Here is a 144,179-nt window from a genome sequence, read left to right on the forward strand (position 1 = left end):
GCAGTTGCTACGAGATACAGATTGCTGCATTCAGCTTAAAGTCCCTTATTCTGCATTGCTGTCTGTCTAATTCTATTTTTGTCCAATGAGTCTGCCAAGTTTGCTATTGCATTTGCTTAAGGGTGTCCTGTGCCTTACCCCTCTCTCCCACATTTCCTGTTAAGAAAAATAAAACTGCTCATTTTTAAAAGTGACTGGCACCCAATCTTTCCACCTTGCACTACACCTACCATGCCTAGTAACCAGCACTTTAAGGAGGAATTTCAGCCCTTCTGGACTCTGGGGGTCACCACTAGACCCTTGGAGGTTGGGGAGGTCGCTACACAACCAATTTGTATGCAAGTATCCATACACATGTAGCACTTTTTACCTTAGGTGGGGGCTCCATTTTTTGTTTTTTTGTAGAGCAGGTAAATTTAAGCAGGCCTAGCTGGAAGCTTGATCTGTGGGGCTGGGAGTGGCCTAGAGTAGACAGGTGACTCACCGGCAGCATTCACTTCTTGGTTACCTCCCTCTGGCCTCTTGAAGATTCTAGAAGCACAGGAGGGGAAGAGAGGTGGAGTTGTCTGAGGTGTTTCAGGGAGCCCTGATCAATCCCCAATTAGGATTGGCAAGGGGCAGGCTTCCTTGAAATACCCAGGGTCAGCCCAGCTGGGGGAGTTGTTCGGGTAGAAGAACTGGAGATGGAGCGCTAGGTTGTCGGGGCATTGGAGGGAGCCCCCCAGGCTGGGGGGTGGGGGTGACCTTGGGCCAGTGGCTCGGAGCTGTGAAGGAACCCCACACAACCCAAGGGGTGTCCTAAAGAGGAGCAGAAGAGGACGGTGGGGAACACTGCTGGGCAAGTCTCCAGGAGGGATCCATCAGGTATCAGTGAGTGACGGGCACATTCGGGAGAGCTGGGAGAGGCATGCCGGAGAGGACTGGGAGGCATTCTGAGATGGATGTAGAGCCAGCGGGAGAGACTGTGATGTTACTGGCATTGAAGTCAGGCTGCTGTAGTCAGGAGGGCTGTCAGGGTGTGCAAAGGGTTGACTGGGATTAGTAGTCCACCAAAGAGGGCAGCTAGCACTAGAACTTTCTTTTGCTACACCATAGGGGCCCGTGGTCCCTGTCTGTAATAAGACATCCTGTTAAGGCCTGATTAAACCAGAGTAATGTCCTGCACACAAGGTCAGAAATTCGTTGAAATTCGTTTGAAAATCGTTTGTAGAGAATTTCGATCGGACAAAGTGCCACGCATGCTCAGATCAAATTATGAGACCAAAGCTATTGGCTACTAGCCTCAACGTAGTCCCGTCATAACGAACGAACATCATCACGTTCCGAACGATCGGATTTTCCGACAACTTTGTCCGACCGTGTGTATGCAACACCAGTTTAGGACAAAATCTGACGGATTTTGTGGTCGGAATGTCCGACCGTGTGTACAAGGCATTAGGCAGGGGCGTAACTATAGGGGGTGCAGCAGTCGCGAGCGCAACCGGGCCCTGTGATGCAGGGGGCCCATGCAGCCCCCTCTACATATGGCCGGCAGCAGCATAGGCAGCTAGGGGTACCAGTGCACCATGCACACGGGTGGCTGGAGGGTGACTAGCAGAGCTCCATGCTCAACTATCGCACTGGCTGCTCTTTAGTTGTGCATTCCCCGCATGACCTGTGTCCTCGGCCGCCTCCTCAGAGTACCCCTCTCCTGCTCCATGCATTGCCGCTCAGTCCGATGTCTGTTCTCCCCAGCCAGAGTCCCGCCCCCCCGAGTCCGGCCCACACTGCACTGCATACTTCTCCCGGGTAAACAAACTTTAAGCACACAGATGATGAAAGGTCTTTCTGGGAGATATGCTGATCGCCCGTCCAGCACACTGGATGTAGCCCAAGCCAACATGGATGAGTGCGCGGCCTGCAGCTTGGTCATGGTGAGTGAGAGGACCCCATCCCCCACATACCATTACATACTCCCTCCATCTCCCCCTGGGGACAGGGGCCCCTTCTCTCGTGGGGACAGGGGCCCCTTCTCACCTGGGGGCAGTAACTTCATCTGCCCTGGAGAAAAGGACCTCATCTCTTCTGGGGACGGGGACCCCATCCTGCCTAGGGACAGTCCCCCAATGGGGCACCTAAAAATAAAAAAATAAATAAAAAAAAACTACTGATACCAGTGGTGGAACTACAGGGCTCACAAAGGTCATACCTGTGACCACGCCCTGGAGTTCCACCACTGGACTCGGGGGGAAGGGCCTGGCTGGGGTTCAGGGGGGCCCTTCATGGTTTCTTGCATCGGGGCCCTGAAGGTTCTAGTTACGCCATTGGCATTAGGCCTAACCATGTGCTAGTTGTACCTGAAGAACTGAGCTAGAGGGAGAAGGAGAGATTGTCTGCAGCAAGTTTTGTGCAGGAGGAGAGTATCTGAATTGTCCCAAGTTATGCAAGAATCTTTTCAGGGCATCCCATAAATTCCCCAACCTCATCCAAGTTCTAATCCCTCAAAAAAATACAAAAACAAAGCTGATGAACTTGTTCATTGTCTTGGAGTGACTGGAGGTGAATGCCCGGCTGGGCAAAGTGACAGGTGGGCCTTCGGGGGTACCGCTACACACATGTGTTTAGAATGTTGTATAACGTATTTGTGACCCTTAAGCCTTAAGCTGGATGCACACTATATAACTTTTGTTGTTCGATTTCCTTTGTATATACCTTCAGCTATGTGTAGTGCTAGGGCCTGCCTGATTGCATACAAATTGAAAGTGTTTAGGTTTAACCTTATAGTATATGGTAAATCTAAAGGAAAAAATCTACAGAAAATTGTATAGGGAGTCTGGGAGAAATGTTCAAGCAAAAGGTTAGTTGTAACCTTGGTGTATCAAAAGAGTATTAACATGGGAGTTAGTCATTCAACCATCCTGGTTAAACGGCCTTGTGTTGTAACACAGCATTTGTACCAGGTAGATGCTTGTGTATACGTACAACTGGTGAACCACACATTTAACCTTCTGGGTTGGGACACTCTTTCAAGAAATAGCAACCAGTAGGAGGAGAAAGCACATAACTGTGGTGGGTAGCAGTGATCCTGATTGATGGGGGGGCAGGAGCACTTCATATCCCTCATCTGATGGTTCAGTCTCCATATTGGAGCCTAAGGTGGCCCAGGCCTGGCCTAGGGACCTGGCCTGGACAGTCACGAGTGCAAGGGCTTGCGTATAGAAGTGTGGTAACTTTCTGTGGTGTGTGCCTATAAGGCGATGAAAGTCCAATAAACAGAGTATTATTAAAGATCAAGAAACAGGTGTTGATAGGGGGACAGCTGGTAGTTGGTGAAGAATATAGATCATGCTGGGTATCCCCATCCTGAAACACTAAAGGTTACCAAGACAGAGAGAAGATTATAGTGTCTGTTGGTGCCTGGCATAAAGAGATGAATGCCTTAGCCCTTGTACACACGGTCAGAGATTCCGACAACCAAATCTGTCGGATTTTGTCCGTCGGATTTTGTCCGAAACTGTTGTATACACACAATCGGGCAAAGTTGTCGGAAAATCCGACGTGATGACGTTATTTCGTTACGACAGGACTACGTTCAGGCTAGTATAGCTTTGGTGTAGGAATTTGATCTGAGCATGTGTGGCACTTTGCCCGATTGGAATTCTCTACACATGATCGGAGTATGTCCGATGGTAGCATTTTGTCGGAAAATTTTACCAAGAAATTGGAAAACTTGGTCCGTCGGATACTCCGACGGAAACAGTCCGATGTAGACCACACACAGTCGGAATATCCGACAAAACGGTCCGATCGGACACATTCCGTCGGAATCTCCGACCGTGTGTACAAGGGCTGAGGAACCAAAATGTGGAGAACTACTTTAATGGAGTGTGGTTTCTAATCTACCCAATAGGGAGTGAACTTCCCACCTCCCCAACCTACCTACTGAGACATTGCAAAGAGAGAGATGTTTTACGAGAAGTATTTTCCCACTTTTCCCCAACATTTTGGGTTCTCCCTGATGCTTGTTCTGATGTGATTTGGAGAGGTGGGAAGTTCACTCCCTATAGGGTAGATTAGAAACCACACTCCATTAAAGTAGTTCTCCACATTTTGGTTCCTTAGCCCTTGTACACAGTTAGATTACTAGTACTAGTTAGATTAAAACTTGAATAAAAGAGAAGGTCTAGGACAGGGAGAGTGTTCTAGCCTAGGGTACAGAAACCTTATCTTTTGGGAACTGGAACTGGAAGAATCTCACCACCTGTGGGTACAAACCTACTAAAATGGATTAACATGCGTGTGTACCTCTGTTTTCACACTAACTATATTTCACAAACATGATTAATACACCTCAAGGCATGTTATTTAAAGGAATTAAGTGTTTTTATTTTTTCATTGCAAGCATTTTAAAAAAATCAGTGGCATTTATAAAAAAAAATTTTTTGCATTGATATACGTTCCCCACAGCAGTGCCCAACCCATGCTTTTTTTTTACACCCCCATGTCTATTAGCCCCAGGGCTGGACTGGGACAAAAATTTGGCCCTGGACTTCATCCAGACCGGCCCACATTCATTTTGCAAATACGCAAAAAACAGTATATAAACTGTACGCAATTGCGCAAAAAAGCCCCTAGAGAGCCCCCTTTACATCAGGGTCCCCAGAGAGCCCCTCCTTACATCTGGGTCCCCAGAGAGCCCCCCACTTACATCAGGGTCCCCAGAGAGCCTCCCCTTACATCAGGGTCCCCAGAGAGCCTTCCCCTTACATCAGGGTCCCCAGAGAGCCCCTCTTACATCAGAGTCCCCAGAGATCATCCGCCTTACATCAGGGTCCCTAGAGAGCCAACCCCTTACATCCGGGCCCCCACAGAGCCCCCCCTTACATCCGGGTCCACAGGGAGCCTCCCCTTACATCAGGGTCCCCAGAGAGCCTTCCCCTTACATCAGGGTCCCCAGAGAGCCCCTCTTACATCAGAGTCCCCAGAGATCATCCGCCTTACATCAGGGTCCCTAGAGAGCCAACCCCTTACATCCGGGTCCACAGAGAGCCTCTCTCTTACATCAGGTTCCCCAGAGAGCTTCCGGCTTACATCAGGGTCCCCAGAGAGCCCCTCCTTACATCAGGGTCACCAGAAAGAGGGCAGGTAGTGGGCCGGGACCCTCTGGTTGGGGACTCCTGGACTGACTCTGGGCTATGGGCCCCAGATTCGGGGCTATAGCCCCAAAAGTCCCCCTCCCCCAGCAATGCCACTGGCTGTCACTGAAACCGGCCCACTGAGCCATCGGCCCACCGGGAAACTCCCTATAGTCCCTATGGCCAGTACATGCCTGATTAGCCCATAAAATGGGTATATGTAATTTAACAGACTCTGCTCCAATTGATTTCAGTGGGGTTCAGATTAGGCATGAGAACTTCTTTGAAGTTTGCTAAACAACGCTCAAATCAAACCCAGATTAGTTCTTGACCCTTCCTACTTCTGTCCCATTCCTGAACTTTGTCTAAAGCACTTTTGACCCTTATGCTCTGTGCAATAAAAATAAAACCACTTGTGGATAAGTACATATGTTGAACCACACGTTTAACCTTGTGGGTTGGGACACTCTTTCAAGAAATAGCGGCCAGTTGGAGGAGAACGTGGGTGACTGTGGTGGGTAGCGGTGGTCCTGGTTGGTGGGGAGACAAGTGCACTTCATATCCCTCAGTTCATAGTTCAGTCTCCATATTGGAGCCTGAGGTGGCCCAGGGATGGCCTAGGGACCTGGTATGTATAGTCACTAGAGCAAGACGTTAATAGAAGTATGGTATCTTTCTGTGGTGTGTACCTATAAGGCGATGAATGTCCAATAAACAGAGTATCATTAATGATCAAGAAACAGGCGTCAATGGAGGACATATGTAGCTGGTGAGGAATATAGTCATGTTTGGCATCCCCATCCTGAAACGCTAAAGGTTACCAAGACTAAGAGAGGAGATTATAGTTTCTGTTGGTCCCTAGCATGAAGCAGTTAATACCTTAGAAACCTTAGCGTGGAGAACTACTTTAGTGGCCTATGATTTCTAAACTGGACTTCCCACCTCCCCCAACCTACCCACTGAGACATTACAAAGCAAAAGATGGTTGAGGAGAAGTATTTCCCCACTGTTCCTAGATTTTGGGTTCTCCCTGATTCTTGTTCTGATGTGATTTATTTTATTTTTTTTATATTTTGCTTCCCGATACCTCTAATTAGAATACAACTGGGATAAAAAGGGAAGGTCTAGAGTAGGGAGGGTGTTCTCGCCTAGGGCACAGAAATCGTATCTTTGGGAACTGCAAAACATTTACTCATAGATAAGGGTTGGTGGAATATTGAAATATTGTGTTCTGAACTGTTTAAGCCGGTCTAACAACATTTCACAGGCAATAGTAATACACCTCAAGGCATGATATGTAACGGAATTGGGCGTTTTCGGAATTTCATTGCAAGCATTTAAATAAAATCAAACAAAACAAAATAACTGGAATTTTTACTTCTTTTTTTTTTTCCATTGGCACAAGTTTCCTAGAGCAGTGCCCAACCCATACTATTTTTTTACACCCTCGTGTCTATAAGTACATAAAATGGGTATTTGTATGTAGCGCACTACCCCCTTAGGAGCTGCTGAATTTTTTTATTTTACCTTATGCCAGCTTGTTCCGTTTCCGATCCTCCCATGCGATTCCATAAAAATAGCACTTCACAATCTGATCTTTTTAAATGGCTTTATTTGGGGCACATTTGTAGGGCAATAGAATGAAGCATATGAGATGCCCCACTGAATCCCATATTTGAAATGGAAAATGGAAATATCAAATTGTAGCTTTGTGTTCTGTGTTTTCTTCTGTGTTTCTGAATAGCTCCACTGGGTTTGCACTGCCTTTGCACTCTTCCAACAACAGTCCATGTTCTACTCACAGAAAGTTGTTCCCAGTATTCTTCTTCCGCTTAGTTGCTACTTCCTCCTGCGTTGCATAATGACTCTTCCCCAGGGAACCCGACCTTGGCCTCCTGGAATCACCTTCGGCCATCCGGCTCTGGGATCTCTGAACTCCTGGGCCTTCCACCCTCCTCCCTGGAGGTGCCGGGGTCTCTGAACCCCCGGGCCTCCGGTCCCGAACCTCTGGAACTTGAGTCACCAAAAGTAGTACAGGAACTACTTTTTGGGAATCGGTGCGGTGCCGCAAAGTTGGCATTGCACCGATTTGGATGGTGCCGTTTCTGGAAATAGGCTCTGATTTGACATGTCAACAAAAACCCATGCTTCTCTTTTAACAGATTCGGCTCCCGTTCATTTCAATGGGATTTAGGTTTGGCATCCAAACTTCATTGAAGTCCACTAAGCAATGCTCAAACCATGCTCAAAGATCTCATCATAGTAAATTACCGATATCTTATTTACTATTCTATGCCAAGAAAGAAATTCTTTGTAAGTGGTCGCCCCCTGATCCTCCAGCTCTGTCACCCTGGGAGGCCATGATTGATGCTTCGCTGCCCCTCTACAAATTGATGTACATCACTCGTGGTTGTCCCTGGAAATTTGACAAGCGGATAGGAGCGGATGAAAACAGACACGCAGTCCATTTTCATCTGATCTCCCCATAGAAAACAGTGGGGCTCTGACAGGTGCGTCCCCGCTCAGTGAGCAGAGCCAGCTCAGAGGGGGATCGCTTTGTTGATCTCCGCTGAGCAGGCGGAGTCCACCGAGCGGATCCGCCCCAAGTGAAAGGGTCCTAAAGTGTGGAGCTAATGGATTTTCTTTTTCATCTTTACTTGGAGGTTTTTTAATGTCTTTCAGGATTCTTATGCCACGTACACACGATCAGACTATCCGGCGGATTTAGTCTGGTGAACAAACCGCCGGACTGTCCGCCGGATTGTCCGAACGAGCAGACCTGCCCACACACGGGACAGCGGGCCGTGTGCCCCCTTCCCCAAAGCACCCCCTTATGTTGAGGGCACGCGGCCTGGTACGGCTCAGGAGGGGGGCGCTCGCTTGTCCCCACCCCCTTTCCTTACCGGCCGGGCTGCGTGCTCGGATAAGGGTCTGATATGGACCTAGGGGGGACCCCCACGCCCTTTTTTCGGTGTAGAGCTTCCCCTTTAACTCCATAGCAGGTGACGGGGCCAGCGACGCTTCCTTCGCTGGTCCCGGCTACCTGGAGCCACCTGGAGCGGACTTTTCTCCGGGCGGCAAAAGTCCGTTCATTTCAAAAGTACGGCAGACTAGCACACACACATGGCCATATTGTCCGCCGAAATGCGAGTCCGGCAGACATATTTGAGTGCAAAACTACTTTCCTTTCTTAGTCCACCGGTCTTTTGGGTAAAAAAAAGTCTGTCAGAGCCCACACACGGGCGGATTAGTCCGCCGGACTTTTCCACCGGATTGTTTGATCGTGTGTACGTGGCTTTAGTTGGATTTTGGTTTTCCCTATATATATATATATATTTTTTTTTACAGGGACATTCCACATTATGTATATTACTTTGCTCGTTGAGCAGTTAATAAATCTTTTACTAAAAAACAAACACAAGAGGGGACCTCCATCTAGGTGTAGTGATTTATTAAAAAAAGCATAAAAGACAATAACAATGCACTCACTAGATAAAAGCGGATCTAGGCTTGCCATAGACCCATATAGAGCTCCATAGGATCACGGTGAGGCTGCAGAGCTCAGCAGGCACGTGGCTAGTTGAAGCAGAGTTCTTGGTTGAAATAAAGCTGTCAGACTTCAGGCTGGAACATAAGCATCAGCTTCATAAGAATCCAACAAAAACACCAGGAAGGCCCATAGTGTCGGCGGTCAGTGAGCCATTGGAAAGAATCGGCAGATATCTGGACTATGACGTAAAATCTGTCGCTGGAATTAAGCTGTAATAAACACTGAAAAAAGATAACATTATGTAAAGGAGCAAGTATGCACACAGCTAAGTAAACAATGAAAACTGTATCAGCAAACAGAAAAGTAATGCCCCGTACACACGAGCGGACTTTTCGACATCCAAACTCCGACGGACCGAGTCCGTCAGACTATCCGATCGTGTGTGGGCTGCAACGGACTTTAGCTTCGCTAAAGTCTGACGGACTTTAGAAATGAAGCATGCTTTAAATTTTCCCGACGGAACTCCGCCGGACCCGGTCCCCTTCGAAAAGTTCGCTCGTGTGTGTGCTACTCCGACGGACTAAAACCGACGCTAGGGCAGCTATTGGCTACTGTCTATGAACTTCCTACGTCGAATCCCGTCGTACGTCATCACGTTCGACTCCGTCGGAGTTTGGTGTGATGGTGTGTGGCCAAGTCCGTTCGGTCGAAAAATCCGCCAGAACTCCGTCGGAACTCCAGCGGAACTCCGTCGGAGGTTTGTCAGACTTTATCCCTCTCGTGTGTACGGGGCATTAGAGCCTCGTGTCCGCTGGGAAAACTAGTCATGGTAGAATCAATGCAGCTGCCAAGAACCGGATGGGGAAATAGTTATAATGACACTTTATTCTTTCTAAACACAATGATCATCAGATCCTCCCCTCTGCCGAGTGAATAAAAAGCACCGCCGGTGGTGACAGTTTCCATTATGTGGTGTGCCGCTGCTCAGCTCTGACAGTTACCACATCCGCCACATTCTCCCAGTCTGAGATCTGAACTTTCTCCGTACAACATGTCCACCTTCTTCACCTTCCTAGCCTGTATCATCTGGATGGTCCCTGCAGTCTCTTCCTCACCTACAGGACACATGACAGGTAAGTGTCTGAACTCTGAATGATCATCCATACAGGGCTCGTGCATTAAGTTGATGAAGTCAGGGATCTCATTGCTGACCACTGAAAATGCCAATTGCCTGGCTGCCTTACTGATCTAGAGCAATCGTGCATTTATTAGAAAGTGAGAAAGTACTGAAGGCAGGGAGAGCCGGGACCCAGAGCTGAGATCTGGAAAGCTCCATATATTTTTCCATAGGATCATACTCAAAGCTTGTCATACACATTACAATCGGATTGAACAATTTCTCATTTATGGTGGCCACATGAGCTTTCAATTTTATTATCCAATCTAAATAATCTAATCTGCAAACTATCAAATAGCCATTGCTTCCCTTCCGATAGATTAGACTTGAATAAAATAAGAAAGGGTTTTTTTTGGGACTTTGAGTGAGGCACAAGACATTAGATCCTATTTGTTACCTTGTTTCATTTTGTTCATATATGCTATGCATTTGTTCCTGATGAGTGGCACATGGGCACAGGTCACGCTGCATTGGGCACAGGTGGGGCTGCACTGATAAGCACTGATAAAGTTGTTAATATTAATAGATAAATTATTTCTATTAGAAGAGATTGATCGGAAAATAAATCCATCATTTTTCAAACTGCCTATGACAACTATCAAGGCGTTTGTTACCCTCACATTTCATATTCCTGATATGTGGCTGCTGTACCATGTACTTATGTGATAAAGTATCCTGTTCTCTCTGTATTGTTTTCTTTGTGTGAAATCCCTGGTGTTCCTGCCAGACCAGTCCCTCTGCTTTTCTATTAAAAACTCACCACACTAGGCATGAGAACACAGCGTGATCAGTTCTCTAGATATGCTGGGAACTAAGTGTGCTCTCCTCTATGGACTTGTCCTGACGCGCCCCCCACCTTCCCTTCACAGCCTATCACTGGAAAGCTCTTATGCAGCTGAGAACAGAGGGAATATGTTTACTTACAAGAAAGGGGTAAAAAAGGTATTTATAATGTTTTTTTGTATATCTACAAAAATGTTTTGCCTTTCATTTCTATTTGAAACTGAATAGCTTGTTTTATATTTATGGGGGGGTGGGCACAAACAGTGCACCCACCCCCCCCCCCCCCCCCCAAAGTCAGTCAGATGACTCTACCGCACTCCCCCCAGGTCCGGTGGGGTCATCAGAAGCACCGGCACTTACCCCATCTAAGGCGGTCAGCGCTTCACCCGGGCAACGGGCGGCGGCTTTCCCTGCAAGCATTACACCGGTTTCCGTCTCCTCCCTCCTCCTCCTAGGCCAATTGGAATGCTTCTCCTTTTGGCCAAATGGGAAACGGGTCTCAGACCTGCTTCCTGATTGGCCGGGAGGAGAATCAGTGTGACAATATTCATGTGCTATTTTCACACAACCGGGTGGGATCAGGGCACAGTGCTCTGCGCCCTGATCCCAACCTTTTTTGAAGCCTATTAGAGCCTCTGGCTCTAATCATGTGCTTCAAAAAAAAAAAACCCTGATTGGAATCCATGCGTCCGGCACCCCATATGTAGATTAGGGGGCCGGACGCATGGATAGGGGGGTTGAGTCCCTGCGCCCCTAATAGATAGGCTGTCACTGATCAGATGGGTCCTTGTACTACATGAGTGATAGCAGATTTATAGGAGATTGTACGCTCAGATTGTATGGTCACCTTCACAGAGGTGCCTCTGTGTTACATCTTATGTCTCCCAGTACAGATTTATTTTTATATAAATAATTGAATCAATTTAACAGTGTTGAAAAAATATGTGTGTATGGTTATCAGTTATACAGTATACGCAGGGAAGTGGTGACGAGAAAACAGGTATATTTGCTCATTACATATCCAAGATTGGTTAAATGATGCCAAAGTGCTGTATATGTGCTGCAATAGAAACACACAGCCCCATAGCCTGGGATGGGAAGGTGCTCCCCTCCTCCAAGTTAACAGACTTGCTCCAGACTGCACTGTCCACTGTTCACTTTTTCGGCAAAGTTCAGGGAAGCAGCACCAGACAGGAGCCAGCAGCATTGGAAGTTGTAAACTGCAAGTTCTGGGGTAGGAATTTTAACAAATAGTTTACAGAGAACTGTTTTATTTTATTGTGCTCAGTTTGTTAAACTGAAAAAACACTGAGGGTTTAATACTTTAAATTCACCGTCGCCTATTTAAGTGACTCTTTCACAACAGAAAACACGGCCGTCACAGTACGCTGCTTATTGTTTTCTTTTGGGCAGGGAAAGATCTATGTATTTGCCTAGGAACAAAGATGAATCACCCTACACTGTATAGTTACCTGAACATGACACCTGTAGGCAGGTGCCTACTTAATGTCACTGTTTTGTTGTCTTTGTGCCTGTGTAAATCATTTTTGTATTGTGTTACTTTAAATATTCTGGCGGATTGCTGCAGGGCTCGTGTGGCGTGTGATATATTTCCCCTGCAGGTCTGTCGCTTCCTCTGCGAAAGGCATAAATGCAGGAGAGCTGACCTCCTGAAAGAGTCTGGTACGGAAAGTAGACCTGGGAGGACTTATACCAATATGTAGTGCTTTGTTTTCTTGCAACCCCTTCAATGGGTCCACCTCTGGGATCCCCGTTTTCATAGGCTATTTTCCATCTCATGCACCTTTGCCAATGTAACTGCTAAGGACAGTGTACAACTTCAACAGAACTGCCATTCTACCTCATCCAAATCCTAAAACTGTAGCACCCTTGTCCTAAACAGGGCTGTTGGTAAATTTAGTTGTGCTAGGTAGTCACAGGCCTGGCCGATATGTAGTTCTCCTAAGCGTGGGTTTATTTGTGATTCCTCCCTTTGTCAATAGGTGGCACTGTTACCTTTGGTATTAGTATAATGAATTACAGTGAATTAAGGTTATCAGTGAGTATACTTTTCTTAGCCAATAAGCAGGAGTTTCTTTGGCCACTGAGACTGCTGGGTAAAGGTATTTATTCGGCAAAAGTCAGGTTCTTTCCACCCGGCTGCAGCCTGGGTGGGTGTGTGTGGAGCAGCAGCCAAGGTGTAGACCGGAAGCCTGAGACCTAACCATGTGTAATGGGGCTCGAGCTGAGGGGAGCCTGATTGTTGCCAGGAGGCAATAGAGAAGTTGCCAGATGGTCAACCACTCTTGTTGCTGGAGGCAGGTGTAAGAGGGATGGAGTTCTGAAAGAGTACCAGAGGAGACTCTTCATCAGACGGGGACAGGGAAGTAGCTGGAAAATCTTCAGGATAGAACTCATCCAAGAAGTACAGTGGGTAGCTATGAGTAAAGCTTGAAGAAGTACAGCAGGTAGCTGTGAGATAAGCTTGAGGGATCCAGCAGGTAGCTGTGAGTCCAAGGAATCCAGTGGGTAGCTGTGAGCCGAACTTGAGGATCTACAGTGGGATACTATGAGTGAAGTGTTGCTATAGGAGACAGCAGTTGCTACAAGATACAGATTGCTGCATTCAGCTTAAAGTCCCTTATTCTGCATTGCTGTCTGTCTAATTCTATTTTTGTCCAATGAGTCTGCCAAGTTTTCTATTGCATTTGCTTAAGGGTGTCCTGTGCCTTACCCCTCTCTCCTACATTTCCTGTTAAGAGAAATAAAACTCTCTTTGTTCATATTTAAAAGTGACTGGCACCCAATCTTTCCACCTTGCACTGCACCCACCATGCCTAGTAACCAGCACTTTAAGGAGGAATGTGAGCCTTTCTGGCCTCTGGGGGTCACCACTAGACCCTTGGAGGTTGGGGAGGTTGCTACACAACTAATTTGTATGCAAATATCCATACACATGTAGCACTTTCTACCTTAGGTGGGGGCTGTAGAGCAGGTAAATTTAAGCAGGCCTAGCTGGAAGCTTGATCTGTGGGGCTGGGAGTGGCCTAGAGTAGACAGGTGACTCACCGGCAGCATTCACTTCTTGGTTACCTCCCTCTGGCCTCTCGAAGATTCTAGAAGCACAGGAGGGGAAGAGAGGTGGAGTTGTCTGAGGTGTTTCAGGGAGCCCTGATCAATCCCCAGTTAGGATTGGCAGGGGGCAGGCTTCCTTGAAATACCCAGGGTCAGCCCAGCTGGGGGAGTTGTTCAGGTAGAAAAATTGGAGATGGAGTGTTAGGCTGTTGGGGCATTGGAGGGAGCCCCCCCGGCTGGGGGTGACCTTGGGCCAGTGGCTCAGAGCTGTGAAGGAACCCCACACAACCCAAGGGGTGTCCTAAACAGGAGCAGAAGAGGACAGCGGGGAACACTGCTGGGAAAGTCTCCAGGAGGGATCCATTAGTTGTCAGTGAGTGACAGGCACAGTAGGGAGAGCTGGGAGAGGCATGCAGGAGAGGACTGGGAGGCTGTCTGAGATGGATGTAGAGCCAACGGGAGAGACTGTGAGGTTACTGGCATTGAAGTCGGGCTGCTGCAGTCAGGAGGGCTGTCAGGGTGTGCAAAGGGCTGACTGGGATCAGTAGTCCACCAAAGAGGGCAGCTAGCACTAGAGCTTTCTTTTGCTACACCATAGGGGCCCGTGGTCCCTGTCTATAATAAGACATCCTGTTAAGGCCTGGCTAAACCAGAATAATGCCCTGTACACACGGTCTGGAATTCGTTGAAATTCATTTGAAAATCGTTTGTAGAGAATTTCGATCGGGCTCAGATCAAATTACTAGACCTAAGCTATTGGCTACTAGCCTTAACGTAGTCCCGTCATAACGAACGAACATCATCACGTTCCGAACGATCGGATTTTCCGACAACTTTGTCCGACCGTGTGTATGCAACACCAGTTTAGGACAAAATCCGTCAGAAAAAATCTGACGGATTTTGTGGTCGGAATGTCTGACCGTGTGTACAAGGCATTAGGCCTAACCATGTGCTAGTTGTACCTGAAGAACTGAGCTAGAGGGAGAAGGAGAGATAGTCTGCAGCAAGTTTTGTGCAGGAGGAGAGTATCTGAATTGTCCCAAGTAGGGATGAGCTTCGTGTTCGAGTCGAACGCATGTTCGACTCGAACATCGGCCGTTCGTGCGTTCGCCGAATTCCGAACGTTTGGGCCGTTCGCGGCAAAATTCGTGTGGCCCACAATGCACTGCGATGGCGCAATGCATTGCTGTCTCACGATTGGCCAAGCATGCACTGTGACCCCGCATGCTTGGCCAATCGCAGCGCCAGTAGCGGGAAGAGCAATGGTTGGTCACAGGCATCCTGCCTGTGGCCAATCATAGCTCAGACAGTGTAGTGCACGCCCCACACTATATAAAGCTGCCTTTCAGGCGGCCTCGTGTAGTGTTTGTTAGCATCTGAAGCAGTGGGTGTTCTGTGTACCTTCAACACAGTTACACACCAATCGTTTTTGGCTGATTTACTATTTTGCTCTTGTGTAGTGGTTACTGTCTGTGCCCTGACCGCAGTATACACCACTATATTCACCTCACCTATATAGCTAGTGATCTAGCTTTAATAATAGAGCTTGCAGTCAGTAGTGTTAGTGCGTGCTGTCTGCGTGCTCTGTACCCAGTACATACCACTATATACACCTACATAGCTGTTCTCTATTTGAGCCCGATTGTCATTTGCTGGAGTTATTGGAAGTTGTGTGTGCCTCCAGCACAGCACAGTATACAGCTGTATATACCCCTTTAACTCTGCTGTTTTCTTGTTATTGTCTGCGTGCCCTGACCGCAGTATACACCGTGATATTCACCTCACCTATATAGCTAGTGGTCCATCTTTAACAATAGAGCTTGCAGTCAGCAGTGTCACTCAGGAGATAGTGCGTGCTGTGTGCCTGCTCTGTACCCAGTACATACCGCTATTATCCACCTACATAGCTGTTCTCTATTTGGGCCCGATTGACATCTGCTGGAGTTATTGGAAGTTGTGTGTGCCTCCAGCACAGCACAGTATACAGCTGTATATACCCCTTTAACTCTGCTGTTTTCTTGTTATTGTCTGCGTGCCCTGACCGCAGTATACACCGTGATATTCACCTCACCTATATAGCTAGTGGTCCATCTTTAACAATAGAGCTTGCAGTCAGCAGTGTCACTCAGGAGATAGTGCGTGCTGTGTGCCTGCTCTGTACCCAGTACATACCGCTATTATCCACCTACATAGCTGTTCTGTATTTGGGCCCGATTGGCATCTGCTGGAGTTATTGGAAGTTGTGTGTGCTTCCAGCACAGCACAGTATACATCTGTATATACCCCTTTAACTTCTATAAAAAAGGCATCTGCAGGAGTTAGTGGGTGTTGTGTGCCTCCAGCACAATATAAACTACCCAACTACTGTTTTACCCAACTCCCTTCAGGCCATTACCATGTCTGGAAGGCCAGCAAGGAGAGGCAGACAGGCGCGAGCCGATAAAAGAGGGCAAGCAGGCTCTGTGTCTAGAGACAACAGTGCTGGTCGGGGACGCGGTGCATTGTCATCAGCACGTGGCCATGGGACATGCTTGTCCTTCTTTTCTGCAGCTGGACATGTTGAACCGCAACATGCCAACGACTTGGTAGAGTGGATGACCAAGCCCTCTTCATCCTCCTCATCCTCTCTCACCCAGTCTCAAGGTAGTAGAAAAGCAGCTGCCAACACATCGTCGTCCCTCCTCTCAATGTCATCATCAGTGACTCCTTCCCTAGACCCACCACGTCCTCCTGAGGAGTCTCCTGAACTCTTTGAGCACAGTGTTGGGTACATGCTCCAGGAGGATGCCCAGTGTTTGGTGGGCTCTGATGATGACACTCAGCTAGAGGAAGGCAGTAGCGTGAGCACAGAGAGAGGGGATGCTCAAGAAGGACAGCAATCTGGCAGTAATGTTCCACAAGCTGCAGCATACTGCCAGGTTTGCTACAGCGATGAAGAGGGAGGGGATGATGAGGGCACTGACTCCACGTGGGTGCCTGGAAGGAGGGAGGAGGAGGAGGAGGAGGAGGAGGAGGAGGAGGCACATGTCCAACGAGGCAGGATGCCCTCCGGGGGCCAGCTTAGGGGCAGCACACCGACTGAATCACACCGCAGAGCTCCGCCTGCGCAGAGCGCTTCCTCTGCGCAGAGCGCTTCCTCTGCGCGTTATTCTAAAAGTTCTTTGGTGTGGGCCTTTTTTGAGACGAGTGCATCAGATCGCACCGCTGCTATTTGCAACATATGTCTCAAGCGTATCTCACGTGGCCAAAACATCAGCCGCTTGGGCACCACATGCTTGACCAGACATATGTTGACCTGCCATGCAGCTCGTTGGCAAGCATACCTCAAAGACCCACACCAAAGAACAAAGCGGACCTCTCCTTGCTCCTCATCAGCTGGCATCTCCAACCCCACTAGACCTTCAGTCCTCTCTGAAACCTGCTCTGAGAGGAATGAAGGTGTAGAATTAGGTGTGTCACAGCCAAGTGCTTCCGGGAACTCTGCTAGTGGTACATCCACGTCCGATTATAGCAGACAAATGTCCCTGCCCAGGCTGCTGGACCGGCGGAAGAAATTTACTCCCAGCCATCCACATGCCCAGCGGTTGAATGCTAGCTTGGCTAAATTGCTAGCACTTCAACTGCTGCCTTTTCAGTTGGTAGATTCGGCCCCCTTCCGTGAGTTTGTACAATGTGCGGTTCCTCAGTGGCAGGTCCCCAAACGCCACTTTTTCTCACGGAAGGCAATTCCGGCTCTCTACCGGCATGTGGAAGGCAATGTCCTTGCCTCGCTGGACAGGGCGGTCAGCGGTAAGGTGCATATTACCGCTGACTCATGGTCCAGCAGGCATGGACAGGGACGTTACCTGTCTTTCACGGCCCATTGGGTCACTCTTCTGGCTGCTGGGAAGGATGCAGGACAAGGTGCAGTAGTATTGGAGGTTGTTCTGCCACCACGCCTCCAAAATGCTACTATTGGTTGTGACACACCTCTCTCCTCCACCCCCTCCTCTTCTTCTTCCTCCACGGCCTCTTCCAGTGCTCTGTCCTCAGAACCAGCGGTGCTCCGTAGGCGTTGCAGGGGCTACGCAAGTACGCAGGCAAAACGATGCCATGCCGTGCTTGCGCTGGTTTGTTTGGGGGACAGGAGCCACACTGGGGCGGATGTTTTGTCAGCTCTGCAGGGGCAGGCCGAGAGGTGGTTGACGCCACGCCAGCTTAAGCCAGGAATGGTGGTTTGCGACAATGGCACCAACCTCCTCTCCGCCCTCCGACAGGGACAACTGACCCATGTGCCCTGTGTTGCTCACGTCCTTAACCTGGTGGTGCAGCGGTTCTTGGGCAGGTACCCCGGCTTACAGGATGTCCTGAAACAGGCCAGGAGAGTCTGTGTGCATTTCCGCCGATCATTTAATGCCTGTGCTCGGCTGGCTGAGCTCCAAAAGGAGTTGAACCTGCCCAAGAACCGCCTTATATGTGACATGCCCACCAGATGGAACTCAACATTGGCCATGCTGCAGCGGCTGCACACGCAGCAGAGGGCCATCAATGAGTACCTGTGCGACTACGGCACCAGGACAGGGTCAGGAGAGCTTGGTTTTTTCTCACCACGCCAGTGGGGCATGATCAGGGATGCATGCACTGTCCTGTCACCGTTTGAGGAGGCCACAAGGATGGTGAGCAGTGACAGTGCATGCATCAGTGACACTATACCTCTTGTCCACCTCTTGGAGCATACGCTGCGTGGAATAATGGACAGGGCACTTGAGGCAGAACAGAGGCAGGAAGAGGAGGACTTCCTTGCCTCTCAAGGCCCCCTTTATCCAGACAGTGTTCCTGCTGTGCCACCCATCACACAGGAAGAGGGTGAGGAGGAGGAAGAGGAGGAGGAGGATGATTGTGTCAGCATGGAGGTGGAGGCTGGCACTCAGCATCAGCAGCAGCAGTCTTATAGGGATGATTTACAGTCCCAAGAAACACGTGGACTTGTACGTGGCTGGGAGGAGGTAGCTGCGGATCATGTTGTCCTTAGTGACCCAGAGGACTCCGGACCGAATGCCTCAGCTAACCTACGCTGCATGGCCTCCCTGATCCTGCAAAGCCTGCGGAAGGATCCTCGTATTCTTCGGATCAAGGAGAGGGACCATTACTGGCTGGCCACTCTCCTTGATCCACGGTACAAGGGTAAGGTTGCCGACCTTATCTTGCCATCGCAGAGGGAGCAGAGGATGAGACATCTCCGGGAGGCCTTGCAGAAAGCTCTGTGCAACGCGTTCCCAGAGACTGGGAGGTCACAAACTCCTGGTCCTGGACAACGTGTTGCTGAGGCATCAGTCAGAAGGAGCGGTGGAGAAGGTGGCCGTCTGACTGATGCGTTCAGACAATTTTTTAGTCCGCAGCCCCAAGGTATGATTGGTTCCAGCACCCATCGCCAGCGTCTAATTTACATGGTGCAGGAATACCTAGGGGCAAGGTCAGACTTGGACACCTTTCCCACTGAAAATCCTCTGGCTTACTGGGTCTTGAGGATGGATCACTGGCCAGAGCTTGCACAGTATGCAATTGAGCTCCTGGCCTGTCCTGCATCCAGCGTTCTTTCGGAACGCACCTTCAGTGCTGCTGGTGGCTTCGTTACCGATCACAGGGTGCGCCTGTCCACCGAATCAGTTGATCGACTGACCTTCATCAAGATGAATCAGTCTTGGCTCACCCACAGCTACCAAGCACCTGAAGCTGATGTAACCGAATAATTTTTTTTGAAATACCACATCCCTTCAAGACTGCCTATGCTGATGCTGAGTGACTGTCCTGTTATGTTGATTGTCTATCCTCTTCCTCCTCCGCTGATATGTTGGAAGAACATTTTTGGTTCTGGGTGATGCCAGCAGCCCAATTTTTCTGCCCCTGTTTAACAGGGGTGTTTAAGTACAATTTTTGATGCAATGCTTTGCAGCAGGGCTAATTCCTGCAAAAAAACTAGAGTGTATGGCAGAGGTTGCAGTGTGATGGCACCAGTGCCTAAGGCCCAATTTTTCTGCCCCTGTTTAACAGGGGCGTTTAAGTACAATTTTTGATGCAATGCTTTGCAGCAGGGCTAATTCCTGCAATAAAACTAGAGTGTATGGCAGAGGTTGCAGTGTGATGGCACCAGTGCCTAAGGCCCAATTTTTCTGCCCCTGTTTAACAGGGGCGTTTAAGTACAATTTTTGATGCAATGCTTTGCAGCAGGGCTAATTCCTGCAATAAAACTAGAGTGTATGGCAGAGGTTGCAGTGTGATGGCACCAGTGCCTAAGGCCCAATTTTTCTGCCCCTGTTTAACAGGGGCGTTTAAGTACAATTTTTGATGCAATGCTTTGCAGCAGGGCTAATTCCTGCAATAAAACTAGAGTGTATGGCAGAGGTTGCAGTGTGATGGCACCAGTGCCTAAGGCCCAATTTTTCTGCCCCTGTTTAACAGGGACATGTAATTACAATTCTTGATATAATATTTCACAGGAGGGCCCCTTCCTGTGCCCACCCAGAGTAACTGTGAGGACTTATAGTGTTGTGGCACCAGCACCACAACCACCAAAGGTAAATTTTTCTACCACTGTTCAACAATGGCATGTAATTACAATTCTTGATATAATCGTTCACAGCAGGGCGCTCCAGCGGCCACCAAGAGTCACTTTGAGGGCTTACAATGTTGTTGCAAAACCAACACCTTGTTCCGCCATTTCTGCAGAGCATATAGGGCAGGCCCCTACTTTCAAACATCCAATTTACAAACATCTCCTACTTGCAAACGGAAGGAGACAACAGCAAGTGAGATGAAAAAAGATGGACGACAAAACAAATTATACAGGGGTGATAACCCTTCCCTATGTTTTCCAAAAAGCTTAAAGATATTTTTTTTGACTGGAGCTACACTTTAAAAATGTACCGCTTGAAAATGACAAACAGATTCAACTTAACACAACAAACCTACACAGTCCCTGTCTTGTTTGCACCGCCTGTATACTGCTGTTCTGAGTATATAGGGCCTGGGGGCCACACGCATTTCCTTTTTTTAATATGGGTACGGGGTTCCCCTTAATATGCGTACAAGACCCAAATAGGCTGGTAATGGGCAGGGAGGGCTACCCATGCCATTTTTCTCAATGATTTTCAACCATATTACAGGAACCAGATATAACATTAAAACCGCAAGCAGTTTTAAATGGTGTTATTTCCGTTTAATGTCATTTTGTGCAGGGACTGTTCTAAACACGGGAAACACGTGGCACTTCACAGGCATACTATAGACACCCCGCAGGCACCATATTTAAAGGAATATTTCACTTTTTTTTTTTCACTTTAATCGTCATTAAAATCAGTGCTCCCGCCAAAACGGTAGTTTTTAAAACTTTTTTTTGCAGTGACCCATGTCCCCTGAGGCAGGAGGCAGATCGCCAAACCCTTTTTAGCACACTATCTTGCATATTAGCCGTTAAAATTAGCACTTTCCAATTCGAACGTTCGAGTCCCATAGACTTCAATGGGGTTCTAACGTTCGTGCCGAACGCGGGGGTCGTTCGCAAGTTCTGGTGCGAACCGAACCGGGGGGTGTTCGGCTCATCCCTAGTCCCAAGTTATGCAAGAATCTTTTCAGGGCATCCCATAAATTCTTCAACCTCATCCAAGTTCTAATCCCTCAAAAAAAATACAAAAACAAAGCTGATGAACTTGTTCATTGTCTTGGAGTGACTGGAGGTGAATGCCCGGCTGGGCAAAGTGACAGGTGGGCCTTCGGGGGCACCGCTACACACATCTGTTTAGAATGTTGTATAACGTATTTGTGACCCTTAAGCCTTAAGCTGGATGCACACTATATAACTTTTGTTGTTCGATTTCCTTTGTATATACCTTCAACTATGTGTAGTGCTAGGGCCTGCCTGATTGCATACAAATTGAAAGTGTTTAGGTTTGACCTTATAGTATATGGTAAATCTAAAGGAAAAAATCTACAGAAAATTGTATAGTGAGTCTGGGAGAAATGTTCAAGCAAAAGGTTAGGTGTAACCTTGGTGTATCAAAATAGTATTAATGTAGGAGTTAGTCATTCAATCATCCTGGTTAAACGGCCTTGTGTTGTAGCATAACATTTGTACCAGGTAGACGCCTGTGTATATGTACAACTGGTGAACCACACGTTTAACCTTCTGGGTTGGGACACTCTTTCAAGAAATAGCAACCAGTAGTAGGAGAAAGCACATAACTGTGGTGGGTAGCAGTGATCCTGATTGATGGGGGGGACAGGAGCACTTCATATCCCTCATCTGATGGTTCAGTCTCCATATTGGAGCCTGAGGTGGCCCAGGGCTGGCCTAGGGACCTGGCCTGGACAGTCACGAGTGCAAGGCCTTGCGTATAGAAGTGTGGTAACTTTCTGTGGTGTGTGCCTATAAGGCGATGAAAGTCCAATAAACAGAGTATTATTAATGATCAAGAAACAGGTGTTGATGATGGGGACAGCTGGTAGTTGGTGAAGAATATAGATAATGTTTGGTATCCCCATCCTGAAACACTAAAGGTTACCAAGACAGAGAGAAGACAGAGAGAAGGTTATAGTGTCTGTTGGTGCCTGGCATAAAGAGATGAATGCCTTAGCCCTTGTACACACGGTCGGAGATTCCGACAACCAAATCCGTCGGATTTTGTCCGACGGATTTTGTCCGAAACTGTTGTATACACACGGTCGGACAAAGTTGTCGGAAAATCTGACGTGATGAAGTTATTTCGTTATGACGGGACTACGTTCAGGCTAGTAGCCAATAGCTTTGGTGTAGGAATTTGATCTGAGCGCTTTGTCCGATCGGAATTCTCTACACATGATTGGAGTATGTCAGATCGGAGCATTTTGTTGGAAAATTTTACCAACAAGTTGGAAAACTTGGTCCGTCGGATACTCCGACAGTCCGATGGAGACCACACACAGTCGGAATATCCAACAAAACGGTCCGATCGGACACATTCCGTCGGAATCTCCGACCGTGTGTACAAGGGCTAAGGAACCAAAATGTGGAGAACTACTTTAATGGAGTGTGGTTTCTAATCTACCCAATAGGGAGTGAACTTCCCACCTCCCCAACCTACCTACTGAGACATTGCAAAGAGAGAGATGGTTTACGAGAAGTATTTTCCCACTTTTCCCCAACATTTTGGGTTCTCCCTGATGCTTGTTCTGATGTGATTTGGGTTTTTGCTTCCAGACACCTCTAGTTAGATTAAAACTCGAATAAAAGAGAAGGTCTAGGACAGGGAGAGTGTTCTAGCCTGGGGTACAGAAACCTTATCTTTTGGTAACTGCAAATTATTTATTCATACATAAGGGTTTCTGAAATATTGTGTTAAGAATGTCTGGAAGAATCTCACCACCTGTTAAGCTGGGTACAAACCTACTAAAATGGATTAACATGCGTGTGTACCTCTGTTTTCACAGAAGCCGGTCTAACTATATTTCACAAACATGAATAATACACCTCAAGGCATGTTATTTAAAGGAATTGAGTGTTTTTATTTTTTCATTGCAAGCATTTTAAAAAAATCAGTGGCATTTATACATTTTTTTTTTTTGCATTGATATACGTTCCCCACAGCGGTGCCCAACCCATGCTATTTTTTTACACCCCCATGTCTATTAGCCCATAAAATGGTTATATGTAATTTAACAGATTTGGCTCCAATTGATTTCAGTGGGGTTCAAATTAGGCATGAGAACTTCTTTGAAGTTTCCCTAAACAACGCTCAAATCAAACCCAGGTTAGTTCTTGACCCTTCCTACTTCTGCCCCATTCCTGACCTCTGTCTAAAGCACTTTTGACCCTTATACTCTGTGCAATAAAAATAAAACCACTTGTGGATAAGTACATATGTTGAACCACACATTTAACCTTGTGGGTTGGGACACTCTTTCAAGAAATAGCTGCCAGTTGATAGAATCGACTCAAACTCATTACATTTATGAATCAATTCTAGCTCTTCGGGCTCACAAAAAAGAACATACTCATAAAATATGGCAGCCATGGTAAAATGGGCTAGTCCCCAAAACATTGCACGAGTTCTTTGTTCCTAGAAAACTTGAATTAAAACATTACTTACCCCGCTCTAATATTTTAATCTTTGTTTTGTATCTATTAAATGACAGGTTACTATTACTGTCCCGAACACAGTTTAGCACCCATAGGGGTGTTCGGGAATATATTTAGGTTCATCTTTGAATTACTTGAATTGGCAGTATATAAATATATGAAGATAATATTTATATTACTTTTGTGTTTTGTCTCCACAATGGATGTATTAATAACCTCCCGATCGTTGTCTTTATTATCCCTATTATAATTGAAATAATTAATATGGTTTTCTTTATATTATATTTTTTATTATTTTTGGATACTATTATCTATGTATCTAAATACTGTAACTGATCTGTTATTTAGTCATAATTTCTGTCATTTGTCTTGATAAAAATTTAAACTTTAATAAAAACTATTGATTAAAAAAAAAAAAAAGAAATAGCGGCCAGTTGGAGGAGAACGTGTGTGACTGTGGTGGGTAGCGGTGGTCCTGGTTGGTGGGGACACAAGTGCTCTTCACATCCCTCAGTTCATGGTTCAGTCTCCATATTGGAGCCTGAGGTGGCCCAGGGATGGCCTAGGGACCTGGTCTGGATAGTCACTAGAGCAAGACCTTGCGTTAATAGAAGTGTGGTATCTTTCTGTGGTGTACCTATAAGGCGATGAATGTCCAATAAACAGAGTATCATTAATGATCAAGAAACAGGCGTCAATGGAGGACATATGTAGCTGGTGAGGAATATAGTCATGTTTGGCATCCCCATCCTGAAACGCTAAAGGTTACCAAGACTTAGCCCCTGTACACACGGTCGGAGATTTTGACAACCAAATCCATTGGATTTTGCCTGTCGGATCTTGTCCGAAACTGTTGCATACACACGGTCGGACAAAGTTGTTGGAAAATCCGATCATTCAGAACGTGATGACGTAATTTTGTTACGATGGGACTACGTTCAGGCTAGTAGCCAATAGCTTTGATGTAGGAATTTGATCTGAGCATGCGTGGCACTTGGTCCGATCAAAATTCTCTACACATGATCGGACTATGTCCTATCGGAGCAGTTGGTCGGAAAATATTTCCAGCATGTTGGAAAATTTGGTCCGTCGGATATTCTGATGGAAACAGTCCGATGCATACCACACACAGTCGGATTATCCAACAACACGGTCCGATAGGACACATTCTGACGGATTCTCTGACCGTGTGTACAAGGGCTAAGAGAGGAGATTATAGTTTCTGTTGGTCCCTAGCATGAAGCAGTTAATACCTTAGAAACCTTAGTGCGGAGAACTACTTTAGTGGCGTGTGATTTCTAAACTGGACTTCCCACCTCCCCCAACCTACCCACTGAGACATTACGAAGCAAAAGATGGTTGAGGAGAAGTATTTGCCCACTGTTCCTAGATTTTGGGTTCTCCCTGATTCTTGTTCTGATGTGATTTATTTAATTTTTTTAATATTTTGCTTCCCGATACCTCTAATTAGAATACAACTGGGATAAAAAGGGAAAGTCTAGAGTAGGGAGGGTGTTCTCACCTAGGGCACAGAAATCGTATCTTTGGGAACTGCAAAACATTTACTCATAGATAAGGGTTGGTGGAATATTGGAATATTGTGTTCTGAACGTCTGCATGTGTACCTCTGTCTGTTTAAGCTGCTCTAACAACATTTCACAGGCAATATTAATACACCTCAAGGCATGTTATTTAAAGGAATTGGGTATTTTTGATGTTTCAATGTACTTTTTCTTTTTTTTTTGCGTTAATGCACGTTTCTCAGAGCATTGCCCAATCAATGCTATTTTTTTACACCCCCCATGTCTATTGGCCCAGAAAATGGGGAATTTTTAATTTAACAGATTCAACTCTCATTGATTTCACTGGGGTTCAGGTTTGACATCTGAACTTATTTGAAGTTCGCTGAACAACGCTCAAATCAAACCAAGGGTAGTTCTACTCGCCCCTACTCCTGTCCCATTCCTGACCTCTGTGCTATATGTGTCTAAAGCAGTTTTGACCCCTGTGCTCTGTGCTATATGCTATCAAGGTTTAATAACCCCCCCTTTTTTTTTTCACGCACCATTTGCATAATTTTTTTCTTCCGATTCCCTAAGGCTTGGTTCACACGTGAGCTGCATGTAATTCACAATGGTGTGAACCTGGCCTAAAGCTGAATCTCCCTCGGGAAAAAAATAAGTCAATGGCCTTGAGAAGGTGGCCAGCCCCTGGCAAAGTTAAGTGACAATGCATGCAAATTACAGAATACAAATGTTGACAGGAGCAAATGACTCGGAAGCCTATTTGTCCAATTTTAAAAGGATTTCAGCCTGAGAAGGATGACAGAAAGTGCAATGGGTGGGACTTATTTAGTATCTAAAAGCAGAGATCCTTGCATGGTTGGGGAGTCACCATCACTGGGTTGCAGTAAATGCACCACTTGGTGTATAAGGTTAAGAAGCCCATGGACTTCTACATGATTTCATTCTCCTTACTAGGAAATGGTTACAACACGATACATCAGTTCCGAAGCTAGTGGAATGTATTGTCTTGTACAGTGATCCATGAGTACCATCTGCCACTAAGCTTGTCAAGTTGGTAGAGAGGTACACTGCCACTGAGGACCTACTAAGTATCCCCACCCTGAATGCCCCACTTCCCAAAGAGAGGAAGGGCCTGAATACTTTCCAACTTCAAAACTTGAGATAGAGGGACATATCAGGGAGATAGTGACCTGCAGCTTGCATAACGTGTGGCAGTAAAAAGTGGGTGTGATTGAATTATGGTGGCCAGACAATTATCCTCAGTGCCAGAAGCTTGGACTGTAAGAAAAACTGAGGCAACTTTGAACACCCCACGCAGGTAGTATTTAATTTATTTTTTGCACTATAAACAAAAAAAGACTGACAATTTTGAAAAAAAAAATAAATACATATAAATATATATATATATATATATATATATATATATATATATATATATATATATATATAAATTTCTGCTATAAAACATATCCTATATACAAATGTAAAAAAAAAATCAAATGTCTTTATAAATTTAAGTCAGCCATACAATGACAGCGATTCGCCCAGGAGAGCCAACCTACCGCAGTACAACTGCGGCAGCTGGCCTTCAAGTGGTTAACAGATTGACCACCAACTCTACTCAAGTTGAGCTCTATAGGTCTAGGCAAGGGGAATGGAAGTGGAATGACCAGGCTTGTGTCAAACCACAAAAAAAAAAAATCTGACAGATTTTGTGGTCGGAATGTCCGACCGTGTGTATGGGGGCTTAGAAGGGAAGAAGGCCTTGTGTCTTCAGCTAGCTCTTGGTTGATGCACTTAGGTGTCCTGTTTAGCATGGTGATGCAGAGTGTATGGTGGAACTCCTGAAGCAAAATTAACACTCTTACTGCCTGGCAGGGGATGCGTGCAAAACAGTGTTCTACTGGTGTAGGCAAAGATGGGCAATGTTGTCTGCATGCAGTGTCTATGTGTCTCTGTAAGATGGGCAGGTGCCCACTCACCAATCCTACTGCCAAGACCCAAGGGAGATGATGTCCCGAGACAGGCTCTGTCTGACTGGCTACACAACAACCTTAATGCTTCACACCATCTGTGCCGATGCCCCTAGATATGCACCAGAGATCCCACTCTGGTGGGATGTCTGTTACTGACTGTGGAGCGTTGGTGGGAAACAATGACACCAACCCTGGATGACCTTTCTCTTCCGTCCGGTCTTCTCCTTGCCTCATGGTCTCTCCCCATCTCCCAGCGCCCTGCTCGTGTCCTTTTTGCCCCTTCTGTGTGGATGTGAGCATGCCTGGGTGTATAGTCTGCCCCTATGAAATTACAATGGGACCGCTGGTGTTGGGAACTACATGTCCCAAGATACCGTGTTCCTGGATGTCAATTAGAAAGCAGGGGAGGGAGCAGGGCAGACGGCTGCCTGTACGAGCACTACTCACATACTGAGAGTAAGGAGGAGAGAGAGGGGGAGAATTTCTCTGCAGCTGCTGACAGACTCTGTGTCCCTCAGAGGCTGTCAGTGTATGAGTCCCGGCAGCCGCTGGCGGTAAGTGCAGGGCTGTGGGCAGGCTAAGCATCACCTGCTACATCTGTAAAGCAGCTAGTCAAAGATAATGAAAATGCTGGTAGGGAGTGATACAGTAGAGAAAGCCCTTAGTGACTGAGCAAGTCTGAAGCCAGATAGTCAAGTGTAGGATTTTATAATGATTTTGGAAAGTTGAATAGCATGTCCAAATTCAATGCCTACCTGATGCCATGGGTTGACATATACATACTGTAGATAGGTTGGGAACCATTTGATACATAACAATCTTCGCTCTGAGAATCAGCTACTGGCAAATAACCTTTACAGAAAGTACCAAAATTTTTTTTTTAAAAAGACGCCATTACTCACAGTTAACTTTAAACTGATGACCTGTAAGGACTGTAAAAGCTCTGCCTATGGAAAATTAGGGTACCGAAGTTTGTCACCATTTCACCATGCAATTTTAAGGTCTGAAATGTTGAGCATCTACTTTCTCGGCACAACCTCATCATTTGTATTATACCAAACAATTGGACAATATATTGTCTTAAAATTAACTTTGGTGTATTTTTTTACTGAAATTTTGCACTAGGTAAACTGTTAATGTTAAGTCGCTAATATCATGTGGCACAAAAATCTGGAACTGCAACTGTTTCATTTTCCAGCATCTCTGCTTTCAGAAAACATATAATGTTTTGAGGGTGTTAAGTAACTCATAGACTAAAATGCCTAAAATGTCTTGGTCCAGGATTTTTTACACCAACATCGTTTGGATGATTGGATTTTAATCTTTCAAGCCGGTGTTCTGGCATATTCAGTCCGGCCATCATATAGCGTCCGCTCCGTACTGCACATGCGCAGTACGGGGCAGAAGAAGCTTCGTAAAATTTCCGAAGCTGAACAGTGCCTGCGCCGTGAGTGGAGGTGGTAGCCCCACCATCCAAGTGGACATAGGGTTGTGAAAATTAGACGGCCCCTCGCGGGCGAGCTTCGCTCGCCACACTTCGGGCTTGGCCTCTCTGCGCTTGGCTCTTTTTTATTCCTACTCTATGTCCACTTGAATGGTGGGGCTAGAACCTGGACTCACGGCGCAGGCGCCATTCATCCTCGGCTATTTTCGGAATCTGTGTTGCTGTGTACTGCGCATGCGCAGTACACAGCGGACACTATCTGATGGGGGACCTTATATGATGGGACACCGGCTCCTTTGACTATCATATACCTATGGCTTGCAGAGGCTTTGAGTGGCGCACTGATAAGGTATCTAACCTAATTTCAAATAGGAATACAGGGTAGTAGCTGTCAGTGTTTCCTAATACTCTTTAGGCCTTAAAATATTTTTGTTAACGTGTGCAAAAAAAAAAATGCAAAAAATGGCTCTGGATCACACAAATCTTATATGAGCTAGTGATAAAATGAAAGGGAATATAAAGTGGGTTAAAATTAGTTTTAGCCTAAACTGGGAAGGGTTGTGGGGAAGAAGGTATAAAGAAGGATTAGGACAGGGGTAGACAACCTTGGCCTTCCAGCTGTGGTGAAACTACAAATCCCATCATGCCTCTGTCTCTAGGAGTCATGCCTGTGATTGTCAGGGCCTTGCAATGTCTCATGGGTAGTTTCACCACAGCTGGAGGGCCAAGGTCGCCTACCCCTGGTTTAGGACAAGGTCAATAGGGTATCCAACCTTGGGGATAACCTTGAAAGGTGAGGTTCAACCAGCCCTCATGTTTTTTGGGGATTAAAACCAAGTGAGTCCATGGTTACCAAACCTTGGAGTGTTTCTCTGGGGTGTTGTCCATTCTAGAAGAAAGAAGCTGTATTAATTTCATCCTATCACAATTTTTATTCTGTCTTTTCATTTAAAGATGATGCTGTCACAAAGAACATCTCTGTCCTAGCCAGTTCCCCTGCTTATTTATCAAAAACTGAACTCTGCCAGGACATGAAGAACAAAAGATATGACATTTATTATAAAAGTGATGGGATTGCTTCCTGTGATGGTGGTCGTTGTGAAGGCCAGAAACAATTCAAGAATCGAGTTGCATTCATCCAAGAAAACTGCACATTCGTAGTACAGGATATGACCATAGCAGATGCTGGTGTGTACACACTTCTCACATGGACTGATGAAGATCATAAGCTCAAAAGCCATCAAACTTTTTTTCACATCACTATCAAAGGTGAGTCAGATTAACTTTCATCTTTACTCAATGCAATAAAAAAAAACTTTTCAGGTTGTTGTTGCTCCTTCATTATTCAATCAGTAAGCCCTGGATAGGGAGGTTACACTAATTTATCAATACCTTAATTTCTTAAAGTGTACCTAAGGCCGAAACAGTTATTTTCATTTTTGATTGGTTGGTGAGGGGTTAGAACGCCTGGTTTCTATTGCTGTCCGTGTGCTAGTTAGGCTAATGCCACGTACACACTATCCGGCGGACCTAGTCTTTGCAGCGGAGGTCCGCCGGACTTTACGAACGAGCGGACCTGCCCACATACGACCGGACTTTTCCGGCGGACTACTTATGGCAGGAGTCCGCCAGACTTTTGAAATGAACGGACTTGCCCACACACGAAGAAAAGTCAGTTCATTTTGAACGCGGCTCCAGGTAGACGGGACTAGGAAGTGAATGTCGCCGCCTCCATCGCGAGATTGACACCTCGCTAGCCCCGTTACCTGGTATGGACTCAAAGGGGAAGCCCTACGCCGGAAAAACGGCGTGGGGGTCCCCCAAAGTCCATTGCAGACCCTTAGTGGCCAAAGAAGGATTGTGGAATGGCAGTATAAAGGCTTTTTTGATTTCGAGTGTTCGGTGAGTGCATCCCCAAAGGGGATCGTTCGGGTCCCACAAGTGGTGAACTACATGGTGGAAGTTGCACCTTAATCACAATAAGAACGGATAGAACAAGCACCTTCTTTTCTGGACACTGATCAGAACTTTGATTAACTCACTTTCTAAAAAAAGTGTGCATGCGCTTATATATATGAAAAGTGGACTTGTTTTAAGTTGCAATTTTTTATGTATTTTTATAATTCTGTGTTTTTAAAAAAAAAGCAGAAGCTTTAAAGTGGGTATTTTACGCAAGTGAAGTACCGCATAAATACCGCATTCATATTTGAATATTGGTTTCCAAGAGCGTGGAGCGGTGTACTATTTGGGCAGGCATTTATAATTTTTAGTACATTCTTCTACATTATTAAAATTTCGTTAACAATATAATTTTGCATATTTTATTTATGATAATTTTTCTGACATTCTGTTACAGAGAATGTATCTGTGCCACCAGCAACCCATGTACCATTACTGAACGAGCTCACTGGGAATAGAACAGGTATGCCTGCAAGCAGGAGCATAGCTACTACAACTCTCTGGTTCTCCCAAGCCTCTCCCATCCTATGGAATTCCCTGTCCCAATCTGTCCGTATTTTTTTTTTACCCTGATCAAAAGCTAACATATCCCAGTTCTTAATACCGTGTATTGCCCCCTTTAACATCAATGACAGCTTGAAGTCTTTTGTAGTATTTGTGGATGAGGCTCTTTATCTTCTCAGATGGTAAAGCTGCCCATTCCTCTTGGCAAAAAGCCTCCAGTTCCTGGAAATTCTTGGGTTGTCTTGCATGAACTGCATATGTGAGATCTCCCCATAGTGGCTCAATGATATTGAGGTCAGGAGACTGAGATGGCCACTCCAGAACCTTCACTTTATTCTGCTGTAGCCAATGACAGATCGACTTGGCCTTTTTGTTTTGGATCATTGACATGTTGGAATGTCTGTCACGGTCGTTCCACCACCCCGGTCACCCAAGTAAGACTTACCCGCAGGTTCCCTGTACGAGGGGATCGTCGGACGCGGGTTGGCGCTAACGAACGCACGCGAGTGCACATAGTCCCCAACAGGCGCACGCGGGTGCGCGTTGACACGAGCGGGCGCACGCGGGTGCGCGACGAGCCGAACGGGCGTACGCGGGTACGCGGGGTCACGAACGGGAGCACGGTCACCCGCGGGGGTACGTAGACGTACCGTGCGACCGTTCTTGGCGCCCAGTTGCCTACTTAAGGGACCTGCTCCTGCTCCTCTGTGCTGTCCCGTCTGCAGCGTTCCTGTGACTCCTGCTATCTGTTCCTGTGTGTGTGTTCCTGATTCTGTACCCGGCCCGTTCCTGGACTTTGCCTGTTTGCCGCCTGCCTCCGACCCTCTGCCTGATTGACCACGCTTCTGCCTTCTGCCTTGTACCTCTGCTGCCCGATTGTTGCCGACCCAGCTCGTCCCTGACTACTCCTGCCAGCCTGCCTACGGACCTGCACTGACTACTACTTCCGCAGCTCCTGCCTGTTCGCCTGTGCCAGCCGTCCAGCAGTTCCTGTCCAGCATCCTGCGCTGGTTGCACCTTCCGCTCCGGCCCACCATCTGCTCCGGTCTCTTCTACCAGCTGACCAGTCTGGCACTTGTGCCCTCCGGACTCCTGAATCCCTGTTCCCATCTCCAGGGGCTCTCGAGCCGGGGCTTACGAGGCGCCACTCCCTGCACGCTTGGGCTCTCCAACCAGGTACGTGACAATGTCCAAGTACGTCCCATGCACAGCTTCCTGGCTGATGAGTGAAATGTTCCTCCAGTATTTTTAAATAACAAACTGCATTCATTTTGCCATCAATGTTTACAAAATTTCCTGTGCCTTTGTAGCGCACACATCCTCAAAACATCAGTGATCCACCTCCATGTTTCACAGTAGGAATGGTGTACCTTTTATCATAGGCCTTGTTGACTCCTCTTAGTCAACAAGCTAAATTTTGGTCTCATCACTTCAAATGACTTTGTGCCAGAAGGTTTGAGGTTTGGCGTATTGTAAGTGGGATAGTTTGTGGCATTTGCATAGTAATGGCTTTCTTCTGGTGACTCGACCATGCAGCCCATCTTTCTTCAAGTGCCTCCTTATTGTGCATCTTGGAACAGCCACATCACATGTTTTCATAGAGTCCTGTATTTCGCCTGAAGTTATTTGTGGGGTTTTCTTTGCATCCCGAACAATTTTCCTGGCAGTTGTGGCTGAAATTTCAGTTGGTCTACCTGACCGTAGTTTGGTTTCAACAGAACCCCTCATTTTCCACTTCTTGATTAGAGTTTGAACACTGCTGATTGGCATTCTCAATTCCTTGGATATCTTTTTATATCCCTTTCCTGTTTTATACAATTCAACTACCTTTTCCTGCATATTCTTTGACAATTCTTTTGCTTTCCTCATGAATCAGAATCCAGAAACGTCAGTGCAGCACTGGATGAAAGATGCAAGGGTCTGTCAGGAGTCAAGAAACTCATTGACCTTTTATACACACACACTAATTACAAGCAAACAGTTCACAGGTGAGGATGGTTACCTTTAATAGCCATTCAAACCTCTTCGTGTCAACTTGTGTGCATGTTATCAGGCCAAAATCACCAGGATACGTAAACTTTTGATCAGGGTCATTTGGGTAGTCGTTGCCATTATGATTTAAAAAGAGTAAACACAGTTAATTGATAATAAATGATTTCAGCCACACACTAAACATGAGTGAAAGAAAACTTTTTGTGTTATCATTCATATTCTCTGAAAAATGGCCAAGAAATCATAAATTCTGCCAGGGTATGCAAACTTATGAGCACAACTGTACATTATACATTCTTTACTTTATTTGTTCAGAATATATAAGGGTTCGTCAAAAAGTTTTTTTTTAAACTCACTAATAATAATAAAATAAAGTAATACAGTATATTGCAAACTCACCAATGCTAGTTCTGTTTTTATGTTTTTTAGCTACATACAATCCAAGCAATAATATAGGAGGGGGTCTTCAAAAAGTTTCCACACTTTTTCATACTTAATAAAGTGTGGAAACTTTTTGAAGACCCCCTCGTATATTATCGCTTGCATTGTATATAGATAAAAACAAAACAAAAAAAAAAACAGAACATTGGTGAGTTTGTAATATACTGTATTGCTTTATTATTACTGTATACAGGATTTATATAGCACCAACAGTTTGTGCAAAGCTTAGCAACGTTAGGGAAAGCACTATAGTTACAATATTATTCAATGCAGGAGGAATCAGAGGGCTTACTCGATTTCTTTTATAACTGATATTGTCCTAAACATTAGATGATGTTCTTCGCACTTTACACTCTTCTAAAACCAGGCTTTTCATTGGTGCACACATGCTAAAAGTCTGTCTGTGCTTCTTCTACAGCCAACGTCCCTGAAGGTATCTCCGTCTGCTTTTCAATGGCTCCACTAGGAAATGCTCTCTGTTGCGTGTTACATAGATTCCTGTGCTGGCTAGGTAAAGTAACATAAAACCCTTTATTGTATGTGCTGTTTCATGTAATAATAATGTCCCCTTTACATAAAATACACATGGAAATGTTTACATGAAATCTCTAGAACTGGGATAGGCAACCTTAGCACTCCAGCTGTCGTGAAACTTCAAATCGCAGAACACCTCTGCCTCTGGGACTCATACCTGTGGTTATCGGTGTCTTCTAGTTCCACAAAAGCTGGAGTGTTGAGGCTTCCTACCCCTGCTCAGGGTCGTCTTTAAGGCAGGGCAAAAGGGGCAGCTGCCCTGGGCCCTGTCATTGTTGAGGGGCCCAAAGCAGCTGCCTCATACTTGCCAACTATCCGAGTTTAAATTCCCTTGTCCCTTGAAGCTTTAGTCCTGTGCTGTGTCCCGATATCTCAGTGTGAAGTTCTGTTACTAATGCTGCCCAGCTCTGCCCTATTATTGTGTACAGATTACTCACCTGCAGACCTTGTGTTTACATGTAAATAGCCGGAATTCATATGTAAATAACTGTGGCTGGCAGCATTGATATGTAAATAAAGTCAGCAGGTGAGGTGACAGATGCACACCGTAGGGATCAGAGGTGCACCGCAAGGTTGTGGACCCTACGGCTGACTGCTGCAGATGGGGGACAGATCCCACTGGGGTTAGAGCGTAAGATTCCCTGGGGCGCGGAGTCTAAGAGCCAGCAGGTGTTCACCAGTGCCTCTAGTGGTGAGGATGGACTTGGCTGCAACTGGTTGCAGGTCGCGACCCCCCGGGTCCCCCAGCTCACACCCACAGTAGGCAACAGGAGGATAGGGATGGTGAGGGACAAAGCCAAGGTCAGGGCCACAAGCAGACGGGAATAGTCGGAGACACACCAAAGGGTCAGGATCACAGGCAAACAGGGATAGTCTAGGATACGCCAAAGTCGGTAACGGGAAACAGCAGAATCGCACATGGCAGGTAACGGGAAGCTAAACACACAAAGGAATACACAATGGTTGATCAGCACTGATGGTCTGCAGTGCACAGGTTAATATAGGGCTCCCTGATAGGGCCTGGGGTGGAGCCATGCTTAGAGGAGAGGTTATAAAAACCACCAGGTGGAAGGGGCTGGCCTCTTAGTCTGAACACATGAGGGGAGGTAAGCAAACACAGGAAGATCACTGCATAACCATGACAGTGAGGAGATGATCTGCTGTAACCTCTAGCAACTAATCATTGACCCGTAATGTGTGCTGTAACCTCTAGCAACCAGTCAGTAATTAGTAATGATATGCTTTAACTACTGGCAACCAATCACAATTCATGCCTGATCTGATACCGTAAACTGATTTTAAGTCTAGCTGCTATTCATTGTATGTCTCAGAGCAGGTGGAGAGTGAAATTGCTTAGGGGGGGGGGGGGGGGGGCAAGAATTTTTTTGCCCAGGGTCCAATCAGTATTAAAGACAACCCTACCCCTGCTCTAGAAGATGTCTCGTTTCCATGCACTGCACTGATGTTGGGAAAGAAACAAGTTTGAAACAGATGTATACATGTTGGAGTAAATGGATCTATAACATTAGTCTGTATTGGTCCTGGAGACCAGTTGCTCTGCATGTACAGTTGGCCAAGAAGCATACAAAATGGTTGGGATTAAAACATAATTGAAAATCTGTTTTTTTTCTGTTGTTATTCTAAGCTTTTTTGAAGGACATTAAAGAAGGCTTCATGGTCTTTTGACTAAGACAAATATACATAGTTCCCAACTGTGCCTTATTTCAATGGCCGATTTCCTCCTCATTTTGATCTGATCCATATAGTTGTATATAAAATGCACAATTTATCTTTCAGTGTTTCCCAGTGCTAAACCTTTCATCCAATTTCTAAAATGCTACATTTGTAAATATCAAAAGCCAGTATAAAGGAATAGTAGTGGTTAAAAAAAAAGCATTTGTAGGGTTTAACTAATCTATATTTTTGTACAACTCTCCTTTAAGGAGGCGTGGCAGGGGGTGTGTCCTATGCCTACATACTTTTGCTAATAGGTGTCCTTCATTGCCATCTCAAAAAGTTGGGCGGTATACAAGTATGGCATAAGTTCTTGTCCATGTCCTGGAGATGCCATTACTGGCTGAGGAGTATTCTGCCCCCCCAAAAAAGGGGTTCAAAAAGATTCCCAAGACTTGTGGATTCCGGTCTTTCTAAACGGAGCCCGGTCGGAGCCCTTTTCAGTATATGGAAGCATCTCCCATCTTGGCATAAACCATACGTGCGGATGATCCATCCTCTGGTGTTTACACCACAAGCCTTGTCGACTCATTGGGCATATGCCCATTTGGGTCCATTTGTTCCGGTAATCCTTTCTGCAGTCGGTGGTGGCTAGGGATGAGCCGAACACCCCCCGGTTCGGTTCGCACCAGAACTTGCGAACGACCCCCGCGTTCGTTACGAACGTTAGAACCCCATTGAAGTCTATGGGACTCGAACGTTCGAAATGGAAAGTGCTAATTTTAACGGCTAATATGCAAGATAGTGTCCTAAAAAGGGTTTGGGGACCTGCCTCCTGCCTCAGGGGACATGGGTCACTGCAAAAGAAAGTTTTAAAAACTGCCGTTTTGGCGGGAGCACTGATTTTAATGACGATTAAAGTGAAAAAAAAAAAGTGAAATATTCCTTTAAATATGGTGCCTGGGGGGTGTCTGTAGTATGCCTGTGAAGTGCCACGTGTTTCCCGTGTTTAGAACAGTCCCTGCACAAAGTGACATTAAACGGAAATAACACCATTTAAAACTGCTTGCGGTTTTAATGTTATATCTGGTTCCTGCAATATGGTTGAAAATCATTGAGAAACATGGCATGGGTAGCCCTCCCTGCCCATTACCAGCCTATTTGGGTCTTGTACGCATATTAAGGGGAACCCCGTACCCATATTAAAAAAAGGAAATACGTGTGGCCCCCAGGCCCTATATACTCAGAACAGCAGTATACAGGCGGTGCAAACAAGACAGGGACTGTGTAGGTTTGTTGTGTTAAGTTGAATCGGTTTGTAATTTTCAACTGGTACATTTTTAAAGTGTAGCTCCAGTCAAAAAAACGATTTTTAAGCTTTTTGGAAAACATAGGGAAGGGTTATCACCCCTGTATAATTTGTTTTGTCGTCCATCTTTTTTCATCTCACTTGCTGCTGTCTCCTTGCGTTTGCAAGTAGGAGATGTTTGTAAGTTGGATGTTTGAAAGTAGAGGCCTGCCCTATATTATAGCGGTATGTACTGGGTACAGAGCACGCAGACAGCACGCACTATCTCCTAACACTACTGACTGTAAGCTCTATTATTAACCACTTGACCACTGGGCACTTAAACACCCTTAATAACCAGACCAATTTTCAGCTTTCGGTGCCCTCACATTTTGAATGACAATTACTCAGTCATGCAACACTGGACCTATAGGAAATGTTTGTCCTTTTTTTCACACAAATAGAGCTTTCTTTTGGTGGTATTTAATCACCTCTCAGTTTTTTATTTTTTGTGCTATAAAAGAAAAAGAAAAAATTCTGCGAAAAAATGAATTTTTCTTCGTTTCTGTTATAAAATTTAGCAGATTAGTAATTTTTTCTTCATAAATTTTGGCCAAAATTTATACTACTACATATCTTTGGTAAAAATAAGTACAAATTGGTGGATATTATTTGGTCTTTGTGAAAGTTATAGAGTCCACAAGCTATGGTGCCAATATCTGAAAATTGATCACACCTGAAGTACTGACGGCCTATTTCCTTTTTTTTTTTTTTTCCACAAAATTGTCATATTATCAGGTAATTCACAAACGCAGCATATGCATACCACAAATTACACCCCAAAACACATTCTGCTATTACTCCCGAGTATGGCGATACCACATGTGTGAGACTTTTACACAGCGTGGCCACATACAGAGGCCCAACATGCAGGGAGCGCCATCAGGCGTTCTGGAGCACCCAGGCCAATTCTGACATTTCTCTCCTACATGTAAAAATCATCATTTATTTGCTAGAAAATTACAGAGAACCCCAAAACATTATATATATATATTTTTTTTTTTTTTTAGCAAAGACCCTGGAGAATACAATGGTGGTCGTTGCAAATTTTTATCTCACACGGTATTTGCACAGCAATTTTTCAAACGCATTTTTTTGGGGGAAAAAACAGTTTTGTGCTTAAAAAACAAACAAAAAAAACAGTAAAGTTAGCCCAATGTTTGCATAAAGTGAAAGATGAAGTTATGCTGAGTAAATAGATATCAAACATGTCACTCTTCAAAATTGCACATGCCCGTGGAATGGCACCAAACGTCGCTACTTAAAAAATCCCCATAGGCGACGCTTTAAATTTTTTTTTACTGGTTACATGTTTTGAGTTGCAGAGGAGGTCTAGGACTAGAATTATTGCTCTCGCTCTAACGTTCTCGGCGATACCTCACATGTGTGGTTTGAACACCGTTTTCATATGTGGGCGGGGCTTACGCATGCGTTCGCTTCTGCATGCGAGCACATGGGGACATGGGCGCTTTAATTTTTATTTTTATTTTTTATTGTTCATTTTACTTTATTTATTTTAGTTTGACATTTTTTTCCCCAAAAATATATTTTTGATCGCTTTTATTCCTATTACAAGAAATGTAAACATCCCTTGTAATAGGAATATGGGGTGACAGGTCCTCTTTACAGTGAAATCTGGGGGGTCAATATGACCCCACATCTCACCTCTAGGCTGGGAAGCCTGAAATAAAAAATAAAAAAAAGATTCTGGCTTTGATCGTACTGGCGAGTTGGTAGAAGCACCGGAGGGCAGTGAGGGGTGGGGGGCGTCTATGGCTGGGTATTTCAGGGTATCACCGAGTATGGCTGGGTATCTCCGAGTATGGCTGGGTATGGCAATTTATGGCAGGGTATTACAGAGTATTGGCGGGGTACTACAGAGTAATAGCAGGGTACTGCAGAGTATTGGGGGTACTACAGAGTAATGGCAGGGTACTGCAGAGTATTGGGGGTACTCCAGAGTAATGGCAGGGTACTGCAGAGTAATGGCAGGGTACTGCACTGCAGAGTAATGGCGGGGTACTGCAGAGTATTGGGGGGTACTGCAGAGTAATGGCAGGGTACTACAGAGTAATGGGGGTTACTGCAGAGTAATGGGGGGTACTGCAGAGCAATGGCAGGGTACTGCAGAGTAATGGGGGGTACTGCAGAGTAATGGCAGGGTACTGCAGAGTAATGGCAGGGTACTGCACTGCAGAGTAATGGCGGGGTACTGCAGAGTAATGGCGGGGTACTGCAGAGTAATGGCGGGGTACTGCAGAGTAATGGCGGGGTACTGCAGAGTAATGGCGGGGTACTGCAGAGTAATGGCAGGGTACTGCAGAGTATGCACTGGTATTGCAGAGTATTGGCAGGGAATTGAGGGGTTAAATTCGGTGAGCAGCGATGTGGGCACTGCAGATGCAGCCCACATCGCTGCTGACACCGATCTCTTTCCCCTCCGCTGTACCGATCGGTACAGAGAGGGGAGCGATCACGTGGTAAACGGCCGCTATGAGCGGCCGTTTACCGTGATCCGTGATGCCACAGGACCCGGCGGTCACGGATGCTCTCGAGTGCGCGCCCCAGGGGGCGCGTGAGAGCAGAATTCTTGGAGGCCATTAATTAACGGCCTCTCAGAGTTAAACAACCGCCCTGAAGCCGTTAATCGGCAATGAGCAGTTGTTAAGTGGTTAAAGCTAGATCACTAGCTATATAGGTGAGGTGAATATAGTGGTGTATACTGCAGTCAGGGCACAGACAACAACCACTACACAGCAGCAAGATAGGAAATCAGCCAAAAACGATCGGTGTGTAACTGTGTTGAAGGTACACAGAACACCCACTGCTTCAGATGCCAACACACTACACGAGGCCGCCTCAAAGGCGGCCTTATATAGTGTGGGGCGTGCACTACACAGCCTGAGCTATGATTGGCCACAGGCAGGATGCCTGTGGCCAATCATGGCTCTCCTCGCTGCTGGCGCTGCGATTGGCCAAGCATGCGGGGTCACAGTGCATGCTTGGCCAATCATGAGACAGCAATGCACTGCGCCATCGCAGTGCATTGTGGGCCACACGAATTTTGCTGTGAACGGCCCAAACGTTCGGAATTCGGCGAACGGCCAATGTTCGAGTCGAACGTACGTTCGACTCGAACACAAAGCTCATCCCTAGTGGTGGCTGTCTTTCCCATCTATTTATGTCTTAAAGGACTATCATTTTCCTATTAGATTTAGTCTTATCATATATGATCACAAATTTTCAATTTTTGCACTATAAGGACTCTCTTCACGGACATTAGTACGGATCGGTCAGGGGCGGACTGACCATCGGGCTACTCGGGCACTGCCCGAGGGCCCCATGCCACTAGGGGGTCCCATCAGGGTTGCCAGCCTCAGTAAAACCAGGGAAAGTATGTAAAAATCTGTGTTTTTTTTTTTACATCTGTCTCTGAAATGTCCCTTACCAACATCCTTTTGGTTTACAAATCCTTACATTATAGCTACCCCACCTCTCCAGTACCTTCTCAGCTAATAGAAACATGTCTGTATATACTGTGTGATTGTATACTGTGTGTGTTTGTGTATACTATGTGGCCCCATAATGTCTGATTGCCTGGGGGCCCCATAATCTCCTATTGCCCGGGGGGCCCAATGAGTTGTCAGTCCGCCCCTGGGATCGGTACACCTGTATGAATGAGGCCTAGTAGTAAATTATTACTTTCTGCTAGAATTCTAATTTACAAATGTCAAAGCCGAGTAAAATCTGTATGTGGTCTTCAACACCAAATATGGAGTTTCTTTTTCTGTTTCAGCCAACAAGAATAAGAATGGCAAAAAGGTTCCAAGTTTGTCCCGAGCTTCTAATTTCATCCAAGGTAAAAATCTTGTACTGTCACAATTCATCCTTTGTACACAATAAAAAATGTAAAAAATTTAATTTCTTCATCAGTTTAGGTCAATATGTATTCATCTACAGATTTTTGGTAAAAAAAAAAAAAAAAAAAATCCTAATAAGCAAATATGTATTGATTTGCGCAAAAGTTATAGCATATACAAACTGTGGAATATATTTATGGATTTTTTTTTTATTTTGATTTTTTCTAGTAATGGCGGCAAACAGCAATTTATAGCGGGACTGAGACATTGTGATGGACAAATCGGACACTAACTGACACTTTTGACACTTTTTGGGGGACCAGTGACACCAATACAGTGATCGGTGATAAAAAATGCACTGTAACTGTATGTATGACACTGGCAGGGAAGGGGTTAACATGAGGGGAAATCAAAGGGTTAAATGTGTCCCTAGGGAGTTCCTTCTAACTGTGGGGGAGGTGCTTGTACTGTGAGAAGACAGAGATCCGTGTTCCTGCTTAGGAGAAACACAAGATCTCTGTCTTCTTCTGTCACAGAATGGCGATCTGCCTTGTTTACATAGGCAGACCATCGTCCTCTCTGCCTCGGGAACAATAGGCGGGTCCCGATGTGTCCAATCACAGCGGGAGCTGGTCGCTGGTGGCATGCACGCGCACCCCAGACCTGGAAATCAAAATCACATACAGGTACGTTATTTTGCACTGAAGGGTCGCCCTTCTGCAGTACATATACTGTACATGGGGTGGTTAAATGTATTCAACCCCTTCCTGTCCGCGCTATAGCCAAATGACGGCTACAGTGTGGACCTACACTGCCGGGAGGCCGTCAATAGATGTCCTCCCCTTTGCACGCTCCCCGCGTGCGGCACGCTCTGTGATCACCGAGTCAATGAGACACCGGCCCCTTACCATCTGATCAGCTGTCAGCCAATGACAGCTGATCACGTGATGTAAACAGAAGCTCGTTTTTTTTATTTTTTTCTCACGCAGACAGCACGAGGAGAAAAAGCCAATCACCGGCTTCTGTGAAAGGTACATCGGTCCCGAAGAGGAAGAGGCGCGGCCACCTCAAATGTGCCCAGCAGTGCCACCTGTCAGTGCTCACGAGTGCATATCAGTGTCACCTATCAATATCGCCTACCAATTTCACCTATCAGTGCCCATCACTGCCACCCATCAGTGCCACATCATCAGTGCCCACTGAGTGGGGGCAAGATGGCCCCCACTCGACTCTATGTCCTTGGAGGACCGAAGCAACGTCTGATGTCACTTCTGCCTAATGGCCTTAAAGTGACAATTTTTTTTTCTGTTAAATGTAAAATGTTTTTTTTTCTTGCTTTTAAAGGTAAATGTGAGGTATTTTTGACCCCAGATCTCTCTATAAAGGGGACCTGTCATGCTTATTTATATTACAAGGGATGTTTACATTACTTGTAATAGGAATAAAGGTGATCAAAAATAATAATGAAAGGGACAGTGTAAAAAAAAAAGTAAAGCGATCCGTTGCAGAAGTGAACGCATACATAAGTTGTGCCCGCATATGTAAACGGTGTTCAAACCACATATGTGAGGTATTGGCGCGATCATTAGTGTGAGAGAAACAATTCTAGCACTAGACCTTCTCTGTAACTCAAAACTGGTAACCTGTAAAAAAAATTGAATTGTCGTCTATGGAGATTCTTAGGTACTGTCGTTTGTTGACATTCCACGAGTGTGCGCAATTTTAAAGCGTGACATCTTTGGTATCTATATACTCATCATATAACATAATTTTTCACATTATACAAAATAATTGGGCTAAATTTACTGTTTTGTTGTTTTTTTTTCAATTTTTTTGTCAATTTTTTTTTTTTCCCCAAAAAAAATATGTTTGAAAGACCGCTGCGCAAATATGGTGTGAAATAAAATATTGCAATCCTCTAGGATCTCTGCAAAAAAAAAAAATTATATATATATATATATATATATATATATATATATATGTACACATACGTACATATATGTACACATACATACACACGTACACATATATATATATATATATATATATATATATATATATATATATATAGAAAACTTTTTTTTTTTTTGCAGAGATCCTAGAGGATTGCAATATTTTATTTGTGTAAGAAAAAAGGTCTGGCCTTATAGTGGTTAAAGTCAACCACAAACTTCATGCGGCCATTCTGCTTAGCTCTGTACTGGGGGGGAAGTGAAAATACAAGGCTCTCATATTGTAGTAATTTAAAAACCATCATCCATTTATTATATATCATATACACTCACATTAAAGATAATAAAACCACACTATTGTATAAACAAAACCGAAACTCACAAGCGTCTTACAGCATCACTCCCGGTCTCCTCTTGCCCCACACATTAAAGGAGCCACACATACATCCTACATACTGGGGAGGAGTGATCGGGAGGGCGCCCCCTGTGGACGGGAGGAGAGAGTGGCACCCATCTGAAGGAGAAGCACAAGGTGTATTGGGTAATACATGCACAAGTGATACATATCTGAGCTGAGAGTTCTGGCAGCCTATGGTGTTTTTTGCACTTTATGGTTTGAATCCGACATTTTGCACCTTATGGTTTGAATCCGTTGGTGGAAGATGAAGGGTTCAACACAGAAATGTAAACATGTGGAACAACCTTGGAGACTTTGTGGACATAAATATAATATGAACCGGAACCACTATCAATCACTGCGTATTGGATTTTGATGAATTTATTATGAATATATAGTCGAGCGCTTTTACAGTTATCATTACTATTCTCCCTATTATTATTGTTTTAGAATTTGTTTATGGAGTGTTCAGTTATGAATGATATATAACTAGCACTATAAGATATTGCCCATTGTAGTAGTACTGAAAGCAGCGCAGCACTTTACACATGTTATATTATCCAACTACTCACTTAGCCACAGGATCGTTGTTTGCCTACTTCAGATATCCAACAGGATCTTGCTAGTGAGATTCACACCACCATAGGACAGCTGGACTCTTTCCCAACAACTTTCCCCTGCCTTTCTCCGGTGGGCTTCTCTAGACCCAACTTGCCCCAGATACCAACCTGTGAATAGGTCTCCTCAGCTATGCCTAGCTGGGACCTTGATGTCTTCTTTCAAGCTCTCTCAAGGATCATGCACCACGGGGCATATCCCCTACACATAGGTATCCTCCTGCAGGATTGGACCCAGGAACACTGCCCCTGCTGCCAAGGCCTCAGACTATTTATCCCCCCCACACCCACCTTCTGGGCAAACCTCCTCCGGGATTGGCTGGAGTTCTATAAATATTCAGGTTAAACAAACGCATATAAAGGTGCAAAAACCTAAAATCATAAGTATCCCAATAGCAATACAGTCTGTCATGGGATATACAGAATATATTAGTCCATATAGATGGTCAATGACATATGGAGAATAGGGAGTCCGGAACACTCAGGGCTGCCAACATATGGGAATAGAAACCAAGTTCCAAAGGTACTGCAAAAACAATGAGAAAGGCGCCTCTGAGTGTAGACGTATATAACTTTTAATGGTACATAAGGTAAATAACTCACATTTGAGTGGAAAGTATAGGCATGTGGGTCCCAACAAAGGTAAGTCCTGGTGTGAAGAACCGGGAAAGCAGGACCGTCCACACCAGGACTTACCCTTGTTGGGACCCACATGCCTATACTTTCCACTCAAATGGGAGTTATTTAACTTACAGTATGTACCATTAAAAGTCATAAATGTCTACACTCAGAGACGCCTCTCTCCTTGTTTTTATAAATATTCAGGTTGCCTGTTCTGCTCTCCCTCCCACAATACTTCTAGAAACCTTTAGAAAACAGGGGAAGTAACAGAACAGGATCCTGTGAAACACTGAGCAGCCCTAAGCAATCAGCCCCAGCTCCACTGATTGAAGTGGAGCTAAACTTACCTAACAGCATACTCTATGCTAAAAGGGTGCTATATACTTAAAACAGAGCACCACCCAAAAGGTTTCACTTATAGGGCCCCCTCCTCCACTCCAAATGGCACTTTTTTTGAGGTAGGGGAGTGGGTACCTGGTTTCGATCTAGGCAATCCGACCAGAAGTTCTCCTCTCTCCCCTCCCTCCCTGCTGTCATCTGGGACACATCACAGGTCCCAGAAGACCGCTGTACCCTTTTACAATGAGCTACATGCTTATTGGGCACCCGGCTGTGAAGCCGAAAGCTGTAACAGCCGGGTGCCTACAGTTGGGATGCCGGCACTGGGGAGAGAAGACTGAGAGAAGGGACGGCTTGGGTGAGGACATTGCCGGATCCTGGGTCAGGTGAGTGTCTATTTATTAAAAAAACAAAATGACATTGGACAAAGCTGAAGTCGTAATTATCTACCCCCACCTTGCCTTTACTGTGGTGATTCACCGGGATTTGGAAGTCTGTCCCTTCTGGGATATACTGTACCTTTACATTGTGTCACCAGATCACCAGTCACCTGCGAAATTTTACTTTGCATGGGACTTTACACTCATTTTGAGTTTATTTGTGATATTTTTAATTTCTACTTTCAGCACGGACTTTTGTTCATATTGCACAATATTTGTGATATATGAAACATATTAACCACTTGCTTACTGGGCACTTAAACCCCCTTTCTGCCCAGACCAATTTTCAGCTTTCAGAGCTCTCACTGTTTAAATGCTACACTGTACCCAAACTAAATTTTTATATATATTTTTTCACAGAGGAAAGAGCTTTCTTTTGGTGGTATTTAATTGCTGCTGGGTTTATTTTTAATTTTGTGCTAAATAAAACAAAAAAGAGCCGACATTTTTTTTTCACTGATGTGCGCTGATGAGGCTGCACTGATGGGCACTGATAGGGTGAGCTGATGGGAACTGATAGGTGGCACTGATGGGCGCTGATAGGCACTGATAAGGCGGCACTAATGGGCACAGATAGGCACTGATAGGTGGCACTGATGGGCACTGATAGGCACTGATAAGGCAGCACTAATGGGCACAGATAGGCACTGATAGGTGGCACTGATGGGCACTGATAGGCACTGATAAGGCGGCACAGATAGGCACTGATAGGTGGCACTGATAAGCACTGATGGGTGGCACTGAAGGCCAATGCTAGGTGGCACTGATCACTGATAGGTGGCAGTGATGGACACTGGTAGGTGACACTGATAGGCAGCACTGATCTGTTGCACTGATGGGCATTGATTGGCAGCACTGGTGAGCACTGATGGGTGGCAATGTGGGAACTGGTAGGTGGCACTGTGGGTACTGATTGGGGGCACAGTGGGCAATGGCAGCTGACACTGGTGGGCACAGAAAATGCAGCCGCAGCTTTCTGTGTGAGGGACCGATGTCCCTCTGACACTAGCGCTTGTTTGGAAGGATGTCCATGGACGCCCTCCCGGCAATTAAGGCCCACGCCATAGCCGTCTTGTGGCTATAGCGCGAGCGGCAAGTAGCTAAGTGTTGGACTTTTGTGTTTATCCGTGTACAGTATATTATGGGTAAAGAGTGTAGCGCTCAAAACACAAAAAGTTTAAGATTAAAAGTTCATCTCTAAAAATAGAAAAAAACTGGAAACAAATCAGAACAGAATCCACCAGAAAGAACAAGCTCAGACCGCACCTTGGGACTATTATAGAAAAAGTTCCTGCGGTGCGTCTGAGCTTGTATCTATGTATCATTTTGTGTTTTGAGCGCTGCACCCTTTGCCCATATTATGCTTATTGTATCCAGCAATTTAGTGTTAGCAGATTTTTTTTTCAGTTTATTATTAAGAGCAATAAATCTTTTTTTTTTTTTTTGTATACAGTATATGCCTATGTATTATGGTATTGTGAGAGCTGATATTCACTTTGTATATGATCATTTAGGCGTCCAGCGTATTATTATTTTTGGATACAGTATGTGTTTGACCGCTTGCTTACTGGGCACCTAAACCCCCCTCATGCCCAGACCAATTTTCAGCTGTCAGCGCTGATGCACTTTGAATCACAATTGCGCGGTCATACTACACTGTACCCAAATGAAATTTTTATCATTTTTTTCCCACAAATAGAGCTTTTTTTGGTGGTATTTAATTACAGCTCAGAGTTTTATTTTTTGCTAAACAATGCTAAACATGTTTAATAGTTTGTTATAAAATTTTGCAAGCAGGTCATTTTTCTCCTTCATTTAAATGCGCTGATGAGGCGGCACTGGTGGGCACTAATAGGCTGCACTGGTGGGCACTGATAGGCATGGTTAAGGTGGCACCGATAGGCACAGATAAGGCAGCACTGATGGGCACAGATAAAGCGGCACTGATGGGCAAAGAAGGGCACAGATAAGATGGCACGGATGGGTGGCACGGATAGGTACCACTGATAGATGGGACTGATAGGTGGCTCTGATAGGTGGCACTGCTGGGCACTGCTGGGCACTGATGGGCACTGGTAGGTGACACTGATGGGCACGGATATGTGGCATATGAGGTGCAGCACTGTTGTTGAGGCAGATTGTGGGCACAGATAGGTGGCACTGTGGGCACTGATGGGTGGCACTATGGGCACTGATGGGTGGCACTATGGGCACTAATGGGTGGCACTATGGGCACTAAGGGTGGTACTGATGGGTGGCACTTTTACTTTAATTAGGTTGCACTGGCAGGGGGCAGGTGGGCACTGATGACTTGGCCGTGAGTGGGACTGAAGTCCCTCTCACGGCCGCCGGTGTTCGGCTTTTTTTCTCCTCGTGCTGTTAGGCTTTCTTTCAGCTCCCCACTCCTCCACAGCTCAGCGCTCCAGTGAGTGCAGAGTGGGAGAGCAGAGAACCGCTGACTGACAGGCAGCAGCTCTCTGCTCGCAGAGGTGAGAGAACCGAGAGATGTTCAATCGCTCAGTTCTCAGTGAAGAGTCACCGGGGGACAGACGCAGCATCCACCTTAGTTAAGTATGAATACGGGCAAAAACCGGATTCCCATATGTCTCCTTTTAAGGGGGGGTATGATCAACATGTACAAATATATAAGGGGTCCATATAGTGAACTTGGTGTTGAGTTATTCACTTTAAGGTCATCACAGAGGACACGGGGGCACTCTTTACATCTAGAGGAAAAAAGATTTATTCTCCAAATTCGGAAAGGTTTCTTCACAGTAAGAGCTGTGAAAATGTGGAATAGACTCCCTGCAGAGGTGGTTCTGGCCAGCCCAGTAAATTGCTTTAAAAACACAATATAAGTGGGTACTAACATTTATAGGTAAAGTTGATCCAGGGAAAATCTGATTGCCTCTCAAAGGATCAGGAAGGAATTTTTTCCTCTGCTGGAACAAATTGGATCATGCTTTGCTGGGGTTTTTGTCTTCCTCTGGATCAGCTGTAGGTATGGCATCTGTTCTGGTGGTAACCCATCAGAGAATTTCCCCCCTAAATTTTAAGAGATTTCTTCCTCCATCTTGTTCTATCTGCAGACAGAAAGTGAAGGGGAATCTCCCCATTGAAAAGCAGATGCTCTAAACCTACTTTTCTCCAAAACTGAAATTCAATAGTTTGAATAGAGATAGCGCTTAACACTTCTTCTTTTATCAGCAGTCACTGGACTTAGAATAATTAGGAATTATTTTTGGAAAATAAGGAACATTATTTAATTTAATTAAAATTTGTAGGGCTGCCCCAGTGTCACGTCTACCCCAAAGCATGTGGTTAGACACTATAGCTAGCTACTGTGTGCTTCACCTATAGCAGCCCCCTTGGCCTTAAGGCAAACAGACCTACCGGTACTTGGTTGCCCCCAGGACTTATACACAATGCTATAGTGTCTGGTCACCTCTCCAGGGCAGATGCGAACAGAGCAAGCAGACAGACAACTTGCAGTTAACAGACAGATAGCGTAGTCCTATGACAGTCCAGGTAAAAGGCAGGCTGAGTTCAGGGAAAAGTCCAATATCCGATCTGGGTCCTACACAGGGAAATCCAATCTAGCAGAGCAGGGCAGATAAACGGGGGGCTCGAACAGGAACAATGCAGGCATCAATTTCTCTATCACAAGCAAAGGACTGAGCGATTGGCTTGCTTATAACAGGTGACTGACCACATCAATCACCTAGCAGGTGTACACAGACAAGGAGAATGCAATACCCAAAACCGGGATGCTGGAATGAGGAGCAGGAGCACTTAAGTGACCCTGGACACCCAGACAAAGCTATTTCCAGGGGATGTGAGAAGGTTCCTCCTTCAGTTTTTTGCACTAGACCCTTGCCAAACCTGTCAGATTATACTTTGCTGTTGGTCCCCACCCAAGCCCTACTGCCAATAAATGTATTGTTTCTAAACACTGCACTGATGATGGCCAACAAAACAGAAACAGCTGTCTATGGTCTGGAATCAATATCTGTGTAATATTGGGCTGTATGTGTGCTATACAGCAGTGATTTGGGATGTATCATTGGCCAAAGGACACTATCCTAAAATTAGCAACTACACCTACATTTTGGGATATTTAATGGAATGAGACATACAAATGCCCTATGTTATGGGTGTATATTTGGCTCTTTTTGCTCACCTCATCACAAATTTGGTCTAGGCCATACAACTTTTAATTTTGTGTGGTGCTATAAATGCCCTGCCACCAGTCAAGTACAGGTAATATACTTTTGACACTGAGTGGTGATAGTACCTCAGTCAGAAAGGGATCTTCAGTCTTGGGTGATGGTTATTGAAGAGATACCTGTTCAAACCTTCAGTCTTCCAGCATAAACTTCTTTTATGGCTCTGAGATGCAAACTGTAGGCAGGTGCAGTCTACTTTCTCCTCTGCAGGTTATGCTTTTACACAGTGGCACTGTTGTGGTATAGGAAGTCAAGAGGAACGGGGTTCCTCTATGGTTTCCTGGGTCACTGGGGAAGTTATTCTATTGGATGTTCCCACCCTCTGTGGCTCTTGCAGCCATCTTGGGTCATACAGAGCCTGTTTAAGGCCCTGGCTCCCAGGTTTGGTGTGCATTTTGGGAGTTGATAGGGAGCAGGGACAAGTACACCATCTGTTAGGGACAGTGCTAGCATTAGGGAAAGGTTCCTGGCAAGGAGGGAAATGTAGGGTCGCAAAACTTCTGGGCATCTTCCCAATTAGGCACTTGATGGCCAGGCTGCATTCTGTCCCTCTCAGCAGACAGTCAGTAAGGCACTGCCCGAGGGCCCCATACCACTAGGGGGCCTCATCAGGGTTGCCAGCCTCAGTAAAACCAGGGACAGTATGTAAAAATGTGTGTTTTTTTTACATCCGTCTCTGAAATGTCCCTTACGACATCCTTTTGGTCTAACAATCCCAAGATTATAGCTGCCCCACCTTAATAGTACCTTCTCAGCCAATAGAAACATGTCTGTGTATACTGTGCGATTGTATACTGTGTGTGTGTGTTTGTGTATACTGTGTGATTGTATCCTGTGTGTGTGTGTGTGTGTGTGTGTGTGTGTTTGTGTATAATCTCTGATTGCCTGGGGGCCCCATTATCTCAGATTGCCCGGGGGCCCCATGAGTTGTTAGTCCGCCCCTGCCACCTTGGCATCCTGCTAATCGGTTTATTGTTATGCCCCATACACACGATCTGATTTTCCGATGGGAAATGTTGGATGTGAGCTTGTTAGCTGAAAATCCAACCCTGTGTATGCTCCATCAGACATTTGTTGTCGGACTTTCCACCAACAAATGTTGGCTAGCATGCTCTCAAATTTTCTGCCAACAAATATGTGTTGTCGGAAAGTCCGATCGTGTGTACACAAGTCCATCAGACAAAAGTCCAAAGTACAAACACGCATGCTCGGAATCAAGGACGAGCCGGAAGCGATCAGTCTTGCAAAACTAGCGTCGTAATGGAGACATCACGTACGTCTTGTAGGTCACTACGTTTGTAACTGTTGGCCAACATTTGTGTGACCGTGTGTATGCAAGACAAGTTGGAGCCAACAACCTTCGAACAAAAATCCACGGTTTTGTTGTCAGAAAGTCTGATCATGTTTACGGGGCATAACTGTTGCTAAATTGTTGCAATAAGTTCTGCCCTGCACCTGACTGTGTGAATTATTGCCCCCGCGCGCGCTGCACCTCACCCCCAAACAGAATACCGAGACCTGCAAACAAAGTCAGTCCTCGAAGAATCCAAAACTGTAAAATACCTTGTGCTTATTTGTTAAAGGAATATGAATGATATTGGTTAATTAGATATTTTATATAGGTGATTCCCATATCATTTTTAGAGCAGCAGTCATCTTGTTCATCTCATAAAGTACTATACTTGCCATAGGCATGGTTGTATTTGAGTCCCAGGCCAAAGGGTCCCATTCTCCCTGATGTTTCCCCTCTATTATATTTGATATTGCAGCATGTGAATGACCAGACCTATTTTGTGTTTCCAGGTGACCGTTTCCAGATTGGTGTAAAGAAAGGTCTCTGTTTAGGTGGCATCATCTCCGTGATCTGCCAGTTTGTCAGCATTGTGTGGTCCTTCCTTCCAGGTAGGATGTCATCCAGTTGTGTGACAGGTTCATTAAACAAGGGCTAAATTATATATTACATTTTTTTAAATTGCAACTACAATTTGAAAAATATAAAGACTACTACTATTGCAAGTACTACTATTACTACTACTACTACTACTACCAATAACAATAATATAATAAAACCAATACAAAGGGGAATATCATTTACTATTGTTTTCTAGCATGAGATTTTTCTTTGTAGTTGTCTTATTTTTATATGTTTAGTTGAATATCCAACCAAAGTTTAATGTGAAACTCTGGCTGAATACATAGCTAAAAATGATAAATTAGTACAGCAAAATAAGTTATACAGTAGGTCCGATAAGTCCGTTTTGTGCTCCAGCTATCCTGGATTCCTTTCAGCAAATTTCAGAATTGTCAGTTTGCCAATCTAGGTCCATTTTTAATGGATCAGGTTTAGTAAATAAGCGCCATGTTAAACAGATGAGATGCAATATCTGTGTGATGCGCGCACACCTAATGCATTAACAATGACATCTAATAAATAATAAAGTTCATAAAAAGCGGGTACTTACCTCCTGTACCGTCTTCAGGGGTGTACTGCACTTAACCACAAGGGGAGCCCTCTCAGCACTTCGGCCTCCGACCAGGTACGTGACAACCCCATTGAAAATTTGTGGAATGACTTGAAGACTGCAGTCCACAAACGGTCACCATAAAATTCAACTGAACTTGAGCAGTTCTGCAACCCCTTGCGGTACAGCCATATATCTAAATCTCTTTATTGTACATCAATACGATAAAGAAATTTAGGGGTTGCAGAACTGCTCAAGTTCAGTTGAATTTTATGGTGACCGTTTGTGGACTACAGTCTTCAAGTCATTCCACAAATTTTCAATGGGGTTGGCAGGTACTTGGTCGGAGGCCGAAGTGCTGAGAGGGCTCCCCTTGGGGCTAAGTGCAGTACACCCCTGAAGATGGTACAGGAGGCGAGTACCCATTTTTTATGAACTTTATTATTTATTAAATGTCATTGGTAGCGCACTAGGTGTGCGTGCCTTCCATTTTTTTGGCTTTTTTTGTAGTATCGATCAGATCACGTCTTCGGAGGAAGGCAGCATCCACCCAGTCCTAAGATACTGTTGCCCTTCACTTTAGAAAACCCCTTAGCGCTGGAAGCGACTCTCTTTCTTTAATATCTCTGTGATGCCTATCATTGTCGTCTCCTTCTTCTTCTTAATAATAATAATAATAATATCATCATCATGTTTCATTGTAGATGACTTTACATAATTTGTCCGTATTTCTACAGAATATAAGTACAATCCAGTCGTCCTCATCATTGCCATTGTCTGTTTGGTTATCCCGACTGTTGACTTGGCATTTAAATGTAAGTTGCTGTTCTTTATATGAATTTTAGTAGCAACAGAGTGTTGTACGGTGTTAGCCATGAATTAAAGAGGAATCTTTTGTATCTAAGTGATTACTTTTTTTGGCCCACTCAAACGTTTTTAAAGGGAAACTCCACTTTCATGGGAAAAAAAATAGCAAATAAAAGAAATAAAAATAATATAGCATATACAATTGTGACACAAGTCATATTGTAAATGAATGCTATTAAAAATTCCTTTTTAATCTGTAGCCGCTGTAACACTTGTTTAATAATAATAAAAAAAGGTAAACATAGTTAAAACGTAGCCAGAGTTCAGGAACTGGAATGGATAGTCAGACAAGCCAAAACGTCAGGCAGCCGGAGATGAGCGTAGTAGAACAGCAAACAGGATCTGGAGCCGGAAGGAATGTCAGCCAAGCAAGTCTTTAACAGGAACACAGGAGAGCGTCACTAGAGATGTGACCAAGGCAAAGGCAGAGATCATCTGGGCTGGATGGCTTAAGTAGGCAGGACTGATGAGCAGGATATCATCAACAGGTGAGTCACTGTGGAGAGATGGGAGTTGTCAGTTAGCTGACAGCTGAGTGGCCAGCTCAGAGAAGGGAGGACTGAGCCCAGCCCTGACAGCAATACTTCTACCTGGAGGTGTTCTGTACACCCCTCAGAAACATAATTTCCTGCTTGTGTGATTGGCTCACCGATTTTTCCAAAAGTCTACACTAAAATACAAGTCAGATTTTTGGCATCCCCTGCAGCAAAAATGTCATTTTTGGTAAGATATTCCCAATAGGAAGTCACATCTAAAGAGATGCAGACCTTTCCTCATTAGTACTCCGCAACTGCACAGCTGATAGATTATTATGAAACCACTCCCATTAGACTCACTCAGCACAGAGGAGCACACAGTGGTTTCTTCAGAATAACAAAAGGTAGGAATCTGCAACAAAGTTTGAGAAAAACCTTGCAATGTACATAGATCACCCAGAGGGGAGTGTTTTTTTTTCACAACAAAAGTGGTGTTATGCTTTAAGTTAACTTTTCCTGGGGAAATATGGAGGGTTTCTTTGCTTGCTGACCTCCTTCTGATATTCATGTTCCTGGCTATAATGCTGTAACAAAGTCAAATTTGTTAGCAAAGTCACTATGTGCCTCTTAAAATCCAACTATAAGCAGAAGAAAAAATAATACCCAAGTGGGACCCCCCCGCACTAGAGTGGTTAACTGCTCATTAAAACTGAAGTATGCCATCGATAAAACAGTTTCATTTACGACCCGTGCCGGAAATGTAACACTCCCATTGGTTGTGCTCTCAACCAAACTGTCAAACCATCCAATGGCTGGTGTCATAACTGATCACATGTGCAGCATCATGGTAGTTGTAGATTAACCAAAGGCAAAGATGGCAGCTTCCTTGGCTGAAAACGATAGGGTGGTTTACTTACACTTTAAGTTGAGGGGTACAGGGATAAAGGGATAAAGAGTATTACTTGCCTTACTTTTCACTCCTGTAGACTCCCTCCATCCATGCGACTTCTCTTCATTTTTTTTTTTTTTGCTGTTCTACTACACTCATCTCTGACTCCCTGATGTTTTTGCTTGTCTGACTATCCGTTCTGGTTCCTGAACTCTGGCTACGTTTTAACTATGTTTACCTTTTTTAATTATTATTAACTCTGTCTCCGTCGGAGACTCTTTACCGACATCATAGTTGCGAGGTGTCAGACTGATACCCCGCAACAACGATCACCGCGATGAGCGCCCCTGGGGGCGCGCAGCACCTCAAAATCCTGACGACATCCTATGACGTCCGGTCAGGATTTTGAAACCACTTTGCAGCCATCATTTGCCTATTGGCGGGCGGCAAGTTGTGACTATCAAGACTTTTGTATATTTAAATGAAAAGAATGTTTGCATAATGAACGTAAGCTAAATAATGGGAAAATATCACCTACCTGCAAAGTTCTTATTGTCAAATAATTTAACTATTAAAATTACCTTATCTGCTTTATATTGCAGGTTCTGAGTGCAAGTACTTGCGAATTGTATGGAAGTATTGGTTTTATATATCGGTTATAACACAGGCGGCCTTTACAGCTTGTATAGTGATCCATTTCCACATTACATGTAAGTCAATTTAAATACATCTAGCACTTCCGCCCTGTTAGAAAATTTAAGTAAACCCGTATTTTTGTTCAATTAAGGGCAAAACATGTTCTCTTTTTTACTCCCTCTCTGCAGCAGCCTATTCTCACCGTTCCTTCACTCAACCGCCAATTGCATCCCTGACCTACAGTTTCCAAGACTAAAAAGTCTGGAGCAAGGGTTTGCATTTATACTGGTTGTAAACATCTGAAATCAAAAATGAACAAAGCATATCCTTATATAGTGTGTACTAGCCTCAATTCAAAACCATATGATTTCTGTCATCTCTCTTATTCCTCTGCTATCTGCATTAGTCCCTTCTCACAGTCTATATTGCTCATCTCCAAACTGCTGTCTGGCTCTTTGCTTGCCTTTATCCAGCCCTTGAGGAACTATTACTCCCACTGATTTGAGGCTTTATTCCCAATACTGACACCCAACAGTGGGGCATAATTGTCCAAACTGACACCAATTACAGTGCATTATTTCTCCCACTGATAGCAGTGAGAGGGCACTATTTTCCCCACTGATAACAATGATGGGGCATTATTCCTTCCACTGACACCAACTATGGGGCACTATTCCTCCCACTGACACCAACCATAGGGCACCATTTCTCAAACTGACACCAACCATGAAGCACTATTCTTCCCAGTAATACCAATGACGGTGCACTATTCTGCCTCCTACTGACCCCAGGCACTATTCAACTGAACACCACACCTGACGCATTGTTTACTCTCACTGATGCTGGGCCTGCAACATTTTCTACCCCCATTGGCCACCATCCGGCCCCCCTAAAATCTGAAGGACAGTAAACTGGCCCTTTGTTTGGATAGTTTGGAGACCCCTTGTCTAAATGGACACCAATCAATCCCTGAGGATGGCCCCACCACCTGTTCAGCTCTCAGCAGGTGATTAACAGCCTCAGCTGTGCACGTTTCCCTATGAGACTGTCTAGAAGGGGGTGTGTCCATTCCTTACACTCAGGTCTCAGATTACATTCAGCTCTGTGTTCTATGCTATGTAATGTGTGGCATGAGATCCCCGCCCCCTGCCTGCTGGAGCTGAGAAATAACCTTTGATCTGTGTGTTTTTAGAAGACTGTAGAAGATAGGACTGCAGATAAACAGGTACAACCTATGTAGGAGGATTTGTTTCATTCCTGTGTATCATGCCTCAGGTCACTTCACTGGACATATATAGTGATTTACAACCACTTTAAGTATGTTCAACACCAAGCACCTTTCATCTATAGGCCTACTAAAGTAAATCTAAACTCATTACACATTATTATTGATGATGGTTTGATAATCTTAAAGCAAACCATACTGGAGTCTAGGGCCTGTGCAGCTGCTGTTTCACCCTTATTACACCCAATAGGAAGCTTGTTTAACATCCCAATCGAAAACCACCATTAATTTGGAGTTAGTCTGCCCTTTGTGTCTATAACAGGCTTCACACTACTGGGAAGGCTTTCCACAAGGCTTTAGAGAACATCTGCCAATTCAGCCAAAGGGACATTTGTGAGGTCAGGTTCTGATGTTGGATAAGAAGACCTGGCTTGCTATTGGCATTCCAATTTATCCCAAAGGTGTTCCGTAGAGTTGGGGGTCAGGGCTCTGTGCAGAACACTTATGTCCCTCCACACCAAACTAGTCCAACCATGTCTATATGAAACAAAGATATTCAGTAGGGTTGAGGTCAGAGCTCTGTACAGGCCAGATGAGATCCTACACACCCAACTGGTGCAACCATGTCCATATGAAGCAAAGGTTTTCAGTAGGGATGAGGTCATGGCTCTCTGCAGGACACTCGAGTTCCTACACACCAAATTTGTAGACCATGTCTTTATGGAGCTGGCTTTGCACACAGGGGCACAATCATGCTGAATCAGGAAAAGAGCCTTCTAAAAAAAAAAAAAAAAACGCGGTGCTCCATTGTCTAAAAAGTCTATTGCATTTACCATTAACAGTACCCTTCACTGGAAATACCTGAGAATTCGGAGGGGGTTTTTCATATAGCATAATCTGTCGCTGAGTTTAGGTATCTCTTCTTGCGCTGTTTATCTCCAGGGGCCCCGGAGAGCATATAGTCAAATGTTGCAAATCATTTTTAGTTAAAATTGTGGCAGAATATAACAGAGCACATCACATGTAATGTTCTTTTCATGTATTGTAGATGGTGCAATAGATCGTCGGATGGCAAGTTATCTCTTTATTGCATTTATGATTTCCCTCGGTGTACATCTTGTGTGCCTTCTAGCCTGCTTCTATTGTAAGTACCTCGTAGCTCTACATTTGAAGGGATTTTCTACTGTAGTTAATTTATGTGTGTTGCCATAGCACATACAGGCTCAAAGTATTGGCACATCTAAAGGGCCAACTAGCTAAAAATTAAGGTAAGGTACTTCAGACCAGAGCGTGTTACCCTTAAACAGCTTTAGGGTCCCATTTTACATTTATTTCTCCTTCTGGCATTTAAGTTTTGCCCATACTTCCCCTGCTAGCTAAATCCATAAAGTTGCTGGTAGACTAAACTTTCTAAATTACCAAAATTTTAGCTTTTGGAGCTACAACTTGTGTGTTCTCTGATTTTAGCACAACTCCTGCCGCCACACATAGTTACATAGTTACATAGTTAGTCAGGTTGAAAAAAGACACAAGTCCATCCAGTTCAACCACAAAAAAAAAAAATATATATATATATATATAATAAATATCATACAATCCCATATACCCAATTCTATACCCACAGTTGATCCAGAGGAAGGCAAAAAACCCCAGCAGAGCATGATCCAATTTGCTAAAGCAGGGGAAAAAATTCCTTCCTGATCCCCCGAGAGGCAATCGGATTTTCCCCGGATCAACTTTACCTATAAATGTCAGTACCCAGTTATATTATGTACACTTAGGAAATAATCCAAGCCTTTCTTAAAGCAATCCACTGAGCTGACCAGAACCACCTCTGCAGGGAGTCTATTCCACATTTTCACAGCTCTTACTGTGAAGAAACCTTTCCATATTTGGAGATGAAATCTCTTTTCCTCTAGACGTAAAGAGTGCCCCCTTGTCCTCATTGTTGACTGTAAAGTGAATAACTCGACACCAAGTTCCCTATATGGACCCCTTATATATTTGTACATGTTGATCATATCCCCCCTTAATCTCCTCTTATCACGAGTGAATTGCACACTGCAGCATGAGAGGGAGGTTGCAGAAAATTTAGTGGCAGAAAACATCAGTTTTGCCTGGAAGCTTCTAAGATTCTGCAGTGGTTTATTTAGGACTCATGCACACTTGCGACATAAAAGGGATTGTTCAAGTCTGCAAAGCAAACATTAAAGTGGTTGTAAACCCTTACAAACCACTTTGACCTACAGGTAAGCCTAGATTAAGGCTTACCTGTAGGTCCAAGAAATATCTCCTAAACCTACACGGTTTAGAAGATATTTACCTGAAGACAGCCACCGCTGTCTACAGTGCATGCGCCGTAGACAGCGGCGCACAGGAGCACTGGGTAAGCCGCAGATCGTGGCGATATGCCCTGAGTGTCGGCATGCGTGGGAGTGACGTCATCGATGCTCCGGCGAATCACAGCGCTGGAGCAGCGAGACCCACCAAGAAGATGGACGCTCGGAACTACAGGGGACAGCGGTGACTTTGCTGGCTCCTGTGTCAGGTAAGTGACACATAATGGACTACTATGCGATGCATAGTAGTCCATTATGCTTTACCTTTGCAGGGAATCAAAGAGGAAGTAAACTCATCAGGGGGTAAACTTCCTCTTTAAATGCACCGTAAAGCGGAGGTCCACCCTAAAATGGACCTTCCGCTCATCGGAACCCTCCCCCCCTCCGGCACCACAATTGGCACCTTTCAGGGGGGAGGGGGGTGCAGATACCTGTACAGTACAGGTATCTGCACCCACTTCTGGGATAGCTCTCTGCGGAAAGGGGCGTACATTACGCCCCTTTCCGCAAGTGCCCGGCTTCGGGTGCCGACATCGCGGGCGCGCTGGACAGGTAAGTGTCACTATTTTAAAAGTCAGCAGCTGCAGTATTTGTAGCTGCTGGCTTTTAAAAAAAAAAAAAACGCAGAGTCCCGGCGGACTCCCGCTTTAACACAGCTCATGGTCTTCTATGGACATTTGTACACTAGACGTTCAAAAGCCAAAAGCATTTACAAGCTCAGTGCTTCCCAAATCAAGAAACATTTGTATTCATGGTCCATTTAGTGTTGGTTTGGCAGAGTTACATAGTTGGTAAGATTGAATAAAGACACCAGGCCATTCAGTTCAACCTGTGTGGGTGTGTGTATTTATGTCTCCACCACTTTCTGTATCTCTGTATATTGTGTTCAGTAAGATGGACATCTAAACGTTTTTTTAAATTGCCAACACTTGCGACACCACCACCGAGTTGAACATATTTAAATGTATGTAAACATGACTTTGAATGTGTCTAAATGTTTCCAAACCTGGAGTTTGGGAGAGAACAAGGGAGTGTTCACATGGGCAGCTAGGGGGCAGTCAAAGCAGGTGACTGAACTGCTGTTTTACCTCCCCTCTGACCACCCACTTAACCACTTACAGACCGGACCATTTTGCTGGTCAAAGACCAGACCACTTTTTGCGTTTCGGCACTGCGTCGCTTTAACTGACAATTGCGCGGTCATGCGACATGGCTCCCAAACAAAATTTCCACAAATAGAGCTTTCTTTTGGTGGTATTTGATCACCTCTGCGGTTTTTATTTTTTGCGCTATAAACAAAAATAGAGTGACAATTTTGAAAAAAACGCATTATTTTTTACTTTTTGTTATAATAAATATCCCCCAAAAATATATATATAAAAAAAAAATGTTCCCTCAGTTTAGACCGATACGTATTCTTCTACATATTTTTGGTAAAAAAAAAAAATCGCAATAACCGATTATTGATTGGTTTGCGCAAAAGTTATAGCGTTTACAAAATAGGGATAGTTTTATGGCATTTTTATTAATAATTTTTTATTATTATTATTTTTTACTAGTAATGGCGGCGATCAGCGATTTTTACTGCGACATTGCGGCGGACACATCGGACATTTTTGACACATTTTTGGGACCATTGTCATTTATACAGTAATCACTGCTATATAAATGCAGTGATTCCTGTGTAAATGACACTGGCAGTGAAGGGGTTAACCAGGGGGTGGCAGTGTAGGGGTTAAGTGTTCCTAGGGGCGTGTTACTAACTGTGGGGGGGCTGGGCTTTAATTTAGTGAACACTGATCTCTGCTCCAATCACATGGAGCAGAGATCAGCGTCACTAGTTGCTAGGCAGAATGGGGTAATGCTGTTTACACGGCATTTCCTCCATTCAGCCGCCCCGTGAGACGATCGCGGGTATGCCTGCGGCGATCGAGTCCATGGGACCCGCGACCGGACTCACGGGGGTCCTGACCGGCACGTGAGCGCGCCGGCGGCGGCGCGCTCGCGATGGCAGCGCGGCATTGAAGATTGGACGTACCTGCAACGCCAATATGCCTGCCTGTGCCATTCTGCTGATGTACATCAGCGTGCGCCGGTCAGGAACCGGTTAAAGAAGTACATATAGCTTCTCAGAACTCTACAAATGCCCTGGACATGGTGCTTTGCTCTGTGACCACTGAAAAAATTTAACTGCCGTCACATTCGGCAAGCAGTACCAACATAGAACGTGACCCCTCCAAGTGAATGGAGTCATTCCATTACCATCCTGCGGTGCAGTGGTTTGACATTTTCAGGGTTAAACCAGGAAATAAAGAGGCAGCTGTCAGTCAACTGCCCTCTGAAAAGCAATTCTGTTTTCACAGGGGCCACAAGGGCTGCCACACATCTGAATGAGGCCTTAAAGCAGGAACATCTAAAAGTTGTTTATACCTCCCAGATAACTTCTCTTTCCTTTACAAAAGCTAAATACAGGATACCAGTGTGCATGAGGCCTTAAAGTTCAGATCTCAGATAATATGGTTATGGAGAGCATTATTATTATATTATTATACAGGATTTATATAACACCAACAGTTTACCCAGCACTTTACAATATTAAAGAGAGACAATACAGTTACAATACAATAAAATACAAGAGGATTAAGAGGGCCCTGCTCAGAAGAGCTTACAATCTAATAGGGTGGGGCAGGTGGTACAAAGGGTTGTACCTGTGGGGAATGAGCTGATGGAAGTGGTAAAAGATTAGTTGGAGACATGATAGGCTTCCCTGAAGAGATGAGTTTTCAGGGATCCCCTGAAGGTAGCAAGAGTAGGGGATAGTCGGACCGGTTGAGGTAGCGAGTTCCAGAGGGTGGGAGAGGCTCTGGAGAAATCCTGGAGACAAGCATGGGAGGAGGAGACGAGAGAGCTTGACAGTAGGAGGTCTTGAGAAAAGCGGAGAGGACGGTTTGGGTGATATTTGGAGACAAGGTTGGTGATGAAGCTCGGGCCAGAGTTGTGAATATGTTGTGGTTAGTATTTTGAATTTAATTCGCTGGGTGATTGGAAGCCAGTGTAGGGATTGGAGGAGAGGGTTGGCAGACACTGAGTAGTTGGTAAGGTGGATGAGTCTGGCAGTAGCATTCATGATAGACTGAAGAGGGGAGGAGCCTATGGAGAGGCAGGCCAATGAGAAGGGAGTTGCAATAGTCAAGGCGAGATATAACAAGGGAGTGAATGAGGAGCTTGGTGGTTTCATTTGTTAAAAAGGGTCGAATTTTAGAGATGTTACGGAGGTGAATTCTACAAACTTTTGACAACGATTGGACATGGAGGGGGGCACGGGCGAGGGGGAATATTAATAGCTCTGTTTTAGAGAGATTTCATTTAAGGAAGTGGTGTGACATTCATGCTAATATGTCAGTTAGTAAGTTAGTAATGCAAGAGGAGACTGAAGGAGTGAGGTGAGAAGTAGACAGATAGATTTGGATGTCATCGGCATATAAGTGGTATTGGAAGATGTAGGCGGTTATCAAGTGACCAAGGGAGGAGGTGTAGATATAGAAAAGATGGTCTAAGAACAGAGCCTTGGGGGACCCCCACAGAAAGGGGCAATGGAGAGGGGGGAGACAGTTGTAGGTAACACTGAAGGAGCGCCGTGATAGATAGGCAGGAAACTGGGATAGGTAGATTGCCTGGAAATATTCTTCATGTCTCCAAAACACCCTACTATTCATCCCCTTATTATTTCTATATGGTTATTAGAGTTAGGGCTCCCCAAAACCGATATAAATAATGAATATCCAAAATTAATATCTCTCTTTTGTGTCTTGGGGACTCCATTGGTGAGATCTCTACACCTCTCTGCAAGTTCTTAGTTCTGCATACCAGTTGTTGCTATTATGAGGAGCTACAATCATTCCTGGATGTTTTTCCAAGAAATATAAAAGGCTGTCTGGTGCTTCTGCCCACCACGTTACTCCTGTGAATAGAAAATATGATAAACATAGATTCTATCTTATTTTACTGTTTTATCAAATTCAGAGGATACAAAAAATTTCATAATTAGGTGAGGAAAATAGGACCATTATCCAACAGAGGGCCATTAATATGAGTACAGCACTTAGAAATAGAGACAAGACATACTTAGGACAATAACCATTACCTCTGGATGAGTACTATAAATAATAGGGAACCCAAGCACCCAGTCTTAATAACACAAATCTCAAGGTCTCATCTAACATAAAAGAAAAGGTAGGGAAAAGTAAACAATACAAGAACCTAAAAACAAGAAGCAAGACGAAAAAAAGGGACAGAATGTGGGGGATATGGGAGAAGGGTAAGAAAAAGATGAGGGAAAGGGAAATAAGAGGAGGTGCTCTCCACCCAACCCCAAAACCCCATATCTAGGATACACACTTCAGGAAGAGAGAATGGCTTAAAACTCTTGCTAGTAACAAAATGTAGTCCAGGCAGCCTAAGTCATGGAAGGTTTGTCAGACCTATCGTGCTCCTCCGCTAGTAAATATTCCAAATCCATGAGTGAATCAATTTCCAGCACCCATTTGGCCAAAGTAGGCACATTCGGAGATCTCCAATGTCCAGGGATGATAACTCTAGCAACTGTCAGAAAATGGCAAAGAATGTCACATTTCACGGATTTGATTGAACCTGGAAGTGTAGACAATAGGGAAGTGCATGGTACTCTCTCACATCACAAACACAGACTAGAGAGGGAAGGATATTGGTGTAGAGCAGCCTTTCTCAACCTTTTCAACACAAAGGAACCCTTGAAATAGTTCTCCGGTCTCGGGGAACCCCTGCTAAAAATGAGAAATCTACAACTCATGATACATTAGTGTGATGGTCAGTGGGAAGAATGGTCCTTACACGTGTGGTCATTGGGAAGAATTACCTCCTTACAGATAGCTAAAAAGATCAATGGTTTCAGTGGGAACTTATCTAAGAGGCAGAAATTGCCCAACGCTGAAGGAACCCCTAGAAATCTTTGGAGGAACCCTGGTTGAAAATCACTGGTGTAGAGTATCTAGGCACCTGTACCATCTTATCAAAGTGATAAAATTGTAGAAACATAAAAAATAAATACAGTATCATTGCTGTTTGTGAAGTGGATTATGTTCTGCCCATGTTTAGGCTATCAACTTGTACAGAAATGTTTATAGAGGCAGAGGACCTCTTGAACTGTAAAATTAGAGTGATCGGGGACAAGCAGGGATACATTTTACTTTATGGTCACACTAGGTTGCAAGCTTACTCCTTCATGTCTATCTTTAAATATGCTTCGGGGAATGAGCTAGATATTTTTGGTTGTTTGTTTCAGATTCACATCATTGGTGTCCCTAATGTCTTATTGTCTTATTGTCTAGGCTCTCCAACAAAAAACAATGAAGAGAAGAAACCAGAGGAGACTCATATGATGGAGACACATCATCCCAATAGTGGAGAGTCATCCTCAACAAATCAAACATTCGGAAGATTATGGAGGCAAATGCTCCACCTTTGCAAACCATAATGAATGATCAGGAGTAATTTAAATGTTGAACTTTACTGTATGACGTGTACAGATTTCCATTTTTTAATATTTTTTTTTTTTTACAAAGTGCCTTCAAGGGCTGGAAGCTGTTACGTTTTCTAGCTGAAACATAACACATATTATTTCATTTGACGTTTTTATGACATCCATTCCCTGGCACCGAGCTGTATATGTTTCCTCTTTCCGATAGCAAATTGTCTACCATTTTGTGCCAACTTCCAATACACTGTTGACAAAAACGTCTGTACTATAAAAATGTGTAAAAAGCTGTATTGAATACAGAGTAGGGAGTTAGGAATGTGGTATGGTAGAATGTACTATTATGGTATTGCACTGGTCTCCATTATTCAAGTTTTTGTTTTTTTTATTCTCTTTGTCAATTGCTTAAAGATCAATACAACAATGAATAGGCATCCTATGTATATATTCAGTCAACCAAACCTCTAACAAATACTTTCTAAAAAAAAAAAAAAAAAAAATAGGACAAATTTCAATTGATATAACAGAAAGCTCTTCAGAACAGACTACAGGCAAGAACAGAGTCCAACCATGGAGCCCAAATTTTGGTAAATTTGACAGAACAATTCCTGCCCTCATGGGTTAACCTATACCTATACCATGGTAAAGCACTATTGAATAATACCATGCCAGTATTAAATATCAGGATATGTATGGCACTTTGTAACCCTAATACCTTTCAGGGGTAGATTTGATGGATTGCCTAATGTACCACAATGCATCAAAATGTGCTTCTACCACTATTGTTGCTAGCTTAATGCATGGTACTGTGCTATGGTGGGTTGTGGTACACTGTAATACAGGTGTGTTGTGGGTGCCATTCACAATGAGTGTCACTGCATCCCACTTGCACATGCAATTGCCTGATGAGAACAGATCCTAAGGACCAGTATTGATAGACTTTGGGCTTGTGCCCATTGGCAAATTAAGCCTTTTTTTCCAGGTGTATTCAGCCTGTCAGTTTGAGATTTTTTAGAGACCATTGAGTTAATTGACAGGTGCATATGACATGTGGTTGACCTGTTTCAAGCTGCTTTTGCATTCCTGGGGGTGAAACAAAGTTTAATGCGTGGTAATGTTTCTCAAGGAACAAGAATTATTTAAGTTCTGATATAAAGCATTTAGAGATAAAGTTTAACAATATTTAAATATTGTTTTAATGAAAGAAAAAGAGAAAAATGGTGCAGAAAATATTAACATAAAAATATATTATAAAAATAGACAGTCAATAGAAACAGCAAAAATATATGGGGGTAAAGATGAAAAGTACTTTACATGGTTTTGGTCTGTGGTCCTGACAGAGTCCAGTACACTGTAGCTTAAATCTGGTTTTGACAGAGTCGCTGGCCCTCAGATTGTTTCTCAGCATGGGTGAGTCATTTTGATAGAAAATAGAGAGATGGCAAGTTGCAGCTTCAGCCATCTTTGTTGATCCCTGAGACATGCATTTACAGAAATGACACAGCCAATCAAAGAATCTAAGGGGTAGGAGGTAGGAGTGCTAAACTGTTTATTTTTAGAAAATATTCCCCCCAAAATGTCAGTTTTATAATTACATTGATATTTTCATATTAGTTCATGTTACTGTTTGATAAACAATATATTAGAACCTATCATGAAATCATGGTTTGATAGAGACTAGCTGTGATGCATCTCTTGTGTGTATTCTCCTTAGGAGATGTATTGTGACTAATCTCTTCTCAGTATATAATATAATAATCATGTTAAGTGATGGTTTTTCTCTTGTTTATTTGTGTAAATCCTCCTCCTGTATTCTGTATTTGTGTAAGGTTTCAGCATTGCATGACCTAGGCCTGTGTCCTGTGACAACATGCTGTGACTAGTGCCAGTTACGGCCCATCCATGCATCCAGTCCCTAATATACATGCAGGGCACCATACGCATGGATTTAAAAAAAAAAAATTCAGAAGCACATGATTAGAGCCCAAGGCTCTAATTGGCTTCAAAAAAGGGTAGGCTTGGGACGCATAGTGAGCCCACCCTGTTGTGTGACATTAGCGAATTAATATTCGCTAATGTCTTCCTGTTTCTCCTCCCGGCCAATCATGAAGCGGCTCCTGAGACCCCCATTGGCTGGGAGTCCAAAGACCCCATTGGCCGGGAGTCCAAAGACCCCATTGACCGGAAGGGGGACACGGAGGAGACGGATGGGGGAAGCTGTCACAGACATTGGACTCAAACACGGGGGGAGCAAGCCCAGCACAGCACCAGGCTCTGGGGATGAGGAGCTAAACGAGAGAAGGAGGAGAGCCCAGAGCCTGTAGGTAAGGCAGTGTCATCTGGAGATAGCAGCCTAGCCTGCTTTGTTCATCCCATCCATAGACAAAGGAGGTGCACAATGTACAGTGAGGAGCTCACTCTGCTCCTTTGTCTATGCACTGCTCCTCACACCTTCCTTGTGTGTATCTGCTGAGCTGTGTCCTGCACAGGGTAAGTGCAGGGCTGATCATGAAGTGGCTCCTGAGACCCCATTGGCTGGGAGTCCAAAGACCCCATTGGCCGGGAGTCCAAAGACCCCATTGACCGGAGGGGGGACACGGAGAAGACGGATAGGGGAAGCTGTCACCGACATTGGACTCAAACACGGGGGGAGCAAGCCCAGCACAGCACCAGGCTCTGGGGATGAGGAGCTAAACGAGAGAAGGAGGAGAGCCCAGAGCCTGTAGGTAAGGCAGTGTCATCTGGAGATAGCAGCCTAGCCTGCTTTGTTCATCCCATCCACAAAGGAGGTGCACAATGTACAGTGAGGAGCTCACTCTGCTCCTTTGTCTATGCACTGCTCCTCACACCTTCCTTGTGTGTATCTGCTAAACCGTGTCCTGCACAGGGTAAGTGCAGGGCTGATCGGGGCCTCCCGAGCCAGCAACCAGAGGGGAATCCATGGTCAGGTCCATCTGCTGCCCCCACCACCTGACCGATGGGGCACCAGCCACCACTGGATTAGACTAACACACCTGCGTCCAGTTCAAGGTCTTCTTGGCAAACTCTACTAAAGTTTGGATGTCAAATTCAAGTAGCAATTTTACACATGCTTAAAGTAAAATATTGAAAATGTTAAATTCTATTAAAAACCATGCCTGGAAGATGCCCTGATCCTTCCTGTGAAGTGCTGCATATGTGCGATGGTCACAACCCCCTATAGAAAAACTGCCATGGGACATACATGTTCTACATTTTAATGCTAAATTTCCCTGAAGAATGTGTACATGGTGCTGGGCATCATAAGATGTTTAATAAAATAAGTCTTACAAATATTTTTGAATATTTAATAAATATAAATTATTCGAATTTTTCTATTTTAGAACCTATTTATATAAATAAAGATGCCTGTAGAAAGTTAGTATGTGTTCTTGTTTTTAATTGAATTTTCAAATCCCCATGGTCCTTTGCTGGCTACTAGTATCAGCCTCTACCTGTCATCTTCCTATGAAGCTATAGCTCCATTTTATATTCTCTATTTATAGAGAGTCTCCAATTCCAAAACTTTTCCTCAGAAAAATGCAGAGTTCTTCACTGCCTACTTGGCATTCTGGCTCTCAAGCTTATCCTATGTTAACACTACTTTGAGTGACTAACCCAGAGCAAGATGATTAGAATTTTCCGGTCTCCATTTTTCTCCCATAGCTGTGATTCAGAAAGTATTAAAAGCCAAAGGGTCAGCATCACAGTCAGATAACTGGCTGGTAACTTGAACTTGGAACCTTGGCACCATTGAGGAGGAACCCTCTTCCATGAGTGTTGATTTCCTTGGTCCTTTACCATCTCCACATCACTAAGGCTTCATTCACACGTGCTGCTAGGGGGCAATAAAACTAGGTGTTAATATTGGTGCAATGATCCTTTCCTCAAATAGAAAATTCAAAAAAGCATGTAGCGCTAATTTAGCGCTACATGCTTTTTTGAATTTTCTATTTGAGGAAATGATCATTGCACCAATATTAACACATTTTTCTGTATAAGTAGCAGCTTAGATTATAGGGTGAGATTTTGTTTAGCGCAGTGGTGATACACGGTGGTAGAGGGAATTAGTTGTGTTGTATCAGTTTTTTTATAATAAAACTAGGTGGTTGAACCACGATTTTACTGCTACCCCAACCACCCAGAGCATACAGCCACTCAAGACATTCAAGACAGCAAAAATAAGACAGCTCGTCCCATTCAATGGGAATTACCACTGCAAACATGACAATTGCAAGTGTAAAAGGCCGCCCAGCAACTCTGTGCAACATTTACAGCGTTCAATCATGTGGTGCGGAGGTGACATAACAGATTTAATGCAGATTGCTTTTCAGAGGGCACTGCATGTGCAAATGAGCACTGACGGAGACAGTAGTGAGTCCAAGTTCAACAAGACGACCAAGGAGATCAACATTCTTAGAAGTGTTAAGGTGGGCACACACAGATCGAAATTCAGACAGTTCAACAGGAACTGGCTGAATTTTGATCTGTGTGTAGCTCTCTCTGTTCAGCAGAAGCCAACTGTTAGACCGGCTTCTCTAAAATGGTCCTGGTGGAAAACAAACATTGAATCAGTGGCTGCAGCCATAAGGTGCTGAGGTCTGATAGCAGAAGTGTGGAGTCAGGTCACAAGCCGAGTTCAGTAACAGCCAGGCAGATAAAGCAGGTACAGAATCTCGATCAGAGACCAGGTCAGATACCGGCAGGGTTCTGCAACAAGCTGGCAGCGAGGTACAAAATAAGCAAAAATCCAGGCCAAGTTCAGTAACACAGATAAGCCCCAGACATGAGGAAGAAAGTGGAATCCAAAGAAAAAGTCTGGTGGAGCCGCGTCAGTAACAGGATCAAGCCGACTTTCAGGAACACACATAACAAGGATAAAGCTAAAGACCATTCAACAATGCTACTTGTAGGCAGGTTGAAACAGGTAATTAGGTGCTGTCTCGGCCGGGAGGGTAGGAGTTAATTTCTTTCCTGGTTCTTTGGTCTTTTTGACAGGTTCTTCTCTGGGTCCAGCCCACTTATCTGGGGACATATAAATGGAGTCAATGGTCCCAGTGGAGAGCCCCCAGGAGTAGGAGGGAGGGGGAAAGGAATCACGAAGAGAGAGCTGGGAGGATTAGGACCCTCTTCAGATCCAAGGCCTGTAAGGTATTGAGACAGAGCACAAGATCTGGAGGAATAAGGATACCAGTCATCTCTGCCTATATGTAAAGTCAGCTGAACTTGGGATTCCCCCCGAAGACAACAACACTGAAGTATTCCTCTGAATGACTAATTGCTGGACTATATCTAAGCAGGTAGGTCAGGGCAGCACTTGGGCCTGCAGGTAGAACTGTAGGCATTCACATGGTAAGCTTTTGACTGAGGTATACAGACTGATAAGTGAGGAATGGTCGGGTATAGCAGGGATCATCGATTATAGAACAGGCTCCTCTAGGGGAATGGGAAAACATCAAGTCCTTTAGGTTTTAAGCATGGCTCATAATTCCCTGGAGCTGATTGGTGTGAGTTAATTGTTTACGGCTGGGCATAGTGGGGTATCTAATCCCAGTTTGTACTCCCAGCTGTCATGGATTCAAACATAATAATTAGGTTAACTTTCATTTATGTCCTCAATAACACGTTTAAAACTACTAAAGTATTAATTTGACCCTAATTTGTGGAAACTTTAATGACGTTTATCAACTTGAGCCCCACAGTGTCTTTGCGGCGGCATTGGGTTACCCTGCCCTCTTTCCTCTAACTGAGTCAAGCTGTCACTTATGCACAAGATTTATCACTGCTGACAACCTTTGGGGGTGTGGGGAGACTAGGCATTGTAGGCAAGGGGTCTCTGTCTGATACCAGCTCCTTTGTCTGGTGAAGGTTGAACGGGCGTTCTCACGGGTGCACTGAGACTTGCATGTGTAAATTGGGAAACAGTTGATAGTAAGGCTAGGACCAAACCTTTATACTCTAAGAACTTTTTAGGGTTCATCTTAGCATTTTCAGCACTATATTTTGGGATAAGCAATAAGTCTGCAGGGCCTACTTTAAGTAGAATACCGGATTTGGGGGTCGGTAGTAAAGGTTAAAATCCTTTTGCCTTGAAGCCTTGAGCAGAGGTTAGACTGCAGTGTCCGGCTTACAAGACCGGTGCTTTGACTTAAGCTACCAGGGGCAGGGCGTAGCTTTTACTTGGACTTGCACCAAGAGATACTGGCTTCTAAAAACAGTGGAGGGCTTTTTTTCCTTTAGAAGCTAGGGAGTTAGATAAAGATTTATGGGGAAAGTTTGTGTGGGTTTAGCCAGTATAGTTTATAATATTGTTTGACATGTTTAGGGTATAAGAGAGGACTAGTCCTTTTATATAGACCAATAGGTCTAACCTACTATATTTATATTCAGACCAATAGGTCTAATCTACTAGATGTATATACAGACCAATAGGTCTAATTTGATTTGCCATATGTATATACAGGTACCAATAGGTCTAATTTTATATATATATATATATATATATATATATATATATATATATATATATATATATATTAACCTGGGGGACAATTAGCAGGTACAAAAGCTTCCTGTCTTCGTGTCTCGGCTCTAACTATACACTATGCAGGCCCTAACTATCAGGCTGAGCAAGCCTACCGCTTGTCAGTAGGGATGAGCCGAACACCCCCCTGTTCGGTTCGCACCAGAACCTGCGAACAGACCTAAACTTCGTGTGAACTTTAGAACCCTATTAAAGTCTATGGGACTCGAACGTTCACAATCTAAAGTGCTCATTTTAAAGGGTAATATGCAGGTTACTGTCCTAAAAAGTGTTTGGGGACCCGGGTCCTGCCTCAGGGGACATGGATCAATGCAAAAAATGTTTTAAAAACGGCCGTTTTTTCAGGAGCAGTGATTTTAATAATGATTAAAGTGAAACAATAAAAGTGTAATATTCCTTTAAATTTTCGTAGCTGGGGGGTAACTATAGTATGCCTGTGAAGGGGCGCATGTTTCTGGTGCTTAGAACTGTCCCTGCACAAAGTGTAATTTGTGCAGGAAAAAAAGTCTTTTAAAATCACTTGCGGCTATTGTCAGGTCCCGTAATACAGAGAACACTCAATGAGTGTTCTCTGCATTAGCCGACAATTCATTCATTCATTGATAAAAAAAAAAAAAAAAAAAGCGTGGGGGTTCCCCTAAATTCAATTACCAGGCCCTTCAGGTCTGACATGGATATTAAGGGGAACCCCGTGTCAAATTAAAAAAAAAAATTGACGTGGGGGTCCCCCTTAATATCCATATCAGAAGGTCTGATATGGATATTAAGGGGAACCCCGCATCAAATTTAAAAAAAAATTGACGTGGGGGTCCCCCTAAAAATCCATATCAGACCCTTTATCCGAGCACGCAACCTGGCAGGCCGCAGGAAAAGAGGGGGGGACGAGAGAGCGTTACATCAGAGGGGACGGGGTCACCCACACGTCACTGGGGAACCCCTGGCTTCCCTCTCCAGCGTCAGAGGGGCGGGGTCAGGTGACGGGTGGCCCCGCCCTCCTAATATAAGAAACGTCAGCGCTGTGCTCTCTGCAGTGTCTCCGGAGAGGAGACAGAAGAAGGATGTATGGACAGCGCTGGACTGAGAGATCCCCCGTCGCTGGATATGATCATCCATCGCTGGACCCCGGAGACCCGTCGCTGGATAGCAAGAGTGGATTAGCAGTGCTGGAATCTTTTTTTTATTTTTTTTATTTTTAATAAAGGAATTTTTCAAAAGTGTGTTTGTCTTATTTAACCATTTTGAAACTTTCTTTGTGAAATTGTAGGGGTACTTTTGTACCCCCTTACCATTTCAAACAGGGGGGGGGGGGCGGGATCTGGGGGTCCCCTTGTTAAAGGGGGCTTCCAGATTCTGATAAGCCCCCCGCCCGCAGACCCTCACAACCAACGGCCAGGGTTGTGAGGATGAGGCCCTTGTCCTCATCAACATGGGGACAAGGTGCTTTGAGGGGTCACAGACCCCCAAAGCATCCTCCCAATGTTGAGGGCATGTGGCCTGGTACGGTTCAGGAGGGAGGGGGGGGCGCTCTCTCGTCCCCCCCTCTTTTCCTGTGGCCTGCCAGGTTGCGTGCTCGGATAAAGGGTCTGATATGGATTTTTAGGGGGACCCCCACGTCAATTTTTTTTAAAATTTGATGCGGGGTTCCCCTTAATATCCATATCAGACCTGAAGGGTCTGGTTATGGATATTTAGGGGGACCCCCACGTCAATTTTTTTTTTTAATTTGACACGGGGTTCCCCTTAATATCCATGTCAGACCTGAAGGGCCTGGTAATTGAATTTAGGGGAACCCCCACGCTTTTTTTTTTTTTTTTTTATCAATGAATGAATGAATTGTCGGCTAATGCAGAGAACACTCATTGAGTGTTCTCTGTATTACGGGACCCGACAATAGCCGCAAGTGATTTTAAAAGACTTTTTTTCCTGCACAAATGACACTTTGTGCAGGGACAGTTCCAGCACCAGAAACATGCGCCCCTTCACAGGCATACTATAGTTACCCCCCAGCTACGAAATTTAAAGGAATATTACACTTTTATTGTTTCACTTTAATCATTATTAAAATCACTGCTCCTGAAAAAACGGCCGTTTTTAAAACTTTTTTTTGCATTGATCCATGTCCCCTGGGGCAGGACCCGGGTCCCCTAACACTTTTTAGGACAGTAACCTGCATATTACCCTTTAAAATTAGATTTCTCCCATAGACTTGTATAGGGTGTTCCGGCTTTTCGAATTTGCTGCGAACAGCCCAAATTGTTCACTGTTCGCTGAACAGGCGAACAGGCAATGTTCGAGTAGAACATGAGTTCGACTCGAACTCGAAGCTCATCCCTAAGTCACCATCCTCTTCATATGACGCTTTATATACCATTAGACTATATAATCTTAATTCTGCCAGTTCGGCAGGTGTGTGTTACTGGTTTGCAATTTACATTACAGTAACAATATCATGCTGAACTGCTGAAGTCGTGCCAGGTAGCTCTGAAAATTTCTCTCTATTCCTTATCAGGAACTCTCTAGCTTCCTGTTTTTGGGAATATGACAGGGTGTTTGGAATGGTGACCTCAGGGATCAGAGGGGACTCAGTACCCTTAGGCGTTACTGGGAGGGACCTCACAGTTAACGCCAGTCTATCCTTCCAGGGCTTTAACAGGTTTATGTGGTAATATGTTCAGGCTTCCTTTTTCCTGGTTGATATACCTTGTAATTGACCTCCCCAACTCTTTCAAATACGTCAAAGGGACCCTGCCACTTAGCCAGGAACTTGCTCTCAACAGTGGGAACTAACACCAGGACCATGGCACCAGGTGAGAAAACACAGAGTTGGGCACCCCTGTTGTATATCCTCTGTTGGGCTGCTTGGGCCTGCATTAAGTATTCTTTTACCATCGGCATGATTGCTGCAATTTCAGCGATATGCTCAATGACACCTTTATGGGGTGTCTGCTCCCCCTCCCAAGTTTCTTTGGCTATGTCTAAGAGTCCTCGAGGGTGTCTCCCGTAAAGCAACTCAAATGTAGAGTACCCCGTAGAGGACTGGGGAACCTCCTTGATGGCAAACATCAAATATGGTATCTTGAAGTCCCAGTTTTTCCCATCAGCATACAAGCTGCCTCCCACTCCAGTTCCAGGCCCAGCCCCCTTTCCAGAGCCTTCTGCCTGGAACAGGGGGAGGCACCACAAAGCAAGGGCACAGGTGGTACTCTGACCACTCCCAGCCCCCAGATCAAAACAGACAGGCCTAGCATGCAGCATAAGGCTGCCTAAATTTGCCTGTGCTGGACAACCTAGTAAAAATACCTTACTAGCACTGGTAGAGGTTGCTACATGTATATAGACTGATAGGTCTACCTTGCTATATGTATATAGACGAGGTGAAATTGAGTGTACATATAAACGTCTAATTTATTTTCACATGTATAAGATAGCTTTAATTCACTTAATATGGGGGGGGGGGGGGGGTGGGGGGTTAGAAGCACCATAGAGTAGAAATATTTATAGTCCTTAATCTTTGGGGGGGGGGGTCTACATGAGGGACAAGGCCCCTTAGCAAAGTTTCCTGTAATTCTTAAAGTCGAAGTCCATGCAAAATCTAAAATCCCTGCATCTACGGACACCAGGGATCTATCACTAACCTCTCTATCCCTGTAAAGAAAAAACAAGTACACATACCTTTTTGGAAACCGATCTGACCCGCTCAGTCTGGATCCCACGCTGAACTGTCATCTGCGGCTTCTCTGTGTAGGCGGGTGCAGAGGAGGCGGAGGACAACGGAACCCCCCATAATAAGTCTATAGGTGATAAGTCTATAGGTGATGTCACTTCTTCACATTCATTTCACAGCCACTGTCATCCATGTCTTTTAGAATATACTATTATGGTCAGGTTATTAATACTCTAAAGCCGCGTACACACGTAGCCGCCTGTCTGACGTACTTAGTCTGGCGGACTTCCCGCCAGACTGTCTGTCGGACTTTCCAAACGGGCTACTTGCAGGTAGGCGGGGCCCGCGAAGAGCGAAGAAGACGTCGCTGGCCCCGCCGCCTGGTATGGACTTAAAGGGGAACCCCAACGCCGAAAAAAATCGGCGTGGGGGTCCACCCCAAGTCCACAACAGACCCTTGTCCGAGCACGCTACCCGGCCGGCCAGGAAAGGGGGGTGAGCGAACGCCCCCCCCCCCTCCTGAGCCGTACCAGGCCGCGTGCCCTCAACATGGGGGGTGCCTTGGGTTCATGTCACATGGTGACCCCGCCCCCTTACGATGTCACAGTCCCGGAGGATGCTGGGACTGTCGCCATGTGAGATCAACCCATGTGACATGAACCCATGTGACATCCACCGAAGACCCCGCCCCTTGTCCCTATATAAGTCGCCGCGTGCCCGTTCCCTGTCATTGTGAGCGGAGGACTCGGCGAGGCAACATCTGAAGAAGAAGAAGAGAAGAACAGAAGAACGGAAGCTGGCGGCGGCGACAGAAGACCGGGCCACCGCCTGTAAAAGAGCTATAAGAAGGCGCGGTGGCCCGGCAGAAGAACCGAAGAGGGGGACAAGACCCCCGAAGTCGGGAGAAGAGGCCGGCGGCGAGGAAGAAAGCCGGACTCCTCCGCTAGCAAAAGAGCTACAAGAAGATAGCGGAGGAGTCCGGCGAGAAGACCCCTGAAGACGGAAGACCCCCGGAGCTGTGCAATAAAGTATTTTATCTCGTGTGTTGTGTTTTTTTGTACTTTTATTTTACAGGTGAATGGGTAGGGGTACATTGTACCCCATACTCATTCACATAGGGTGGGGGGCCAGTATCCGGGGGCCCCCTTATTAAAGGGGGCTCCCGGATTCCGATAAGCCCCCCCGACCGCAGACCTCGACAACCAACGGCCAGGGTTGTCGGGAAGAGGCCCTTGTCCTCATCAACATGGGGACAAGGTGCTTTGGGGTGGGGGGGCCGCGCGGCCCCCCTGGTACGGCTCAGGAGGGGGGGCGCTCGCTCGCCCCTCCTTTCCTGGCCGGCCGGGTAGCGTGCACGGACAAGGGTCTGTTGTGGACTTTGGGGGGACCCCCACGCTGATTTTTTTCGGCGTTGGGGTTCCCCTTTAAGTCCATACCAGGTGGCGGGGCCGGCGGCGTCTCCTTCGCGGGCCCCGCCTACCTGGAGACCCGCTCGAAATGAGCGGACTTTTCTCCAGGTGGGAAAAGTCCGCTCATTTCAAAAGTACGGCGGACTGGCATACACACGGCCGGATTGTCCGCCGAAATGCGAGTCCGGAGGGAAGATTGGAGTGTAACACGGCATTCTAAGTCCGCCGTACTTTCGGGTCAAAAAAGTATGCCGGAGGCTACACACGGCGGACTTGAGTTTGCCGGACTTTTCCACCCGCTTGTTTGATCGTGTGTACGCGGCATAATAGTTAAACTATATGGGTTTTAATAAGCTTGGAGTAAATGATATAATGTACTATATGCATCGTAGGGGAATAAGAATCAATAATACCTTGCCTGTTGGACTGTGAAATGTCTATTTTGCACTTCTTCTAAGTATTGAAATGTTGTTGTCCTCACATGGTTTGAAGTTTATTAAAGAGGTGTATCGCAAGTAACCGGCATGCATCTAGTTTAACAAGTAGGTATGGGGTATGAAGACATCAGTGTGTAGAGCAATAATGTGAAGACACAAGTGGTTACCTGGAGCAGGGTCGTCTTTAAGGCAGGGCAAAAGGGGAAGCTGCCCTAGGCCCTGTCATTGGTGTGGGGCCCAAAACAGCTGCCTAATACTTGCCAACTATCCTGGTTTAAATTCCCTTATCTCTTGAAGTTTTAGTCCTGTGCTCTGTCCCAATATCTCAGTGTGAAGCGCTGGTCCTAATGCTGATCAGTTCTGCCCTGTTGATGTGTACAGATGACTCACCTACAGACCCTGTGTTTACATGTAAATAACCGGCATTCATGTGTAAATAGCGGCTGCAATACTAAGTAAATAGCTGCGGCCGGTGGCATTGATATGTAAATAAAGGTGACATTCATATGTATATCATGCTCTCCTGCTGTGAGGAGATGATGTGCTGTAACCTCTAGCAACTAATAAGTGAGCCGCAATGTGTGCTGTAACCTCTAGCAACCAGTCAGTAAGCAGTAATGATATGCTGTAACTGCTGGCAACCAATCACAATAGCTGCCTGATCTGATACAGTAAACTGATTTTAAGTCCAGCTGCTATTTATTATATGTCTCAGAGCAGGTGGAGAATGAAATTGCCTGGGGGGGGCCCAAGAAAATGTTTGCCCAGGGCCCAATCAATATTAAAGACGGCCCTGACCTGGGGCAATGGAAGTTTAACAAGCGGCCTGTGGAAAGTGTTTACCTGTTATAGGTGGAATGACCTCTAGCAGCAAGGGAGATGTTGTCGGTACTCCTTTCGACAGAGGCCAGTCTCCCAGAGCAATGGGAGCAGATTGCACCGCCAAGGTCCCCATCCTGTACAGAGCTATGGAAGTTCAAGAGATAAGTGCATGTGTGGAGCCCACGCAGAGTGCACGGTGGGGTCCACTCCGTTACTGGGGAGTAGTAGTGGAAAACGCTGGACAGGTGGATGTGGACATTGGCTTGGCGTGTCCCTCCAAAATACATTCTATAGAGAAAGTGTACATTGTCACGGGAACCAAGAGGTAACTGGAAAACAATTACAGTGTCAGTGTACATCAGGGTGTCAAAAATGGTAAAAAAGACAAGAGAAAGCTTGGGAGAAGTCCTTTATTAAAAAATTAAAAAATTCCTCGATGTAAGTTCGCCCGACAGGACAGACCAAAAAAAAAAACACATCCGATCCACCTGCATGGGAGGCTCCCGCCGGCTGACGCATCTTCTCTGTGACAGTTCTTATATAACTGAGGGCGGGGCTACCCGGTGACGTAAATGGGTGACCTCACCCCCCCTCTGGTGCCACTGATGCCAAGCCGTGGCTTCTTATGGTTATATAAGAACTGTCACAGAGAAGACGCGTCAGTCAGCGGGAGCCTCCCATGGAGGCGGATCAGTTGCTGCTTTTTTTTTTTTCGGTCTGTCAGGCGGCGTGCACTTACATCGAGGGATATTTTTATTTTTTCATTTTTTAATAAAGGACTTGTCCCAAGCTGTCTCTTGTTTTTTTTTATAATTTTTGACACTTTTTTTTTTTAAATGGTACAATGTACCCCATTACCAATTCACACAGGGGGGAGCGGGATCTGGAGGTCCCCTTGTTAAAGATTCTGATAAGCCCTCCACCTGCATACCCCCCACAACCCCTGGGCTAGGGTGGTGGGGATGAGACCCTTGTCCCCATCAACATGAGAACAAGGTGCTTTGGGTCAGACCCCAAAGCACCCTCCCCATGTTGAGGGCATGTGGCCTGGTATGGTTCAGGAGGAGGGGGCGCCCCCTCTTTTCCTGCGGCCTGCCAGGTTGCATGCTTGGATAAGGGTCTGATATGGATTTTAGGGGGGGGGCCACGCCATTTTTTTTTTATTTTGGCGCAAGGTTCCCCTTAATTTCCATATCAGACCTGAAGGGCCTGGTATGGATTTTAGGGGGACCCTCCTGCAATTTATTTTTAAAAATGTTGGTTCAGGGTTTGCCTTAATATTCATACCAGACCCAAAGGGCCTGGTAATGGACTGGGGGGAAACCCATGCCGTTTTTTATTATCTATATTGCCGAGACCTGACAATACATTACAGCCGCGATCAGTTTTAAATGACAAATTTTCCTTTAGAAATGTAATTTTGCTGTGGTACTGTTTTAAACAACGGAAAAATGCGCCACTTTGCAGGCATACTATAGACACCCCCCAGGCATGATATTTAAAAGGAATATTTCATTTTTATTGTTTTACATTAAGCATTAAAAAAAAATCACTGCTCCCGAAAAAACATCAGGTTGAGGTCAGGACTCTCTGCAGCTCAGTCAAGTTCCCCCATCCCCAAACTTTCTCATCCATGTCTTTATGGACCTTGCTTTGTGCACTGGTCCAAATAATTTGGTGGAGGGGGGATTATGATGTGGGGGTTGTTTTTAAGGGTTGGGTTTGGCCCCTTAGTTCCAGAGAAGTGAATTCTTAAGACGTCACCCTTGGATAATTTCATGCTCCATCTTTGTGGGAACAGTTTGGGGATGGCCCCTTCCTTTTCAAACATGACTCCTCACCAGTGCACAAAGCAAGATCCTTAAGGACATGGATGAGCAAGTTTAGGGTAGAGGAACTTGACTGGCCTGCACAGAGCCCTGACCTTAACACAATAGGACATCTTTGGGATGAATTAGAGTGGAGACTGTGATCCAGGCCTTCTCGTCCAACATCAGTGCCTGACCTCGCCTATGTGCTTCTGGAAGAATGGTCAAACATTCCCATAGACACACTCCTAAACCTTGTGGACAGCCTTCCCAGAAGAGTTGAAGCTGTTATAGCTGCAAAGGGTGGGCCAACTCAATATTGCATACCTCCCAACTTTTTGCGATGGGAATGAGGGACACCTAATACCAAAAAGTAGGTAGCCATAGGACACACCCTGCCACCGCCCCCTTAACCCCTTGCCGACCCCTGTCAGCAAATATAAATCGGCAAAATGCCACGGCTGGGCAAAGTAACTTACCAGTATGTTACTTTGAAATCCCTGCCATGTGTGCCTGGCGCAAGCTCCGTGACCGTGCCCGTGGGACCCGTGGACTCTATCTCTGCTGGGATACCCGCGCTCGCGTCACGGAGCTGAAGAACAGGGAGATGCCGATGTAAACAGCACCTCGCCGTTCTGCCTAGTGACAGCACACCGATTGTCATGCGATTGCGATCAGTGTCATGTTACACAGAGCCCATCCCCCAGACAGTTAGAAACACTCCCCCAGGACACACTTAACCCCCTCCCTGCCCCCTAGTGGTTAAACCCTTCACTGCCAGTGACATTTGTACAGTAATCAATGCAATTTTATAGCACTGATCACTGTATTAATGCCAATGGTCCCAAAAATGTGTCAAAATTGTCCGATAATGTCACAGTCACGATAAAAATAGCAGATCACCGCCATTACTAGTAAAAAAAAAAAAATTATTAATAAAAATGCTATAAAAACTATCCCCTATTTTGTAGACACTATAACTTTTGCGCAAACCAATGGAGGAGGAAAGAGGGACATTGTTCCAAATCAGGGACAGTTGGGAGCTATGATAGTGAACCCTACAGACTAAGACTGGGATGCCATTAAAGTGTGGGTGTAAAGGCAGGCGTCCGAATACTTTTGGTAATATAGTGTATAAGGGTAAACTGTGAATAACGCTAAGACAGATCAGACAGAAGGCCTTCTTTTCTCTTCTCAGTTCTTTGACCATTCATTTCAGGACAGGTGTTCTTTGGTGAGAAAGGTGAGAAAGGTGTAGCTGCGGTATCAATGTAGCTGCAGGCCATGCAATCTTCCACACTGTTGTTTCAATGACAGATCACAAATGTTTTACCTTCACACTTCAATCCACTCAGAGTAAGAGCAACCACAACATAGCTTGTAGCCAAAGTACTCTAGGTAAATACTTACACTTTGCATGCTTTCACAGTCAATCAGCGACGCCTGTACAATCTTCTCCTTAGGTAAACTGGTTCTTCATGCTGTAGAATAAAAAAAAAAGAAAAAGGAATTCAAAGAAAACCTGTGGTCAGACTTTAAAGGCACAACAAACACTGGGTGGACAAAAAATATTTAACATTTATTGAAAAATACACATAGTTAAAGACCAGAGACATGGAAGAAATAATGATAAAAATCACATATGGAGATAGAAATCAATGCATGATGTGAGCCCTAATGCGACTACGCGTTTCGTTGTACACTTCTTCAGGATACATTTGGGGTTCAGAAATTGCAAAGAGAAGGATCTCACTATCTAAAGATAAAAACATATATATATATATATATATATATATATATATATATATATATATATATTTTTTTTTCCCATTCAAAATTTTTATTAGGAAAAGAGAATGGTTACAATAACAGGGCACGTAACGTGCGTGCAAAAACAGTACAGTCCAACACGTTATACATATTAGAACATAGTACAATTGATCTGCGTCTGAGTATGACGTATTTCCATGCTGAAATTCCGATGCAGAACCTACTCACAACATGGGAAGGTTAAACCTCCCGCTATCATGTAATAAACATCTCTTGCCATTCCTTCCCAACAGCTGTCGTAATGCGTTTAACAGGTCACATTGGAACGGTCTAAGTAAGGGAACGTCTGTATTAGTCTAAGAAATAAAGTAGGGTTCCGTACCCGAGCAAGTCGGTTATCTCACATGTAGTCATTTGTGGGCAAATTGGTAGACCGTCTAAATGAATGTAGCCTATTGGTAGTGAAAAATGAGTAGTTGAGTACGTATGAAGGGTTATCTACACAGGTAGAGGAGGGGAGGGGGGGGGGTAAAGAAACAAAGGGGTAGAGGAGGGGGGAAGGGTGTAGGGAATATGATTGCCTCTCCGGCTTCCGCCGTCCGCGATGTGTGGGCCCAGTTTATCTGGGTCTCTGCATTGTTTGCGCCGTGAATGGGATCTAGTAGATCCCAAACCTTCCTAGTCTAGGAAGAGGAGGGGTAATGTCCATGTGATTACCTAATAATAGCGTCAGGGTCACCAGGAACTGGCAGTTAATGTGTTTGGTATCTCTCTGAGTTCATGAAATCTCTCCATTGTCCCCAAGTTCTAGCGAACTTATGTGGTGTGTCTTTCGCAATATGGATTAGCTCTTCCATTTCTGCCATCTTCTCGATGCGTTTAAACCATTCTGAAACAGAAGGGGTATCCGGGGAACCCCAGTGAGCTGGTACGCATAATTTGGCTGCGTTAAGCAGGTGCATAGACAGAGATTTCTTGTACACTTGAGCGGGTATATCAGAATGGTGGAGAAGAAATCTCTCAGGCGAGTAGTCTAGTTGGGCATTCGTAATTTGGGAAATGGTGGTGTGAACTAGCATCCAAAAGGCCTGTAGTTTGGGGCACGACCACCAGACATGAAGGAATGTGCCTCTCTCAATGTTGCATCTCCAGCACCTGTCTGTGAGCTCCTTGTTATATTTGTTTATCAAAGCTGGTGTCCTGTACCACCTAGAGATTGTCTTATAATTGTTTTCCTGCGTTGTAACATTAAGTGATGCTTTGTGGGCGATTAGGAAAATCCTCTCCCACTGATCCTCTGTCAATTCCATCTGCAAGTCTCTCTCCCATGCCCTGCAAGCGGTTCCCTCTTTCGGCGAGATCGAGGAAAAAAGGAGTGAGTATGTGATTGAGATGACATGCTGTTGTGGTGTGGATTGGGAGCAGAGACTCTCAAAAGGGGTAAGTGAGCGTCCCAGAACGTTGTTTAAGTTTGTCTTTAGAAGGAAATGACGGATTTGGAAATAGACCCAATAGGGGAGAGGGTCTGCTTCAGGAGTCTTGGGAATTGCCTCGCGTTCTAATAGTTTGCCCCTTTGGAAAAATTGGTGGGCCTGTACGTCTGGATATGGCCAGCTGTTACTGAGAAAGTGGGTGGACATTCCCGGTTGGAAGTCCGGATTGAGCCTAACCGGGGTGAGAGGACCCGGGTTCGAGGAGATCATGCCCCCTTTGACTGCTTCTCTGAAACTGGATAACGTTGCACTTATCAGAGGGTGATCTTTTAGTGTCTTAGGGATGCCGTGTGGGGGCAACCAAGGGGTACTTTTAATTTGGAGCTCCGTCAGGGAGTCTTCTAGCTTCACCCAGTCTTTGGTATCGTAGTGGACCGCCCAATCAACAATTCTACATAAATGGGTGGCTCTTGCATATAGTAGAAGGTCAGGTAGACCGATGCCCCCCTTTTGTTTTGGTTTGGTTAGTTGAGAATAGCTAATTCTGGGGCGTTTGTGGTGCCATAGAAAGTGTAGGGTCAGCCTTCTCATGACTTGGAAAAAGGAACGAGGAAGTTTGATAGGTATTGTTTGGAATAAGTATAGAACTCGAGGAAGGACATTCATTTTCAATATCGCAGCACGGCCAAACCATGAAAAATGTGATTTGTCCCAGTTGCGCAGATCTGAAGCAATAGCTTGAGTAAGTGGGCCAAAATTCTTCGCATAAAGGTCTGACAGGTGTGAGGGAAGTTGAATCCCTAGGTATCGAATGGAATCTTGTTTCCATATGAATGGGAAGTTATTCTGGCATTGGGTGACCATGTCATGCGGGAGGGATATATTGAGGGCATGGGATTTAGAGAAATTAATTTTTAAGTTGGAAATACGCTGGAACAGGTCGAATTCTTTTAGTAAGTTGGGGATGGAGGTTAGGGGGTCCCTGAGGAACAGCAAGATATCGTCCGCAAAAGCCGCCAACTTGTATGAGTGATCAGCAATGGGTATCCCCTTGATGTTGTCGTTCGCTCTTATGCTATTTAGAAGGGGCTCAAGCGTGAGGATGAACAGTATGGGGGAAAGGGGGCATCCCTGTCTCGTTCCATTGCGGACGGGGAAGGCGCCTGACAGGTGGCCATTGACTCTAATTCTCGCCGTTGGAGACGAGTATAAAGATAAGATGTAGTTCAGCATGTGGGAGGGAATACCCAGGTGTCGTAAGGTCATAGCAAGGTAGTCCCAGGCCAGCCTGTCAAACGCCTTCTCCGCGTCCAGGGAAAGAAAAAAGCCTTTCATCTTGCTAGAGGAGAGATAGTGGTGAATATTAATCGCCTTGATGGTATTGTCCCTGGCTTCACGCCCAGGGACAAATCCCACCTGGTCTTTGTTAATCCATGAGGGTAGAAGGGGGAGAAGACGATTGGCAAGGATTTTCGAAAAAAGCTTCAGGTCCACATTTAGCAACGAAATTGGCCTGTAATTTGAGACCGAGGTGGCATCTTTACCCTCCTTGTGTATGACCGTTATGTGTGCTGCAAGCGTGTCAGTGGGTGGGGAAGGAGAGGTGGATAGGGAGTTGAGGGCTGCCAGAAGTGGGGCATTGAGTAAGTCAGGGAAAGTTTTATAATACGGGGCTGACAAACCATCCGGACCAGGACTTTTGCCTGGTTTCAGTTGTTTGATCGCCCCTTTCAATTCCTCCTCAGTAATAGATCTGTTAAGGTCACTGGCCATTTCGTCCGAAATAGGGGCAGGTCCAAATTCTTGTAAAAACTTCCTAATTAAGGCTTCTCTATCTTTATTACCCGGTAGGGTCGCTTGTTGCCCCGAGATGTGGTAAAGCTTTCTATAGTATTGTTCAAATTGGGCCGCTATGTCTACAGACGACGTGTAAGAGACGCCCGCATGATCCTTTAAGGTGTGGACAGTATTATTGGCTTTTTTTGAGTGAATGGCCCTGGCCAATAGTCTCCCGCTTTTGTTGCCCTGTTCATAAAAGAGCTTCTGTGTCAGGACAAATTTACGTCTAGTTTTGCAATTGAGTAGATCAAGGAGTTGTCGTCTAGTTTCCGTAAGGGCCTGTAAGGTATCCTGCGCCTGCGATTGCTTGTGTGTACGTTCAAGTCTTTTAATTTTATTAATAAGGTCAGTAATCATCCCAGAGTGCGCTTGTTTCCGAATGGCTTTGAGGGTCATAAACTCGCCTCTAATCACACATTTATGTGCCTCCCAGATCGTAAAGGGGGAAAGGTCCGGGTCCGCGTTGTCTCTAAAGTAGTTGGTAAGGCTCGTTCTAATGTAGTTGATGTCCGTCTCGGAGGACAACAGGGTGGGGTCCAGGCGCCATATTTTGGTGGTCGTTTTCGTCTGTGGAAGTGTCAGGGTAATCGTAATTGGGTTATGATCCGAGTGTATAAGGGGTTCGATAGTTGCTGACTGTAACAGTGGTAGGTCCTTTTGAGAGAGAAAAAGGTAATCCAGACGTGTGTATATATATATATATATATATATATATATATATATATATATATATATATATATATTAGTGTAAATACTTGTTAATCAGTGATTGGACAAAAAAAGTTTTCCAATAGAGAAAAACATATGAGAAAGCTCAGGGACAATATACAGGCCACCTAAAATTCAATGCAAAAAGCCAAAGACTCTGAATTAGTTAGACACTATGGTAAAAGTATAGTATTAGATGGTTAAAAAAATATATATATATACACTAATAATAAATAAATAAATAAAAATATATAAAAAATAAATAAAAATATTTTTTTTTAATAAGAAAATAAATTGTAATAGCACATAAGACATGTAGAAGTGGCCTCTTAAATCATGCTATTACATGAGGTCATTTTTCTTCAGAGGCCAATTTGGTGTGCCTCAATAGACAACTGTTACCAATAACTCTATCATTAGGTGTGCCAGGTATTGGCGTGAATCCTCTTACGTGAAGACTGACTGTTACTTTAAATATTACGGGACTGCACGTCCCAGCATGACCATACAATGAACAAATTAACTTTTACTGTTTCCTTTTTGATTGGCCAAGACTGGCCACCAAGGAAAGAGGAGCGATGAAGAGAGGACCATAGGATATGTCGTTTTTCAACATAGCAAGGGGAACTGTGCTCTATGGGGGGGGGTGGAAGAAACTACACTTGGCATCAGGAGGAGCAGCCTGGAAGAGTTAGGGGCAATTGCCGCCAGACCGGAGATAAGACTAGAGAAGGACCAAGAGATTGCATGGTCCGCAACACCTAAATTCTGCGTAGACAGTGCGTCACTGTTCCAGAAAGCTAGAAGAGACGCTTTAATTCTACTTAGAGTGACGCTAAAGCTCATTTGCAGTGCATAAGACTGTATAATAGAGCTTCCTCAGAGACCCAGGGAATGCCGAACTGGAACTCCGAGCCAACCTGAACAGGCAGAACTCCAAAACAATTCCATCAGAGGTCAGCAGGAATCGATAAGAGGGATGCTATCCCACCCTTCTTTTCTCCTCTTCGCTTTCCACAATAGGTATTACGTTGCCAGTTCCACTGACTTTGCTGTGATGCTGACCCAAGCTTCAAAGTCACCAATCTAGCAAATCTTTTCCTTCCTCGTGCTGCAATTCTACCAAACTTGTCACATTTCTCTTTTCGCAACAAAGTTGCAGCTTTGAACAAAGCTTTCACCAATTGATTTTGTTTATTACTTTTACTATTTTTGTTTATTATTTTAACTGACTTTGACTAGGAGAGAACCTGCGGACTCTATCAAACAGGTACCACCATAAGGACCCCAAACCCAAAAAAGACCATCCTCTGTTAAAGTGATCTCATTTCACCATATTGCTGAGGCCATTTTTTAGTTTGAGTCCGCAGGCCAACTACTCAAACCCCTACCTTCCACCGAAAACTTGTTTTTTTCAGTCCATTACAAAACCTGTAGGCAGACTTGAACTTAACCAGGATCTCTCCAGGGACTTGATGATGGTAAAGCCAAATAAGCGTCTTGTTTCTAAAACTCTGCCATCAACACAGTACCTCAGCACCCTTGCTACAGTTTATGTATCCACTATTTGTTTTCCTTTGAAACGGCAATTCCATTAAAAGAAACAAGGAAATTCCAAATATCTTATATCTTAACTACTTATGAATCCAACAGAAAAAAAAATGAGAGTCCCCTCATAGTATGTCTTAAATGCCATAAAAACGCCTGTAAATTTTTGAAAAGGCAGGGGGAAGAAAGTATATTCATAGATTATGGTTCATGACCCCCCCCCAAAAAAATATCACCAATAATTATATGATGCTTATGGGGGTTCCATTGCAGAGCTCCATTAAACTTTTATCTACATTTCTATTTAGACCTAAAGTAGTAGAGGAAAAAAAGAAGAGAGGTGAAGAAAAAAGGGAGGAAAAAAAACAAAAAGGAAGAAATGTTGTGCACCGCTATTTTAATGAAAGGGAGTGTGATACCTCCTTGAGAGCTTGAATTTGTTCCATTGAGTCCAAGTTTTATGGAATAGAGCTACCTGTCTGTTCATTGATGCAGTAAGTTCCTCCATATATCTCATATCACCTACTGCTCTGATCCAGTGAACCAGCATGGGAGTAGAGGTATGTAGCACTGACCCCCTAAGGAGCTGCTGGTTTGATTGGGCTTACCGTTACCTTCTCCTCCTTGATCTGTGTCTAGGGGTTCCCGTGATAGATGGCCCAGTAAACTCAGAGACTGGCAGATCAGCATAAAGGGATTTTTTATTTGCAAAACGTAGACAATGAACAGTCTTTCAAAAATAGGACCAGAGGGTTAGGAAGGAAGTTCAGGTACTATTAGTGTCAAAGTCAATACTGAAGGACCTTGCTTACCTTGACTAAATCCAGAGAATAGCCATTCACAGCTTGACACTCGTATAATAGATGGGCTACTATCCCCCATATTGTAAACATCTATACATATATATATATATACATATCTTAAACACTGCTACGTCCCCATACTCCCCCCAGAAAAGGAGACCACACCAAAATTGGAGTAAATAATTGGCCGTAGCAGCCAATAAACTTTCTTTTATTAAATATTCAAATAAATTAACATCAATAAACATAACTGTATAAAAACTGTAATAAAACTGTAGTACCCGTTAACTCCACCCGTTGGTCTTTGCAGGAAAAACCCACCACTCTAAACACCATCTCCAATCCGGCACTGCGGTACCTTAAAAACTAAAATAGGCCTCCAGCTGACCTGCTGGCTCGGAGACACAAACCACTGACCGCAGTGCACCCGGTAACCACCTTCCAGCTAAAACCACCGCTAGCTGGACCACCACCCACGGGCCCCATATCACCAATGAGTCCCGCCCTCTTCCATAACTGGGGTTTAACCTCCACCCGCAAAGACCAACACCACGCCGCTGCCACGACATCCTGGTATCTGAAATGCAAAGCAGAAACATTAATAACCACAACAAAACCCCCCAAAGATTAGGGAGGGAGGGTGGGAAGTTCTCTCCTCGTGGCCAGACTGATCCTGTGTGTGAAGCCACTCCCCCCTCTGGATGCCTGCTCCTCCGCCCCCTCCCCACATGACCAGAGCCTTGTTTAATTAACCCCCTATTCCCTCTGTCATGCCGCCCTGCGCTTATTGTTTCTCTTGCTGTGCTCCGGGCTCTCTTGACACTCGTATAATAGATGGGCTACTATCCCCCATATTGTAAACATCTATACATATATATATATACATATCTTAAACACTGCTACGTCCCCATACTCCCCCCAGAAAAGGAGACCACACCAAAATTGGAGTAAATAATTGGCCGTAGCAGCCAATAAACTTTCTTTTATTAAATATTCAAATAAATTAACATCAATAAACATAACTGTATAAAAACTGTAATAAAACTGTAGTACCCGTTAACTCCACCCGTTGGTCTTTGCAGGAAAAACCCACCACTCTAAACACCATCTCCAATCCGGCACTGCGGTACCTTAAAAACTAAAATAGGCCTCCAGCTGACCTGCTGGCTCGGAGACACAAACCACTGACCGCAGTGCACCCGGTAACCACCTTCCAGCTAAAACCACCGCTAGCTGGACCACCACCCACGGGCCCCATATCACCAATGAGTCCCGCCCTCTTCCATAACTGGGGTTTAACCTCCACCCGCAAAGACCAACACCCCGCCACAGCACACCAGGGGAAAACCTTACCCTTGTGTGCCCCGCCAAACCCTCAAGGCTCTCTGAATCCCATCCTGCAACCCCAGGGCCCACAAGTCGATCCCAACATCATTAAGGTGCACCCCATCCCACCTCAGGAACCGCCACGCGTCCTCCTCCAGGTCCAAGTGGCGAACAGCCAATCCCCCATTCCTAACCACGAAGCCACTGACCTCCTTGTTGACCTTCTTTCTAGCCCTATTGATCTTGTCGACAGACCTGGCAAACCTCCATGAGGTCCTAGCCACCATGTCTGACCACACGATGACCATATGCGGGTAGGCCAACCGAAGCTGCCAAAAATCAAACTTGATATCCCGCACCAGGTCCAACATAGACTTAAGGCCTAAGTCATTGCCCCCGACGTGTAGGACCAACACGTCAGGAGGCCTGCTCAGACGTGCAAGCTTGTGCACCTCCGCAACCGTCCTCCCCCACAGCATACCCGGCACCCCAAACCACCTGATACAGGCATCCTGTCTGGAAAAGCCGAGCTGCCTCCCCTCGGGTCGAACATCTCCTCTCCTAGCCCCCCAATACACGTAGGAATGGCCTACAATCCAGCCCAGGCCCTGAGCTCCACCTGTAAGAAAAACAAAACAACCCCCATCACCGTCTGTACTGCCCAAAAACCATGACACTAACCGAACCGTAATGCCCCCCCCAGTCCCCCTCGGTTAAACACCCAGCAGATGGGGGCGAACATACGATCGGAACCTCCTCGACTCCCACCTCCCAATCCGTTTGACAGCCGCCTCGTCCAACCCCCACCTAACCGCTTCCGTCGCAGCCCCTATACGAAACGAATGGGAAGAAAATTGCTGATCACCAGCCCCAATGCCGCCAAACACTTCTTAAACACCGCCCCGAATTGAAACCTAGAGAGCGATGACCCATCCTGATGCACCAGCAACGACCCCCCCACCGCCGGCCGCAACGCCAAAAACCCCCTCACCAGTTCCTCTGGGCACAGGGGAGAACCTTGTAATGCAAAAATTTGCACCTTCTTGCCCCTGCCCCGCTGATCTGTTTTTGACCGCCACAACCATATCGACAGCCTGTCCGTCCCGCACACCAAATCCGCCACCCCCAACCCCCCATGTTGTCGCTTCGAAGGGCTCACCAACTCACTTATCCTGAACGCCCCAAAAAATGCTAAGGCGAAAGCTGCGCGGAACAAAACCACCTCATAAACCGATGAACAGGTGACCTCCACCTGTGTCAACAACCTGCCCAGCAGCGCAAAAGACACCGGCCGTCTCTTGTCCCTGCTCGGCTTGGCGCGCCGGTAACCCCTCACTGCCTGCTTAACCCAGAAATCCTTAGTCAGATCCGGCCAGCCCTGAAATTTAAACCAAAACGCCAAACCAGCCAACTTCTTGTCCAGCCCTGACACTGACACCCCCCCTTCCATCTGCCTCGAAACAAAATACAAAACCAGCAGCCGCCGATCTCGTGCCTCCTGCTCATCCTCCACCTCCCGGACCACAGCCAACCATTCCCCCCACACCCTAAGGTATGCTGACCACGTGGCTTCGCTCACCGACCTTCTGATCCAACCGGAGAGTCGTCCAAAGCAATCTTCCACAGCCACTCGGGACAAGGGACCCCGCACAGCTCCGCCCCCGGTGCCAACTCCCGGAATCGGTCCCACTGAAAGCGAGACAACGCATCAGCAATGACGTTCTCTACACCCGGGAGATGAACAGCATAAACGAACACGTTCAACTGCAGGCACCGCAAGACGAGGTGCCTGAGTAACCGGACCACGGGGGGCGACGTCGCCGTCACCTTGTTAATCACCTGGACCACCCCCAAATTATCACCATGAAAACGAACCTTCAGATTTCGAAACGCATCCCCCCACAACTCCACCGCCAGCACCACCGGAAACAGTTCCAGCAATACCAGGTTCTTCACAAACCCTGCCTCCTTCCAAGAGTCCGGCCACGGTCCAGCGCTCCACTTACCCTGAAAGAAGGCCCCAAAACCCGCCCCCCCTGCCGCGTCCGTGTACAATTCAAGATCAAAATTGCTTACCGGACCCGACATCCACAGCGCCCTGCCGTTGAAATTAGCCAGGAACGCGTGCCAGCTAGTGATGGACGAACTTCCGACGGGACGTTTCGCGAAAGCGAAATGCGAACGGACCCAAACGTTCGCGAAACCGAACGTTCGCCGCGGGCCCCATTGACTTCAATGGGAGGCGAACTTTGCAAACCTTCATGTCGAATTTGCGGCCACGTGGTAATTATTAGGGGGTAAAACGTAGTCCCACCATCTGGACAATGACATAATACATGTATGAGGTGAATTTGGGATCGATAACTACAAGCATTTTTATTTTATTTGGGAAATTGTTCTAACAATTCAGGACTATGGAGCTAATGAAGGCAATGGAGGAGAGGGAAGGTCAGGGACCAGGGTAGGCAAAGAAGAGGGTGCAGGAGATGATCACCAGCAGCGTGACATACCGGAATGACACATGCACCGTGATAGAGGCATCTGACAGCAGCACCGTAATACAGAGCACTGACAGCAGCACCGTGACATACAGCGCTGACAGCAGCACCGTGACATACAGCGCTGACAGCAGCACCGTGACATACAGCGCTGACAGCAGCACCGTGACATACAGCGCTGACAGCAGCACCGTGACATACAGCGCTGACAGCAGCACCGTGACATACAGCGCTGACAGCAGCACCGTGACATACAGCGCTGACAGCAGCACCGTGACATACAGCGCTGACAGCAGCACCGTGACATACAGCACTGACAGCAGCACCGTAAGCAGCCCCAGGAGGAAGTCAGCACAGCACAGGGATGGTGTGATCCCCTCATAATAAGAACCCCCAGGAGGAAGTCAGCACAGCACAGGGATAGTGTGATCCCTTCATAATAAGAACCCCCAGGAGGAAGTCAGCACAGCACAGGGATATCATAAGCAGCCCCAGTAGAAATATGACACCGCTCAACCTCTTCAAAGAGGAGGGTAGGGGCATATAGTACGGTGTGCTTTTTTGGGTCAAGGAAGTGAGCAGACTGTACGTCAGTCCCTATACCGCTGAAGGACTGCTGCAGTATAGGGCAGCGGTCAGCAGTGGTGCACGTCAACCCTATCTATTGTGGACCGATAGCGGTCCTTACAGAACAGCAGACTGTACCGCACTCAAGCCTATGTACCGTAGCACCCTATACCAAGTTACCAGTCCTTATAAGAACTTTTGTGGACCAAGCAGGTTGTGTATTAGTGTTTAGCAGACTGTACGTCAGTCCCTATACCGCTGAAGGACTGCTGCAGTATAGGGCAGCGGTCAGCAGTGGTGCACGTCAACCCTATCTATTGTGGACCGATAGCGGTCCTTACAGAACAGCAGACTGTACCGCACTCAAGCCTATGTACCGTAGCACCCTATACCAAGTTACCAGTCCTTATAAGAACTTTTGTGGACCAAGCAGGTTGTGTATTAGTGTTTAGCAGACTGTACGTCAGTCCCTATACCGCTGAAGGACTGCTGCAGTATAGGGCAGCGGTCAGCAGTGGTGCACGTCAACCCTATCTATTGTGGACCGATAGCGGTCCTTACAGAACAGCAGACTGTACCGCACTCAAGCCTATGTACCGTAGCACCCTATACCAAGTTACCAGTCCTTATAAGAACTTTTGTGGACCAAGCAGGTTGTGTATTAGTGTTTAGCAGACTGTACGTCAGTCCCTATACCGCTGAAGGACTGCTGCAGTATAGGGCAGCGGTCAGCAGTGGTGCACGTCAACCCTATCTATTGTGGACCGATAGCGGTCCTTACAGAACAGCAGACTGTACCGCACTCAAGCCTATGTACCGTAGCACCCTATACCAAGTTACCAGTCCTTATAAGAACTTTTGTGGACCAAGCAGGTTGTGTATTAGTGTTTAGCAGACTGTACGTCAGTCCCTATACCGCTGAAGGACTGCTGCAGTATAGGGCAGCGGTCAGCAGTGGTGCACGTCAACCCTATCTATTGTGGACCGATAGCGGTCCTTACAGAACAGCAGACTGTACCGCACTCAAGCCTATGTACCGTAGCACCCTATACCAAGTTACCAGTCCTTATAAGAACTTTTGTGGACCAAGCAGGTTGTGTATTAGTGTTTAGCAGACTGTACGTCAGTCCCTATACCGCTGAAGGACTGCTGCAGTATAGGGCAGCGGTCAGCAGTGGTGCACGTCAACCCTATCTATTGTGGACCGATAGCGGTCCTTACAGAACAGCAGACTGTACCGCACTCAAGCCTATGTACCGTAGCACCCTATACCAAGTTACCAGTCCTTATAAGAACTTTTGTGGAACAAGCAGGTTGTGTGTTAGTGATTAGCAGACTGTACGTCAGTCCCTATACCGCTGAAGGACTGCTGCAGTATAGGGCAGCGGTCAGCAGTGGTGCACGTCAACCCTATCTATTGTGGACCGATAGCGGTCCTTACAGAACAGCAGACTGTACCGCACTCAAGCCTATGTACCGTAGCACCCTATACCAAGTTACCAGTCCTTATAAGAACTTTTGTGGAACAAGTGAGTTGTGAATGTTTAGCAGACTGCAGCAGAAGGGCAGCAGTCAAGTATAATATCCTTTCTATATTTGGAAGAAAGAATATTATACATGTACAAGCCTATTACTGTACCACTGATACCAGTCCTGAAAAGAACCTTTGTGGAACTAATAATAACAGCAAGTCTTTAAAATTACCCTCACTGCCTGACAACACTGCTTCCTTCCTGTCCCTATACAAATTGGCAAAAAAAGAGAACGATTAGTGGTTACTGGAACAGCTCTTTTGTGGACCTTGATAGTAACAGCTAATGATGATGATGATGATGATGATGATGAAAGACTAATCTGGCTGTCCCTGTAGCATACACCGTCCTTTCCCTTTCTCTAAACTAACAAAAGACACTCAGGCTGCTGCAAGAATCAGCAGCACAGCAAACCTATCAACACCTAACACCTATACCAGTCCTGAAAAGAACTTTTGTGTACCAAATAGCTAGTGGTTTATCTCTCCCTACTCCACACAGGAACCTGTCCCTATCGTAACAGAAGAAAGAATGTAAAATGGCCACCGGATCGGGTGTATTTATAGGTTAGGGGGAATGTCCAAGTGTCCATGTGCTGTCATGTCTCAATTGGCTGTCCTGTATCACATGATAAACGTGTCACCAAAGGTTAAAGTTCTTGTATACATTAAACACGTAAGTCCGCCGCGGCGAACGACGGAAAAAGGCGTTCGAACGTGCGGACCGCGAATGTCGGAAATTCGCCGCGAAACGACCGCCGGGCGAAACGTTCGTCCATCACTAGTGCCAGCACTCCAAGTCCTCCCTGTGAACCTTCCCCAAGCGCACGTAGTGCTTAGGCGACTTCACCCCCGCGGTACTAGCCGACAGCCGTCGGCAAAACACCCTCCCCATCGGCAAAATGCGACACGCAAAATTCAACTTGCCCAGCAGCGATTGCAAAGGCCGGAGCTGAACTTTCCGCAAACCAATGATCCCGCGAACTTCTTCCTTCAGCGCCATCAACTTATCTTCCGGCAGTCGACACTCCATCCTGTCCGAATCTAGCACTATGCCCAAAAAACTCAACACAGTCGCCGGCCCCTCGGTCTTTTCCGGTGCCAGCGGGACGCCAAACTTCTCCGCCACATGCTCCAACGTCGCCAAAAGGACCGCACACACCTCCGATGCAGGCGGGCCCACGCAGAGAAAGTCGTCCAAGTAGTGTATGATCGAATTCACTCCCGCGACGTCTCGCACCACCCATTCAAGAAACGAACTAAAACGCTCGAACAGGGCGCAGGACACCGAGCAACCCATGGGCAAGCATCGATCCACGTAGTACTCCTCCTGCCAGCGACAACCTAACAGGCGAAAACTGTCCGGATGAACTGGGAGCAACCGGAACGCCGACTCCACATCCGCCTTAGCCATCCGCGCTCCCTGTCCGTACTTGCGTACCCAAAACACCGCAGCATCAAAAGACGTGTAGGAGACTGCACAAACTTCCGGGTCAATCGCATCATTCACCGAACCCCCTTTGGGAAACGACAAATGATGTATTAACCGAAACTTGTTGGGTTCCTTCTTTGGCACCACACCCAAAGGCGATATTACCAAGTCCGGAATTGGCACCCCCGAGAAGGGACCTCCCATGCGACCCAACGCCACCTCCTTGCGCAGTTTCTCCGTCACCACGTCCGCATGCTGCAGAGCAGATCGCAAATTGCGAGCGACTGGGGGAGCGGTGACCAGTGTGGATGGAATACGAAAACCCTCTGAAAACCCCCGGGCCAGCACCTGGGCCGCCTCCCTATCGGGATACCTATCTAGGAAGGGCCGCATCTTTTCCACTCTCACCGGCGTGTTCCCCCTTTCCAACCGCATCTCCGGGCCGACCTTTTCCTTGCTTAAAACAGCGGGACAGGGGGTGTCCGCCGCCACAGCCAGAACATTCGTGCTTGTACTTGCACGACCCCCCAAATTTGCAGGCTCCCTCATTGAACTGCCAACACAACCCCTTTTTTCTCGCGGCCGATAGTCCGGGGCTGGCGGACCCACCGGCCCCCCCTGGAAAAAACTGACTCGCCGGTCTCGCCGAAGTCATCAGACGCATCCAAAGACTGATGTCCTTGTGGTCCCACCGCAAGGACGGGCGTATCGCCCTACGCTGCCGGAATTGTTCATCATACCGCAGCCATGCCGTTCCCCCGTAGACTCGATATGCCTCTCCCACGGCGTCCAGGTAGCAGAATAATGCCGAGCAGTGTTCCGGGTTCTTCTCCCCAATCACGCTTGCCATGATCGCGAAGGCCTGCAACCAGTTTGCAAACGTCCTGGGAATGAGCCTATAACGCCTCTTCTCCTCATCCTCCTTCTTGCTGTCCTCCGGCCTAACCCTGTCCAAATTAAACTTTTCTAATGGCAAGAGCGCGAAGATCTCACGTATTCCCCTTTCCAGATCTTCTCGCGCACCTCAGGCTTTAAATGAGCTCCGAGGGGCCCCTCGAAGCACACGTATACCTCGCCACTTTTTTCGCCACTTCCGCAGCGGTCTCCCCCGAAGACTTAATCGCCTCTGCCCTGTCTGACCCCCCCACCCCCTCCGCGACGGGTACCGCCGGCCCCGCCACGGGCGCCGCCACTGGCTCCAACGCACGCACAGCCTCCGGTGCCCCCTCCCCCCTGCCCCCCCCTGGGGCCACCCAAGCAGCTGCCGGAGCCGCAACGCCCCCCCCACCGGGCTCAAACCTGCCCACCAATTCTTTCAAACTGGCGAGAAACCCCCGGAACCCGGAATCTGCCCCGGCTGCCTCGCTCGTTAGCGACACCGGAGGGGAAGGCACGGTCGCCGCCGACCGCCCCGCTGTCCCACGCCCCACACCCTCCACCCCCCCGCCCCCCACCCCCGACAAACAATCCCGTGAAAAAAGCAAAGCAGTCTTACCGTGATGCCTGGAGGGGGTCCCACCAGCCGAAGGTCCCGGCCCGACAGCCACCGTCTGTCCCTGCAGCACTTCCTCGTCCGACTGCGACAGCTCCCCTTCCGAGCGTGCGGCAACCATCTCGTCCTCTCCCGCCGAAGGCCCACCAGCAGATACTTCGCTAGCTGCCGGGGATCCGCGGTTCGCCATCTTCCTTTGCAGCGCGCCAGATCCGCTTGTGGACTTCCGCAAGGCCTTCTTTGGCCCAGCCCATGCCTGCTCGCTGCGCCGCCCACGGCCACCGCCAGCTGCCGCCTGCATGGCACCTCTGTCCATCACATCCGCAGCCCGCCCCCCATCAAAGTCCTGGAGCGCCCCGTCTGCCGCCTGCCGTCTCTCCAAGCCAGGGCGCCTGCCATCCGACCTCATCCATCCATTCCCGGGCTCCCACCCTCCAGCCCCAGTCTCAGTGTCCTCCGCATCCAGTCCTCCCCGGCCACCACGTCCAGGCCCCGCCCCCGCCGACTCCAGGCCAGAAGCCAGGGCCTCCATCCTCCTTCCAGTCCCCTTGCTGGGCCCAGCCACTGCCGCAGACGGGCCAGCGCCGTCCCCCCCAAGCCTGCCAACAGTCCTCCGTGGGTGTGCGCCCCCCCCCCCGCCCGCGGGCACTGCCGCGCGCTTCGCTGGCGGCCCCGAGCAGGCCCTTCCACGCCGCTCCGTACCACCGTCAATAGGGGAAGAAGGGGGGTCAGGGGAGAAGCGAGCCGGCGGCCTGGAACGCCGCGCTCGCACCGCTCGAGCACCCACCGGTTCAGCCGCCGGAGTACCGCCTCCCAGCGCCGCAGTCAAACGCTCCTCCAGCCATCCAGGTCCCCTGGATGCCGCTTCTGCCTTCAGCCGGGCGAACAGAGCCTCCACACCTGCCATGCTGCAAGTTCTCTCCTCGTGGCCAGACTGATCCTGTGTGTGAAGCCACTCCCCCCTCTGGATGCCTGCTCCTCCGCCCCCTCCCCACATGACCAGAGCCTTGTTTAATTAACCCCCTATTCCCTCTGTCATGCCGCCCTGCGCTTATTGTTTCTCTTGCTGTGCTCCGGGCTCTCTGGATGTTCACTCAAGCTGGATAGTACCTCTCTCACAAGGTCTAGCAGCCAACAAGGTGCTTTATTCAGGAACAAGTCTCTACCACAGACGGTGTTGTAAACTTCAGGAAACTTAACACTTATGGAACACCCTTGTGATACCTGGATCTTTCAGCCAGCTTGGCAATAACCACGAGACTGGATTCACTTAGGTACTTCAGGCCCTCCAGGCTCTTGCTAAGAAACCAACCCATACGTGATCTTCTTCTGAAGAGTCCTCCCCTGGATAGCTATGAAGTTACTGGGCCTCTCCAACTACCGGAGACAGCACCGGACCACCTCGGAATCCTGCTTTAGTTTCCTTGCCTCGGGCTAGTCAGCCCCGAGACAACAAGTCGGGTGGATCCGCAACCCAGGCCATAGCCTTCCTTGGAGTCAGAACATCCTTCTGGACCGGAACCCTGAACCACGTGACATCCGCATCTTTTTTTTTTTTCACAATCAAAAGGTTTTTATTGAGTAAAAATGTAACAAACATTGAGAAAATAAACCAGAGGTATGCATATACAAGGCATAAAACATGGCACAAAGATAAAATTCTGTCATCAATTACAATGGAAAGTATTATCACATTCCTTAGAAGGTAGAGGGTAAGGGTAGTTGGGGGGGATAAGGGGAGAAAAAAAAAGGGGGGGGGATATTATAGAAAACAATAATAGTAACAGCAATATAAATGGGGTACCAGAAGTCGGAGTAGAAAGCTAGTTTGGGCTCAGAAGAGCCCGGGTGTGTACTGCAAACATTTAGTTTATATTAGGCCTGTGCAAAACAAACGTTCTCATGCTGGGATTATAAAATTCAATATTTTCAGGTTTTACGACCAAATAGATAGGTACTCCCTCGAAAGAGTAAATAGTAGCCAGGGTTGCCACATCTCGTGGAAGTTGGTACAGTTTTCTTTTTTCATGGCCACCACCTCTTCCATTTTATACATATTGTGGACCCTGTCCAGCCAATCCCTGACCCCTGGAACACGTGTGGATTTCCAATGTAATGGAATTAAACTTTTAGCTGCCGTCAATAGATGCCTTGATAAGGACTTCTTATATTTGCCGATTGAAAAAGCATTTATATGTAGCAGGCAAGCAGCGGCATCAAAGTTGATCTTAGAGTCCGTGATATGTTTAATCCAATAAATAATTTTGTTCCAGTAGTCGTGGATCAGGAGGCATCTCCACCACATATGCACAAATGTGCCTATTTCTTTTTCACAGCGCCAACATATGTCTGAAGATGTGTGATACCATTTTTTGGTCTTGACCGGTGTCATGTACCACTGCGTGAGTAATTTTTAAGATATTTCTTGATATCTTGAACTAAGGGAGCATTTGTGTGTTAGAATACACGCTTTTTCCCATTGAGTATCATTAATCTTAATGCCTAGGTCTGTTTCCCATTTTTCTTTATGTTTGCTACTGCTATTTGGTGGTGGGGAGGCGAGCCACTTGTACGCTATGGACGTTGTTCTGAAAGTTTGGGAACCCTTATAGCAAATGTCTTCAAGTGGAGTCAGCCTTTGATGGAATGACGATTTGTGTTTATTATTGAGTAAAAAGTCTTGTATCTGTAGGTAGAACCATGGGTTTGGGGCAGCGTCACCTAGTTCTGATTTTAGAGTATTCAGTGATTTGACCTTATTTCCGCACATGCAGTGTATGGCTAAGAAGCTGGAGTTGGGGCCTGGGGTTGGAAGTGTTTTCTGGTTGAGACCTGGCAAAAAGTCAGGATTGTTGGCTAGCGGGGTCAATGGGCCTGGAATAGTGGCAAGTCTGTGTTGTGGGGCAATTTTATGCCAAATATGTAAGGTGTTGGCTACCAGTGGGTGTGTGTTTTGTTTGGTGTTTTTGGAATGTGTGGACCAGGGATAATATAATAATTGTGGTTTGCCGTAGTGACCTTCTAATTGTACCCAGTCTTTCGTTTTGGCATGGCAATGCCAGTCAATTATTCTGGCGATGTGCGTGGCGTAATAATATTTTTTGAAGTCGGGCAGACCAAGTCCTCCTTTGTGTTTGGGCCATGTTAGAAGGCGAAAATTTGTTCTGGGATTTCTGTTGGCCCACAGAAAATGTCTTTGCATTGTTAGTAATTTGGAGAAAAAGGAGTTAGGTATTGAGATGGGCAGGGCACTGAAAAAATACAGCAGTCTTGGGAGTATAGTCATTTTTAATATGGCGGCTCTACCGAACCAGGAGAACCCTTTAGAGGTCCATTTCTGGAGATCTTTAATTATGGAGTTCAACAGAGGTATGAAGTTGGCTGAAAAGAGAGATTCTATGGTAGGCGTTAATTTTATTCCTAAATATTTAAGTGTGTCAAGTTCCCATTTGAATTTGTAGTTTCCTTTGAGTGTACCAAGCTTTACAGTCGGGAGGTTTAGATTGAGTGCTTCGGATTTGGTTTGGTTCACTTTAAAATTGGATATATGTCCAAAGACTGAGAAGGTTTTCATGAGATTGGGGAGGGACAAGTGTGGTTGGGTAATAAAGAATAGTAAGTCATCCGCATAGGCGGCAATTTTATATTCTCTTTTGTGTAAGGTGAAGCCTTTGATATCGGGGGACAGGTTTATAGTTCTAATAAGTGGTTCGAGTGTTAATATAAAAAGGAGTGGTGAGAGGGGACACCCCTGTCTGGTACCATTATGTATATGGATCGGATCCGAGTATGTATTGTTTACTTTTATTTTGGCCTGTGGGTTTCGGTAGAGGGCTTTGATCCAGGTTAACATATTACCTTCAAGTCCAATATGGGTGCAGGTGGCAAACATATAGTCCCAAGAGACCATGTCGAAGGCCTTCTCGGCATCTGTGGATACCAGAAGGCCCTCCAGTTTAGAATCGCGTGCGTAATGGATCAGGTTCAGAGATTTGATAATGTTATCTCTGGCCTCTCTGCCAGGCATAAAGCCTACTTGCTCTGGTCCTATGATTTTCGAGAGTAGGGGTTTCAGTCTGTTAGCTAATATTTTCGCTAGTAATTTGATGTCAGTGTTCAAAAGGGATATTGGCCGAAAGTTCGCACAGTCTGTATGGTCTTTGTCTGGCTTGGGTATAATCGCTATGTGTGCCGATAAAAGGGTGTTAGAATTGTGTTCGTTTTTAGCTAGGTGGTTAAAAGCTTTGAGTAGGGGTTTGGCAAGTAATTGTGTGAAGGTTTTGTAATATTGTGTCGTAAGACCATCTGGGCCGGGGCTTTTACCTGTTTTTAGCTGATTGATCGCGTCTACTATTTCCGTGATGGTGATTGGTTCATTCAGGATGTCTTTGTCTGATGTTTGTAGTGAAGGTAATTTGCTATCTGAGAGAAAGTGCTTAATAGTGTCCGCTCTTGATTGTGATACATGGGTCGGTTTGTGTTGTGGAGGCAGGTTATGAAGCTTTGTGTAGAACTCGTGAAAGAGCTCTGCTATTTTTTCTGGCTTGTGTTCAACTGTGCCTTCCTTTATTTCGTATCGCATGAATGTGGTTCAGTGTCTTTGCATCCCTCAGGGCTCTAGCCAGCTGTTTCCCACTCTTATCTCCAAACTCGTAAAATATATTTTTACGGGAAAAAAAGAGCTTTCTGGGATTGGAAATGTAGCATTTGTAACAGGGATTGCCTGTGTTGGGCTAGATCTTCAGCTGCTTTAGCCATAAGGGTTTGCTTATGTAGGGTCTCCAGTCTGGCAATTTTAAGGGACAGATCTGCTATTGCTTTGTTTCTTTCTTTTTTCTTACGCGCTCCCCATTTTATAAAATCCCCCCTGATCACACTCTTATGCGCTTCCCAATTAGTAAGGGGGTTGGTATCAGAGTCATTATTATTTGTGAAATAGGTATTGATAGATTTGTGTATGTCTTCCATTATAGTCTGGTCAGTGAGTAGAACGGCATTAAGTCTCCAAGTGAAGGAGGTCTGTTTGGGCTGGTCGAGTTTTAAGGTGATGGCCATGGGGGCGTGGTCGGAGATAGTGATGATTCCTATATCAGCTCTGGTTAAGTTGATCAAATCTCTTTGAGAAACAAAGATCAAGTCGATCCTTGAATATCTTTGGTGTGGCGATGAAAAGTATGTAAAATCTTTCCCGGTGGGATGTACAGACCTCCATGAGTCAACTAAGGCTATAGACTGTAAAAGGACTTTAATTCTTTTCAGTATTCTATAGGATACGTGAGAGTATCCTGTTGATGTGTCTTGTAACGGTGATAATGGGATATTGAAATCGCCTCCTAACACGATGCAGCCGTTGGCGAACCATTTAAGTTCATTTATTATCTTGTTGCAAAAGGTAATATGTGCCTTGTTCGGGAAATAGACATTCGCGAAAGTGATAGGGGTGCCTTCCCATGTGCCTTTGAGAAAAAGGTAACGGCCTTCTGGGTCTGTAAGTCGATCAGTTAGTTGAAAGGGAGAATTTTTATTTACGAGAATAGATACTCCTTTGGTCTTGGCAAGTGAGTTTGTGGCGTGGTAAGCTTTTGAAAAGGTATTGTCGGTAAGTCTGGGTATATTTTGGTCTTTAAAATGTGTTTCTTGTAGAAAGACTATAGATGGGTTTGTTTTTTTGAGCTCTCTGAGTAATTTGGTACGTTTTTCTGTAATATTGAGTCCATTTATGTTGTGCGATATCAATGTGGGGGATTTCCCCAAAAAGGAGTATGCCATTGTAGGTATAGTCTAAAAGAGGAAGGTGAAAAAAAAAAGGGAGGGGGGGGGGTGGTAGAGGAGGGTGGTAGAGGGAGTGGGTTTTCACAAGGAGGAGAAGGGTATCGGGCGGATTTGCCCTTTAAACGGGGGCTGTGGGGTGGGTTTGGGTTAGGGGGTGTAAGGTATTAAAACCTTTCACGAGTCTTGTCTCAGGGGCACTTTCAGGTGACCGTGAGCCAGCTACACGGTGTGGGTGATTACACACCGAAATCGACTCTGGGGGGTAAGTGGGAGGCGCGCCCGTGAATTTATGTAGGAGGGATAGATTTATAAATGTTCCTCCAGGAGTTGGCCTGTCAGTCAGACCTGTGCGGAGGCTCGGACAGAGATAAGTATATTTCTGTGGCCTTTTGTTTGTGTCATTTCGTCTATATGCCTGGGACTATTAGTTGGGGTATTCGGGTTTGCTAATTGTTACTGTCAGGTTGCCCTTCTGATAGCTTATAGAAGAGGGAGTTGGGACATAATGTGTTGCATAAAACTATAGTCATACAGTATATTAATTTCAGCTAGTTAGAGAGGTGCTGAGTTGAGCTCTTTGTTGGTAAGGTCACCACTCACGTGTCTTGCCGTTAGGATAGTCACGATCAAGTCCTGTTGTGAAGTGTATGACCTACATGCAATCACAGGTTATCGCAAGAAGGAAAAACAAAAACCAAAAAAAAAACGGGAAACAACAAGTATATAGGAGTATTACAAAAATAAACCATAACATCTTAACTATAACCGCATGTATACAGTCTGCATGCTCAGTTTGTAGCGGTCTAAGGAACATAATACATGTAACATGAATCTCGGCCTGCTGAACCATCTCCTTGACAGCACCGCGGCGGTAAAGTACTAGTAGTATTTGGGTTGGAGACCCGTATGCTAACGGTGTTGAAAAGCATGAGTGGTGCTGAGGTCAGAGGCCCAAATTCCATCAGAACTGTAACAGTATCTTATTAATGAGTCACATCTGTAGAAGCAATAGGTGCAGTCTTCTCAGGAAGTGGGAAGGGTCACGTTATTTGACCAACGGCAATGAGTGAATGTGACAATGTAATCGACTAGTGGGTAGGCTGTCATCAGTCTCCGCAAACGTTGGCCCGTTGATGGGATAACCGTTTTTGTGGGACTAGTTCCTAGGAGAAATTCCTATGAGCGAGGGTTCTCCTCAGTAAGGTAATATTATGGTGGATACCTATACATATACCAACCCAAATGCAAAACAACCAATGCTATACTCTCTCAGTCATCTAGTGAGGAAGAAGATAGTGATGACATTCGGGCCCACGGCCCATCTGTAACTATGACTTGGTGCAGGTTAATGATTCAATCACTGCAACTGGTTAATATATGTTTCCTTAGTTTTAGGCTTTGGCATGTTTACTGCATGCCTGCCAAGCACTCCTGGGTAGGGTATGTAGATGGGGAACAGTAAGCCAGGGTGCAGCCTAGAGTAGGTAATAGGGTGCGGTCTGAAGCTTGACCTGTGCTCCTAAGTTACTGAGAGTGTGGAAGATTGTATAGAATTCGTAGGTCGTGGCTGTACTAGGTTGTTAACGCGACCTGACCTCACAGGTAGGTCCTTGCACATAGCCAAACAAGGGAGGGCCTTTTAAAGGACATAAACGGTCGTACCTATCGGTAAACTGTAGCAACCTGGTTAACGTAACCAACTTTTGCCGTCTTTTCTCCCTCTAGTGGTGTAAGTTGTAAAGTTAAATTGTTGTATACATAACCTGCAATCAGATAGTCGACCAACATGGGTGGGTCAGCGTATGGGTAACCTGATGTCTGTGTGATTAAGTTGAAAAGGGTTGTCTTTGTTTTCAGCGTGGCGTCCGCCAAAAAGTGAAGGAGTGATGCTGTAAGCTTTGCGCAGTAATCACATTCTGGGACCTTTAACAGAGGGAGAAGAATAGCTGCGTCTGGAGGAGCTTCCTCTGTTTCTCCCGTGGTGATAGGGAGATTTTGCTGGGGAAGGATCTGATGAAGGGATCACATTGTTGATGGAGGGGGGCAGTCTGTAATCAGAGTATCAATCAGGGAGGTCCACGAGGGCAATTTGTAGGTTTTTAAAGAATTTAGGTAGATCTTCTGGGACTCTAAGTAGGTACTGTTTGCCATTATAGGTAGCTTGGAGAGCAAAGGGGAATTTCCACCTATAAGCAATCCTTTTTTCCTGGAGAACAGCCAACAGCGGTCTCAGGGCTCTTCTATTTCTCAGGGTGATTGGTGACAAATCCTGGAAGATCTGTACTGTTTCGTCATTAAAGAGTACTTGGTCATTTGTCCTGGCTTTCTGCACGATCTCCTCCTTCAGGGGAAAATTTGGCAGACAGCATATGATGTCTCTGGGAGGATTATTGTCTGGCGCCCTAGGCCGCAGCGCTCTGTGAGCCCTGTCGTATTCTATGGGTGAATCAGCAGGCCGTCCCAGGAGGCCATTGAAGATGGAGGACAGGGCAGGTTTAATCTGTTCTGGGGATATGGTCTCAGGAACACCTCTCACTCTTATGTTGTGTCTCCTTCTCCTGTTGTCAAGGTCCTCGATCTGCCTGTTCATTTCCAGCATCTGTGTGGAGTGCATTTCTGAAATATCATCCAATCTCACTAGAGCTCTGTCTCTCCTCTTTCCTGCTCTCTCCGTCACTGCTATTTGCTCTGTGAGTCTTAGTAGCTCTGTTTTAATGTCAGTTATAGCTGCAGAGAAAGAGCTTTTGATGTCAGCTGCTATTTCAGTCATTATAGCATAAGTCAGAGGTGGGTCATTTGTGATGTTACCTCTGCTGGAGTCTTCTGACGCTGGTAGTGATATTTCATCATCCTCCCTGTCTTCTCTCCCGGCCGTTCTGTATGTCGGCGCCATCTTGGGACTGCTGTGTTCGCCGCTGTAGCGGTATTTGCTGAGGCTGTGTGCCAACGACTTGCCCTTGGGGGTTCCGGACGAACGCAGGGAGTGATTGTGGGGTCCCTTCTTGTTATAGGTGGGCATATTCGTCCCGGTTAATGGCCGTTTTTCAGTCTTCGGTCCCCTGACACACCGGAGCTCTCTTATTCAGCGTCCATTCACGCTGCACGCCAAGCCACGCCCCCCGACATCCGCATCTTAAGTACCCTCTCCCAGAAAGCACAGCAAGAGTGACACTCCCACTGGGCGGGCTCCGAGAGAGAGTAAACTTAAAGCACCCAACTAGACTGTGGTTCCATGCCTGCCAGAAGAGACAGTGCCCCTTGTGGCCAGGCTGAACATCCTATAGTCCAGTCAGACTGATGCTGAGGTCCAAATTTAGAACAATTGTAGCCAAACCAAACTGCGCTACAGGTAGATTTCAGGAGCTGATGCTACAGGTAGATTTCCACTGTGCTGGTATGCAAGTCCTGGCCCCCTTGAGCAAATGCCTCACCACCAATTGTCGATATCCATTCTTTGAAAGAGAGCTAAGATGTAGCAGGCAGGCTGCTGGATTCTGACCTAAAGAAAGGCCGGTAAGATCCTTGATCAGAGTACAAACATCTTGCCAATAAGGACGTATTCGAGGACACGTCCAGAAGATGTGGAGAAAATAGGGGAACACTTTTCCATATCTCCAACATGTGCGGTCACTATTCGGAAACATTCTATGTAATTTTTCTGGTGACCTGTGCCATCTGACCAACAGCTTGTAGCCTGATTCCTGCATTCTTGAGGATATTGAGATTTATGTATAAAGTGGTAGATAAAATCTCTTTGAACAGTGGATAATGTTGTATTTAAATCTTTTTCCCATGCCGTAATAAAAGGATGGCATAAATGAATCCACAGGAGCAACTAATACAGAATAAACCCTAGAAAGGCCTCCTCATATAATTTGGCCTGCTACGCACAATTGCTCAAACAATATGGGTGAATCGTGAAACTCTGAATAAGAAAGCTGCGAAGATAGATAGTGTCTTACTTGGGTTTCCTGCAATTATGTAAGGGAAAGTGAAAGCATAGATTGAATCTCAGCTATGGGTTTCAGTCAGCACAAAAATACAATGTTAATCCTGATCTAAGTAGCTGAACACTTAAGGCCAATATATTGCAATGCTTAAATAAACGTATAATACAAAAATAGTGCAGTGCTGAAACATTGACAAAAAATGCATAAAGATGATAAATAACTGCTACAAAAAAAAAACACATAAAAGTCCCAGATTTAGGAAATTCTGAAAAGCTAAAGTATGATGATGGTGTCTTCATCAGCATTTCCTATATCTGGGACTTTTATGCGTTTTTGTAGCAGTTATTTATCATCTTTATGCATTTTTAGTCAAAGTTTCAGCGCTGCACTATTTTTGTATTATGGGTTTCCAACCGTTCAAATCCCTGAAATCTCGCAGTTTGAATTTCTCTATTTAAATTAGACGCTGAAATTTAGGATCAGACAGTCCTGGTGGGAAGACTGGATTTCCAATCACTGGCACCATTGGTGATGGTCTTGAAAATTTTATCACCTTAGTTCTTAGAGAAGGGGTGGTCCTTCACTGGAGCGAAGCATGAGTTGCCAAACCAAGGGAGGGCCTTAAGCGGAATGTGCAGGTTAGATTGCTGAAGAGATACCCAGCTTTTCTCCTTGGTATGGTTACACCAATCCAAGATAAAGGACAAGTGTGAAGCTTGGTAATATCGGACTAGGTTTGGAAATCCCAGCCCTCCCATACCTGGGTCTGGAAATCCCATACCTCCCATACCTGGGTCTGGAAATCCCATACCTCCCATACCTGGGTCTGGAAATCCCATACCTCCCATACCTGGGTCTGGAAATCCCATACCTCCCATACCTGGATCTGGAAATCCCATACCTCCCATACCTGGGAATGGAAATCCGATACCTTCCATACCTGGGAGTGGAAATCCCATACCTCCCATACCTGGGTCTGGAAATCCCATACCTCCCATACCTGGGTCTGGAAATCCCATACCTCCCATACCTGGATCTGAAAATCCCATACCTCCCATACCTGGGAATGGAAATCCGATACCTTCCATACCTGGGAATGGAAATCCCATACCTCCCATACCTCCCATACCTGGGAATGGAAATCCGATACCTTCCATACCTGGGTCTGGAAATCCCATACCTCCCATACCTGGGTCTGGAAATCCCATACCTCCCATACCTGGGTCTGGAAATCCCATACCTCCAGAGCCTTTAGGCAAGATAAATATTTCTGTTTTAATCCTAGGCGGGCTTTCTGACCATAGGAATTGTATAAAATTCTCATTTAATTTGTCCTAGAAAACTATTTGGAACTAACACCAGAAGAGTCTGAAAGAGATACAGCAGTCTAGGAAGCACATTCATCTTTAGAATACGATTTTTTCCAAACCAGGTATGCGTAAGCTGTCGCCAAGATCTCAGATCTCATATAATACTACATAGTAGCTGTGGAAAATTACATTGAAATGTATTAGTAAGCGGGTGCGTAAGGTAAATGCCTAAATACTTGAGCTTCTGACATCCATCTAAATGGAATCTCAAATTATCGGCATAAATCTGGGCCCGGTCATTATCTTCCATGTTTTTATGGAGGGGTTGGGTAATTTATATTAGTGTAGTAGGTTTCTGTATAGAGTTAGGAGTATTGTGGTGTCCTTTGATTTTTAGTCAGGGGTGTGTCATAGTGGTACACAAAGTTAATCAGGTGCCAATACCCCAGGTCAGACTCAGAGGGAGTTTCTACACTGCAACTCCTATGGGGGGTGTGCTACATATATAATAAAACCCAGCACTATGAGTAACCTGGGGAGAAGCTGACAGCAGCCATTGAGGGATGCAACCACTGGAAGGTAAAGGTGAGTTTTTTTTGCAGAGTTTACTTCTACTTTAACTCCTGTCTCTTTCTGTGGGAGAGCCCCGTTTACTTTCTTTATGGTGGAGAGGAGTTTGGCTAGGGGTTGTCCATAAAAAAAGAAGATAAAGATGGAGCAATAAGACACGTGGCTGTTTTCCCCTTGGTGGTGTCAGGTCACCTGAGACCAGGTGACAGATGTACTCCATAGGAGTCTGAAGTGCACCACTAGGTAGTGGACCTTAGGACTGACTGCTGCGGATTGTACCCAGGGAGATTCAGGACACAGGTCTACAGGATCACTAACACAGATCCCAATGGGAGCTAGAACATAGATTCCCCAGGGCGCGGAGTCTAAGAGCCAGCGGGTGTTCACCAGAGCCTCCAGTGGTGAGGATGGACTTCGCTGCAGTCTGGCTCCAGGTCGCGGCCCCTAGGGTCTCACAGCTCATGCTCACAGTAGATTACAGGAGAAGGAAGCAGCAGGATGGAACGACAAGGATAGTAAGGGGATACGGCAGAGATCAGGGCAACTAGCAGACAGGAACAACAGAGTACACACCAAAGGTTCAGGGTCACAGGCAGACAGGGATGGTTGGGAACATGCAAAAGGTCAAGGTCACAGGCAGACAGGAATCGGTGAGAACACATCAAGGTCGGTAACAGAGTTAAACATAGAGCACACGGCAAGCAGGAAACAGGAAGCCAAATACATAATGATACACAATGGTTGATCAGCACCGCTGGCTTGCAGTGCACAGGTTAATATAGGGTTCCCTGATAGGGCCTGGAGTGGAGCCATGCTTAGAGGAGAGGTTATAAAAACCACCAGGTGGAAGTGGCTGGCCTCTTAGTCTGAACACATGAGGGGAGGTAAGCAAACACAGGAAGATCACTGCATAACCATGACAGGTGGGTAGGTCTTTGGCCAGACCGGTAAAGGAAAGCGGATGTAATTGGAATAATCACCTATATACAGCAGCGTGAACAACCCTTGGTCAGGTTAATAACATATTTGTTACATGCAAACAAAATATTATGAAAACATAAAATTTTGAAATTAATGGTCTAAGGAGATGGTCTCTAAGCCCTTGTACACACGGTCGGACATTCCGACAACAAAATCCGTCGGATTTTGTCCGACGGATTTTGTCCGAAACTTGTGTTGCATACACACGGTCGGACAAAGTTGTCGGAAAATCTGATCGTACGTTACGTGACGACGTTATTTGGACTGGGACTACGTTCAGGCTAGTAGCCAATAGCTTTGGTCTAGGAATTTGATCTGAGCATGCGTGGCACTTTGTTCGATCAGAATTCTCTATACACAATCAAACAAAGTACGATCGGATCATGTTGTCGGAAAGTTTTATAGCCCAGCTCTAAAACTTTGTACGTCGGATATTCCGACGGAAACAGTCCGATGGAGCCCACACACAGTTGGATTATCCGACAACACGGTCCGAACAGACATTTTCCGTCGGAATGTCCGACCGTGTGTACAAGGGCTAAGTTTGAACAGATAAATACACACTTAAACTTCTGTATATACCCACATATAACCTGGTAGTGTGATGTCAACGTGTACTAAAACTTTCTAGTAGGAACATCAACAGTTCCAAACCTTTGCTTTAAATAATTTAAACCAATCGTCTATAGATTCTAGATCCAATAAACCATCATTTGGTGGTACGTCCCATCTGAGTCTCCTTGAGACTATACTATCTTTAAGGTATTTTTCAAAAGTAGTTACATCCCACCAGAGACTGACCTTTTTTTTCCATATTATGGCCTAATTTCCTCATTAGGCTTTCTAGATCTCTACTTTTGCTATTGGTGTTGGTAGTATTAAATTCAAAAAGAAAAGAATTGCGCTAGGTGTGAAATAAACAATACATAAATAAATGAATGAATAAACCGTGAAGGATACCCTGCAGCTAAGCACTATAACCCCGATACAGGTTACAAAGAAAAATAAATAGACAAAAAGTTCAGTGCTGGCTAATAAACAAATAATGCAAGTGATTATGAATAAAAACCGTGATTATACAAAGGAGTATTCTAAATAAGTGATCAAAAAAAAACATCATAATAGTCCATATGTGAGCATAGAAAATAGTGATGAGGTGGACCTTAGCACGAGACCTTCTGAGACAGTGATTAGTGCTTTTTCCTGTAAACATAGAAACTAGAAGAGGAAGTCTATCACGACCCACATCCTCTGCATGCTTTGCATTACTTGCAAATAAAATAAGCATGACCTCTGTATTGTCTGACACCTCACCTCAATATCACTCTTACCCAAAAGATACTTCCACCTCTCTCCAAACCCAACACCACCCATAAACCAGACCAGACTATATTTGGAGTAAATGGCCGACAGGCCTTGATTTATTAAACCAATATATATATATGTAACAAAATATAAACTTTCAATAAATAACCATAATTAACATGTAAACAACTTTCCTTTAAAACTGTATCCTGGGTCATAGCATAAATAGACCCTACTGGTCACTGCACATTACCTTTAACCTCTTGACCTCCAGACAGAAACCCCTGTCTCGGAGGCTATACCCAACCAATGCAGTGACCTACCCCTTTTACTCTTCCCGGTTAACCCCATGTAACCGTGAAGTACAAATCCAACCACCCCCATCACCATGGATGGGTACCACCTTTTTTCCACCTGCACCACTTGACCTTCTCAACTGACCCCAAAACACTACCACAGCTCGAAAGGTGGTAGGGCCTTACCCTTTCGAGCAGCGCCACACACACAAACCCCTGCAAATCCCTTCCTGGAGACCCAAAGTCCACAGATCCGTCCCCACCTCATTCAAATGAACCCCATCACTCCTCAAATACCTCCAGGTCTCAAACTCCAGTTCCCGATGCCGAACCGCCAATCCCCCATTCCTGATAAAAAACCTGCTCACTTCCTTATTAATCTTAACCCGGGCCCTATCCACTTTTTTGTCAGACAACGCCCACCTCCACGACGTCCTGCTAACCATGTCTGACCATATCATGACCATGCCCGGGTAAGCGGCTTTTAGCCTAAGAAAATCACATTTAACGTCTCTGATGAGGTCCCTCATGGACCTGACCCCCATGTCATTACCCCCCATGTGCAAGAGTAGAACATCAGGCGGACGATCCAGGCGAGAAAATCTGTGCACCTCACCCAACACCCTGTTCCACCTCATACCGGGGACCCCAATCCAGCGAACCTGCGCCTCGTTCCTAGGAATCCGAAGCTGGCTCCCATTAGGCCGAACGTCCGCTCTCTTCGAACCCCAAAACACGTGTGAATGGCCCAGAATCCATACCAAGCCAACATCATATCCTGCAAACAAAAACCAAGTAAATACACGACAACCATACTCCACCCCAGAAAACATATACATATCCCCACCTCATCCCCCAACATGCTCATGCTAACAGTTCTGGCCGAACATACAGCCTAAACCTCTCGGAGTCCCACCTCCCAATTCTCCGAACCGCCTCCGCACTCAGCCCGGCCCTAGCCACCTCAGTGGCCACCCCGATGCGGAAGGAGTGTGATGAAAAATTTCTAGGGTCAAAGCCCGTTGCTATCACACATTTTTTAAAAACAGCCCTGAATTGAAATGTGGACAAAAAGGAACCATCTCTGTGCACGAAAAAGGGGCCCGGACCCGGAGGCCTGACGTGCAGGAAAGCCCCCACCGCCCCCACAGGACAAATAGTGCTCTCGGCAATCGAACCCACTTCCACCAGCATCCCCTTCGCTTCCTGATCCGTCTTGGACATGCATAACCAAATCCTCACCACCCCTTGGCCCAGCTCGACCTCCCCCATTGCCAACCCCCCATGTCGTGCCCTGGCCGGGCAAAACATCTCACCAATCCGGAAAGCCCCAAAAAAGGTTAAGGAAAAAGCCACCCGAAACAATACCTGTTCGCATATGGAACTACATACTGTCCCCAACACCCCGCACAGGCCGCGGAGCACATGAAAGGAAACCGGACGCCGCCCGTCCCTCCATCTATGCTCCTTCCGGTAACCCTTCACCGCCTGACGCAAGCAGAATTCTTTAGTATAGTCTCGACCTCCCTCCCATTTAAACAAAAAGGCCAACCCCGCCAGTTTTCTGTCAATTGAGGCCACCGAAACCCCCTTTTCCATAGCTAAGCTAATGAAGTAGAACACAGCCTGAGCCATGCCCGCATCGCCCGGGGCCATGCCGATCGCTGTCAAACAGTCAGACCATTCCTGCCACACCCTCGAATAAGCCTTCCACGTCGTCCTACTCACGGACAACTCAATCCACCTTGCTGCGAGTCCAACGCTATGCGCCACATCCAAGCCGGGCAGCTGATCCTGTGACGCTCTGCCTCTGGTGCCAGTCCCCGAAACCTGTCCCACTGAAAACGAGACAGCGCGTCAGCCAGCGTGTTATCAACCCCTGGCAGGTGCACAGCATAGATGAAAGCATTCAACTTCAAGCAGCGTAAGACCAAATGGCGTACAAGCCTAACCACCGGCCCGGAGGCCGCGATCAGCCGATTGACCACCTGTACCACCCCCATGTTATCGCAATTGAAGCGCACCTTAAGGTTCCGAAACGACTCCCCCCAAATTTCCAGTGCCACTACAATGGGAAACAATTCTAACAGCACCAGGTTCTTCAGAAACCCGGCCTCCGCCCACTCCGTGGGCCACGGTGCCGTGCACCAATGTCCCTTGAAATAGGCACCAAAACCGGAAGACCCTGCGGCATCCAGATCCCAATTACTGATGGGACCCGCCATCCACAGGGCCCGTCCGTTATATGCCGCTAGGAACTCCTGCCACACCCTCAGGTCCTCCCTGTGTTCCCGCCTCAGTGTCACGAAATGCGTGGGGGCCCGAACCCCAGCCGTAGCCGAGGCCAACCTGCGACAAAAAATTCGCCCCATCGGAATAATCCGACACGCAAAATTGAGCTTGCCTAACAGGGATTGTAACTGCCGCAACTGCAGCTTGCGAACCCCTACGGTCCCCTGAATTTCCTCCTGCAACGCCTCCAACTTGTCCAAGGGCAGATGGCATTCCATCTTGACCGAATCGATCTCAATCCCCAAGAACGTGATGCAGGCCTTAGGCCCTTCAGTCTTACCCGGAGCCAAAGGGACACCAAAGCGTTCCGCGAGGTATTGCAGCGTTCCTAAGAGGACTGCGCAAACGTTCGAGCCCGCCGGGCCAACACACAAAAAATCGTCCAAGTAATGGACGACCAAGTTAATGCCCGACGCATCCCTAACGGCCCACTCCAAAAAGGAACTGAATTGTTCGAACAGGGCACAAGAAATCGAACACCCCATGGGTAGGCAACGGTCCACGTAAAATGCCCCCTCCCAACGGCACCCCAAAAGCCAAAAACTATCCGGGTGAACAGGTAAAAGCCGGAACGCCGATTCGACGTCCGATTTTGCCATTAGCGTCCCGCGGCAATACCGCCGAACTCACGACACCGCCGCGTCAAAGGAAGTGTATGTAACCGCACAGTCCTCAGGCGCGATGGCATCATTCACCGATCCCCCTTTCGGAAAAGATAGGTGATGGATCAACCGAAACTTGTTCGGCTCCTTTTTAGGAACCACCCCCAGCGGAGAAACCACCAGATGTGGGAGAGGTGCCTCCTGAAACGGGCCGACCATGCGGCCCAACGCGACTTCTTTACCCAACTTCTCCGTCACCACCGACGCATGCTGCAGAGTCGATTTCAAATTTTTTGCCAATGGGGGCACCGACGTCAAGGAGCAAGGAATCCGAAAACCCGAAGTAAACCCCGCCTCCAGCAATTGTGCCCCCGCCCTGTCGGGGTATCTATTGAGGAAAGGCAGCATCCTTTCCACCCGAACTGGAGTCGTCCCTTTTGTTGACAGAATCTCCGGGGCGCCCCTTCCCTTTTTTGAAACATTTTACAAGGGCATGGGACCCCCCGCAGCCTGAACACAAGTGCTTGAAACGGCAGCTCGACCCGAATTTGCAAGATCCCTCGTTAAACTGCCAGCAATAACCCCATCGCATTTCGGCCAGTTGTCCTGGGGTGGCAAAACCTCCGACCCCCGGCTGAAAAAACTGATTAGGAGCCCTCGCCGCCGTCATCAGCTTCATCCACAAGCTAATGTCCTTGTGATCCCAGTGAAGCGAAGGTCGGACTGCCATCCGCTGCCTGAACTGTTCATCATAACGGAGCCACGCTGTGCCGCCATTTGTCCGGTGTGCTTCACTAATGGCTTCCAGATACACGAACAACGCCGAGCAATGCTCCGGCGCCTTCTCACCCACCACACTTGCCAAAATGGCAAACGCCTGGAGCCAGTTAGCGAAGGTCCTGGGAATCAACCGGTACCTCCGCTTCTCCTCGTCTTCCTCCTTCCGCTCCTCAGGCTTCAACCTATCCAGGTTGAATTTCTCCAGCGGCAGCAGGGTGAAAATCTCGATGTACTTACCCTTCCAAATTTTTTCTTTCACTTCCGGCTTCAGGTGCGCCCCTAACGGTCCCTCGAAGCAGACGTAGACCTCGCTCCTCGCCGCATCAGCCAACCGCACCTGGTCTGCACTTTTTTCACCCACCTTCTCCGAACTCACGTCGGCCGCGGGGGCAGAAGCACCCGCCGACTTCTCCCCTCCGCCACCGGTGCCACCGCAGGCAAAGATGCTTCCCCCGTCATCCCCGCCGTGGCCACAGCCGAGGCCTGTGTCCACGCCTGGGCTGGCCCGCTCACCACCCCACTCTCAAACCGCTGCACCAATTCTTTTAGGCCCGACAACAAGCCCCCAAGGCCCTCCTGCCCCTTGTCTCCCGCTGAGGCCACAGAAGCCGGGGACCGGCCAGCTGACCCCCCAGCCCCGATTCCCCCACCCCCACCAGGTGACCCCTGCACGCTACCCCGACCCAATAAATCATGCAACAAAGTAGACATCATAATAGAAGGGTTACACTCACCGGGCTGCCCAGGACCGGGCCTCGCAGCCGCTGCTCTCGGACCCAGCGCCGTATCCTCTCTGCGATCTTCTCCACCGTCAGACTCGGACAGCTCACCCTCCGATCTCCCGCTCTCCACAGCCGACACGTTCTCAGAAGTAGGACACCCAGACGGGCCTGCTCCACTGTCCAGGGGTCTGCGGTGCAGTGCTCTGGAGTCCCGGCCCCCCCTGCCGCCAGCCCCGCCTTCCTGCCTGGGAGAAGGGCTCCTGCGTCTCCCGGTGGGCCGACTCCTCACCCCGGGTGCCCCCTCAGCCGCCCCTCCTGGGCCCTGGCTAGCCAAACAACCACTGCTGCTGTCTCTGGGACTGGGGGCCCCCCTGCCGGGCCGAACCCCCACCCGCTGCACCTCCGATCCTCTCTGGCCGCCCCCCACCGCTCCCGCAGCCGCCATGGCCTGGTCCACGCACTGGCCCCGTGCAGGGGGCGCCGACTCCTGGGATGCTCCTGACCCTCCCGCCGGACTCTCTTGTCCCCTCCTTCGGGCCCTGCTCCTGGCGGCATACCTGCTGCTCCCTTCCCCGGATGGGGTGGAGGCCGGGGTCATCCCTTCTCCCTGAGTCTGCTGCTGCAAGCCTGTATCACGACCGGGGGTGCTGTGCGCCGTCCGCGGGGGGCCCCTGCGGCCTACTTCTGGTCTGAACCGTTCAGGCGGCCGGGAACGCCGCGCCCAAGGTGTCTCTGCTGCCCCCCCCTCACTGCCGTCTCACGCTCCGCCGCCACGGCCGCTATTTGCGCCTGTAGCCATGCGGCGCCCTCTCTCTCTATCGCTGCTCTCAACTGCCCCAAAAACTCAGCAGACGCCATGGTACCCGTCGAAGCGGCGAGGGTGCACGTCCAATCACTTCCTCCTCCGCTCTCCGACTGGCCCTGGCTTCCTCTGCCTTGTGACTGCAAAATGCCCACCTCTCCGCCTACTCCAATCTCTTAAAGCGGCCACTCTCTTTTCCCCTTAAAACGGCGACAGTGCATTCAAAGCAGCTGTCATGCCGTCCCTACGCCCACAGCCTGCTGCTGCGGCTCCGTGGACGTTCTATAGAGCAGGTCCTCTGCCCCCACACTCACCCCAGTCCTGAACGTGAACAGTCTCATTAATATTATTCCTTTACAACTTAGAAATGGAACAATTAAGATCCAGTCCACTATGACAATCAAGCCTTTTGGAATCAAAATATCTAACGACGATATCCTTTTTGTCTCAAACGAGGATATACTGTATCCAGGGCTCGAGTCCTGCGGGAACGGCGTCCCTGAACTTTTTTCACAGCAGGAACGCCATTCCCTTTGCAGGACTAGAGCCACCCGAGCCGATCCTTCACTAAGCGGTGATGCCCCACCTCGCAGCATAATGAAAAATGGTGACCTCCCCTCCCTTAGTCCTCCTCCTCCAGCAGCCGCAGCTATATTATACATGAATATAGTATAACTGATGTTGCCCCCTATTTTGTTGCTACCCAGCCACCCAACTCCATACCTTCAACTTTCCCATTAAAGAGACCACACCTTTTAATTAGAGTAATTAGTGGCCGTAGCAGCCTCTTTATTAATTAAACACATAATAAACAAATCAAAACCAAACAATTAACTTATCAGTTAACTGAATAAACTGAAAACGCGTTGGTCTTCTGCAGGGCCTTCCCTCTCCCCATCCCATTAACATACCAATCAACCGGCACTGCGGTCGTATTAACTGTACCAGGCCTCAAGCTGATATGCTAGCTCAGAGACCACCAACTCTTTGACCGCAGTGCCCCCCATTCACCATCTTCCATATAACCATTGTTATATGGCATCAGCAACGAGCCCATATCTCCAATGGGTCCCGCATCAACTTCTCTGTGGGGAGGGGTTATCTTCCTTTACCTGCACCGACCAACATCCGCCAACCGCTACGACATCCAACACCAACGTCTGAAAGCAAAAACATGTTAGCACCTCCCTAGAACTAAAGGATCGCTATAGCACTTCCCACAAGACCACCTGTCCCCTCTCTTTTACTCTACCAGGGAGGAAGGGTGGGAATCTTCTTCCTCCGACTGACGCTGGGGCGGGTAGCGCTCTCTCCTCCTGGCGCTAAACTCCACCCCCATCTTCTTTAGACCTATCCCTGCTTCCACATGTTAACTATTTTCATGCCCGCTCTACGCTTACCCCCCTCGTGGTCCGTCTCCGAGTTTTTCTGGACCGCGCCTGCCAATCTGTAGCGCTAGATCCCCGCTGCAAAACTGTCATTGGCTGCTAGAACCGCCATTGTCCTAACAATCAATGACATCACCTGTGCTTCGCACCCTCATAAGCAAGTTCCTCCGCCTGGCTTTTGCCCCCCCGTGCAGCATGCTCCTTCGTCAAGGACTTATCCAGGTACACGTTTTTCTACTTTGATGGCTCAGTCACAACTCTGATGGGGGAACTCTGGGGACACTCTGATGGGGGGGGGGGCGTTCTGATGGGGATACCTGCTCTGATGGAAGGAATAGTCCTCCATCATTGGTGTCAGTGGGAGGAATAGTGCCCCATCACTGGTGTCATAGGGAGGAATAGTGCCCCATCATTGGTGTCAGTGGGAGGAGTAGTCCTCCATCATTGGTGTCATAGGGAGGAATAGTGCCTCATCATTCATGTCAGTGGGAGGAATAGTGTCCCATCATTCATTCATGTCAGTGGGAGGAATAGTGTCCCATCATTGGTGTCAGTGGGAGGAATAGTGTCCCATCATTGGTGTCAGTGGGAAGAATAGTGTCCCATCATTGGTGTCAGTGGGAAGAATAGTGTCCCATCATTGGTGTCAGTGGGAAGAATAGTGTCCCATCATTGGTGTCAGTGGGAAGAATAGTGTCCCATCATTGGTGTCAGTGGGAAGAATAGTGTCCCATCATTGGTGTCAGTGGGAAGAATAGTGCCCCATCATTGGCAGGGCCACTGATAGGGCAGTACCAGCCAGCCCTGTTGTACTGGGCCCGCCCCCATCAGCTCCACAGGGGGACCCGGTCAGCTTTACAGTTAATTTCTGCAAATTAAAAACTAGAGCTTTCTAAACTAAGTTCACCCCACTAATACTTGCTTAGAGAAAGAGTGGGGGGGGGTTGTAATTACATTTTGCTGGGCCCCATCTGTTCTACAGAGGGGCCCAGAGGGTGAGCACAGCGCTTGGACTATTACTCCTTTTTCGGGCGCATGTACATAAAGCTTCACCGCATATTGCTCTGCTAGTTAAATAGATCCGGCTGCCACTGCCCACTGCCTTCCCTGGCGGAGTGATAATACGGAGCCTCGTAACTTAGCTCCGCCTCCCATGCCGACTGCCGAGACTAAGGTGAGGTGACAGGCGGCTCAGTGGATGAGAGGGAGCAAGAACCTGGAGGGCAGCGTGGCTGGACCTGCACTGCAGAGTGAGTGGAGAACAGCAGATAGAATCCTCACTGTCTCAGGTAGATAGGCTTACACACTGACACACAGCATGGTCATGATTATCAGCATTATGATACTCACGCTAGGGTTGCCACCTGTCCAGGATTCACCCGGACAGTCCGGGCTTTGAATCATGTGTCCGGGTTTCAGGCAGACTTGAACCCGGACACATTATTCAGACTGGGCTATGGCTCCCCAAGTAACCAAAATAGTCACACACATATCTGCTGCCGTCCAGGTGCTGTGGGGCAGGTTCGACACCACTGGGGGGGCAGGGCTATGATGTCAGTGAGAGAAATTTAGCCACACCCACTGTTTGCTGTGGCACACTATGCGCACCGCAATACTCCTCCTGCTGGGGCACCCAAAGGTGTCCAGGCTGCTAAAGTGTTCGGGTTTGGCTTGAAGAAAAGGTGGCAACCCTAACTCACGCAGGCAGCACAGTCAGCATGTGCTCTGTCATGGATCTGTCAGTGTGTCATATTGCTGTTTGGTGCTTACTTTGCTATTGCTGTATGCTATTGCAGGGTTAAAGTTTGTAACACACAGTTAACAAAGTCAGCACCCAAAAGCCATGTAACACTGACAGATCCATGACAGAGCACATGCTGACTGTGCTACCTCTGTAATTTCCATAATTCTGATAATCATAAAATGTTGTGAGATGCTACTTTACACTTTCCTTGGGGGGGGGGGGGGGGGGCAGTAAACATGTGCCTCCCAATCACCCCCCTTTAACCACTTTCTGTCCAGCAATGTACTGGTACATTGCTGGATTAGAAGGGTGATATCTTGGTCATGGCTGCAGCAATGATCAGAATATTATTTTTTAGCCCCAACAAGTCTACACAAAGTAAAAGTAATCTTAGTGGCTAAGAAGCCCCTGGATTACTTTTGCAGGCAGTGGAAGGGGGTTTCACCACCGCTGCTCTCCGGTTCAATCAGGGGTCCCATTAAGGATGTGGGCAGCAACATCCAGTTCCTGGGACACAGTGAGAGGAGCCGATGATGTGCTTCCTACTTACATGGTCTCATATAAGCAAGCCATTACTGGCCTAAACAAACATCTGATCAAATCGATCTTTGTTTGATCAACTGCTTTGGAGGCCAGAGGAGAGATTTGGGGTCTAATAGACTCCAGACCTCTCCAGAAGGATGACCTGTCACTGCCCTATGCTATCAGAAGGGATGTTGTTCATAAAAGAGATACAAAAGGAAATGAAAGATACAGTGTACATTTTTTGTAATAAAATAAAATTGAAAACATTATTAAACTGCCTCTGTCCCCCTGTATTCATGCACAATAATGAACACGTGTGCATATGTAAACGGTGACAAATCTGCAGAGGTTGGGTCAGGTGAGGAGCCTAGGATGGGGTCGAGGGCGGGGTTAAAGGGGGCCCAGTCGGGTAGGCTGTACGGGGCCCCATGATTTCTAACAGCGACCCTGATCATTGGTGTCAGTGGGAAGAATAATGCCCCATCATTGGTTTCAGTGGAAAGAATAGTGTCCCATCATTGGTGTCAGTGGGAAGAATAGTGTCCCATCATTGGTGTCAGTGGGAAGAATAGTGTCCCATCATTGGTGACAGTGGGAAGAATAGTGCCCCATCATTGGTGTCAGTGGGAGCAATAGTGTCCCATCATTGGTGTCAGTGGGAAGAATAGTGCCCCATCATTGGTGTCAATGGGAAGAATAGTGCCCCATGATTGTTGTCAGTGGGAGGAATAGTGCCCCATCATTGGTGTCAATGGGAGGAATAGTGTCCCATCACTGGTGTCATAGGGAGGAATACTGTCCCATCATTGGTATCAGTGGGAAGAATAATGTCCCATCATTGGTGTCAGTGGGAAGAATAATGTCCCATCATTGGTGTCAGTGGGAAGAATAATGTCCCATCATTGGTGTCAGTGGGAGGAATAGTGTCCCATCATTGGTGTCAGTGGGAAGAATAATGTCCCATCATTGGTGTCAGTGGGAAGAATAATGTCCCATCATTGGTGTCAGTGGGAGGAATAGTGCCTCATCATTGGTGTCAGTGGGAGGAATAGTGCCCCATCACTGGTGTCAGTGGGAAGAATAGTGCCCCATCATTGGTATCAGTGGGAAGAATAGTGCCCCATAATTGATGTCAGTGGGAAGAATAGTGCCCCATCATTGGTGTCAGTGGGAAGAATAGTGCCCCACACTTTTTCCCCCAGGACTTGACCCCTGACTGTATCTCTGGTGAGAGTTGCCTCACTCCAATGTCTAAACACCCTATAGATCCCAATACAACGTCAGCCCCCTTGAGCCTCTATTATGTGTCTTCTCATAATGGGATGATAGTCTGTGCTTTGAAAATCCCTTCTGACCACTTCCTTTCTGAGCACTGAAACACCCTTCCTGCCCAGGCCAATTTTCAGCATTCAGCTGCCACATTTTGAATGAAAAATTGCAGCACTACCAACATGACATTTTTATCATTTTGTTTTACACAAATTCTTTTGTTGGTATTTAATCACTACTGGGGTTTATATTTTTTGCTAAAAAAAAAAAAAAAAGACCTAATTTTTTTTTTAAGTTTCATAGTTTGTTATAACATTTTGCAAACAGGCAATTATCCTTCATTAATGTGCGCTGATGAGGTAGCACTAATGGGCACTGATAGGTGGCACTGATGGGCACTAATGAGGCAGCACTGGTGGGCACTGATCAGGAGGCACTGATGAGGCTACACTGATAGGTGGCACTGATGGACAGCAGTGGTGGGCACTGTTAGGTGGCACTGTTGAGCACTGCTTAGCACTACCTATGGGCACTGGTAGATGGCACTTGTGGGCACTGGTAGGTGGCACTGATGAGGCCGCAGTGGCTCTCCATGACCGATGTCTCATTTACACAAGCTGGTAATCGGCTTCTTTTATTGCAAACAGGTAATCTTCCTCCTTCATTGATGTGGACTGATGGGCACTGATAGGTTGCACTAATAGGCACTGATGATGAGGCCCTGATGGGCAGCATTGGTGGGCACTGATAGGTGGCATTGGTGGGCACTGCTTAGCAGTGCTTATGGGCACTGTTAAGTGGCACTGGTGGCACTGGTGGGCACTGATGAGGCAGCAGTTGCTCTCCGTGAGCAGGACCGATGTCCCGTTTACACAATCCTGTAATCAGCTTTTTCCCTTACCTTCTCAGCGTGAGGAAAAAAATAAATCAATTATCGGCTTCTGTTTACATAACGTGGTCAGCTTGGCTGATAGCTGATCACGTGGCAAGAGGATCTTTTATCAGCCGAGTCTCATGTACTCGCTAATCACAGAGCATGCCGCGAGCACCCTGCAGGTAGAAAATGTACAGGAGGACGTACAGGAACGCCCTCCACAGCAATTTAGGCCCGCGCTGTAGCCGTCTTTCGGCTATAGTGCAGGCGCAAAGAGGTTAATATTATATATGTATGAGCGCAACTACAGATCATGGGGCCCCATAGCAAAATGTTGATGACTATCAACAGCCCCCCCCCCCCCCCCAAGCAACCCTCCTACAGTCATTGATCCTAACATTAAGTATGACTCAATTATTCTTAAAGTTAGGACTATCTGTATAGTCCTTACACTACTAGGATCTGTGGACAGAAGTTGTCAGGGAAGAGAAGGGGATTAGTGTGGAGGTAGGTGGAGTTCCCCTTAAGGGTTGCTCTTCCTATTAGAGAAAGAGTTTGGGGGAAGGGTCAGAGAGGCTTCCCTACCGGAGAGCTCACAAGAGACAAAACTGGCACAAAAAGACTTATGAACATAGGAGCTGGAGCAAGAGCCGAAGAGAGAGAGAAAGGTTGGTGTGTCCCCTTGTTCTGCCTTTCGGAAGAAGAATTAGTTGGCTTATGGGAGGAATTTCATCAAGGGACTGGGTGGAAAAGCATCTATGCCCAGCTGAAAGCCACAAGCTACTTCATGTTCATACGTATTGACCTCAAACCAATATTTAGAATATATAAATGCCACTATTTGGATTGATCAGTTGAAGAGTCATGCAATTACAAGAGTTTATTGCAACACAAAGCCTCTGTATGATAAACTAATGAGTGAAGTGTTCAATGCAGCCAACACCTAGAGTGCTGGAGTTGATGGTGGTTGATATAGAAGGAGTCCCTCACCTGACGGTGAGAGAGGGAACCCCTCCTTAAATAACTAATTAACATATTTGGGTGCCCCATGGGCCTTAGGTGGACAGATAGATTCTGTAACCTCCTTTGCAGACATCGCAACCTGCAAAATCTCATTTCAGGGAGGTGGCAAACTCATTTCAGGAAGGAGACACTTTTGCGCACGGAACAGACTGTGGAGATGGGCCAATGTATCTAGAGCCTACCTGTGCTGGAATCCGTGGAGAGACACACATGGAGTAGCCAGGTGGTGAGTGTGTGATACCTTGAGCAATAAGTGCTGAGTACTGAATAACTTTTATATTGCGTTTTATTTCCAGCAGTATTGGCCCCTGGCTTTTTTACATCATATTATATGAACGATCATGAGTATATAGACTGGCAACTCCACGGTTCAGTGCCGCAGATGCTCACTCCACAGCATTGGCTTATAACTCCTGAGGAAACTATTCCCCGAGAGTAATACCTACTGACAGGGCAGGACTTAGGGCGGTGGGGGCCCCTGGGCTTGAGTCACTTTGGGGCCCTACCTTCTATACATTACCGTATATATCAGCATATAACACGCACCGGAGTATAACACACTACCCAAGTTTAGGAGGGAATTTTAAGGAAAAAAAAACTTACATTTAAATGCCCATCAATGCAGCCTTATCAGTATCCATCTGCAGCCTTGTCCAGTGTCATTTGCAGCCTTGTTAGTTTAGCCTTGTCATTTGCAGCCTTGCCCCAGTGTAATTTGCAGCCTTTTCATTGCAGTCTTGAAGTTTAAAAATGGCGCCACCGAGATGCTGTGTATTTTGACAGCCCTCGGGTCCTCTTGGCGGCCCTCGGATCCTCTCTGCGGCTCTCGGGTCCTCTCACAGTCCCGAGTGTACCAAGTCCCTGTGTTATGTCCATCATAGGGCGTGACTGGGCGTGACCGTGATCGGAGCCGAGCTTAGGACACTCGGCTATGTATCTCGGCAGGGCTCGTGGGGGCCCCCTATTGAGCTGGGCCCATGGGCTTGAGCCCAGTCAAGCCCAATGGTAATTCCGGCCCTGCCCACAGAGGATTAAATATATGCCATTGCACTGCTATATACCCCTATGGCTTTACTGACCCTCCCTTCCCTCTTCAATTGCTGAATATTTGCAAAAAAACAAAACAAAAACAAAACAAAAAACACAGGCCTGTTTGTGGGCATGGCAACAACAAGAATAAGAGGAGAGGACCAAACGCAGCCGGAGAACGTGAGGTTTAAACAATTACGCTTGGAGAAGGAAAAGAACTCCCAGCAGACGTCTGCGGCAGCTGCAGCAAAATTGGAGCTTTTTGTTCATACCCCGGGTCAGACTCCAAGAGGACTCACAGACCAAAGCACATCCGGGTGTTATATCAGATAGGAAAAGCCATGGTCAGGTCTTCATTAACAGCGCTACCTGCCTCAACAACAAAAACTCTGAGTAATAAGAGTTCAGGGCCGATTGAACAAAATATAGAAGTACCATCTGATCCAAGCTCATCTCTAGAGAAAGAACCGACATTAAAGGACGTATTTCTGGTTGTGAATGCATGCAAGGCCTTGTTGAAAGAACTATGACCAGTTGAAGGGAGTGAAGGAGGACCTGATACTGGTCAGACAAGACTTACAAAAAACAGCAGAAAGATACAACAGCCCTGGAAGGGAGGATAAGCCAGATGGAAGATGAGTTATACCCATTAAAAAATGAGGCTAAAAATATGAAAGAACAGATGAGTAGCTATGCGTCAAAAATGGATGAGATGGAGAACAGGCTTCGAAGGGATAATGTGAGATTGGTGGGGCTACCTGAAAGGAGTCCTAATCCCATAGAGTTTCTGGAAAAATGGTTCATTTAACTCTTTGGAAGAGAAACATTTTCAGCAATTGAGCACATAGAGTTCCTTTTAGGGCTCCACCACCAGGAGGATACCTAGGCCACTTTTGGTGAAATTCCTTAATTATAAGGATAAAGTGATGCTGCTATGGAAGGCAAGGGAGGTGGGAAATATCTTTTTCAATGGCACTAAGATATGACTATACTCAGATTTCTCGCCCAGAACTGCAGAGGCGTAGAGCTGAGTTCATGCAGATTAAAGGTACTTTACAAAAATTTGGGTTCACATATGCTCTGTTCTACCCAGCATGGCTACATGTAGTAGCACTGGGAGGAACCCAGATATTTGAATCCCCGGCCGGAGTGGAGAGATGGCTGGAAGAGAAAAGGGAGAAGCTGCAAACAAATTGAAGGTAGGAGGGAAGGGGAAGGGGAAGGGGAAGGGGAAGGGGAAGGAGAGAAATAGTTTATAATGTGTGAACTTACTGTTGTGCTATGTGTATTTTCTTTAAGGTAGGTAACTCAGAATTCATGGGGGGAGGAGACACACATACATGATTTTCTCCTTTCAAATGGGTAAGAAGGGGGCATGGTTTGGAAAAATTATATTATGTTTTGTTGATAGCAAGGGGGGCGGATGGGAGAGAACATGAGGAACGAGTGGTGTGGGAAGCTGTTACAAAAAAAAGCCCCTTAGGGTACACCTAGATAGGTGGTGGGGGGGAGGGGAGGATAGGTGGATGGGAGGGGGAATAGAGGAATAGTTAACTTTTTAGTAGAGGAGAAATGTAGATTGAACAAAAGATTTCTAATTAAAGTGGGGTACCCCCTAAAAAAAAAAAATTAAAGTCAGCAGCTACAAATACTGCAGCTCGCCACAATCTTTTTATAAATACTGCAGCTGCTGACTTTTAATAATCGGACACTTACCTGTCCCAGGATCCAGAAATGCGGGGGGAACGAAGCCCCCCCCCCTCGTTCCCCGCTCCGCTCGTGGCGCCATCATTCGTACTGTGGGCAAACGGATGTGGCTTCACAGCCGGGCACCCACTGCGCATGTGTGAGCGGCGCAGGACGCCGTGATACGCCGCACAGTTACCTGGGACACGTGACAGGTCCCAGGTGACTGTGCGGGGCGAGCGGAAGTGATGTCACCAGCCCGGGCAAGGAAGAAGGCAGACTATGAGGGACCCCCTAGCAACAGGTATTTAGAGGTGAGTAAATTAAAAAAAAATTCTAATAATTTTTTTTACATTTTTTTAAAGAATTTTAAACAACTTTTTATTTTTTGGTGGCAACACCACTTTAAGTACACATTAGAAGAGAATATAATAGTAAATAGTACTCAGCGGTTGCAATACAGTACACAGGGGATCAATGCTAGCAATGGAAAGAGTGTTTGAAACTCACGTGAAGCTATTCTTGAATTTATATTTGTTTCTTTTAGTAGTGGTGATAAAAATAACAAAAGGCAATACAAAAGAGAAATATGCACAGGAGTCTCAACACAGAATCAAGGGTAGTAACGCTCAGATTAGTTATGAATTTTACACAAATTTTATTTTTGAATAAGCATTTCCGACAGCCTTCTATACAGTGGTGTGAAAAAGTGTTTGCCCCCTTCCTCATTTCCTGTTCCTTTGCATGTTTGTCACACTTAAGTGTTTCGGAACATCAAACCAATTTAAACAATAGTCAAGGACAACACAAGTAAACACAAAATGCAATTTGTAAATGAAGGTGTTTATTATTAAAGGTGAAAAAAAATCCAAACCATCATGGCCCTGTGTGAAAAAGTGATTGCCCCCCTTGTTAAAACATACTATAACTGTGGTTGTCCACACCTGAGTTCAATTTCTCTAGCCACACCCAGGCCTGATTATTGCCACACCTGTTCACAATCAAGGCATCACTTCAATAGGAGCTGCTTGACACAGTAAGGTCCACCAGAAGATCCTTAAAAGCTACACATCATGCCGAGACCCAAAGAAATTCAGGAACAATTGAGAAAGAAAGTAATTGAGATCTATCAGTCTGGAAAGGGTTATAAAGCCATTTCCAAAGCTTTGGGAATCCAGCGAACCACAGTGAGAGCCATTATCCACAAATGGCGAAGACATGGAACAGTGGTGAACCTTCCCAGGAGTGGCTGGCCGCCCAAAATTACCCCAAGAGCGCAGCAACGACTCATCCAAGAGGTCACAAAAGACCCCACAACCACGTCCAAGGAACTGTAGGCCTCACTTGCCTCAGTTAAGGTCAGCGTTCATGCCTCCACCATCAGGAAAAGACTGGGCAAAAATGGCCTGCATGGCAGAGTTCCAAGGAGAAAACCACTGCTGAGCAAAAAGAACATCAAAGCTCGTCTCAATTTCTCCACAACACATCTTGATGATCCCCAATACTTTTGGGACAACATTCTGTGGACCGATGAGACAAAAGTGGAACTCTTTGGAAGGTGTGTGTCCAAGTATATCTGGCGTAGAAGGAACACTGCATTTCAGAAAAAGAACATTATACCAACAGTAAAATATGGTGGTGGTAGTGTGATGGTCTGGGGCTGTTTTGCTGCTTCAGGACCTGGAAGACTTGCCGTGATAAAAGGAACTATGAATTCTGCTGTCTACCAAGAGATCCTGAAGGAGAATGTCCGACTATCTGTTCGTGTACTCAAGCTGAAACGAATTTGGGTTCTGCAGCAGGACAATGATCCTAAACACACCAGCAAGTCCACCACCGAATGGCTGAAGAAAAACAAAATGAAGACTTTGGAGTGGCCTAGCCAAAGTCCTGACCTGAATCCTATTGAGATGTTGTGGTATGACCTTAAAAAGGCCGTTCATGCTCGAAAACCCTCTAATGTAACTGAATTAGGACAATTCTGCAAAGATGAGTGGGCCAAAATTCCTCCAGGACGCTGTAAAAGCCTCATTGCACGTTATCGCAAACGCTTGGTTGCAGTTGTTGCTGCTAAGGGTGGCCCAACCAGTTATTAGGTTTAGGGGGCAATCACTTTTTCACACAGGGTCATGATGGTTTGGATTTTTTTCACCTTTAATAATAAACACCTTCATTTACAAATTGCATTTTGTCTTTACTTGTGTTGTCCTTGACTATTGTTTAAATTGGTTTGATGTTCCGAAACACTTAAGTGTGACAAACATGCAAAGGAACAGGAAATGAGGAAGGGAGCAAACACTTTTTCACACCACTGTATTCCCCCCACCCCCCATATGCAGGCTAAAAAAAACTGAACATTCTGGAATGTCAGGGGTCTGGGTACACTGGTTAAGAAAGCAGTAGTATTTTCCATATTGGAAAGATGATATGGAGTAGAGCGGGTCTGCCTGCAGGAAACACACCTAACAAAATACACAATTCACCAATTAAAGAATAGGAAATATCAATTTCAGTACCATTCGGTATACTCCTCATATTCTAGAGGGGTAAGTGTTATGGTGAGAGCAGGGGTGGCTTTTTCCTGCAGACAAACCGGCGTAGATGAAAATGGTCGTTATATTTTTCTTTATTGTTCAATTGAGAACAGAATGTACATCGTGGCAAATATATCTATATCCCTCCACCTTTTAAAATGGATGTTATGTTTAAATTAAATGAATTCATGCTGGATAACGAAGATGTACCGGTCATAAGAGTAGTAGACTTCAACGATGTCTTAGATAAAAAGGAGCAGTGGCGGAATTATCAGGGTCGCAACGGTAGCAAGTGTAACTGGGCCCTGTAGTTCTCCGCCACTTCAGGGGGCCCACCGGCCGCCCGCTCGCCGCGTGAGCGGCCCACCTGACTGTTCAGGGTGTGTGTCTGTTGGGTTCATGCCGTGGGGAGAGGGGATTTCACCCACTAGGAGGGGAGAGACCACGAGAGAGAAGCGCTCCACCCCCACCTATCCAGAGGCAGAGAGAGTGGGAGGTGAAGAGGACCAATTCAGTGAAGGCGGGGGAGGAGCTCTCCCCTCTGCAACTGCGCAGTTTGTACCTACTGTGACCTGAGACAAGGCATTCCTGGAGGAGGCAAGCCGTGAAGGATAATTTCTGAGGAGGGGAAATCGATCGATTGATAGGCGGTAAGTAACCATTTTGTATTGCAATCGATCAATCCCAACCTCCACCACCTCTGCGGCTCTGCCTCTTACTGATCCCATCCCCCCACCAGCACCACCACCACTGATCTCATCCCTAGGGATGAGATCAGTGGTGGTGAGGGGGATGAGATCAGTAAGAGGTCCCCCTCCACTACCACCACCCCCCCTCCAGTACCACCACCGCTCCACCACTCCAGTACCACCACCACCGTCCTCCAGTACCACCACCCCCACCCTCCAGTACCACCACCCCCACCCTCCAGTACCACCACCACCCCCCTCCAGTACCACCACCACCCCCCTCCAGTACCACCACCACCACCACCCTCCAGTACCACCACCCCCCCTCCAGTATCACCACCACCGCCCTCCAATACCCCCACCCCCCTCCAGTATCACCACCACCACCCCCTTCCAGTACCACCACCACCGCCACCCCCTCCAGTACCACCACTGCATGGGTGACAAAGGGGTGCAGTGAGGACACAGGCTGCACTAAGGACACAGGCTGCACTGGTGACAAAGGTTTCACTGGGACACAGGCTGCACTGGGGAAACAGGCTGCACTGGTGGACACGGGCAGGCTGAATTTTTGGGCACGGATAAAGTTGTTGTTAATAGAAGCTTCCTCTTGACAATTACGGTAAGTTGAAATCAGAAACTGAAATGTTTTACTTTGTTGTACAGTGAAAAATATTATAGTATCAAAATCATGCTTTTCGGGGAGGGGGGGGGCCCCCTCAGAGAGGACCAGAGCGAGAATGCACCGGAGGGGAATGTAGGGGAGGGCCGGACATGACAGTGTGTCGAGTGACACACTAGGGGTTGTGTTTTGGGCAGAAGTAGGCAGGGCTGCAGAGAGGGAGCGGCCATATAAAAAGGGGGCGGATCTGAGAACGGGCAGGCGGAAGGAGGAGAGCACACGAGGAGGCAGTTTTCTCACTGCTCTTCATCTACATGAGCAAGATGGCCGACGTCAGTGAGCTTCTGGAGCAACTGAGAGCGGCTGCGGCATCACGAGGGCCCGACTGGATGCAGAGCCAGGTCGCGGCCATGCTGGCGCGGCAAACGGGGACCGTTTGGACGGACGAGGACGATCAAGAGACGGCAGCGCGGCAACACGCAGCAGGATTTCCTGGCCGCCAACAAGGTACTCCCCAGGGGCAGTTGCGGGGCCTTCAAGGGTGACCAGGAGTCCGAGGGGGGAGCATTCGACCCCCACCGGCGAAGAAAAGGATACCAGGGCCATGGTAGCTAGCTGCTGCCATAACAACGATATTCCTCTTCAAAGTACTGACAGATAACGACGGTGGGCCATCCAGAAAGTGGTTAATGACCAGAATAGTACAGTCAAATCATTTGCCATGCTGGGATGGGAGATGGAGACTGTTCAGGAGATTTCGGAGGAGGATTGGTATGACATGTTTTCAAACATGCACAAATGCACATGCTCCATCGCAATTAAGGAAACTGTTTTCCAGCTACACACCCGTTGGTATTATACCCCCTTTAGATTGCATAAAATGTTCCCCTTAGTTCCTGACACATGTTTTAGGGGTTGTCATGGCAGGGGCACCTTTTTCCATACATTCTGGAGCTGCTTGGTGTTAAAACCTACATGGCAAAAAGCCTCTTTGATGGTGCTCCATATAACAGGTGCACCTGTGTCCCTGACTTACCAGATGTGCACCTTATTTGCAGAGATCCTGGAGGTCCCCCCCTCACCAAAAGCTGGCACACACACTTTTCAGTGCCATCCACTGGGCAATAGCCCTAAACTGGCAGATTCCCTCTGTTTCATGATCACAGGTGCTCCTTCTCATGGAATCCATTAAGCTAATGGAAAGGGTCCACCACACCCTCATGGATACCATACACATCTTAGAGAGCAAGTGGGCTAATTGGTCGCCTCATCAAATATAACCTGAGTCTTGTCGTTTCAAGTATATTGAAAGATTCATGTCTAGAACTTACCTTCTATGTACTCCATCTACTTACCATATTTATCGGTGCATAACATGCGCTGGTGTATAACACGCACCCCAACTTTAGGAGGGAAGTTTAAGGAAAAAAACGTACATTTTAAATGCCCATCAATGCAACCTTATCAGTGCCCATCTGCAGCATTGACCATCATTGCAGTCTTGCCCAGTGTCCATCTGCAGTCTTGCCCAGTGTCCATCTTCAGCCTTCCCGATCATTGCAGTCTTGCCCAGAGTCCATCTGCAGCCTTCCCCATCATTGCAGCCTTGCCCAGTGTCCATCTGAAGCCTTCCCCATCATTGCAGCCTTGCCCAGTGTCCATCTGCAGACTTCCCCATCATTGCAGCCTTACCCAGTGTCCATCTGCAACCTTCCCCATCATTGCAGCCTTGCCTAGTGTCCATCTCCAGCCTTCCCCATCATTGCAGCCTTGCTCAGTGTCCATCTCCAGCCTTCCCCATCATTGCAGCCTTACCCAGTGTCCATCTGCAACCTTCCCCATCATTGTAGCCTTACCCAGTGTCCCTCTGCAACCTTCTCCATCATTGTAGCCTTGCTCAGTGTCCATCTGCAGCCTTCCCCATCATTGCAGCCTTGCCCAGTGTCCATCTGCAGCCTTCCCTATCATTGTAGCCTTGCCCAGTGTCCATCTGCAGACTTTCCCATCATTGCAGCCTTGCCCAGAGTCCATCTTCAGCCTTCCCCATCATTGGAGCATGATTTGCGCCCATCTGCACATCAGTCTTTCCCCTGCCGAGGGAACAAACGCTGCCGAGATAGACAGAGCTGGATGTCCTGTGTACTCGGCTCCTCTAGGATTTTCTCGCAGTCCCACCCAGTCCTGCTCCTTAACCCGGCTCCTATGATGGACACAACACCGGTCCAATGGCGGGACGTAAACGCTCAGAGGTGGGACTGGACTTGACTGCAAGCGGAGCCGAGTACACAGTACACTCGGCTCTGTCTATGTCGGCAGCGCTCGTTCCCTCCTTCCCCTCCGAGGTAGCTGCTTGGTGTATAACACGCACCCACGATTTTCCCCTGATTTTAAGGGGAAAAAAGTGTGTGTTATACGCCGATAAATACGATATATTGCAGAAACAGCCTTATTACCTTATTCAGTTTCTTTTCCATGCTGGATGTTGTTATTTTATTACTTTTCTTACTCAATGGTATACGGAGAGCTGCTTTACCTGTACAATCCTATGTTGGTCTTTGAGTGTACACTCTATCCTCTCCGTGCATTTATAGTTTTGTTCCTGCTCAAATACATCAATATAAAAGGTTTTTAAACAAAAAAGAAAGGATAGAATAAAATATTTCCAAAAATGTGAGGGGTGTACTCACTTTTGTGAGATACTGTAATTGGTTGGGTGATTCAAAGTTTTTTTTTTTTTTTTTTTTTTCTAGCTAAAAAAAAAAGCTGATTTTAACATGAATGTGAACATTTAAAAAAAAATCCGGCCAGCGAGCTGTTTATGCAAATTGATCTTTCTAAGGTTAGAGGTCTTTGTTGTTTGTTTCCTTCTCCTTCATCGTATTCGCCTGCAGGTGGTGAGTCATTGCTGTTCGCAAATTCTCTAATCTCTGCCTGGCGCTCTGCCACTTTATACGCCCCCATCCCTTTTTTGGTGCTGAGTGTGGGTATAAAATGAAAGGACTCGTCCGCATTCCCTCAGTCTGAGCAGTTCCTCCAAGCTGGAGTATGATCAGGAGAGCCGTCTTATTGTTCTGCATCTTCTGGGTGCTGATTGAGGTCTCTTCCTTACCTACAGGACACAGGACAGGTAAGTGCCTGAATTATAATCTATACGGGGCTCTCATACTTCATTCACAATTCTATAGCGAACTGTCCGACCTTCACATGATCTGTGTTTAAATAGACCCGCAATGTCTCCATAAAGAGCACCTGTCACCTGCCCATGCTGACACATAGTGGGTATGTTAGCACCCCTAGGATAGCAATAAAGTTTAAAAAAAATATGTATATAATTTATTTTATTATTATATAATATATATATTATAATATTTATAATATAATAGTAATACTATATTATATTATAATTCTAATATATTAAACCCTTACACTGTGCTTTTTATATGGGTGTGTGCAAGGGTGATGGGGGTGCGTTCATTTTTTTTATTATTATATTTATACTATCATATAATAATATACTATACTACACTATACTATAATATATAATAATAATATAATATTATTAATACTATACTATATAATATTAATACTATAATATCATAACCCTTACACTGTGCTTTTTATATGGGTTTGTGCAGGGGTAATGGGGGTGCTTTTTTATATATATATATATATATATATATATATATATATATATATATATATAGTATATTATTATATGATAGTATAAATATAATAATTAAAAAAAATGAACACACCCCAATCACCCTTGCACACACCCATATAAAAAGCACAGTGCAAGGGTTTAATATATTAGAATTATAATATAATATAATATAATATTATATATATATAATATTATTATATCAAAATATGTCATATATATTATATAATAATAATAATAATAATAAAAATATATATATACAAATTATAATATTATTATTATATAATATTATCTATTATATAATGATAATAAAAAAATGAAAGCACCCCCATTACCCTTGCATACACCCATATAAAAAGCACAGTGTAAGGGTTTAATATATTAGAATTATAATATAATATATTATTATTTATTATATTATAATATTATTATATTATAATATGTAATATATATTATATAATAAGAATAAGAATAAAATATATATAAGAATTATAATAATAATAATAATAATAATAATAAAATGTATATAAGAATTATAATAATAATAATAATAATAATAATAATAATATATATATATATATATATATATATATATATATATATATATATATATATATATATATATATATATATATATATATGAATTATAATAATAATTATTATTATTATATATTATATTATAAATATAATATTATCTATTATATAATGATAAAAAAAATGAAAGCACCCATATTAAAAGCACATTGTAAGGGTCTAATATATAAAAATTATATTATTATTATTATATATTCTATTATATTCTATGATATATTATATTATATTATATTATAATAAAAAAAAAAAAAAAAAATATATATATATATATATATATATATATATATATATATATATATATATATATATAATACACACATTGACCTCTCCGATTCTAGCCTGTCGGCCAAATCCAGATATATGGTGGTCCTATTTTCCATCCGTCTGGAGCAGGGATCTCCAAACTACGGCCCTCCAGCTGCTGTGGAACTACACATCCCATGAGGCATTGCAAAACTCTGACATTCACAGACATGACTAGGGCATGATGGGAATTGTAGTTCCTGAACAACTGGAGGGCCATAGTTTGGGAGATCTCTGGTCTGGAGGATCGGATGAGATCAGGTGAAAACGGGCAGGTTGTCCATTTTCACCCGATTTCCCCCATAGGGGAGAGCAGGACTCTGCCCGTCTGCGCTCTGCACAGTGGGTGGCGATGGACCTGGCATTTGGTGTAAACAGAGCCTGTAGCCTCGTACACACCATCAGATTTTCGGACGACTGAATGTCCGTTTTTTGTGGCATGCTAGTCTCATGTCGGAAGTGAAGAGGTTACTCGCCATACGAAAATTCTCCTACCACAGAATACAACGTCAGAAGTGACGGAACGCGTTGAATAGTTTTGTATGTATTCTTTCGAAAATCAGACATTGCGTTCACATCCAACAAAACATTTTTAGACAGAATCGGCTATCTTCTTTTTTTTATTATTCAATCTTGGTTAAAATTTTTAGCAAATAACTTTTTTTTGTTGTTGTTGTTTTACTAATGACAAGTGTGCTCCCACCCTCCCTTACATTCACATTCTGATTATTGATCATCTCTTCCATCCTACATTGATGGCCTTTAACCCTTTCGCTGTAGTGCGCATACACTACATTGTCAAAAGTATTGGGACGCCTGCCTTTACACACACACACATGAACTTTAATGACATCCCAGTCTTAGTCCGTAGGGTTCTATATTGGGTTGGCCCACCCTTTACAGCTATAACAGCTTCAATTCTTCTGGAAAGGCCGTCCAAAGGTTTAGGAGTGTGTCTATGGGAATGTTTGACCATTCTTCCAGAAGCACATTTGTGAGGTCAGGCATTGATGTTGGATGAGAAGGCCTGGCTCGCAGGCTCTAATCTATCTGAAAGGTGTTCTTTCGGGATGAGGTCAGGAATCTGTGCAGGCCAGTCAAGTTCCTCCACCCCAAACTCACTCATCCACACTATATTGCACAAATTGGGGGGGGGGGGGGGGGGTGATTTTGAATGCTTGGGTGTAACTTAAATTTTTTCTCCTATTTTTTTTTTTTTTTTTTTTTTCTATCACCTAAGGGACAAAACGTTTCCTAAGTGATGCATTTTTTTTTTGTTTTTTGTGGACAGGTTCTCCTTATTGAGACATCAAGGTTCTAAAAGATTCCTGATGTCCCATCTGCTCTCCAAAGAATGATCGGAACGAGTCAGTATCAGGAAGGGGAGATCCGCAAACAGATGTTCGCTGATCTCCCTTCTCTCTTCTACCATGCTTGTCCCAGGTCGGCTGTTGGGTACCCAGGAAACATGGTGGGGGGGGGGGGTGCACATGGGAGGGGGGAGGTGACAGTCGCTGGACTAACAGTCGGCTCGTCAAATTTACACACCCACTAAAGACACCAAAATCGGTGGCAGTAAAAGGGTTGAACTCCAGCTTCTCTGCACTTGTTTGGTAGAACTACAAACCTCGGCCCCCCTATGAGGTTTTAGCCAAGAGACCCTCTGAGATTAGTGACTGCATTAGGCATACAAGAGTCGTTCTGTCTGTAGAAGAAGTTCAGAGGACAATAAATCTTCACTGCTAAATGCTCCTTACTACCACCACCAATAGGCCTCCTGACTTCACCCTTCTGTTCTCTCCAGCAGCCTCCCTAATGGGGCCCCGCTCCTACCCTACTCATAGGCTGCTATACGTAATTTGTTCTGTTTATATTGGCAGCGATTTGCTCAGGAATCATTTGGCAGTGCTTGCCAGCATTGGCTGAGACAGAACATCTGCAGGAAGTAGAGGGCTTTGATCAGGGCCAGATTAAGAACATCGTGGGCCTGGTGCTGAGGATTTTGGTGGGGCCTTTTATAAACAATAAATAAATAAAAATGCAAAATATTTTTTGTTATAACAAATTAAATTTAAAGAGAGAGGAGGATGATGATGAGAGAGAGAGAGAGAGAGAGAGAGAGAGAAAGGGGATGAAAGAGGTGTGAGGGGTAAGGGAGGGAGGATGAGAGAGAGAAAGGGGGGGGGGATGAGAGAGGGGGGGGAGAGAGAGGGGGGGGGATGAGAGAGAGAGAGGGGGGGGGAGAGAGGGGGGGGGGAGAGAGGGGGGGGGGAGAGAGAGAGGGGGAGAGGGGGGGAGAGAGAGAGAGGGGGAGAGAGAGAGGGGGAGAGAGAGAGGGGGAGAGGGGGGGGGAGAGAGGGAGAGGGGGGGGGAGAGAGAGAGAGAGAGGGGGGGGAGAGAGAGAGAGGGGGAGGGGGGGAGAGAGGGGGAGAGGGGGGGGGAGAGAGAGAGGGGGAGAGAGGGGGGGGAGAGAGAGAGGGGGGGGGAGAGAGGGAGAGGGGGGGGAGAGAGAGAGGGGGGGGGGAGAGAGGGAGAGGGGGGGGGGAGAGAGAGAGAGGGGGAGAGGGGGAGGATGAGAGAGAGAGAGGGAGGATGAGAGAGAGAGAGAAAGGGGATGAAGGAGGTGTGAGGGGTAAGGGAGGGAGGATGAGAGAGAAAGGGGGGGATGAGAGAGAGAGGATGCACAGGGGCATGTGTGGGAATGACATCAACGCAGCCTGGCCAAGGTAAGTGACCGAAGGCACAGAACCCAGAAGGAAGTCCGGGTGAAGGTGGAAGTGCCCGGGCCCCGCCGGATTGATCACAGCACTCAGTCTGACAACATAAGTGTGCCCTAATGTGCTAATATGCTGGGCATACTTGTACATTATGGCATAACCTACCCCAGGGCCTCTAAAAAGTAGTACTGTTAGAAAAGTTTCTACCGCTTTACTATCACCGGAGCCTCTCATGGGGCCCCTACTGACCCTGTGGCCCTTGGGCAGTGCCTAAGTGCATGGTTGTCAACATTTCAAAAAATATTTTCAGGGACGCTTTTTTTACAAGTGCTATATTTAGAGTAGCTGACATCCCCCGTTTTCCTCTATACATCACAATAGTAATTACAAAATAAAATAAGTACTAATAATGGGGCAGAAAAAAATATGAGGACTGTGAGATTTCCTTTAGTTGAACTGACAAAAGTGCCCATTCTAGAGCTGGTAACATTGAGGAACATATAATTTTAAAGAACAGTTTTTGAGGGTAAGAGGCATAGGGGAGGAGTACGGATGGTATAAAAGTGGGAAGTATGTGCAGGTGAGGGAGAGGAATGTGGAGGGTCTAACAGTGGGCCCTATGTACATGAGAGGAGTGCAGAGGGTATGGCAGAAGGCACTATGTACAGGAGAGGAGTGTGAAGGGTAAGACAGTGGGCAGTATGCACAGCAGAGGAGTGTAGAGGGTATGACATTGGGCACTAATATATATATATATATATATATATATATATATATATATATATATATATATATATGAGAAGAGTGTGGATGGTATGACAGTGGGCACTATGTACAGGAGAGTAGGACAGTAAGCAGTAATTACAGGAGAGGAGTGTGGAGGGAGGGTATGACGGTGGGCACTATGTATAGGAGAGGAGTATGGAGGGTATGACAGTTAGTAGTATGTACAGGAGTGGAGGGTATGACAGTGGGCACTATGTATAGGAGAGAAGTCTTGGAGGTATGGCAGTGGGCACTATGTATAGGAGAGGAGTGTGGAGGGTATGACAGTGAGTAGTATGTACAGGAGAGGAGTATGGAGGGTATAGCAGTGGGCACTATGTATAGGAGAGGAGTATGGAGGTGGGCACTATGTATAGGAGAGGAGTATGGAGGGTATGGCGGTGGGCACTGTATAGGTGAGGAGTGTGAAGGGTACGACAGTGGACACTATGTACAGGAGAGAAGTGTATGACAGCGGGCACTATGTACAGGTGAGGAGTGTGTAGGATATGACAGCGGGCGTTATGTATAGGAGAGAAGTGTGGAGGGTATAACAGTGAGCAGTATGTACAGGAGAGAAGTGTGGAGAGTATGACAGTGGGCACTATGTATAGGAGAGAAGTGTGGAGAGTATGACAGTGGGCACTATGTATAGGAGAGAAGTGTGCAGAGTATGACAGTGGGCACTATATATAGGAGAGGAGGATGAAGTAATCTGGGAAGGAAAAATGTAAAGGTTCGTGGAAGGATGTTTAGGGACTGCGTAGTGGTTAAGCGGGCCAGACATGGATTGAAATTACACCAATTAAGCAGAGACCAGCCATAGTCGATCTATGTATGTGCTAGCTGGTTTTACACAAGTCAACCTATTAAGCGACTTGAGTACAACCAGCCTGTCAGGTTTTCCCCAAAACAATCAGTGCTGCCAGCTATAGTTAGCAACACTGATCATTGTATTCACTGGCAGAACACAATAACACTGCGGGAGTGATTGCCTCATTCACAGGTCAGCAGGTGAGAGGGTGTGTGGGGACAGGCTGGGGAGAGATACTAGTCAGTCCCTGGGTAGGCACTGGTTAGTATCAGAGCCAGATACATACAGGTTACATACGCCACGATCGTTAGAGCGAGAGCAATAATTCTAGCACTAGACCTCCTCTGTAACTCTAAACATGTAACCTGTAAAAAATGTAAAGCATCGCTTAATACACAACAAAAAATCGTGATAACTTTAGTGTTTTTTTTTTATGAACGAAACAGTTTCTTTCCAACATAAAAAGTTGCAAATACCATCATTTTATTCCATAGGGTGTCTGCTAAAACAATATATAATGCTTGAGGGTTCTGAGTAATTTTCTAGCATAAAAAATGATGATTTTTACATGTAGGAGAGAAGTCTCAGAATGGGCCTGGGTGGCAAGTGGTTAATTATCATAAGTCATATACAAATAATTATTATAAGCACTGTGAGTTCATCCTCTCCGTCTGCAGCAGAGTGTTCCGGCTTGTATTTATACTGCCGCTCTGTATGTAGCAACTGACAGGCTGCGCAAGGAGCCCCGTATCTCCGGAACCATAGATGATAGCAGCCCCATATTTTAACCAGTGCTGGAATGGGTCTTTAGCTACCTACCCCCCAAATATGGGGTCTCTGTGAGCTACAATCCTCGAAGTCAATATATATATATATTTATTTTTTATTTATTTATTTATTTATTTTTTGGGCAAATGGGCCTATCTTGAGAAAGGGGCCTGGAGCTGCAGCTCCAATAGCCCCTATGTTAATCCGGCTCTGGCTTTGATGCAGAGGCTTCCCCGCTATTCTCACTGACGTCAAAGTATCTCAATTTTTGTTAATCTCTACTTCAGTTTCTTGCTCATTTGTTCTTGGATTGCCCTCTGAAGAGCAATCAACAGTGGGTTGCTTTTCAGAGGGCGTCTGAGAGGCGGTTTTGAGGCAGTATAATCGCTTCCCCACTGCCTGTTTTCAACCCTATAAAGCCACGCAACCACATGCATCACTTGAATTGGTTGCGTTCAGTACGAACAGGGCCATCTTTAATATTGATTGGACCCTGGGCAAAACTTTTCTTGGGGCCCCCTGCCCCCCCACCCATGCAGTTTTGCTCTCCACCTGCTCTGAGACATACAATAAATAGCCACTAGACTCAAAATCTATTTACTGAATCAGATCAGGCAGCTATTGTGATTGGTTGCCAGAGGTTACAGTGTATTGTTACCACTCACTGACTGGTTGCCAGAGGTTACAGTGTATCGTTACCGCTCACTGACTGGTTGCTAGAAGTTACAGCACACATTACGGCTCACTGATTATTTCCTAGAGGTTACAGCACATAATTTCTGCTTGTTGATTGGTTGCTAGAGATTACTGTGGATATGACCTCAGGGGGGCATGATATACATATTTACATTTGAATGACGCCGCTATTTACATATAAATGCCGGTAATGTACATGTAAACACAGGGTCTGCAGGTGAGTCTTCTTTACACAACAATAGGGCAGAGCTGGGCAGCATTAGTAGCAGCACTTCACACTGAGATATTGGGACACAGCACAGGACTAAAACCTCAAGGGACAACGGAATTTAAACCAGGATAGTTAGCATGTATGAGGTAGCTGCTTTGGGCCCCGCAACAATGACAGGACCCAGGGAAGCTGCCCCTTTTGCCCTGCCTTAAAAACTTCCCTAAGTACGAACAGGGGGTGTCATTTTTGGCTATGCCATGCGTACAACCCATCCAGCTGCTGTTGCATTTGGGGTGTTGGTAAAAGCATGGCTCAACCACCCATTTTTACCCCTCCCTCAAACTGCAAGTGTAAGCTTGGCCTAAGATCCTCAAAAAAATGATGTGCTTTTATCCTGCAAACTTTCTAAGTTACTGATTTTGAGTAAACTATCAATCCCATCATGCCATATGTAATGAAGGTGAACAAAGGCGGACATGTTTAAAATCTAGTCTGTGTTCTCTCTCTCTTGCTCTCTCTCTTCCTAATTTATTAATGACACCCTAAATGCGACTAGCAGAAACTCACTACCAAAGAAAAATTTGTAAAAAACGCAGGCACGTTTGTTGCACGTAGGGCAGCCTGTTCAAGGGAACGGGATGTCCTACGCTGTGGTGCAACCAAAAGAAAAATGTGAATAAGTGCAATGTGTAGGTGTGAATGGGGCCTTAGATCAGAGACAAGCAACACCTGAATATGAGGTGATATCAGGTGATACTCGAAAAATTTGAATATTGTGCAAAAGTTCATTTATTTCACTAATGCAACTTAAAAAGTGAAACTAACACAGTTACAATAAAAAGTATGTGAACCCTTTTGGAATGATATGGATTTCTGCACAAATTGGTCATAAAATGTGATCTGATCTTCATCTAAGTCACAACAATAGACAATCACAGTCTGCTTAAACTAATAACACACAAAGAATTAAATGTTACCATGTTTTCATTGAACACACCATGTAAACATTCACAGTGCAGGTGGAAAAGGTATGTGAACCCCCCACGAAGATCAGATCACATTTTATGACCAATTTGTGCAGAAATCCATATCATTCCAAAAGGGTTCACATACTTTTTATTGCAACTGTATATGAGATAGACTCATTACATGCAAAGCAAGATAGTTCAAACCGTGATTTGTCATAATTGTGGTGATTGTGGCTTACAGCTCATTACAAACCCCAAATCCACAATCTCAGAAAATTTGAATATTACATGCAATCGATTAAAACAAGGATTGTACATAGAACAATATCGCACCTCTGAAAAGTATAAGCATGCATAAGTACTCAGTATTTGGTTTGGGCCCCTTTTGCAGCAATTACTGCCTCGATGCCGCGTGGCATGGAAGCCATCAGCCTGTGGCACTGCCGAGGTGTTATGGAAGACCAGGATGCTTCAATAGCGGTCTTCAGCTCTTCTGCATTGTTCGGTCTCATGACTCTCATCTTTCTCTTGGCAATGCCCCATAGATTCTCTATGGTAGTGGTCATCAACCCTGTCCTCAGGGCCCACTAACAGGCCAGGTTTTAATTACTACCTTGGGAAGATGCAGACTAGAATACTGCAATCATTGAGCAGCAAATGATATCACCTGTGATGTATTTCAGTTATCTTGCAAACCTGGCCTGTTAGTGGGCCCTGAGGACAGGGTTGATGACCACTGCTCTATGGGGGTTCAGGTCAGGCGAGTTTGCTGGCCAATCAAGCACAGTAATCCCACGGTTCAATGAACCAGGTTTTGGTGCTTTTGGCAGTGTGGGCAGGTGCCAAGTCCTGCTGGAAAATGAAGTCAGCATCCCCATAGAGCTTGTCACACAACACCCACTAACATCTGCAGATGCCTGTATAAGAACACCGGCAATAAAGGGTAGATACAGGTGTATACTGTGCTGTGCTGGAGGCACACAACACCCACTAACTCCTGCAGATGCCTGTATTAGAGAACACCAGCAATAAAGGGTAGCTACAGGTGTATACTGTGCTGGAGGCACACAACACCCACTTTAACTCCTGCAGATGCCTGAGAAAAGAACACTGTCCTTGCCTATCTTGCCCTTTCCCTGCACGCCGGAACACACTACACAAGGCTGCCACACTGGCGGCCTTATATAGTGTGAGAGTGTGTACTAAACCCCCCTGAGCTATAATTGGCCACAGGCATCCTGACTGTGGCCAATTATGGCTCTCTTCGCTGCCGGCAATGTGATTGGCCAAGCATGCGGGGTCACAGTGCATGCTTGGCCAATCATGAGCCAGCAATGCACTGCGATGGCACAGTGAATTGTGGGCCATGAGCGCCACACAAATTTGGCACGAACGGCCCATAACGTTCGGTATTCGCTGAACGTGCAAACAGCCGGTGTTCGAGTCGAACATGCGCTACATAAGACTGTGTACAATTGGATGCTCATCCTTCTCTTTTGAGAAATCTTCTTCATTTAAAGGACTTTTATAGTGCACTTATCAATACTACAGTGGAACCTCGAATTACGAGCATAATCCGTTCCAGGAGTATGCTCGTAATCCAAAGTACTCACATATCAAAGCGAGTTTTCCCATTGAAGTCAATGGAAACAAAAATAATTTGTTCCGCATTGACTTCAATGGGATGCAATACCGCATGCCTGAGCACACTTCAGCTGACCTCGGCAAACCTCGGAAAGACTCCATTCATGAGCCTTTCCGAGGTTTGCCGAGGTCAGCCGAACTGTCCTCGGTCCTTTCCCTACATTTCCGAATCGGGTCGGGCGCCCCCCACCTCGGGCCAAAAGCACCGCTTTGGCCTGAATCCTGCTCCTTTTGAAAGACAACACTTGCAAACCAAGTTAGGATTTTTAGAAATACAGTTCTCGTATTGCGAAATGCTCGTTAACAGCGTTACTCACAATCCTTGGTTTCACTGTATGTTGACATGCTCATGAATAGTATGTTTTACCGAATGCCAAGCACGACTCTGTTTTTAGATTTACTGACCTCTTTGTGATATCACACGAGAGTTGCTGCTTTTTTCTCGCTTTTTTCTTTATCACTTTTATCTATTGTATTGTTTTTAAAAATAAGCGCAGTTTTTCTCCCTTTACATATCTGTGGGCAGAAGTTGCCAGGAAAGAGAAGTGCAACAGTGTGGAGGTAGGTGGAATTCCCCTTAGGAGTTGCTCTATTTCTATAGAGCATTGCAGATGTCTCTATACATGGTGAGTGGGCTAGAGGTTAGGAGCTCCTGGACGGAAGTTGGAGAGAGAGAAGAGATCCTGTTCGGGAAAGTGTCGGAGAGGCTTCCCTACCTGGAAGCTCACAGGAGAGAGAACTGGCACAAAGACTTAAAGAGGTTTTGTACAGAAAATTGCAAGTTCATCTTATTCAAATAGCTTTGGAACATAGATGCAGTTATGACCATTGAAATAAAATAATATGCAGTATTTACCTTTTTATTTTTAATGTTTATGCCGACTTCCTGGCTCTCCTCCCGTGGGAGTAGGAATGCTTATCGGCTTCGCAATGGTCCCTGGGAACTTTTTTAGCTATTTCCCAGGAATCAGTGGGGGACACAGTCAGGCCGAAATCTCGTGAGATTTCGGAAGGAGGACGCCGGTCACGTGACGAGGGCGTGTCCGAAATTGCCATTTTGAAAGTGGGCAGGCAGCTCTATCTGCCATTACCACTATAGAACATGAGGCAGGAGGAAGGAAAACAAAGAGGACACTCAATGAGCATGTGCGAGATGGAGCAGTGGATGCTGGGAGCTCAGCATCATCGCATCCAGGAAGTAAATCCTGTGGGCTTCAAACGCCCACAGTAAAAATGGAAACCGCCAGACTGCTTTTTTTAAAGTTTTAAAAAGACGCCGATCGGGACTGCAAAGACACCGTAGGAATCGCCCACCAGTAACACGGGTAAAAAAAAAAAAAAAAAAACGGCAGCGGAATCCTGCTTTAAAGTGGATGTAAGCCCAGTCTCATCCTTTATAAACTACTGTCATAGTGGTTATCTATAAGGATATACAGTACATGATTTCTGGCTGTATCCTTTCCTGTCGAATGTCTCCCCTCTGTTATGATACCCGAAAGCTGTCCGGAGCTCGGTGGGTGGCGCTGTGATGTCATTAGACTCCCCGCCCGCCTCTACACTCCCCTTGTCAACATGCATTTTCTGCTCTACATCCAGTCAAAACCCAGAAAGGTCACTACATGACTTCAGCAAGCATGCCCAATCATGCTGAGGTGTGGAGCAGCCAATCCTGGGAGAGCTGGAGAAGAAAGGAGGGGTGATAGGAAGTACACAGAATGTCTCTCTCAGGCTGGTTTATGAGATATGTAAATCACCTGTCACTCACAGCAAGGGGGAAGAACTGACTCCTATTTCTCTGTGTGTCAGTTTTTTTGTTACTGAAAAAAGATAAGAGGATTGCTCAGAGCTGGATTAACTTTGTGGCAAGACTAGGCACAGATGACATGCAATCCTATACTGTACAAGAAGCAAGCCTTAATTAAAAAAAAAAAACACACTTTAAGAACAAGGGTCCAAGAGAGAGGGAACGGTTGGTGTGTCCCCTTGTTCTTCCCTCCGGAAGAAGAATTAGTTGGCTTATGAGACGAATTTCATCAAGGGACTGGGTGGAAAGGCATCTATGCCCAGCTGAAAGCCTCAAGCTACTTCATGTTCATACATATTGACCTCAAACCAATGTTTTGGAATATTTAAATGTCACTATTTGGATTGATTAGTTGAAGAGTTATGCAATTACAATAATTTATTGCAAGAAGCCTCTGTGTGATAACCTAATGAGTAAAGTGTTCAATGCAGCCAACACCTGGAGTGAGTTCTGTGTTTTACTAGTACAAGCCTGGTCAGTGCTGGAGTTGGTGGTAGTTGATGGAGAAGGAGTCCCCCACCTAGCAGTGAGAGAGAGAACCCCTCCTGGATGACACTCTTGTGGCATGTGAGCCTTGGATAGACAGTTCAATTCTGGAACCCTCTTTGCAGCACAAGTCAACCATGAGCCTATGTATGTGAGTACTACACACGGGAAGGGGTTAACTGTGAAGCTCAGAGAGATGACCAGATTAAGCTTAAGCCTCAGGCCCCCATCATTGCATGTGACAGTATTGGTTTGGGCTGGGCAACCTGTAATGCCCTTCAATCTGCAAGAAGTCTGGTGCGTGATGCAAGGATGAGACTGGGCCTCCACCCTACAAATATCCGTTCTG

General features: G+C 46.0%; 1 protein-coding gene across 1 annotated transcript; it reads left to right on the forward strand.

Annotated features, from left to right (window-relative positions):
- The first annotated feature begins 9,580 nt into the window (after positions 1-9,580).
- On the forward strand, positions 9,581-66,759 carry LOC143975616 (uncharacterized). The gene is made up of 10 exons (XM_077478094.1): positions 9,581-9,737; positions 29,630-29,944; positions 31,032-31,097; positions 33,990-34,082; positions 40,924-40,986; positions 51,383-51,481; positions 52,779-52,856; positions 54,876-54,983; positions 57,183-57,278; positions 63,840-66,759. Exons 1-10 carry the CDS (start codon positions 9,656-9,658, stop codon positions 63,983-63,985), a joined length of 1,146 nt encoding a protein of 381 aa, XP_077334220.1. The 5' UTR covers positions 9,581-9,655; the 3' UTR covers positions 63,986-66,759.
- Positions 66,760-144,179: the final 77,420 nt, after the last annotated feature.

The sequence above is a fragment of the Lithobates pipiens genome, unplaced genomic scaffold (genome assembly GCF_037356315.1).
Source record: "Lithobates pipiens isolate NorthernLeopardFrog02 unplaced genomic scaffold, aLitPip1_a1.2 Scaffold_13, whole genome shotgun sequence".
NCBI classification, from domain to species: domain Eukaryota; kingdom Metazoa; phylum Chordata; class Amphibia; order Anura; family Ranidae; genus Lithobates; species Lithobates pipiens.

Excerpts from the sequence above, each read along its gene's own strand:
- LOC143975616 (XM_077478094.1), top strand. The coding sequence starts at position 9,656 with ATGTCCACCTTCTTCACCTTCCTAGCCTGTATCATCTGGATGGTCCCT. Across the intron at positions 29,945-31,031 it reads TTTTCACATCACTATCAAAG|AGAATGTATCTGTGCCACCA; the intron begins GTGAGTCAGATT and ends ATTCTGTTACAG. Across the intron at positions 51,482-52,778 it reads TGTGTGGTCCTTCCTTCCAG|AATATAAGTACAATCCAGTC; the intron begins GTAGGATGTCAT and ends GTATTTCTACAG.